This window comes from Scyliorhinus torazame, chromosome 15, assembly GCF_047496885.1.
Source record: "Scyliorhinus torazame isolate Kashiwa2021f chromosome 15, sScyTor2.1, whole genome shotgun sequence".
In the NCBI taxonomy this organism is placed as follows: Eukaryota; Metazoa; Chordata; class Chondrichthyes; order Carcharhiniformes; family Scyliorhinidae; genus Scyliorhinus; species Scyliorhinus torazame.
In genome coordinates, this window is record NC_092721.1 from 32,847,539 (window position 1) to 32,991,717 (window position 144,179).

Genomic DNA, 144,179 nt, shown 5'->3' on the forward strand with positions numbered 1-144,179 from the left:
ACAGTTGTTGAATCGGTCCAGGTGCGGCGCCAGTTTTGCTGTCGTGGAAGCACACAAATCCTTCCCCGGTGTCAACACTTAGTCGCAGGAACAGAGAAGCCCGCTGCCCAATTTCTCACTGGTGTAACTGAGGAGCCTGAGGGCTGGATTCTTCCGCCCTGCCCGCCGCAAGAACGCTACGGGTGAGACGCGGATAATGGAGAAGTCCATTGACCTCGGGCGGGATTCTCTGGTTGCCGAGTGGATGCGGCTGGAGAATCCCGCCCAGAGAATCCAATAAAGGTCAAAACTCTGCCCTAGTGTTGCTCTGGTTCAGAAATTAACAAATGTTAATTCTCAACCCCACCCTCACTCTCTCTCTCAAGTACACAGACTAACGCATTGGAGGGAAAGTTGGATGTCAGCCGGTTGAAATAGGCTTGCCTACGTAATTTTAATTTTCCTGGTTTTGAACCCCCACCCGCACTCCCTGCAAATTGTAAACAACCCCACGCACTCCACCATCATGCAATTCACCTTACGGGCAGCACGGTAGCACAGTGGTTAGCACTGTGGCTTCACAGCGCCAGGGGACCAGGTTTGATTCCCCGCTGGGTCACTGTCTGTGCGGAGTCTGCACGTTCTCCCCGTGTCTGCGTGGGTTTCCTCCGGGTGCTCCGGTTTCCTCCCACAGCCCAAAGACGTGCAGGTTAGGTGGATTGACCATGCTAAATTGCTCTGAGTGACCAAAAAGGTTAGGAGGGGTTATTGGGTTACGGGGATAGGGTGGAAGTGAGGGCTTAAGTGGGTCGGTGCAGACTCGATGGGCTGAATGGCCTCCTTCAGCACTGTATGCTCTATGTACGAAAGGCTTTAGAAATTAAGTTGGCTTTCATACTTTGTAAAAAGAAGCATCAAATCATCACAGAAACCGCACGAGTGAGAGGTTTTCTTCAGTAAACTGTTTAGCAAGAGAATAGCTGGTGTTAAGACTTGTTGATTTATAGGAACATTAGTTGCTGTAAATTTAAATGCAAATCATATCAGGATAAATAGTGTTGGTCTGATTTTCTGCTCAATTCTCCTTCTGGGGTACTGTCATGGTGGCACCATTACAGACAGGTATTTCCAACTAATGTTCACAAATGAGCCTGCCAACCAAGGTTTGGGGTGGAAAAATGTACCTGGATTTTACATTCTCCTGCAGTGGGCTTTTGGGTGGGGGGTGGTATATGAGTGTTAAACGCCCCCGGATAGACTTCCCCCTAGGTTCCCGCCCATCTTGACCACTCCACAATTGTATGCTGAGGTGGGAAAAGTCTTGGATAGGCTGCCTGCCCCTGCCTCAGTTGAGGCCCTTAAGTGGCCAATTAGCGACTCCCTATTGCCCGTTTCCCACCCAGCTTCAATTTGTAGACTGGCGGGAGGAGTTCACGGGTATGGAGGACGCTTGAAAATAATTGGGTTTAGGCTTCAAGTGGGAAGCGCAGGGTGGTCGCCTCCATCAGGACACTTCTTTTCAAGAAGGGAGGCAGAGAACAGGAAGTTACAGGCCAGTTCACTTGGTATCTGTCATGGGGAAGGTATTAGAATCAATTGTTCAAGAGGTTACATCTAGGCAGTTAGACAAGCTCAAGGTAGTTTGGAAGAGACCACTAGTTTTATGAAAGGCACATCATATTTAACTAATTTAATAGATTGCTTTGAAGGAGTAACATACTTAGATTTCCAGAAAGTATTTGATAAGGTGCCACGTCAAAGGATATTGCTAAAAATAAAAGCACATGGTGTAGGGTGAAATAGCATGTGCATAAATGACTCTTTGTCTGATTGGCCAAATGTAACGGGTGGAGCCCCAGAGTGCTCTGACTGGGGCCTCACATTTTTTTAAATTTACATCAATAACTTGGATGAGGGGAGCGAAGGCCTGATAAATAAATTTTCAGCTGACACAAAGATAGGTAAGAAAATATGTTGTGAAGAAGATCTATGGAGTTTGCAGATGGATATGGATAGGTTGAGTGAGTGAGAAAGAATTTGGCAGATTAAGTTTCAAGTGAGAAAGTGTGAAGTTGTTCACTTTGGCAGGAAAAATAAAAGAGCAGAGCATTACGTAAATGGAGAATGACTGCAGAAGGAATTAGGTGTCCTTGTGCATTAGTTGAGGCACGGTTCCATTGAGGCAAGCTACAGTTGTGTGCTTGGACAGACACTCAGTGAGGATGTTCTTAATAACTTAATCTGTTTCTCCCTCAGGAGTGCCATCCTCAGGACGTGCCACTGACCGTGAGGAATCCCCACCCTTGACACCCAAGGAAGAACTGCCAAGACATCTGCTCTCTGCCCCAAGAACTAGTACAGATACAGGAACATTTGTGGGCAATCGTCCAATGGCTCAGTTTGGAGTGCACTGTGGTGAGGGCATATCACACTCACTGGAGGAGCTGGCAGAGGCAGGGAATGACCAGGGTACGGATAGTCAGAGGACTTCTGGGGGGCAGGATCATCTGAGTCTGAGGCAGATGAGGAGTCTCTGAAGTTATCAGTCAGGCAGCAGATGCTGAATGTCCAGCTGAATGTGCAGGGAGATCTGACAAAGAGCTCTGAGGGTCTACATGCCATTGATGAGTGAATGCAGAGCTTGGGTTCTGCGTTGACCCTAAGCACCAAGCTCACAACCTCCTCCATTGAGGCAGTGGCAACTCTCATGGAGAGGTAGAGGAGCTTGTCCCGGAAGCCCACACCCTTTCAGTGACCTCAGGAGGTCATTGCCAGCATGTGTGAGAGATGGATAAGGCACCCAGCCTCTCTACTCTGTGCCCGTCCATTATTAGTAAGCTGGGAGGGACAGACGTGCCTCACGCTGGCCGGCGGGCTGCGTACCGTCACTGTGTTCTCCTCTCACGGCACTCCAGATGCTCCTCTGCCCCTCTGCCAGTGACTGTGGCATCTTCTGAGGCAGCAGCGACTGAGGAGTGCCAACTCGTATCGCTGGTCGCACCCTCCCAGACTGAGCCTGCTCAGGCTCTATCAACCAGAGGACGACCACCAAGGCCATCAGGGCCAACAGGATAGTCGTGGTAGAATCAGCAATCTGCCTACAATGACACTGCCAGCGAGGGTGGAGATGGGGGAGGTTATGGGAGGAGCGGGCTTACCAAAACGTAGCACTCGGCAGCGTAACTTTAAGGCACCATAAGCATAGGTTGGATTTTCCCGGGTGACCTTGGTACATTTCATCAAAGATTATTTTTCCAATGGAACTGTGCCAACCAGTTGATCTTCATTTCCTTGTTTGAAAGTCTGCTCAAGATATAAATAAGTATTGTTTTGCAATGGCCTTCATATTTTTCATAGGTACAGGCCTCATCAGTACCTTACCTTGGATGGCAGAGGCAGCAAACTTTTTAATGAGGTTGGGAAGCGACATTGGGGTCATGGCATTGTATTCTCAGAAATGTGCGTGAAGGAGGCAGTGCCCTTGGAATGAGATGGAAGCCAAGCCTTGGCAGCCGAACTGAAGGAGCACGGAATTAATACCTCCCTGGTGTCCCTTGCCTCCCTAAAGGTTCCTCAAGGCTGCCTCCTCGTTCTCACCTTCTTGCCTGCCCATGCTCCTCATCAGATTCATGTATGGCGTCTTCTTCAGAGGTGTGTGGAGCTACCTTGGTATCCTCATCCTCGAGTAGGTCCCCCCTTCCCAGTACCAGTTTGTGAAGGGAATAGCATACCAGGACAATAAGCAGCACACACTCTTGATGTTATTTCGGGGACCTCAGGGAACAACCCAGGCAGTGGAACCTCATCTTCAGCAACCCAATTGTCCTCTCAACCACCACCCGTGTGGAGGTATGACACCGATTCGACCTCTCTTCCACCGTGGTTCTAGGATGTCGGGTGGCATCATCAGCTACCTTTTCAACAGCTACGCTTTGTCACCTAGCAACCAATCATCCAGCCCAGCTTACGTCACGTACAGGCTGGGCACCTTGAAGTGTTGCACGATGAATACATAATAATAACAATCACTTATTGTCACAAGTAGGCTTCAATGAAGTTACTGTGAAAAGCCCCTCGTCGCCACATTCCGGCGCCTCTTCGGGGAGGCCGGTACGGGAATTGAACCCGCGCTGCTGGCATTGTTCTGCATTGCAAGCCAGCTATTTAGCCCACTGTGCTAAACCAGCCTCTACATCATGGGAGGTGCCTGGGAAACTTGCCCAGGTCCGCTGAAGTTGGGTTGCATACTATCTGGATGTTCACATGATTTTAATCCTTCATATTCACCCGGCTGACCCATTGATGCTTCGATGACCACATGAATGCAGACTCTGGAACCCTGGAAGAGGGGGAACCCAGCAATAATTGCAAAACCTCTGGCTGGCTTGGTCCATCCAGTAATGGATAAATGTGTGGATCTATCTGAAAAGAGATTGATGCAACCATGGACAGCTGATTGGGAAAATCCATTCAGATCCACATTAACCCCGGGAAAGATACAGAAACATAAAAATTGAAGGAAACAATGGCCTTCGGAGTCACCGGCATTGGGTATCCACCCACACGGTTGGAAGCAATTTCCAGCACAATCATGTGGCATAATGTTGTTATGGTTTCCCTTGAGAAGCAGAGCCTCTTGTGGCACTGGACCACAGACATGTTGAGGTAGCTGGAGCACTGCCTGTACGCTCAGGCAGAAAGACAGCGGTGCCTTATATGGGCCGGCCCTCCTCACCCTCCCTGCTGGCCCTGCACCCCCTGTTCCTGCGAGTCTTCCCCTGAAGATAGCTTACTGCGATGCTGCCTGCGGAAAACTGGTCTCCTCTCTCTTCTGCCCCTCTTTGCTCCTCAGAGGTAGTCATCGCAGCAGAGTACACAATCCCCATCTGCTGTGACACACATGGCAGTGCCCTGTGCACTGAAGGCTGCAATGGGCAGAAATGTTCCGACAGAATAAAAGAGTCAGCAGAACAAGGTTGGCATGCAAATACCTCACAAGAAAGCGAAGTAAAGGATCTGAAATCTCAACAGTTACACAATAGCACACTCTGACCTGAACTCCGAACAACTCAGGCAGTCAGTGCCCCTCCCTCTTTTATCCCACTCTTGGATGAGAAAAGTGATAAAACCCGATGGCCTGTCTAGCTTGCCCATGTGTTGACCTGAAAATTGTGCGTGATCTCAATCTTTGGCGGGTCTGGGCTGTCATGATATACATCAGCATATCATGGTGCAATCACACACACACTGACACACTGATGGACATATAGTAGGACCAACCAGCATACACAACATCGCAGCCAATCACCAGTGAGAGCACACGCACTATAAAGACAGGGGACACAAGAGTTCCTGCTCATTCTAGCAGCAGCCAGCTCAGAGCACAGAGCTCACATCCTGCCTCTCAGACATTCACCATGTGCTGAGTGCCTCACCTAGATAGTGATAGGACAGGGTCCACAGATAAGCTGGTAATGCACGTACCCAAGTTTACAGTATGTTATTACAGTTGAGTTGCTAATAAAATAGAGTTACACCATCTCCAGCCGTGTTGACCTGTTTGTAGACCAGAACACCCAACACGACATGGTTCCAGGAGTGGAAGCATACTAGCCCCTGTGAGACCTACCTGCAACTTATCAGCAATCCGCCATCCTGCAGCATGGATAACAACCTGTTCCAGCAGCGCCTGCAGGGTAAGGACGAGCCTTTCCAGTCTTATTTAACACACCTCCGCATCCTCGCGCAGTCCTGCGACTATGGGCCCACCTCTGACTCCATGATACTTGACCAGATAGTGTTCGGGGTCATGTCGGACACCTGCGCCAGCAGCTCCTTAAAATCAAGCAACTCACCCTAGCGACGGCCATCGAGACCTGCGTCCTGCATGAGAACGCCACCAGCCGGTACTCACACATCCAGGCAGCTGAAATGGCGCGGCAGGAGCCCCACGAGGCGGAGCGGGTCCAGACGATCGAGTACTTCCCGGCCCAGGGCCCGGAGGAGGGCGGCCATTTCGCGCGTTTCCGAGGCCTCTCGCGCTTGTACACGCCAAAAGAGGGGACGTAGACGCGGAGGAACGTGATGCGCAGGCGCGCACTACGCAAGACCGCACCCCGCATGCGTGGTGGTGCAATGAACGCACTGACATCATGACGTGCGGCAACTGTGACTCCGCCCATTTAAAGCGGCAATGTCCGGCCAAAGCGCGACAATGCCTACGCTGTGGCAGGCTAGGCCACTATGCTGCCTGCTGTCGAGCACCTCCGCCTGCCAACTCGCAACAGTTTAACCAGCCTCGCATAAACGTTCGGGCAATTCTACCCACGTTCACCGAGTCCGATCCTGACATCATACAGACCAGTGACACTGAGGACAGGGAGCCTTTCCGCATTGCTGTCATCAACAAGAACAAGCTGTCCCCGAGTCGAACGCACCAGCCGCTGTCGGTGCACAGCATTGATCCGGACGACGAGTGGTGTGCCACCCTGACGGTCAACCGATCCCAGATCACATTCCGCCTGGACACTGGTGCTTCCGCAAATCTCCTCGCATGGTCAGCATTTCAAACCCTGAGGGTCAAACCAGCAATTCTTCCATCCATCTGAAAACTGGTCGACTATAATGGCAACGTCATCCCCACCACGGGGTCATGCCAACTCGAAGTGACGCACAACTCGAGTAAAGCCATCCTACCCTTCGAGATCGTGGGCTCTTCAAAGGACTCTCTGCTAGGCGCACAGGTGTGCAAACTCCTCCACCTCGTTCAGCGAGTACACTCTCTCTCTCCAGAAGGCACGTCTGACTTCCAAGATGCGGAATTCAGGGCGCAACTAAACTCAATCCTCTCTCACAAACAGGATGTTTTCGAAGACATGGGTACACTGCCCCACAAATACAAAATCCTGCTCAAACAGGATGCCACCCCGATAATTCATGCAACTCGCTGAGTCCCAGCACCCCTCGAGGACAGCCTCAAGCAGCAGCTGCAGGACCTGCAGGACCAAGGAGTGCTTTCTTGGGTGACGGAGCCAACTCCATGGTGTGCGTCAAGAAGCCTTCCGGCGAGCTCCGGATCTGTATTGACCAGAAAGACTTAAATCGCAATATAATGAAGGAACATTACCCTATCCCCAAACATGAGGAGATCACGTGCGAGATGGCTCGGGCAAAAATATTCACCAAGCTTGATGCCTCAAAGGGCTTCTGGCAAATTGAATTGGATTAGTCCAGCAGGAAGCTGTGTACCTTCAACACTCCATTTGGCAGATACTGCTACAATAGGATGTCATTTGGAATCATATCGGTCTCTGAAGTTTTCCATCGCATCATGGAACAGATGATGGAGGGCATCGAAGGCGTGCGCGTCTATGTGGACGATATCATTATTTGGTCTACCACACCGCAGGAGCAGATTAGTCGCCTCCAACGTGTCTTTCAACGGATACGGGACCAGGGCCTGCGCCTTAACAGAGCCAAAAGTTATTTTGGCCAAACCCAGCTCAAGTTCTTGGGGGACCATATCTCCCGGTTGGGTGTGCGGCCAGATGCCGACAAGGTGGCAGCCATCACAGCTGCAGAAGCCGTCAGACAAGAAGGCGGTGCTACGCTTTCTAGGAATGGTCAACTTCCTTGGAAAATTCATCCCTAACCTCGCTTCCCACACCACAGCTCTACGGCACCTTGTCAGGAAGACAACTGAATTCCAGTGGCTTCCCAGCCACCAGCGTGAATGGGAGGAGCTCAAGGTCAAGCTCACCACCGCCCCGGTACTGCCGTTCTTCGATCCTGCAAGGGAGACGAAGATCTCGACTGACGCCAGCCAATCCGGCATTTGGACGGTCCTCCTGCAACGAGATGATGCCTCATCATGGGCCCCTGTCCCCTATGCGTCATGTGCCGTGACCCCCACAGAGCAGCGCTATGCGCAAATTGAGAAGGAGTGTCTAGGCCTGTTGACTGGCGTTGACAGGTTCCACGACTATGTGTATGGCCTTCCCCAGTTCACTGTGGAGACCGACCATCGCCCGCTGGTTGGCATCATCCAAAAGGACTTTAATGAAATGACCCCTCGCCTCCAGCGCATTCTTCTCAAACACCGGAGGTACGACTTCCAACTTGTATACACCTCGGGTAAGGACCTGATCATATCAGACGCTCTGTCCAAGGCAGTCGACACTCCGTCCAACCCAGAGGGGTTCATCGGCCAAGTCGACGCACATGTAGCCTTCACTTCTGCCAATCAGCCGCCCACTGACGAACGCCTTGCCCACATTCGCCGTGAGACTGCGGCTGACCCTCTTCTGCAACGTGTGATGCACCACATGATGGACAGGTGGCTCAAGGGACAATGCCCACAGTTTTACAACATTCGGGACGACTTGGCAGTCGTGGATGGTGTCCTCCTGAAGCTGGACCGCATTGTGATCCCACACAGCATGCACCGGCTTGTCTTAGAACAGCTGCATGAAGGCCATCTCGGCGTTGAGAAGTGCCGACGGAGGGCCCAAGAGGCTGCGCATTGGCCGGGAATAAATGAGGACATCACAAACACTGTGCTCAATTGCCCCACCTGTCAGCAGTTCCAGCAGGCTCAACCATGTGAGACTCTTCAGCCCCATGAGTTGGTCACGTCCCCCTGGTCGAAGGTGGGCGTGGACCTGTTCCATGCGCTCGGCAGGGACTACATCATCATCATCGACTACTTTTCCAGCTATTCTGAGGTCATACGTCTGCAGGACACTACGTTATTGGCTGTTATCCGGGCCCGTAAGGAGACCTTTGCTCGCCATGGCATTCTGCTCACCGTGCTGTCAGACAATGGCTCCTACTTCGCGAGTCAGGAATGGTCTTCCTTCGCTAGTGCATGCAACTTTGTACACGTGACGCCCAGTCCCCTGCACCTTCAGTCAAATGGCAAAGCAGAGAAGGGCGTCCACATTGTAAAAAGGCTACTCTGCAAGGCTGCTGATGCAGGATCTGACTTCTGCCTCGCCTTGCTGGCCTATCGCTCGGCCCTACTGTCCACGGGCCAACTGCTTATGGGTTGCACCCTCAGGACCACTGTGCCGTCCATTCACGTCTCAAACCTCGACCATGCTCCGGTACTTCGGCGGATGCAACAAGAGCGTGAGCAACACAAGGCGGCTCATGATGCTCGGGCGACTGATCTTCCTGCCCTGGTTCCTGGAGATCATGTCCGCATACATCTTCTGGAGGGTGGCTGGTCGGCAATCATTGATGTTCTAAGACAGATGGTGCCCCGCTCGTTTCTGGTTCATTTGCCTGATGGCTCCATTCGCCGCCTCAATCGGCGTGCCCTGCGTCTGGTTCCACACTCGCTACGAAATTCTGCACCGGTGCCACGCCCTCCTGTTGTCCCTGACATGGATTTTGTTGAGCTTCCGGATACCTTGCGTCCTCCTCACTCGACCGTGGCCCGGCCCATCCCTCAGCCGGTGGATCCTGAACCACCCTTGAGGCGGTCAGCACGGTAGCCTTGTGGATAGCACAATTGCTTCACAGCTCCAGGGTCCCAGGTTCAATTCCAGCTTGGGTCACTGTCTGTGCGGAGTCTGCACATCCTCCCCGTGTGTGCTTGGGTTTCCTCCGGGTGCTCCGGTTTCCTCCCACAGTCCAAAGATGTGCAGGTTAGGTGGATTGGCCATGATAAATTGCCCTTAGTGTCCAAAATTGCCCTTAGTGTTGGGTGGGGTTACTGGGTTATGGGGATAGGGTGGCGGTGTTGACCTTGGGTAGGGTGCTCTTTCCAAGAGCCGGTGCAGACTCGATGGGCCGAATGGCCTCCTTCTGCACTGTAAATTCTATGAACCCGAATTCGTCGCCCACCCCAAAGACTTGATTTATAAACCTTGCACTATTGGACTCACTGACTTGTTCTGCCATACTGTTTAAGAGTTTTTCATCGTTTGTTAATAGCATTTCTTTCGTTCTTGGTGGAACATAGTTTTCCTCTGCACCTGGCACTTTCCCATGTATATAGTATAGCCACAAGTACATATTGATGTAAATAATGCACACACATGATCAGACACACTCACAACACTTTATTTATTCTCATGTAGGCACATATTCTTTGCGAAAAGGGGGGATGTCATGATATACATCAGCATATCATGGTGCAATCACACACACACACTGACACACTGATGGACATACAGTAGGACCAACCAGCATACACAACATCACAGCCAACCACCAGTGAGAGCACACGCACTAAAAGACAGGGGACACCAGAGTACCAGGCTCATTCTAGCAGCAGCCAGCTCAGAGCACAGAGCTCACAGCCTGCCTCTCAGACATTCACCATGTGCTGAGTGCCTCACCTAGATAGTGATAGGACAGGGTCCACAGATAAGCTGGTAATGCATGTACCCAAGTTGACAGTATGTTATTACAGTTGAGCTGTTAGTAAAATAGAGTTGCACCATCTCCAGCCGTGTTGACCTGTTTGTGGACTAGAACACCCAACACAACAGGGGCAACTTTCCCTGGCACCTCCCATGATGTATTCATAATGCAACACTCCCAGGTGCCCAGCCTATATGAGCAATGTAAAATTCCAGTCAGTTGGACTTTTAGTCCCCTTAACTGGCTGGCTAATTGTCGGTAGGTGTGTAAGTTGACACCCACTCATGCCCACCGATGGAAATATTGCACGACTGTGCAATGATGTTGGGGTGCGCGTTTGATATCTTTTTGAGGTCGGGTGTGTGTGCCTGCCCAAACAACGTAAAATTCTGCCGATACATTACACATTAAATCACAGAAACAATGAAGATTGAGATCACGCACATACAGGTCGTCCACTCAGCATATATGACACTAATTTTAGTCACAAGATCCTTCCAAGCATTGAACTTTCTCTGGTAGAATTGCAGCTCCTTTTCTTCAAGGCTTTAGCCTGACTCGTAATTGAAAGCAGCACCCAAATTTAGGTTCTGCAGATCTTCACCAAAATGCCACATCTAGCTTAAAAACATGTTGCTGGAAACTGGCTTCACAAAACTGGCCACATCCCTCGATCAAAACAATCATCACTGTGAATTTCTGCTAATTGCTCTAATATGTGGGACATTAATGAAGCACTTAAAATTAAGCTGGGATTCCTAGGCACAAGGATATTAGGCATCTTTTAAAAACTTTTAAGTGAAAAAGATAAGTACTTAAAAACTAGCTATTGTATACCAATAACACGAACAAATGGTCTTGTGAAATTTTATGAAGGCATTTTCAGTTAATTAAAATTGAGGTAAGTACAGTTGATGGACTCGGCGCTCGTTAAACATATTTATTTTTGCAATGAACCATTTCCAGCTGTTTAATCAAACTGCACAAGATTACCAATTTTGAACATATCAAAGTAGAATTGCATTGTAAAATATTGCCCAATTGTGTTCGATAATGGCAGATTTTACATTCAGTGACATTCAAATTCATTTCAGGGGCAACTTGGGAAGATAAAACTAAAATGAAACTACAGCGTGCTGATTGCACCCACATGGAAATTCCCGGTCTTGAAGTGATGTTCTGGTTGCACTCCTTATTAACTAGCTAATTTATAATTGGGAAACTGACATTTTGTGAGCTGGAATTGGGTTTATCTCGTGTCTTCTGAAAGTCATCTCTCCAACCATAGGGGGCAGCATTGCATTTGAATAAGATCCAATTTGCTTCAAAGCCACAAATCTGGCCATCCACCTTGGAACCTGGTGATTCAGAATTCATTTATTCAGAATTTACTGTCATTTTCACATAATGCTCACACTGTAAAGGTATTACATTTAAAGCTAAGCAGATCCCAGCCCTGGTGTTACTTTGAAAGGCTCACAGCCCACTAAACAGAAGACACAAGTTGAGAGATAAATGATGACAAATTGACACGTGTCAGTTTTTGTTGAATATTTTAATTTCGTTTGATTCTTAATTATCCAAGCTTAATTGTGCAATTACCCAACTCCACAATGACTCAATAAAATATTTTAGTTCGGATAAGACTTAACCATAAGACATGACAGGACTTTCCAACAGCAAATAAATGTAGGAAGTTTATTTTAAAAGGAACAAATATACTTAACAATACAGGGCAGACTATTACGGCTTTGATCAGTTGGCCAGGACGGTGAAGTTGCAAGATTCCTCAAGTTCCTTCATTGTCATCAATTCTTTCAGGATTCTGCCTCAGGAATATCCAGTATGTGACAAGCGAGCAAAGATGTTGTTTGAAACTCTATTTTTAACCCCTGAATTGCCATTACCTCATCTTGAATCCGGTCCATTGTAGTTGATACAACAATTCCACTGTTGAATTATTTTCTTGGATTTTAGCTCCCAGAAAATGTGTCCACAAGAATGAATAATAAGGGCAGCACGGTGGCGCAGTGGTTAGCATTGCTGTCTCACGGCGCCAAGGTCCCAGGTTTGATCCCGGCTCTGGGTCGCTGTCCGTGTGGAATTTGCACATTCTCCCCGTGTTTGCATGGGTTTCACCCCCGCAACCCAAAGATGTGCAGGGTAGGTGGATTGGCCATGCTAAATTGCCACTTAATTGGAAAAACAATGAATTGGTACTCTAAATTTATACAAAAAAAGAATGAATTACAGATCTGTTCACAGTATCATTCTGACTTTGTAAATTTGTGAGGAGGAGTGGACCAATATATCCCGGAGGGAATGGTCCCTGCGAAATGCTGACAGGGGGAGTGAGGGGAAGATGTGTTTGGTGGTGGAATCATGCCTGTGTTGGCGGAACTGGCGGAGGATGATTCTTTCAAAGTGGGGGCTGGTGGGGTGAAAAGTGTCAAGGGGGACCCTATTCTGGTTCTGGGAAGGAGGAGAGGGGGTGAGGGCTGAGGCGCGGGAGATGGGTCGGACACGGTTGAGAGCCCTCTCGGCCACCCTGGATGGGAAACCATGATTAAGGAAGAATGAAGACATGGCAGCAGTATCATTTTGGAAAATGACATCGTCAGAACAGATGCGACGGAGATGAAGGAACTGGGAGAATGGAATGGAGCCCTTAGAGGGTGTGGGGTGCGAAAAACTGTAGTCGAGATAGCTGTGGGTGTCAGTGGGGACAGTGTATCTCCAGAAATTGAAATAGAAATGTCAAGGAAGGGAATGGAAGTGTCAGAGATGGAACATGTGAAGGTGATAGAGGGGTGGAAATTGGAAGAGAAATTAATACATTGCTCCAGGTCCAGACAGGAACATAAGCAGCTCTGAAACAGTCATCGCTTAACCGATAAAAGAGCTGTGGGATGGTGTTGGAGTAGGTCTGGAAAAAAGAATGTTCCACATACGCCATTAAGAGACAAGCAAAACTGGGAGCCATGCGGGTACCCAAAGCCATACCTTTGGCTTGGTGGAAATGAGACATGTTAAAGGCAAAATTGTTAAGTAAGTGGACAAGGTCAGCCAGACGGAAGAGAGTGGTGGTGGATGGGGATTGTTCAGGCCCCTGTACGAGGAAGATATGGAGAGCCTTCAGGCTATCCTAATGGAGGTATAGAGAGATTGGACATTCATGGTTAAAAGGAAGCGGTTAGGGCCAGGGAACTGGAAGTTGTTATGATGTAGGGCATTGGAGGAATCACAAATTCATGAATTAGGAATCCTATGAATAAGGCAACTGACTTACTATGGTAATGTATCCCAGAGAGACAAGTTAATTTGTTCAAAAAATAACATTTTGGGAGAAAAAAATTAAAAGAGACACTTATGGTAAATAGATGGTGCAGCATTTTAGAATTTACAAATTCTGGGTGTCTTCTCATATTTTCATGGCATTATTGGTCACACATAAACAGAGCTCATATCACTTGAGTTTCAGGAGTTTGCTTGCAGACGGAAGACCTATGCATGTAATAATAGAATCCCACGAGACTGTGGAATTAGCACAAGCCTGTACATGTGTACTTATAAACGTGTACACATCTTAAACTTCTGAGAGGCAGACTGATTCTGGGATGAGGTAGCTACAATTCTGAAGGCTGCTGTACTTTACAGTCAGCAAGAGAATACCCGAAATAGGTATAGAAAATCTTGAACACTTTAGTTTCATATCAGATCCTCACCATAAAGGCAATCATACTCTTTCCCTCTTCCTTTGTTCAGCCTCATCATTGAACCAGATCGGAATTTCTCCCGACCTGTTGTCCACTTTAGGCTCTTTTATGTATTTCTCAACAGTATGAACCAGATGACCTATTTGATGTCTTCTCCTCTGTTCATCTGTCTGGTGGTTGTACAGGAAGTGCATCCTCTAACCCTGTTTCTATCTAGGGATTGGCCAAGAGTATTCGTAATTAAAATTGGTCACAACCCCGGAGGCCTCGAGAAATGAATTCCTGCCATATTCAAGATTTTCAGGAACGGCTCAAAACTACCATTCTGTTTCAAATTGGAGCGATATGTTGACAGCAACATATGTACCAGGCTTATATGTGTCTCCCTTGCACAGCTTCATAAGGCAGAAGCCTTCTAAACGATTGTGAGCTCCAATTAGCGAAAATGTGAAACTTCAATATAATTCATCCTCTCGCCAAACATGACAAAATAGTCAAAAATCCTGAAATGCAGGTGACATTTTTGAATATACTCCACTTGAACATATGTGGGTTAATTAACAATAATCTGAAAAATTGTTTATTTTTATTATGTGGATTAAAATTCAAGGGATGATTAAACAACATCATGCTTCTTGTCGGCCTCCTCACCAATTGAGTGTAAAAGTGTGGGTAGCATCTGTTCAGCTTTCGAGTCTGTACTGCCGGCTAATACAGCTCCTCATTAGGTGCACATAGTTAGAAAGTGGTGCCTGCTCTATATTTCAAAATGTACTCTTTCGAAATGTCAACACTGACTAACTTGCCAGGAGTGTTAGGGGGAATCACTGCCGTGAGTGATATTAATATGTGAATTCCTAAATTTGCTTCAGTCGATAATTTAGCTTGTCCAATTAATTTTTAGAGGTGAACATGAAAAGATGATTTTAAAAACTATTGTGAATCTAAAATCGGATTTTGTGTCAAAGTTGTAGTGATTTTATGCAAGATACCAGGACAGGTTTTCATCTGACAGGTTTGATTCCTGCTGCCTGCAATCTTCCAGCACATTCTGTAGACAACCGCTATTAGACTGTAGAAATTAATATAACATTTAAATTAACCATCAAGTGATCATCTCACCAGGAGTGAACTGTGCACTCAATATCAGTGGTGCTCTATTTTTGCACGAAGTTTCAAGCCGAACAGTTAAACCTCTCATGGCATCGACCTGTATTTTTTAAATAGGTATCATACTGAATGCTCCTCTCTGAACTTTTTGTTCACTGGTGAAAGAAGTAAACAGAAGACTGGACAGCAGGCATTTTTTTTTGCTACACACAGCAGTGTGTACAAACCAAAGCAGTCAATCTGTAAATTGCCAAAGACAACTATTTTATCAAGCTCTCCTGTCTGAGGATGACATTGACTGAGTTATGGCATTTACTGTCATCTGATCTGCAGTTGACATCATTGACAGAGATGGCACTGCCAGTGGCCATGAGTTATGACTACTGTTCAGAACTGTTATGCGTCCGACTCCCTCCCAGATATCTCAAGGGATGTATGCTACATCAATCAATATACTGCATACAGATACAATTAAGCAATTCATTGATGTGTTATTCGCCAGGATAAACACTATAATCACAACCCCCCCACCGGGGGAATCTGCAGGAGAATCTAAAGGCATCGCAATTTTATTCCTCTGCAGGTTTGCCAAATGTGTATTACCAGCCTAGCTTTGAAGTAAAATGCCATTGTGTGCTCATGAACTGCAAGAGGCTTCACGCCCTCAATATCCACTTGTCAATGATGACAGAATTTTCAACCCAGCACTAAGCAGATACAAATATACAATTAGCCATTCATTTCAAAGCAATCCTCTGTGCTTGGGCCTTTTGAGAAAACAAAAAGTAGAAAAGATGTTTGTCAGCAGATGAGGGGGGAAAAAAAGAAGCCATTTATTAGAATATTTTCACAACCCCAAAAGGCAAGTTAAGTAATTTTGAATTGTGATCGCTGGTATTATATAAAAAATAAGCAAAAGCCAACATGCACATAGCAAAAATCTCACAGGATGAATTAAGTAAATGCACAGTTAGCGTTCTAAGTGAATTAATTGGCTGTTCAGCCTCTTTGAATTAAAGTGGGTCCTGTATCTACTTATTCTATGTCATGTTGTGATCCAGAAGTTGCGTCTGCCACATCTTGTGCTGTGGGGATATATGTTCCAAACTATTTTCCGGGCATGTCTTCCATAACTTCATTGAGGGGGTGAATGGGCAGGACACGACAATGCACTGACATGCAGTAGATTCATACACTCTCTACAGCAGGCTCTGGTTCACCATCTCCGATGCCTTGTAACCATTTGGGCAACAGGGATGCTTCAAAGTCTTATGTGTTAGCTGGGGATACTTGCCACAGGGCGCAGTGATGCTGAATGCTGTGAGGTGCTTTTTTCCTGGTTCAAGATGATTCTGAAAGAAACAGGAGTTTCTTACATTAGACTTGGTTTCTAAACACTCCTTGAACTAAGAATCCATAGAACCCCCACGGTGCACAAGGAGGCCATTCAGCCCATCGGGTCTGCACCGGTTCACCTAGGCCCACTCTCCCACCCTATCCCTGTAATCCTATAACTCCACCTAACCTGTAAATCTTTGGGCACTTAGGGGCAACTTTTAGCATGGTCTTTCCACCTAACCTGTACATCTTTAGACTATGGGAGAAAGCTGGAACGCTCGGTGGAAAACCCACGCAGACACAGGGAGAAAGTGCAAACTCCACACAGACAGTCGCCCAAGGCCGGAATTGAATCCAGGTCCCTAGTGGTGTGAGGTCACAATGCTACCCAATGTGACACCTTGCTGACACTTTAATGTATGGTGTACCATGGTATCATGCTTGAGGTTATGTTATATGTGGTATTATCAGGTATTGCAGCACCCAAGAGGCTGAAGTTCTATTGGTCAAACCTAGGGGTTTACCATTGGTTGTATAGTATGTAGCTCCGCCCAGATAGGCGGGATATAAGAGTCGGTGCCATCCCAGCAGCCCTCATTCTGTACCTGAGCTGCTGGGGAACAGTTCTAGTCTATTAAAGCCTTCAGTTATGCTTTAACCTCGTCTTTGCAGTAATTGATTGTGCATCAATATAGGAGTTAATTAGGGAGTAGGTAAGAGAGAGTAATAGGAAAGGAATGATGCTAACAGTTTGAAGTCTCCCTCTTGACCTTCCCCATTATTGTATTTGTTATGGGAGAAGACTTGCATTTACAGCCAATGAAGTACTTTAGAAGGGTAGCCACTATTGCAATGCAGGAAACACAGCAACCAAATTGTGAACAATGAGCTCCCACAGACAGAGGTATGAGACTGACCAGATAATCTGTACATTTTGATCATGTTGATTGGGGAATAAATGTTGGCCAGTGCACCTGGGATAGCCTCCCTTCTTTCCTCTGAAATAGTGGTATAGAATCATTGACTTCCTTCTGTAAGGATCTTGGGCCTCACCCAAAAAACAGCAACCTCAGAAGTGCCGTGCTCCTTACTGCACTGTCAGCCTTAAGCGTTTGGTCAAGCCATGGAGTGGGATTGGACCCCGAGACACAAAGGCGATCAACTGAGGTGTCTTAACACATACTCCTACAATATGTTCTCATTATCTATCTGGAGAATGTCCTCCTCAACTGGATGAATGGGCTGTACCAACCATGCTGGCTTTCTCCCCCTGGTTGTGGAATAATTTTTATTATATTTCAAACTAACTCAATGCCGTGTGGGTAAAGTAAGCAACAATCATTAATCAGTTGGACAATTGGACATGGAGTGTACTGCACAATATTTACCCGAGTTTCGACTGACAAGGTAATGACTTTTGTACCTTTAGCACTGGCAATGCAAAACATCCCGCGGAAGGGGTGCGTAGCTGGAATTCCTAAATGTGCCGAATTCCTGATGTACGCTCCTGATGTGGAAAACATAGGCTGGAAATGCCGAAGAAAAGAACAATTGCCTCCCTGACATGCTGTTTGGTGGCTCCTTTTATAGTACCACCAACATCAGCAGCCCCTTCCCACCACCTCCCCAATTCAATGGACCAGAATGCTGACAAAACGAGAATGAATATTACATACTTAAGAGTAGTGTTTGATTCCAATATACAGACAGGGCATAATCAAAATAGGAGTTTGCTGCTTTGATTAGAGAGAGGGGGAAGCATTCTGAACAATTCTGGGGGAGATGCGGTGGTGGAGTGATAATACCATTGGACTGGTAATCCCAAGATCCAGGGGATGTGGGTTTATATCCCACTGTGAGATCTGATGGAATTTGAGTTCAGTTAGTAGACCTGGAATGTGGTGTTGGGTGTTCTGAGGTACAGATGAACCAACACGGTTGTATTTGGTACAACGCTGTTTTATTTCAACTTATTTACAGATCTGTCCTGGTACTCAGCACGTGGTGACTCTCTGAGTGTGTTGTTAATCAGGTCCTGTCCTTGTCCTGGTCTCCAGATCTACTGGCCACCAGGTGTCGTGTTTCTTCTCTTGTACTGTCTCTGTTCTTGTCTGTGATTGGCTGTCGTGTTATGTGTGCTGATTTGTCTGTTGGTCTGTCTATCATGATGTGTGTGTTTGAATATCATGACATCCCCCCTTTTTTACAAGATTGTGTGCCTACGTGGTTATAAATATGAATGTGTCCTGAGTGCAGCTAAAAGTGTGTGTGCGTGATATTTACAGCAGGTACATGTGGCGTAACTATATACATGAGGCGATGTCGGGTGTGTCATGCTAACGAGGTTGTACCATAACAAAACAAGAAGAAAAAACGTTTGAAGTGTGGTCCGGTCAAACGAGATCTGGAATGATAAAACAGTAACATGTTACAATACAATAGTTTCTAAACTTTAACGTGTGAACAGTCTCATAGGCCCAATCTAGTAGGTGGGCGACGAATTCGGGTTGACCGCCTCAAGGGTGGGTCGAGAACCACCGGCTGAGGTGCGAGCCTGGCCACGGGTGGCGACAGAAGTGGCATGGTATATGGCAGCTCCACGAAGGCACTATCAGGAACCATTGGAGGATGCAGCGTCTGTGTGTGGTTCCGTTGCGAGCGTGGAAGTAGGCGAAAGGCTCGCCGATTGCGCCTACGCACCGATCCATCCGTTATGCGTACCAGGAACGAGGTAGAGTCTTTTTCTTTTTATGTTTGTGGTGGTGCCGTCGGATGGCATCTTGTAGCTGATGGGTCGTTGACATTGAAGTGGTACCATCAACGATATCATTCAAGGTGATGAATGTGCCAGATGTTGAAGTCGGATGAGACTGTGCATGCTGGTTCTGGCCACGTGCTGTGCTGGAAGGGTGATTCTGCTGAGAAGCGTTGAAGCACGTCGCTTTGGAGACAGAATTGCTGCTCGCATCAATGTCTGGTGATGGTGTGAAACTAGAACCTTGCATCTGATAGGAAAACGCTATCTGGCCAGGCTGTGGTGCAGCAAATCCTGGGCAGTAACTAAGGCATCCAGTCTGTAGTGCAGATTGCGCTGGCGGTAGTCCTCCTTCGGTCTTGATTCCATTTGTGTGCAATCCGCAGTGCTGGCCCGTTTGAGAATATGCTGCATAGACTGCTGGCTGCTGCAGGCTTGAATACTGGGTCTGTCCAGCATGAGCTGTCATTGGCCGCACTGTCGGTGTGGCACAAATGTGTGGACATATCTGTGGTGAAAATTGGTGTATTCCTCTTGGACTGTCGCTGCTGCTTGTTATTGCTGACCCAGTGTGATTGTCACGTGATCCATCACCTGTCGTTGTGGCATCTGCTGTCACCCTGAGCGTGCCATCACTGAGGTTGCGACACTGCCTGTCTGGAGTAAAGTCTGGCTTACGTGAATCAGAGTCGGCGTTTGGTTGCTCCCCATCTGGAGTCTGGTCTGTTTTTTGTTGATGCTCCCCGTCCGGAGTCTTAGCAGGTTCACTGGAGTCAGCTGAGATTTCTTGAAGCTGCACTTCTGGAGTCGGAACATGCAGGAATGCATTGACTAGTGGAGAGGTTCGAGCAATTGAGGGTGGAAGTAGTGTGGTGTCACCGTAGTTACCAGTGGTCTCACCATGATCATCGAGTGCCTCTGTACGCACTAGCTGAGGTCTGTCACTTTGCACCTTTTGCATGGGAAGTGGGATGCTGTCGTCACTCGTTTCACATACCGTGCATAGATCCTCAGTGGCTGCTTTCTGTTCACTAGGGTTGGATAAATTGTCAGAGTTTTCATCTGGTGGTGCAAACCATGTCGGTGGACTGTCATTGTCTTGCCATTGTCCTTCATTTGGGCTTTTCTTCTTTGGAATTTTTAATCTTCCCCCAGACATTGCAGAACCTTGTTCATTTCCCTCAATTTCTCCCATATGTAGGGCATCAAATGTTGGATCCAATGTTTCTTTCGTCATTGTACCAGTTTCCAAAGAACAGTCCGTTTCAATTTTCTTCTCAGTTACTTCATATGTATCTTTTTCTAATGTACATGCCTTCATAGTCTCTGGGTCTGATTTTGCTGGGACTGGCATAGTCACAGTCTCTCTTTTACTGTTCTCAATTGCCCACATTCTACTCCCCAGACATAAATGCTTACTCTCTGGAGTTAATGTGGTACAATGGATAATCGGGTCGACCTTATCTGCATGTTCACCATCACTGGAAAGCACATTTGGTTCACTTGAAACTGCTGCGGGTTTTGAGTGCTTTGTCTGGCTACTCGATGTCAGTGTCCTCAGGATTCTTGCTCCAATGTTCTGCTCATTTATCAGTGGAGTGTGCATAGGTTCAATGCGTTTAATATTCCCCTCAGGGTTTGAAGAGTCATTACTGACTAACTGCTGGTCTCTGAAGTTGGGATTTTGCGGTTTTGTGTTGAAGGGAGACAGTTGTCCCTGCTGTAGATATGATTCAGGTTGTGTTATTTCCATTAAATGAGGATCAATGTCTTGTCCATTTTTTCGATCCGTGCTAAAACAATGGCAATTCTCAGTCTGCTCCTTGCAAGTTAGACATACAAGTAATTTCTTTAGCAAATCCTCAGCATCCTTCTGTGACTGTGCAGCATTATTAATATCTCTTCGGCTATAATGATCCTGAAGGTCAGCGCATAATCCTTTTTTCTTCGGGCTTGGAAGAGGCGATTCCTTTGGCTTGTCTTCATTTGGGCTTGAACAGTCATCAGCACTGTGCCCTTCATTGTAGCATGATAGACCGTCATGGTCGTCCTGCTGTGCAGTGGAGCATGGTAGACTGTTATAGCCTTCTTGCTGTTTACGTGAGCATGGCAGACTTGCATCATCTGCCGCTAGTTGGTCAGAGGAGGTTGCTAGACCCTATTGGTCTTGTTCCTGCAAGGACTGCGCATCGGAGTCATGCGTTTCTGCCATTGTGGAGTCTGTCCACAAGCTTGCTGTGGAGTCTTGTGATACTGGAGTCACTTCTTGTGCATGCAAGGACTGGGGTGTGGAGTCTTGCATGTCTTCTTTCATAGAGTCGGGAATGCTGAGCGGGACGTGGACCATGCTCTGTGTGGCAGCAGGCCGCTCTCTGTGGGCTTGTACCGCTCTCTGTCTCTTAATTTCAGGCTGCAGCATCATCCTGCACTGAGTTGGGACGTCATATCTGCTGGGTTGAAGATCCTCAGATCCAAAAAGTGAATCCGCATCTGTGTTGGATTCAATGTGGGGGTCGCCAATGTTCAACACGAAAGGTTCGTCTGAGTCGTAGTCGTCTAGGGCCATGGAGCTGTCATTGGGCTTGCGAGGTCCAGAAAAAATGTAAAGATCGGTATCGAAGTATTCGAGGTCGGAATCATCGGTTTGTGCATAGGTAACTGCTTGTTGCAGGGTTCTTTGGAGGTTAAATTCATTTCCTGGTTCAATTTGAGGCACTGTGCTGTCATTCCAGGTGAAGGAAGGTTGTTTTACAGCTTTAAAAGATTTTTGTTTTTTTGATTTGGGACGTTTCCCCATTAAATTGGTGCGGTCTGGGGCCTCTGACGTCATGATGCGCGTGACGTAGCACATAGGAAGCGATTGAGCATGCGCAGATCGCTGTTCCTTTACCGATGGCCATTTTCTTGATTGCGCATGCGCGGCGTCAGACGAAACTTCCGGTTCTGCGCACTTCTCGCGCAACTGCGCTAGTGTAATACCTTTAGCAAGATGGCCACCGACCTCGACCCAAATCTCTCTCAGGTGCGGGATTTCGGCCTCTGGGAATTCGGCCTCTGGGATCCCGGCCTCGAGGTGAGTACTACCACTTTTCATACCTTTCCTTGCTGATTGGAGTGTGTTTTCCTCACAGTATTTGGCGAATTTGTCCAGGACTGCCTGGAAATCGTACCTGTTTTGCCCCTTGGAGAACTTGAATTTTTAAAAGATTTCTTCTGCTCCTGCACCGGCGATGGGGAGGAGAAACTCTATTTTTTCATCATCGGCCAGGTCTTTGAGTTCGGCTGCCACCAGGAAGAATTCAAACATTTGCTGGATTTGCTGCCAGTTTTCGCGGAGATCGCCGTGGCACTGGAGCGTCTGCGGAACCGGGAGTTCGTACATCTTGTCTGGGTATTGCTGGTTGTCTCTGTACGCTGAGGTATGGCGGCGGGTATCGATCCACTCACTGGGTACCATGTGGTGTTGGGTGTTCTGAGGTACAGATGAACCAACACGGTTGTATTTGGTACAACGCTGTTTTATTTCAACTTCTTATTTACAGATCTGTCCTGGTACTCAGCACGTGGTGACTCCCTGTGTGTGATGTTAATCAGGTCCTGTCCTTGTCCTGGTCTCCAGATCTACTGGCCACCAGGTGTCGTGTTTCTTCTCTTATACTGTCTCTGTCCTTGTCTGTGATTGGCTGCCGTGTTATGTGTGCTGATTTGTCTGTTGGTCTGTCTATCATGATGTGTGTGTTTGAATATCATGACATGGAATATAAAGCTAGTCTCAGTAATGGTGGTATATTCGACTCCCGTAAAAAAAAATATCCAGTTCACTAATGCCATTCCTACCTGGTCTGGCCTACATGTGACTCCAGACCCACAACAATTAGCGTTGATTCTTAACTGCTCTCTGAAATGACCTAGCATGCCAGTTCAAGGGGCAATTCGGGATCAGCAACAAATGCTGGTCTTGCCAGTGATGCACACATTCTATCAAATAATAAAAAGAAACTTTAAGCTGGTCAATTCTTCCATCTCGTAGCAAACTCTGTAGTATAGCCGAGTAGCCAGCACCAGAACTATACTGTCACAATATGGGAGATGCAGCATTTTAGTAGGCAAATACTCACCATTATCTTATTTCAGAATCTGAGCTGCAGGTTGCAACAACATTCCACCCCTTCTTCAAGGAAGTTGAAAGGGACCAGACTTTACAGAAATCTTTGGTATTGCATGAAACAGAAATGTTGCATTTAAAGTAGTATTTTAAATTACACTGCAACTCAGTTTATTCAGCTTGGAACTGAATTTACTTAACTATAAACTGTAACTCGTCACAAATAAGCGATTGAGCACTTGAGACGGTCTAAAACATGAGACACTTGCATTGCTGTTTATGGCAAATACAAAGTAGTTCTATCTGTATTAAGATGTGTTCATTTTTTGACACTGTCGCTCAAGCTGTCAGCTCCTTCACATCACTGTTTCTTTAAGGGAACAAAATAAAATCACCATTGATATTGGGACAGAGTGTAACCACCATCGGGATGGGCTGACTGTAGCTCTGAATTACTTTTTTATGCTCTGTGAACTTTAGGAAACTGTCAGCTAATGCTGCACATTTGTCAATGCCTATAAAGCTTGGGAGATGGAAGATTTTGGGAAGTATTTCTATGCCTGTTAACTGTGGTACTGTATATTATGCAAAAGCAGCATCTTTCAATTACATTGGGTTCACAGTCGACTGACTGCGTGTAAAGATTCTTTTTCACCATCATGGACATAGTTTCATTTTGTTACCAATGTGTTAGTAAAGATGATGGAAGCTATGATAATGTGCTCACTAAATGGACATAACCAGCGTGACTTCAGAAAACAGAAATCTTGGGCGAGATTCTCCGACCCTCCGCCGGGTCGGAGAATCGCCGGGGGCTGGCGTGAATCCCGCCCCCGCCGGTTGCCGAAGTCTCCGGCACCGGAGATTCGGCGGGGGCAGGAATCGCGCCGCGCCGGTTGGCGAGCCCCCCCGCGCGATTCTCCGGCCCGGATGGGCCTAAGTCCTGCCGCTAAAATGCCTGTCCCGCCGGCGTAAATGAAACCACCTACCTTACCGGTGGCACAAGGCGGCACGGGCGGGCTCCGGGGTCCTGGGGGGGGCACGGGGTGATCGGACCCCGTGGGGGTGCCCCCACGGTGGCCTGGCCCGCGATCGGGGCCCACCGATCCGCCGGCGGGCCTGTGCCGTGGGGGCACTCTTTCCCTTCCGTCTCTGCCACGGTCTCCACCATGGCAGAGGCAGAAGAGACTCCCTCCACTGCACATGCGCGGGAAGCTGTCAGCGGCCGCTGACGCTCCCGCGCATGCGCCGCCCGGAGATGTCATTTCTGCGCCAGCTGGTGGGGCACCAAAGGCCTTTTCCGCCAGCTGGCGGGGGGGAAATTCATCCGGCGCCGACCTAGCCCCTCAATGTTGGGGCTTGGCCCCCCAAGATGCGGAGCATTCCGCACCTTTGGGGCGGCGCGATGCCCGTCTGATTTGCGCCGTTCTGGGCGCCAGTTGGTGGACATCGCGCCGTTTCCGGAGAATTGCGCCCCATGTTTATAAACCTAATTTATTTTTTAAGGAGTGATTAGAATGTGTGATTAATAGAGGAATTTCAGATATATTGTATTCTATGTATTTGGTGCATAAAGGGATAAAAGACTGGGTTAATGTGTGACTGCTGCAGTCAGTCATGTTTTTAAAAATCCTGGTTTGAAAGGCAACTAAACCTTTTGGAGACAAAAGTGCAATTAAAGCATGGGAAAAGTTTTGGCTAATGGATTTTTGCCTATATAAAGAAATTCCCTGGTGAGCAGATAATTAGAGACAGGGAGCGTAATTCAGCAGACTTAAAACTAAGTCCCCTTTCGGGCAGGTTTTGCCGCCAAGCATCAACCCGCTATTCAATGGCACTTTGCCGTTTTGATTTGGCCTTGGGGAGTTTTTCTCTGCCGAGGCCGCACTTCGGGAGATTTCTTCGTCAGCAGGAGTGGCTGTTCACAGAGCGGGGTGCCATTTTGATTGGCAACACCGATCTTTCTCCCCACTCCTTTCAGGCCCACTTGCTTTCTGTCAGCTCTCAGCCCTCAACCTTCTTGAGGCCCCTAGGAAACCCCTCACCCCCCTCCAGTTTGCAAGCTCCCTGGTCCCAACCGCTGGCAGTGCCAAACTGTCACCTTGAAGTTTGACACCCTGGCAGTGCCCCTGGAAATGTGGCTGTGCCATCTGCACATCCTGGATGTGCACGGGTGGCAGCAACAGGGGGCCAGGCTGGCAGTGCTAATGTGACTAGGTGCCAGGGGGAGTGCCAGGGTACCACCAAGCCCTGTCTCTGACCACCTGAGGGTCTCTAAATCCCTGCGATACTCCCCAAAATGGCATTATGCCTGGTCCACACTTGTGTGGACAAGTACTAAATAGTGCCTGGTGGGGTCGTACAGACACGACAGTTGAGTACAGGAAGCTGGGTGAACCCAGTGTCTGGGTATTTAAATGAGCCAACAGATTGCGCTGGGCGGAGCGAGTTGGGTGACTCACGATTGACCTAGCACTCGGTTCAGAGACCAATTTGAGGTTCTTGCGCGATTCTCCCATTGCGCCGGGATCCGTGCCAGGCACAAGGCTGAATCACCCTGTTGTGTTTCTTTTCAGTATGGTGATGTGGTTAATGCGAGGGGCCTGAGGCTGAGGCAGTCAGGTGTTGTTTATTTCAGTTTAGTTTATAGATTGGGATGTGAACAGAAAATAAGCTGTGCTCTCAATACTGTTAGTTAAAGATCTGTCTGTGAATCGATCAGCAGATTCTGGAAAGGCTGGCAGATTAACCAGTAGTCTGACTCAGGCAAGAATCTGCAGCTGGTTCATGAAGGATCTCTCTTTCTCAAAGTGGTTTATCCAAGGCATCTCTTTCCAGTAATTATTCTTGAGTCTGCTAATTGTATTTAAAAGTGGATTTTGGTTTGGATAGGTGTTATTTGAGTGGAGATAAAGATAGCAATTAATGGTTATTGTGTAATTGCATTGATAAGCATTGTTCAACTGGTAATTGAAAGTTATTTGTCTTTATGATGTTAAAGTTATTGATACTGTGTTGGTAATAAAGTTTGTTTTAATATACCATATCCCGATTTGTGTGTGAAATTACTCCTGGAGCAAAGTATCCATTCCTCACAGTCTTACAAATTTTAAAAAATTAGGGTTTCTGTCAGTATCCTAGCAACTGTTAGGGTCTGGGCTGGGATTGTAATAAATGCTTGATATAAATCGAACCTGGGACCCTGGAGCTGTGATGCAACTTGTGCTAACCACTATGCTACTGTGCTGCCGGTATCAATGGGTGAAACAGTGTCCAGTGATAAATGGGTGGATAGCAGTTGAAAATCGTTTCCAGTGGCTCTTGATCATTTTGAGATGTCTATTCTCATTCAGTGCCAGAGAAAGCCTGTCTTATAGTGGCCAGGATACTTTTGAGATATCATCTAATGATCTGTTTAAACTGGCATTCACACATCATGGGGGTTTCAGCAAGTTTACTGTTTCAGACTCCTTTGGGAAAATAACTTCTAACAGTCACAAACAAGACTTTACATTTTTCAAGTTTCCAGGCCACTTCCCTTGCCTAGTCCTCACTGGTGGGACCCACAATCACCCATGTAAAAGCCAGTGTGGTTAACCTCTGTCATCTCTTTCATGATACGCTGAGTCCCAAATGAACCCAACGAATGGGAACTCTGGCAATGGAGACATTTCAACTCTATTTCCATTCCCTTTCAGGACCACTTGTTTGATTTCAGCCCCAAATGCAGGTCTGAAGGATAAAAATTACTGTTTAACAACTTGGGGAAAACCACACTTTCTGTTTGTGTTTAGTTTCCTGTTACTCTTCAGCATCATTTCTTAACCTCTTTTGCAATCGCTTTTTCCTGCTCTTCATTCACAAACACTTGCTTGTCTCTTGTTTTGTACCAAGCTGCTTAATGATATCACCCTGTCAACTCTCTGTGGGGCACATGGTAGATGACACCCAATGTGATTCAAACATTAGAATCAATACACGAACAAAACAAATATTTGATGAAATATTATGTTTTATTCATTCATGGGATATAAACGTCACTCGCAAGAGCAGCATTTATTGTCCATCCACAATTGTCCCTGAGAAGGTGGCGGTATGAATTGCCATTCGAACCGCTGTAGCCCATGTGGTGTATGGGCACACACCATGCTGTTTGGGAGGGAGTAGCAGGACTTTGACCCAGCAACCATGAAAGAACAGCAAAATGGTGTCCGTCTTGGAGGGCAAATTGCAGGTGATGATGTCCCAGTTCATCTGTTGCACTTGTCCATCCAGGTGGAAGAGGTCACAGGTTTGGAAGGTTCTATCGAAGGTATATCGGTGATTTGCTGCAGTGCTCCTTGTGGATGGATTTGGATTTGTTTTATTTTCTCGTGTACTGAGGTTCAGTGAAAAGGATTGTTCTGCGTACAGTCCAGACAGATTATTCCATACATGATTAAAAAAATGAAGGGAATAAATGTTTAAGGTGGCAGACGGGGTGCCAATCAAGTGGGTCACTTTGGTGTGGTTGCAGTCAAATGTCTTGAGTGCTGTTCAAACTCTACTCACTAGGGCAAGTGGAGAATATTCCATCACACTCCTGACTTGTGACTTGTAAATGGAAGACAAACTTTGGGAGTCAGGAGGTGTGTTATTCACCACAGAATTCCCAGCTTCTGATCTGCTCTTGTAGGCACAATGTTTACATGGCCGGTCCGTGTTTTTGTGAATGATAACCCTCGGATATTAATGATGGAGGATTGGGTGAGTCAATACCATTGAATGTCAAGCGAGATACCACACTCGGTCAAATGCTGCCTTGGCATGCAGGGCAAACACTCTCACTTCATGTGTCATGGCTGGATGAGGAGGGATGAACTGGCTCCCATTTATTCAGACCCCTTCGGTGGTAGCAGCAAAAGATTTCCCTGGAGATGCCTTTTTCAACCAAACTTTTGAATCAAGAACCAATCAAACCAACATTCCTTGCATCGAATAAACATGTTTCTGAGTTACTAATCCGATGAAAAATAATAAAAGATGTGACAACACACCGAGAGCAGGATTTTCCACGCAACCCGCCATGTATTGCACAGAAACAGCCCACCATTTGCCAGTTGCAGGATATTCTGGTCCCATCATTGCCAATGGGATTTCATTTTGAATGCACCCTCATCACTGGGAAACCCATGGCAGGGGTGCACCTGGGGCCAAAAGATCCAGCTAGCAAATTCTGTCCAGAGATCTCATAATTAAGAAAAGTTAGAGTCCAGCTAAAAGTTGAATCAATGCATAGAACATAGAACATACAGTGCAGAAGGAGGCCTTTTGGCCCATCGAGTCTGCACCGACCCACTTAAGCCCTCACTTCCATCCTATCCCCGTTAACCAATAACCCCTCCTAACCGTTTTGGTCACTAAGGGCAATTATCATGGCCAATCCACCTAATCTGCATGTCGGACTGTGGGAGGAAACCAGAGCACCCGGAGGAAACCCACGCAGATGCAGGGAGAATGTGCAGACTCCGCACAGGCAGTGACCCAGCGGGGAACCGAACCTGGGACATGATTAAATCATTTTGCCCTTGAGCCATGGATTGTTGAATGTTGCAGCCGTTTGAAATTAGTTGGTTCACTTCAAAATTCTGGAGTCAAATGAAAGTCCAGGCAACTGTGCCATGTTGGAAACAATTTTATTCCTTTTAATCCTGTTATCTGTCTCCCACAAATTGATGGGTTTATTCCGAAGTTCATTCCCATGGACAGCCGCAATCACTTGGGTTGGATTTTCCTATTGTCAAGATGGGGCTTTTCTTAACTTGAGAGAGAAACAGAGAGATTTCTGACACTCTTCAGCAGTTTTTCCAGGTGACTTTGATTACTTTTTTATGCATCAAGCTTGGCAAAAAACAGTTCTTAAAACCTCCTGTCTGTATATTTCCAAAAATAAATTCAATTAACAGGTCTCACAGCCATTGTTGTAGAACACATCATCACATTTTGATCTTTCATCTCACAAACGTTTGACACATTTCAAGATCGAACAAACCAACAGGCTTTAGGGTTATTCTGTCCTCAACAGGGGGTTCTGAGAGTCAGTTGGATCTTTCTGGCTGGTTAACAGTTTCCATTGTCTTTATTCAGCACTTTGCATTTTTAATCTCTTCCTTAGTTGGAGTCCTTGATTTTGGTGTCTGTAGATTTCCTTCAAATGTTCCTGCAAAAACGTTTCTCTTCACATTTCCTTTATGAAGTGAGGGGAACATTTTCATAGAATCAGGGAATCCCTACAATGTAGAAGGAGACCATTTGTCCCATCGAGGCTGGACTGACCCTCCAAAAGTGCACCCTACCTAGGCCCACTCCCCTGCCCTCTCCATATAACCCCACGTAACCTTATGGAAACTAGGGTGCAATTTATCATGGCCATTCCACCTTACCTGCACATCTTTGGACTGTGGGAGGAAGCCAGAGCTCCCGGAGAAAACCTACCCAGTCACAGAGAGAATGCACAAACTCCATACAGTCACCCAAGGGCAGAATTGAACCCGGGTCCCCGGCGCTGTGAGGCAGCAATGCTAACCAATGTGCCACCATGTCTTTGCTTTTCTTACCCTGACCTTGGAAGGTGGCCTAAAATTTTAAAGCACTTTGCTGTCTATCTTTTAAAAAAAATACCATATTTTCAGTCAGTTGAAATTAAAAAAAAACATTCTTGAAAATAAAGAGGCATTTGTGACATGTGCAGACCAAGGCTGCAATAAGGTTTTGAACAAAATGGCTCTGATAGGACCCAAACTGCACAGCAGTGAGCAGATTATTGCTGAAAGTGCCACTTGATAGCATTGTTGACAACACTTTCAATCACTTTGCTAATGATGGTGAGTAGACCCGATGGAGCAGCATTTGATCAGATTAAATTTGTCCTTCTTTATACGTACACAATATAGCTTGGTAATTTTCCACATTGACAGGTAGATGTCTGTGTTTCAGCTCTACTGAAACAGCTTGGTTGAGGATGCAGCTGGTTCTGGAACATAAATCTTCAGGACGACAGCTGGAATGTTTTGAGCGCAATATCCAGGGCCTTCAGTTGTATCTTGATATCATGATTGTTGAATATGTTTTGTTTTGTATTGTTGTCAGAAGATGGAAGAGTTAGATTGTTCTCTTGAATAGTTACATTGGTACAGTCATATATACTTTGTGTAATCTCAACTCAGGAAGACTCATCTGTTCCTTTGACTACATCTTCAGAATTATTTTCTTTTCGGCTTCTAAACATCTGCTGTTTCACACTCTGTATCAAAATCACATGTGCTACATTCCAAAAAGCAGTTGGTGAAGGATAGAACTGCAGCCAATCTTCACAGACGTTTATAAGCATTTACTTGCAGGTCCACATTGTAGCCTAATCTTACCACCACAGTTTTAGTCTGTGTCTATTTTCAGGGGCACAAGTAAACCCCCTGTTAATGCCCATTCTCTGCATACAATTAGATGCAATTAATATAGAATTGCCAACTTTGTGTTGCTTCCTTTATTCCCTCCCTTAAAACATCTTTACTCTTCTACCATGTAATGAACCTCCATCCATCTCTCCTTTCTAATTTCCTGCTTAGTCTTCTTCTCGAATAGGGACAGGTTGTGAAAGGATCCATGGAAATAAACACAATAACATGTGTTGCAAGGAAATTAGCCTTTAGCATTGCATTATTAGTTTCAAGTTAATGAAAAATAACAATTTTTATTAGTGTCACAAGTAGGCTTGCATTAACGCTGCAATGAAGTTACTGTGAAAATCCACTGGTCGCCACACTCCGGCCCCTGTTCGGGAACACAGAGGGAGAATTCAGACTGCCCAATTCACCTAACAAGCACGTCTTTCGGGACTTATGGGAGGAAACCAGAGCACCCGAAGGAAACCCACGCAGACACGGGGAGAACGTGCAGACTCCGCACAGACAGTGACCCAAGCTGGGAATCAAACCTGCGACCCTGGCGCTGTGAAGCAACAGTGCTAACCACTGTGCTTTGTAGTGGGAATATGTGGAATTGTGCATGTTCCCATGGCTTTCTTCACTCAGATCTTGTGTTCTGTACAAGCCATTGCATTATTAGAAGACAAAGGTACAAGTCATTCATTGGGAACATGGTCTATTCATGGTTGCAATGTTGGTTGGAGGTCTGCTGCTGAGTGGATTATGTAAATGATGTAACCAGTTGCTCAGGGACAATATTCAATGGCACAGCGATTGAGATCTGCAAGGATTTCACTGATGCACACACACGAAGCCTTAGCAATCTGGAGTCAGGTCCTCTCTCTCGGAATGTGACACAACTCTCAGATGATCTCTCTGATAATCTGGAGCCTCCAGAGGCATCAATTTTCCCTACGAGCCAGGTATGGGCCTATAATCCTTTTCAGCAGAGTAGGTCTTAGCTGGTGCACACTTGCTCTGCTACTGCTTTAATGCACGTTCAGCCAAAAGAGCTCTCTGCTTATCTTCCTTCTCCATCTATGAGTGAATTTGTAGAGGAATCACAAAAGGAAAAGTTGTATTTCAACATAGACGCTTGGCCCAGATTATTGCCCAGTTGAGCTGACCTGGGGCAGGGGGACCTTTAAAAATGGCCAGTAGGAAATTATCCTTGTTTTCCCACCTCCACTCCCAGCCATTTTTGTCAATGTGGGGTAAGAGTGTGGATAATGAGCATCACTCGCCCCTCTTACCAGCTCCATTATGGGGTGAGGCAATCCATCTACCCACTGCTATCTACCACATCCACACCAGCTCAGCCCCATAATTAATTGATGTGGAGATGCCGGTCATGTGTGCGGAACTTGGCTATAAGTTTCTGCTCGGCGATTCTGCGTTGTCGCGGGTCGCACATGAGTGCGGCCTCAACCGGGACCTGGGATTCATGTCGCATTACATTCATCCCCCACCATCTGGCCTGCGAAATCCTACCAACTGTCCTGGCTTGGTACAATTCACACCTCTTTAACCTGGGGGTACCCCATCTCTGGATCTGTAAAGATTTAATCACCTGCTAATGCTCGCATTCCAAGCATTGTTTGGCATCTTTGAATTTGTCTATATACGTGTTTCTGAAACAGACCTCTTCATTCACCTGAGGAAGGAGCAGCGCTCCGAAAGCTAGTGACATCGAAACAAACCTGTTGGACTTTAACCTGGTGTTGTAAGACTTCGTACCATAATTAATTGTGGAGTCAGGCCCCTTTCATAAACAAAATTGTTTCACAGCCCCTCAGCCAAAACATGAACCATGGGAGAATCCCACACCCAATGTGGAACCAAAGCAAAAAATAGTCACCTGCTCCTTGAAATCCTTCATTGACATGTTTTGAAATAAAATTAAAATAATATATACTTTTCTTTCAGTTTTAATAGGTCAGGGTAGTTGTATTTTTATAGGAGTGATTGATAATATGGCTCTGTCCCACAGGTTTAAGTTGACCATTATATTTACCAGCATTGGATGAGTGTTGAGATGCATTAAAGTCCTTTTTTCATTGGGAAAAGGTTATCGCGCAAACAATACTGAAGAAAATACTTCATGGGAATTCCCAAGTATAATAATTTGAAGTGATTCAAATCCCCTAGACTTTAAAATAAAATATTAGAAATTTTCAATTGGAGAAAAAATAACACAGACACCTGCAGTTGGGGTCCTCAGCAGGCCATCTGGTTTAGTTCAGAAAAAATAGTCATCTGTTTTTGTAATTTCAATAGGCTTCAATTTTTGTGAGCTCCAATGGTTCGTTATTACAGCTGAATACATTGTGAATACTTGTTTGCATTTAAAAACTCCAGAACCACTTATCCCAGCAGGCAACTGTGTAGATAGTTTGATAGGCGGTTTTAAAAGGTTATGAAGGATAATTGCACCCTCAAAATTCCAATTGTCTCGCCGTTGGCCCTCCATTCACTACCATATTTCTGCAGCCACCAGCCTGTTTAACCACACCCTCACCTCAATCAATGCTCTCAACTTGATTAAAACCGTTACTCTTTCTTACCCTGGCCATTCCCCTGGTGTAGCCCCTGTAGCCACCTGAGGTGGCCACTTCCTGACTTAAAATGGAGAACCTCAAAGGCTGAAGGGAAATTCAGCCAACACAGGCAAAGACGAGCAAATACAGACATCATGTATATTGGAACCTGCAAAACAACCAGACAGCACTAAAACCAGCAGCCATCTGCATAGTAATGTAGCAGCCATCTGCATAGTAATGTGCAATTCCCAGGCACAATCATAGTATCATAGAATTTACAGTGCAGAAGGAGGCCATTCGGCCCATCGAGTCTGCACCGGCTCTTGGAGAAGAGCACCCTACCCAAGGTCAACACCTCCACACCCTATCCCCATAACCCAGCAACCCCACCCAACACTAAGGGCAATTCTGGACATTAAGGGCAATTTATCATGGCCAATCCACCTAACCTGCACATCTTTGGACTGTGGGAGGAAACCGGAGCACCCGGAGGAAACCCACGCACACACGGGGAGGACGTGCAGACTCCGCACAGACAGTGACCCAAGCCGGAATCGAACCTGGGACCCTGGAGCTGTGAAGCAATTGTGCTATCCACTATGCTACCGTGCTGCCCCTAATGGCAACAGTTAAGGTAAATAAAGCCAAGCCATACTCCTCGGCGCCAGCAGGAGCCAAGACAAAGGAAGGCCAATGAAAATTTAGGGACCGCCTAGCGATCAGGGAGCCGCTCCTGCATTGGAGAAATCGATCCAAGTGATCGGAAAGTAGTCCAATCACTTGGAACCAGGTACGGGGTGCGCCCCAAAGAGCGGAAAGCCCCTGGGGACTATAAAGTAAAGCCCCCAAGTTCAAATCGTCCTTCTTTGGCAGGGTCACTCAGCAACTTGAACCAACACTTGACAGTGACCTGTCTTCTTGCCTCCAAGCAAGTAAGTCTCAAGTCAACACTTGCTCCGAGATAGGCGCTCCTAGCTACCAGTCCATACCAGCTTTGAATCCCGCAGACTCAGGACCTGAACGAAAGGCCATTTGTTCCCCTGACCTGGTGGGCCAGTCTGAAGCTAAGTATAGGCCTGTTAGTTATAGAAATAGCCGAGAAAGTAGAGTTTGTGCATAAGTAGCGATTTACTGTGAATAATAAATGTGTTTTGATTTGAATCTTACTAATTGGTGTGTTGAGTTATTGATCATTACTTGAACTTGAACCTCATGGCGGTATCATAAAGATACCTGGCGATTCTAGAGCAAAGGTTATAAAACAGAGCCAATTGAACCAACCAAAAGTAAGCAACACCCCTCATCTCCATTCACTAAAGCTCAAGGGGCACAGACGTGAACAGGCAATTGCTTTAGTCATTAGCTCCCCGATCAGTCTTGGCCCAATACATTTGGTCAGGACCTTCTCTCACCTATGAAGACCACTAACCATTCGCGAATCATCCTGGAATGCAAAGGGTTTTTTTCTTTCTCTCAGCTTCCTAAACCCCTGTCTTTGGGCTAGCAGCTCTGAAGCTCTGACCATGGCCACTGTTGAGGAAGGCAGGTCATGCCAACACGTAGCTGTCAGCATCAAACACAGGGACAGCCATGGTCACCCATCCACTTACTGGTTGATGAAATGGTACTTAGTAGGACTTTTGCATGTGCAAATTGGCATCCTGCCACACCTGTCCAATCCCATTCCCACTGCCAGTAAAATTCCCTGATGGTGGGACACAGTCAGGTTGCTGATCCACCACATTCCTCATGATTTTACTTGCTTTGATCGTGCAGGCTGGTATCATTCTGTTCAATGTCTGCACGTGTGGCTGGGTATCATACTTAGTTTTATAATCCCACTCTGAAGCGCCTTGGGATGTTTACCCTGCTGAAAGCGCAATGTAAAGTTATTGTTATAGTTGTTGTTGCTGTCCAGGTCATTACACTTCTTCCCATACAACAAATTGCCTTGGGGTCGAGGCATCAGCATTCACATTCTCAGCCAACTCCCTTCACAGAGTCTGGACTAGATCCTTGGTGGTTTACTGACCACCCAAACGCCAAAACAATCCACCCCTTCTGCATTTCATCCTAGTCAGCAGTATGCACAAGTCCAATTGCCTGCCGTTACACTTCTCTCCGTTTAGCTGCCAAATCCTCAGCTCCCACCAGCAGCCCCTACTCTGCAACTTACTGACTACGGGCAGCACGGCAGCACGGTAGCACAGTGGTTAGCACTGCTGATTCACAGCACCAGGGTCCCTGGTTCGATTCACAGCTTGTGTCGCCGTCTGTACGTTCTCACCGTGTCTGAGCTGGTTTCCTCCAGGTGCTCCGGTTTCCTCCCACAATTCTCGAAAGGTGTTGGCTGAGAATGTGAATGCTGATGCCTCGATCCCAAGACATTTTGTTGTATAGGAAGAAGTGCAATGACCTGGACAGCAACAACAACTGTTAGGTAATTTGGACATTCTGAATTCTACCTCCATGTACCCGAACAGGCGCTGGAATATGGCGACGAGGGGCTTTTCACAGTAACTTCATTGCAGTGTTAATGTAAGCCTACGTGTGGCAATAAAGAGTATTATTATTATTATTACCTGCAGCTTGCATCCAATTTGCCAGCCATTTACGGCCCACTTATGTCCTGATTTTGCAGGAGTTTTCTCATCTCACCAACATACCTGAATTTAGGTCAGGTCGATGGCATGTCTCTTTTTATGTTGATTACCTGACCCTGCACTTTGTGATGGAGTCAGGACTGATTGCCATGGCAGGCTGCATTTCACTCCACTTCAAAAGTGCAAAATCATAATTTGGAAACCTCAGAGTTCATATTTCAGCTACTGCTGAGAAATTCCAGCTGCAGTACATTGCATTTTGTAGCTTGCAGTTCAAGAAAACTAACCTTCCTGCCTGAGGCATGGTGGCACAGCGACCCGGGTTCAATTCTAGCCTTGGCTGACTGTCTGTGCGGAGTTTCCACTTTCTCCGCATGTCTACATGGGTTTTGGTTGCTCTGGTTTCCTCCCACAGTCCAAAGATTTGCAGGTTAGGTAGCTAAGCCATGCAAAATTGCCTCTTGGCATCCAGGGATGTGCAGACGGAGTGGGCCTGGGTAGAATGTTTTTTTGGAAGGGCTGAATGGCCACCTTCTGCACTGTAGCGATTCAATGAATACTTCTGCTCTAGCCATAAAATATCTCTTGCATTGTCAATTGTCGCAATTTAATAGCACGACAATATCCCTCTGGCATGACAATATTTTATTGTTGCTTTTACTTACACGGAATCCTCCAGTTTGCAAGTGAAAGTGACGCATTCTCACAGAGTCGCCTCATGAGGCTGAGTGAGAGTTGGTGGAAGAAGTGTTAATAATGGGATGGAAGGAGTCTGGAGGAGAGCCTTATTTTTAACTAATTCTGATGTGTAAACCTTCTGCCAGTAATATTTAACCGGACAGGTGACAGCTGATCTATGAAAGGTACCCTGAGCAAAACTGCAGAGTTTTAGAAAACTGACCCAATAGTTCTGGGCAGGTTGGGAAAAATATATGGCATGTGTTATCCCACAGCCCGAAAAGTTGATAGGTAACTGCCGCTGTGTGAAAGAGAACACTTCATAAATATTTACTTCTCCTTCCTGAATAGTAACAGCGAGCGAACAGTAAATTTATTGGGATTTATAAACTGGAGGCACATGTACCTCTGTCCAATTTTAAGAGAGGATTATAATCATGAAGGACAGGTGCACTGCATGATTGCTGGTCATTGAATTTCCAGGATCTTGTTACAAATCCTTCATCTTTGCCACTCATTTTAAGCAGTGGCTGAGCAGGGAGGGGGAGCAAAACATAGTTGTGAAGTATTACATGCTTATTAAAGAACCAGCCTAACTTTCCTCCTACGAATGTGAAGGGAAGTAACATCAACACGTTCCATTATCAGTACACAATGGAATCTTTCCTTTCCTGCTCTGTTCAGGCGATTTTTTTTGTCTAGCTTGTAAAGTTGCAAATCCACCATCTTCAGGCAACTAATCCCCAGGTGAAAACGTTGATAAAAAGACTGAATTTCGATTCTGTTCAATGGGCAAATCAGCACAAGAACTTTAGCTTTGTTCGATGCATCTGTTCTTCCAGGCAAGTCTGTTTGGCCCAAACACTTCAGGGGAAGTCCAGAAAACAGCAGGGAAACATATTTGTACCAGATGCCTGAGGTGCACCTCAGGTTGGACCTTTGGCCCCATTATCTTCAAACCGATGAACTGGTTGTTAAATCTTTCACTTGATATTTGGAGCGTCAGACGGCTCCACAGTCTCAGGAGGATTCAGGACATCCAGCAGAAAACAGCAGTAAAGTGACTTTAAAGGGTTAATATTGATAAGTTTGATCATGTTTTCTGCAGATTTTGCAACTTTATTTTGTTACAAAGTTAGGAACCAAGAGTGACAGAAAATAACAGGGAAATAAAAATGGAACTACAATCGATGACCCAGAAAAATCAACTGAATTGGAGGAGTTGCAAAATAGAGCTAGAATCCAAGCTATCAGTTTCTTTTAACTTGTCAGCTCGACCAGATCAAATCACAGGATTTCCATTCAGCCAGTCACAATTTATCATCATGATCTAAAATTCGGCAGCGGGATTCTCCGTCGGCGGGATCGTCCAGTTCGTCGGCAGTGCACCCATGCCCGCAGGTTTTCCAGGGGTGGCCACAATGGGAAACCCCATTGGCCGGCTGCGGGAATGGAGAATCCTGCTGCCGGTGGGGGAGGGCCACGCAGGAAAACAGGGCTGGTGGGACAGAGAATCCCGCCTGGGGTGTTCACAATTTATCCAAATAATTTGGACTTTGGAATCAAAAGCACAATTTCTAAATTTGCAGCTGACATTAAACTGGAGGTGGCAGTCAATGATGAGAAAAACATCAACAAATCACAAGAAGATATTAAGAAACTGGTCGAATGGGATGTAATTGGCAAATGAATTTCAACACAGATTAATGTGAGGCATTACATTTTGGCAAGAATCACAGGAAAGTTGTATGTTACTCAGGGAATAAGAACCGGAGTGGAGTAGGATCTGTGAGTACAACTATGAAAGTCACTGAACCCATCAGTAGCAAGACTGGTTAAAAAGGCCAAAAAAACCCAGAGCAAGCACATAGGTTTATTTCTAGGGGGGGTGGAATTGTAAAGTAAAACAGTTATGATGAATTTCTATTGAGCCTGGGCTAGATCACACTTGTAGTACTGCATTCAATTCTGGTTTCTATATTATAAAAGAAGTTACAAAGGAATGGGAGAGTGTGCCAAAAGCAATTTGCAATGTCATATCAGAAATGTGGCTGGACATCAGTTAGCAGAGTGTGAACAGGCTAGGCTTCTTATCATTTTAAAGAGAAGTCTGGGGGGGTGACCGAATAGAGATCTTGAAAATTATGAGAGGTTTTGATAGAGTTATCACAGAAAGAATGACCCAAATCTTCCAGTCTCTGGATCGTTGGAGATTGGATATTTGATCCAAAATGAATATGGAATCCCGCAGAAGTCTTAATGCACTGGTCTCTGTGGGAATTACCTTGAAAGGTTCAACTTCCAATTGGAAATTCCCCACGTCTCTGGGACCCTCCGCAAATTTCTTTGATACCGCGTTAGAAACATAGAATCATAGAGTTTACAGTGTAGAACGAGGCCATTCGGCCCATCGAGTCTACACCGACCCTCGGAAAGAGCACCCTGCTTAAGCCCATGCCTCCAACCTGTCCCCATAACTCAGTACCTCCACCTAACCTTGTGGACTCTAAGGGGCAATTTATCATGGCCAATCCATCTAACCTGCACATCTTTGGACTGTGGGAGGAAACCAGAGCACCCGGAGGAAACCCACACAGGCACGGGGAGGAAGTGTAAACTCCATTCAGACAGTCACCCAAGGCTGGAATTGAACCTGGGATCCTGGAACTGTGAGGCAGCAGTTCTAACCACTGTGCCACTGTGTCGTTAGAGTTGGAGACTTCAGGCAGTTCCAAAGTATTTCGCTAAAATGTTACCCAGGAAATGTTAGACAGAACAAAAAAATTCTATAACCTGAGAAAATACACATTGACTACCCAATCACTCACATTATCTATCCCCCCATAATCCCCCTTCGACCCCATGATTACTCACCTGACCCCATAACTACCCCCATGCCCTGACCATCACCTACGACCCCACCCACCTACCACCTCACCCACTTGCCCCGTACATGCTTAGCACCCTACCCACCTACCATCCTATCCAATTACGACCTGATCCACCTACCACCTCACCCACCTGACATACCTACCACCTCACTCACTACTACCTGACCCGCCTACCACCTCACCCATGATAGCCATGTACCAACTACCACTCACCTTCCACCCTATGCACCCGTCTCTCCAACCTACCCACACTACCAATCTACCCATTCACTCATTCATCCATTCTCCCATTCATTAGCACTAACACTGGATTCTTAAACTTACAGTATGACAGCTGGTGCCATAAGAAGGGGTGTGTCCTGTCTTCCCCTGACCCTGCTGTGATCCAGCAGAGATCTCCTGTGGACACTGTGCTCTACACTTCTGGCAGATCAGAGCTCAGAAAAAACTGCAAGAAATTTGGGGCAGCATTGAGGCAGTTTCAGCGGAACGACAATCTGACAATAATTGCCACTCTTCGGAAAATTCGGGTGAATGTTATGATTTATGCTGAAAAGCAAAACTACAGGGCTTCAACAGAATACAGTAACCAAGAAATGAAGTCGGAAATCCAGAAGAAATGTCTTTACTCAGAGAGAGATGATAATGTGGAACTTGTCATTACAAGAAGTGGTTAAATTGAGAGTAGGATCCAGTTAAGGAGGGGTTAGACAAACATATGAGGGAGACAGGAATAGAAAGTTATGCTCATGTAGATAGGCAAGACAAATCAAGAAGTTGCTCAAGTGGAGCATAAATGCCAGCATGCAATAGTTGAACTGAATGGCCTATCTCTGTGCTGTATATCCTGTGCATTACAACTAACATGGGATCGATGGGAGTACTCCTGAAATTCACTGTCAGGACAACTTCATTTGTTTTTGTATAATGTTACCTCAGCATTTGGAAATGGAAATTTGACCTGATTTGTTGTTGGCTTTTAAGATGTCACTTATAGCTGCAGGCCACAAGGATTAAGACCATAAGACCATAAGACATAGGAGCGGAAGTAAGGCCATTCGGCCCATCGAGTCCACTCCACCATTCAATCATGGCTGATTTCAACTCCATTTACCCGCTCTCTCCATAGCCCTTAATTCCTCGAGAAATCAAGAATTTATCAACTTCTGTCTTAAAGACACTCAACGTCCCAGCCTCCACCACCCTCTGTGGCAATGAATTCCACAGACCCACCACTCCCTGGCTGAAGAAATTTCTCCTCATCTCTGTTCTAAAGTGACTCACTTTTATTCTAAGGCTGTGCCCCCGGGTCCTAGTCTCCCCTGCTAATGAAACAACTTCCCTACGTCCACCCTATCTAAGCCATTCATTATCTTGTAGGTTTCTATTAGATCTCCCCTCAACCTCGTAAACTTCAATGAATATAATCCCAGGATCCTCAGACGTTCATCGTATGTTAGGCCTACCATTCCTGGGATCATCCATGTGAATCTCCGCTGGACCCGCTCCAGTGCCAGTCTGTCATTCCTGAGGTGTGGGGCCCAAAATTGCTCACAGTATTCTAAATGGGGCCTAACTAATGCTTTATGACACTTCAGATGTACATCCCTGCTTTTATATTCCAAGCCTCTTGAGATAAATGACAACATTGCATTTGCTTTCTTAATTACGGACTCAACCTGCAAGTTTACCTTTAGAGAATCCTGGACTAGGACTCCCAAGTCCCTTTGCACTTCAGCATTATGAATTTTGTCACCGTTTAGAAAATAGTCCATGCCTCTATTCTTTTTTCCAAAGTGCAAGACCTCGCACTTGCCCACGTTGAATTTCATCAGCCATTTCTTGGACCACTCTCCTAAACTGTCTAAATCTTTCTGCAGCCTCCCCACTTCCTCCATACTACCTGCCCCTCCACCTATCTTTGTATCATCGGCAAACTTAGCCAGAATGCCCCCAGTCCCGTCATCTAGATCGTTAATATATAAAGAGAACAGCTGTGGCCCCAACACTGAACCCTGCGGGACACCACTCGTCACCGGTTGCCATTCCGAAAAAGAACCTTTTATCCCAACTCTCTGCCTTCTGCCTGACAGCCAATCATCAATCCATGAGAGTACCTTGCCTCTATTTTACTCAGCAGTCTCCCGTGAGGCACCTTATCAAAGGCCTTTTGGAAGTCAAGATAGATAACATCCATTGGCTCTCCTTGGTCTAACCTATTTGTTATCTCTTCAATGAACTCTAACAGGTTTGTCAGGCACGACCTTCCCTTACTAAATCCATGCTGACTTGTCCTAATCCGACCCTGCACTTCCAAGAATTTAGAAATCTCATCCTTAACAATGGATTCTAGAATCTTGCCAACAACCGAGGTTAGGCTAATTGGCCTATAATTTTCCATCATTTTCCTTGTTCCCTTCTTGAACAGGGGGGTTATAACAACGATTTTCCAATCCTCTGGGACTTTCCCTGACTCCAGTGACTTTTGAAAGATCATAACTAACGCTTCCACTATTTCTTCAGCTATCTCCTTTAGAACTCTAGGATGTAGCCCATTTGGGCCCGGAGATTTATCAATTTTTGACTTTCTCCCCTGCAGTTTGAGATGTGTTAAGTGTAGGTATTAATCACCATTTATTCATAATCTGCATTCTGCTGATATGACCACCATATTACATTCTTCCATCTGTTGCTTTCTTTAATTATACCATACCATCGCAAAAGCTTTCGAGGTTTCTGGACGAAATACATAATGGGACCCAAATGAGTTTAGAGAGTAAGAAAATTGGGATCTCAGCACCGGACCTGTTAATATAATGCTTCAAGTTTTCATGGCAACTACCAAGAATGTAACTTTCATTTATTTTCTGTCAGGTGCCAAGATATATACAACTGAACATTTAGACCAATAAAGTTGTTGTCATGGCCGGGACATTCATGACTGTGTTCTTAAACTCATCACCTCTGAAGAAGAGACATACGGACTCAGAACGTTAACTCTGTTTCTCTCTCCACAGATGCTACCAGAATTGCTGAGTTTTATTCTAAATTTAACAACCGGGACTGCCCTTCCGGTTTATTTTTGTGAACACAATAGGCTGGATTCTCCGCCGGCATGTTGCTCCGTTTTACCGGCAGCCCAGGGGTTTCCGACGGCGTGGGGCTGCCCCACAATGGGAAAAGCCCATTGACCAGCCAGCGTAACGGAGCATCCAGCCGGCGGGGTGAACCAGAAATGTTGCGTGCGGGACGGAGAATCCAGCCCAATGATTTTTCTGCAATTCTGTGCCATTTTTGAATCTGCTGCGGAATAAAGATTTGAAAAGAAAATTCTGACCAGATGTATTGTCGGAATAAGATTTTAATAATACTTGGTGCAATTTGGATAATCATTATGTTATGGCGGACCAGTTATATAAATTAAACAACTGCATTGCGGCCCTCAAAAAATAATTTTGTTGGAGAAAATATTTTGAATCCGTATTGTTGCAATGTTTTGTGGCTCCAAGAATTGAGCCCAATTGTTTTAGTTATGTGACATTTGAGCATTTCCAAACTGAGCATCTAATTTGTCCAGCAGACGAACATCTCCCATTTTTCAGAGGAGCAGCAAGCTGTGTCTCCACTCTGATGGATGGTGGAGATATTGCTGAAACAAAATTGAGAGAGGAAGGACATGTTATTTGGCAACAGTGGGTACTGTGTCCCATGGTGAGTTGGGAAAAGAGACTTCTCCAGAGTTTGCCAATCATGGCACTGCAGATTAATAATAATAATCATCGTTATTAGTGTCACAAGTAGGCTTACATTAACACTGCAATGAAGTTACTGTGAAAATCCCCCAATCGCCACATTGTGGCCCCTGTTCGGGTATACGGGGAATTCAGAATATCTAATTCACCGAACAAGCACGTGTTTTGGGACTTGTGTGAGGAAGCGGAGAACCCGGAGAAAACCACGCAGATACGGGGAGAATGTGCAGACTCCACCCAGACAGTGACCCAAAACGGGAATCGAACCCAGGTCCCTGGCGCTGTGAAGCAACAGTGCTAACCATTGTGCTACCATGCCACCAAGCATTGTCTGCATTTTGTAAAAGGCATTGTAGGTGTTTCCTTAGGTTAGATGCAGTTTTTAAAAAATGCTCATAATGTAGCATGGGCCCTTTAAGGGGGCGAGCTCCACTGATCCAGTGACCAGCCCGGGGCCAATCATGCGGGAACACATGAACCCCAGCCAATGGGGAGCTTGCAAGGGGCCTTGAGAGTAGACCACGGGCAGTGCGGATCAGGGAGCTGAAGAGCAAAGACCTGTGATTGTGTTCTGTGCCTGTTATCTATCTGCCTTTGCATTGCATCGAAAACCCCTTTGTTTACTACTGGAAGCATCCAGTGTATGTCTTGATGTATCACAACTCAGTTACTTCAACATGTGAGTTGGGTTGAGAAGGCCCATTCATACCTCTAAATATTTGAAAATGACTTGCATAGCAGCCCTCCGCATCCCCAATTGCTTGGAAACAGCTTGGGGTTTCCCATGAGGGGACATAGCTCAATAGTTGCACTTTCATCTGTGAGTGAGAAGGTTTAAGTCCCAATCCATAGATGTAAGGATCAACTCTCAGCTGGCAGTCCATTGTAGTACTGATCGACCTCAGCGGTGCTGTCTTTTGGCGAAGACATTAACCTGACTCCCAGTTTCTCTCACAACCTGGCATAAAGGGCACAATTTTTCAAAGAACAGAAGTTCTGCCCAGTGACTTCTTAATCAGGATGACTTTAAAATGTGGTCATAATCACATTAATACTTGTATGACCTTGATGTGAACACATTGGTTGTCATATACCCTACATTACGGCAGTGATTACACATCAGAATTACTTGATTGGCGATGAAATACTTTGAGATACCCCGAGGTTGTGAAAAGTGCTCAATAAATGCAAGTTATTTTTAAGAAGTAACCAAGACTATCTGCTCTCGAATGAATGCCCACTTTTATTTCTTTACCTCTTCTTACAGAAATGAAATGCAATAACAAGAGGAGTGAAACTGAATTCTTTCATCTTTTTGAAAAAGTAGCTTAAGAAACTATTTGGATAAGCCCTTTGGACAAAATAGGTTTGGGGAAGTCGGAGTCTGCGAGTCAGTTTTGCCTATCGTTTTTCACAAATCTCTCCTTCAGGAACTGTCTCATTCATCACTTTCATGCACCCTGCCGTGGTGTTTAAAGTGACATTTATAAATGCCTTTATCATTGCAACCATATCCCTTGCCTCCACACCTCTTTCTTTCCCCAGTTCTGTCAGATGACCTGAAATTATGCTTTGGGGAACTTGGTGTGCAAAGCACCCCTGAAGATCTACCATCACTGATCTTTGCACTGCATGGCTCTTGCTGAGCAATATCCATCCAGCACGATATTTGAAGTCATTCTGTGAGGAGATGACTGGATTATATACAAGAGTACACCTGAACAGAAGCAGATAATAGTGACAAAGGAGGACAAACAATTATGACCGTTGGGCTGCACCAGTGCTGCAAAATGCACACCACACCATCCAACATGACTGGTGAGGTATACGCATTCATTGTTCACCAGAAATAATTCACTGGCCATATTCTTAAAGGCAGAAAAGTGCTGTCCATTACCAACAGGTATTGCCAACTGTTACGACACCCTGGACTAGTGCGTGGTCAATTCCAGCCCCACGGAGTAATGACACAAGTGAATTAACCAATAATTCTTATAAAAATACCCGCAGTCTGTGGCCCTTGACTGCCCAGTAATCACAGTCACCAGGTTTGTAAATGTAAACACAATTACGGTTTATTTCTAACAAGAAGTTGAATGTAATATGCAGCAAGTACAACTGGTTAACTATGAAGTATTACCTAATTCCCACATTAACCTGTTCCCACCCTCTACACACACACAAGAGGTAGACAAACACTGAGGGGTGGAAAGGGGTAAAATTCATAAGTAAAAGGAAGAAAGAGTTTTTGTTTCAGATGATGGTTCTTAGCACACTTGACTTCACAGCAAACTTGAAAATTAAAAATTGATTTAAGGCCTGTAATGATCTTACCTGTAGATTCATTCATTCAGGTTCTCTGTAGTTTCGAAATTCATTACTCTCAGCCTTTTCTGGAGAGGCCCACTTACTTCTGTTCAGATGTTCCTTTCGGTTTGTGGTTTATATTCAGGCTTCTGTAGTTTCAGGAAAACAGCACTCGAAGGGTGTCTGGCGAGATACAGCACTCACAGCAGGCTTTCTGCAATTTGCCTGCACAGCCTGTCAATGTTCACCTAAAAATAGATTCTTCCAGGCTCTCTGCCAGTTCAGAAACACAGCCTTACTGGAGGAAAATGGAGAAGAGAGAGTAGCAGGATGTTTGCTCGGGCTGCCAAGATCAAAACCGAAGTCTTAAAACTCTGTAAAGAATACTCGTCGAATTAAGACCAATCCCCACCTGTTACTGGGCTTGGCACAGCCTTTTGGACCAATTCATCGACCACCAGCCAAATCAATCAAATCGAGCCCCAATCCATCTCACTCCTTGGTGCCGGCCTGTCTCCAACTCCAGCACAGCCTTCTGGGTGCTCCTGCTTGAATTAAAGATACAGACTGATTGCCTTAAAGTGACATGCCCAATAATCATCCATGGATCAAAAATGTAACGGCAAAGCTAAAGGAAAGGGGAAATAAGAGAATAACGGGGAATTAACAGGAAGGACCCTTACACAATGTGAACAGGAGGCCGATGGTAGAATTGGCTGCCCTCGGGGTAGCTGAAATGAGGTTGACATGCAGTGCATCCAGTATTCCTCAAGCGAACTATTGGAGGCTGGCACCATAAGGAAGGTTTTAAAAATATATTCTTCTCTTATATGCAGTGCAATGCTGATGACCAAGCCCGCTAGGTTCTCACTGTTGCCTTTTTTAACTAATCCCTCTTCCCTCCCTCTACCTTTCACTTACCCGTCCTCTCCCATTTGTGCCTCATCCCACATGGTCATTTCCACATCTCCAAAAATCTGTCCTGGTCCACCCACATCGGCGCTACCACCAAGAAAGCACTACAACACCTATGCTTCCTCAGGAAACTAAGGAAATTCAGCATGTCCACATTAACTCTTACCAACTTTTACAGATGCACCGTAGAAAGCATCCTATCTGGCTACATACAGCCTGGTATGGTAACTGCTCGGCCCAAGACCGCAAGAAACTTCAGAGAGTCGTGAACACAGCCCAGTCCACCACACAAATCTACCTCCCAGCCATTGACTCTACATATACCACCCGCTGCCTGGGGAAAGCGGGCAGCATAATCAAAGACCCCTCCCACCCGGTTTACTCACTCTTCCAACTTCTTTCATCGGGCTGGGGATACAAAAGTCTGAGAACAGACTGAAAAACAGCTTTTTCCCCGCTGTTACCAGACTCCTAAACGACCCTCTTATGGACTGACCTCATTAACACTACACCCTTGCATGCTTCACCCGATGCCGGTGCTTATGTAGTTACATTGTGTATCTTGTGTTGCCCTATTATGTATTTTCTTTTATTTCCTTTTCTTTTCATGTACTTAATAATCTGTGTAGCTGCTCGCAGAAAAATACTTTTCACTGTACCTCGGTACACGTGACAATAAATAAATCCAAATCCAAATCCCCACTCCAATGGCGCTCTCTGAGGTCCACTGCTGTCAATTCAGCTGCCTGACATTGAAATCTTCCTTACTGGCAACCAATTCATTCACTTTGTAAGATTTCCTGGGTTTGGGGGCCACAGACACCTAAATAGGTAGTCGACTGGTTATAAGTAATTTTAAGGTGGTTCATTAAGAAACAATGGTTCAGACTTAATATATTATCTAATTAGACAGAAAAAGTACACCAGCTTGTGATAACAGCATTTTGCTCTCTCGTTAAAGTGTTAAGAAACGTGTCCCTTGAACCCTTGACCTTCCTCCTCCTCCTCCGTTTAGCTCAGTTGGCTGGACAGCTGGTCATGAAGCAGGTTCAATTATTGTACCAGCTGAGGTTATTCATGAAGGCCCTGCCTTCTCATCCTTGCCCCTCACCTGAAGTATGGAGATCCTCAGGTTAAATCACCACCAGTCAGCTCTCCCCCTCAAAGGGAATAGCAGCCTATGGTCATTTAGGACGATGGCGACTTTACTTTTACACAAAACTGGCTGGACAAAATGTATTTTGCTTATCTAAGCTTTTCTTACAGCTGAAATTCTCCATTCCTGGCAATATTGTAAATTTCCTCTGTGCCCACTGCAGTGTTATCGCATCCTTCCTGTAAATATTGTACTTTATTCTTTGGAGCTCAGATTAAGATAATCAACACCAGCAGCAGCAGGGGCAACAGAGACAATGACAGCTTGCTTCTCAAAGCAAGCTTCTCGGAGACATGCAGCTCATTAAGAGAGAGAGAGATTGAGCAGAGAGGTGCAACCCACACCTCGAACACTGGATGTACAGGTAGAGAGTAAGCTTCTATGACATGTCAGACCACCAGTTTGCAGCCTGCTGGAACAGAACCTGTAGCCCAAATGGGCCTGGCAGCCACGACCTACCAGCGGTTGCAGAGTCACAAATATCGACAGCTTCTTTACCACTGGATTCTCTCGGGTTTTAGCAGAGGTGTTTGTAAGATCACACACCCAGCGGCACACAAATTCTTGATACAATACATCGTCATCTAATTGCTTCTTTGCCAACCAGGCTCACAAGTGCAGAGCCTCTCCATATGTGTTACCCCCACAACCAAAATCGTAGGGGTATTGAAAAAAGTGCGCTGTTTAATGTTCTTAATGTTGAGCATTTTATTAGATACGAAAAAGAAAATCGATGATGAGGATAAAAGGCTTTATGATTGAATAGGGTGAGTAAAGTGAGAGGTCATGTTATGGAACCTTCAGGAATACTTCCAACTGGATCTGGCACCACGTCTAATCCCATCATGAATTTAATAAATCTGATAATCTTCAACCCAACAGCAGGAAGAATGAAAGCTGCTGAGTAGTTGCGAAAAACCAACCTGTTACGAGTAATATCCTTGAGGGAAAGACGTGACTCTAGTTCAGCAATATCCTCTGGAGTGGCCCGGCAAGTCTTTCAGCAGTTACAATCAAGCAATCAATCACTTGTCCAACTAGGGAAGGATAACTAAAGCAGCCTTGCAAGCATCATGCTCGGAGAGCTATTAACGTCAGCCGCGAGTTGTTTATCAGGTAGCTGCTTATGTAATAAATGAGATATAAAGGTACAACATTCAAATAAAGGTACTCTCAGTGAATTCTCTCTAATAAGGAGAGGCTGGGTTCTGCAGAATCACAACAGGCCAAAGCAAACTTCTGGCACCATTGGCCTCTGTAGATAATTGCAAGCTGTTCTTCTCAGCAAGCCAATTATTATGAAAGGCAAGTGAATCGAAACAAGAAAGACAAGGCACCCTTTCTGCTAATTGCTTGTTCTAATGCCTAGTTGGCAATTTAGGATCCTTCCCATTAATTAACAGAAAAAAATAAGGTTGGAGCCACTTTTTCTAACCTCTCCCACCTGTACATCAGGTAGCACCTGATCAGAACAGGACACCGATATTTCTGAATTCAGTTCATTATCCTCGGCTTGGTATTCTCACAGTGTGGGCCTATCTCTATCTCATAAGGGCTCTGCGCCTGTGATGCGCTAAGCGTCAAGAACCACAAAGACATGTGAGACTTTAACTAAGGCTTTAATATACTACATGGGAGGCTTACCCGACACAGACGACCCCAGACAGAATGGGGCCTGTCCCAGAAGAGGTTCTTATACTGACTCCCGGGGGAGTGGCTAAGGCGGAGCTCTCCGTGGCCAGGTCGGGTTACCTACCAGTGACCGAACTTCTGCAGAGTTACAGTACAATACACAGTATTACTGGGCCACGTTACGCACAACTATTATATACTATGTACAATGGTAGGGAGGTACAGTGGTGTATCACCACAGCCTGCAAGTGTGGGAGGAAAGTTTATTGCTGCTGTAGGACAGCAGTGAATATACCATCGGCTTCGGGGCTGTCAGACTGCCCTCCAGTATAGCAGCTAGAAGACCTCCACCTCTTAAATCTGGCCTGATGGAAGGCAAACAAAATACTTATCAGCTAGCTGCACATTTATAAACAGAAGCGATTCAAATCAGAAGATTTAAAGAGGGATTTGCATCTGTTTGATAAAGTAAACGTGGACCAAACGTTCCCCCTTGTGGGGCAATCTAGAACGAGAGGTCACAGATATAGATTTAGAGACGGTAGTTTTAGAACTGAGATGAGGAAGAACTACTTCTTGCAGAGTGTGCTGAATCCGAGTCATTAAATGGTTTCAAGAAGGAGATAGATACATTTCTGATGAAAAATGGGTTGAAGGGATAAGGGGAACAAGTAGGGAGGTGGATTTGAGACCAGGAACAGATCAGCCATGATCTGATTAAAAACCGGAGCTGGCTCGAAGGGCTGATTTGCATACTTATGTTCTTAATTCCTATGTTCCTGTGTCATCATCGTGCCTGCTATGTCCAGGGGCTCCCTTGTATAAGATGCTAGCCGTACCTCAGTGTCTCACAAACCCAGCTGTTGAATTCCAGTCGTGATTTTCTCGAAGGTCTGCCTCCCATTGTTGAAAATGCACCACTCCCCCCAACCCCATCTCTAATGGGTGGCCGTTCACCTGGACAGTAATCCTGATGGGGCAACTCTTTGTGCAGCAATGCAATTGCATACTCTCAATATCAGGCTGTCCTAAATGGAGGGTCCTGTCTCTGGGCTGGCGTCTCTGTCAGGTGGGGTGTTGAGTTTGCTGACTGGCCTGAGGTTTCCTATCCCTGCAGTTTCGCCACCCACGTGTGCCTCATCACATTTGATCATCCTCCATCGATTCCGGGGAAGTGTCGCCCCTGCTTGCAGTGGCCCTTGGCCATCGGGCCTGATCCCGAAGGTGTTCAGGCCAGGGTGGGGCTCCAGGTGTCCCACTCCCAGGGGGTGCTGTTCTTCTGAATGCGAGGCGTCCTACACTGTTTACTTCCAGCCCTGAAATCCCTTGGAGTTCCTGGACTCCCTTCTCTTCTCTCTCCCATGAAAGGGAGATCGCAACGGCCATTTTGAGGCCATGCAATGGTTCGGCCAGCAATTTCTGCTGGGTCGCCATATTATTTACTCCGCATACGAGGCTGTTCCCTCGCATTTCGGGTCGTGATGGCCCATGGAAAAAGTCTGCCAGTTTGTGCAACCACGCCAAAAACCTCGGTAACAGACTCTCTCAGCCGTATTAAATTGGTACCTCTGTACGATGAACAACAGCTTGGGTTGTAGATGTTTCTCACGAACGGCATTCGTTCTTCAAACATCTTGGAGTCTGGGGCCACAGTGTATGTTAGGCTCTTTATGATGCTGAATGTCAGGGCAGTCAGAAGAAATACCATTGGTGATCATCCCCAACGATGGCGTTCACCTTTAAAAATTAATGTATGCACTTTGCGTACTGGGGTCCAGTCCTCTGCGGCCACACCGAATGTAGCGAGTGCCAAAGAGTGGCATTTTCAAAACAGTGCAAACCTTATTACTTCATGAAGAGAAGAGGGTTCCAAATGGCAAGCAGCACTGACTGTAGTTCCGTGTTATCCTCATCGCCAATTTAGTCATCAAGGAGCAGTCCGGAAAGGAGAGTCAAACCATGGTTTACTTCCAAAAGGAAAGTATTTACACGCGGCAGTCGAAGCCTCAGCTGGGACTTCTCTGCAGCTTGCCTCCTATATGGGCTGCCCTTTTTACCAACGAATTAACAAGCCCACTGCTGAGCCTCCACCCCTCAGCAAAGGAGCTCATACTCCACGAGGCTCAAAGGGAGATTAATTGGGCCATCTCCATGGGCATTCTGGGGGTTATAACACTGTCATTTTTTTAGGTTGGTATGTATGGCAGATAAATAAGTCTTAATATTTGTTTTCCATTGGTTTGACCCAGGATGCAATGAATAGCAAATGTTTCTCAATAATTTACATGACACAGCAGCTGGTAAAGATAAAAATCATCGAATGGTTATTATAGTGTTTAATTGTTCTGTATTTGATTCTGAGTCTGTTTACTATTGGTGCTCACTAAGCTTAATTAGTTAAGCCGGGTGTGGACTCAAAAGTAAACTCACTGGACAGTTGCTGGAAATTAGATCTGCAGGCATGGAACAGACATGTTGGGTGCAATTCAGGTATAGTTAAAGTCCGCTGACCGCCACTTCTCGGTGGCTGCAGCGCTAAGAAACATCCCACTAACCAACATCACTTTGCCTTTTATTTAGGCCTCAGGAGATTCTCCCCACTGAGGCCTCACTTAGAGTGGTTTCCAGCTGGTGGGTTGAAGGTCACTGGCAGCAAAGGCTCCTTGCAGATCGGGGCAATATTTTGTCCGGCAGCGCTGAGCCCCCATCTCCTGACTTCAGGCTCCCCACCTTTTTGACACCCCTCAACCTTCCCAACTTGGGGAGGACCCAAGAAACCTCCCCGCACCACCACCCCCAGGTGCCAAGTCCCCCCCCAGGCCCGACCCCTAGTAATGTCAACGTGACAACTGGGCACCCTGGACGTGCTGCATGGGCACCCTGGAGGTGCCAGGTAGCACTGCTGGGGCACCTGGCTGGCAGTGCCAGAGTGTCTAGAGTGGAGGGAGTTCCAGAGTGCCACCCTCCCCTGTCCCTGACCACCTGGGGGATTCCAATGTCCTGGGAGATCACCCTCAAGGTGCCACTGCGCCTGGTCCATGTTTGTGTGGACCTGTATTAAACAGCACCCTGGGCATCACGGGTATTGGGTGAATCCAATATCCGTGTATTCAAAAGATCCGTCAAGCTAATTCAAATATTCAGATCTGAATCTCACCCAGCGAGGATGTGATCCAGATCGCACCAGGTGGAGCGAGTCGGGTGTGGTAGTCACCACTGATGTATATATTGTATATATAGGATGTTGATACAGGTGCTTTACGGTAAGCCCCCTGTATTACTGGTACGGGGGTAGGTCCCTGCCTGCTGGCTCCGCCCAGTAGGCAGAGTATAAATATGTGTGCTCCCAGTACAGCAGCCATTTTGTCAGCTGCTGTAGGAGGCCACACATCTCAGTGTAATAAAGCCTCGATTACATCCTACTCTCGTCTTTGTGTAATTGATTGTGCATCAATTTATTACACTGAGTTTTTCAGAAGATGGACCTCCGCATCAAGCCGGATCGCCTGCAGCTGCATCCGCAAGCAGACAACGCCAAAAGGACTTTGAACATTGGCTAGCCTGTTTTAAAGCGTGCATCGGGTCTGCACCAGACGAAATTCCAGAAGCACAGAAGCTCCAGATCCTTTACACGCGGCTGAGCTCCAACGTCTTTCCACTTGTCCAGGACGCACCGACCGAAGCAGAGGCCATGGCGCTACTGAAGGGAAACTACACTCAGTGGACTAACAAACTCTATGCCAGGCACCTCCCCTCCACACAGCGCCAACTTACTGGTGAGTCGGTGGAAGATTTCTGGCGTGCCCCGCTCCCTCTAGTTAGAGACGGTGACTGTCAGGCTGTTTCGGCCACGGAACACTCAAATTTGCTAATGAGAGATGCATTTGTTATGGGCAAAGGGTCTGACTACATCCGCCAGCACCTCTTAGAGGGGGCCACGTTCGACCTCGCGGCGACCAAAAACTAGCGCTTTCACTTACAGTCGCATCACGCAACATTCAGGCCTATGCCCCCGACCGCGCGGCCCACCCCCCTGTGCATCGTGGTCTCCGCAGACGGCCGCACCATCATGGAGCCCATCAGCGGCCGCCCTCAGCCAATCCCACGCCTGTGCCACGCGGCAGCCAACCAATCCCGGAGGGCCCAAATGCTACTTCTGTGGGCAGTCAAAACACCCCCGACAGCGCTGCCTGGTGCGGAGCGCCCTCTGCAAGGCCTGTGGCAAGAAGGGACATTTTGCTGCAGCGTGCCAGGCCTGCTCAATCGCCGCTATTGTCCCGGTACCCCCCATGTGCAGCCAATGGGCGCCGCCATCTTCCCCTCCTAGGACCACGTGCGGCCAGTGGATGCCGCCACCTTGCTCGACTCGCAACACGTGCGGCCCGTGGGCGTCGCCATCTTGTTCCTCCCAGGACCAACGGGCGCTGCCATCTTGCTTCCCCCACGACACGTGCGGCCCGTGGGCGCCGCCATCTTACCCGACTCAAGACCCATGCCCGTCGGGCACCTCATCTGGCCGCTCATCGCCTGCAACCGCCAACGACCAGTCGCGTCTTGCCTCGGTCACGATTGACCAGTCTCAACCACACAACCTCGCGACTGCTTCAACTAAAGTGAAGGTCAACGGGCACGAGATCTTCTGCATGCTGGACTCCCGGAGCACTGAGAACTTCATTCACCCCGATATGGTAAAGCGCTGCTCCCTCGAGGTATACCCCGCTAACCAGAGAATCTCCCTGGCCTCCGGGTCCCACTCCGTGGCGATCCGGGTGTACTGCATCGCCACTCTCACTGTCCAGGGCGTGGAGATCAGCGGCTTCCGCCTCTACGTCCTCCCCAACCTCTGCGCTGCCTTGCTACTCGGCCTGGACTTCCATTGCAACCTCCAGAGCCTAACCATGAAATTTGGTGGGCCCCTACCACCCCTTACTGTGTGCGGCCTCGCGACCCTTAAGGTTGACCCACCTTCCCTTTTTGCAAACCTAACCCCGGATTGCAAACCCATCGCCACCATGAGCAGACGGTACAGCGCCCAGGACAGGACCTTCATCAGGTCTGAAGTTCAGCGGCTGCTTCGGGAAGGCATCATCGAGGCCAGCAACAGCCCCTGGGGAGCCCAAGTGGTAGTGGTCAAAACTGGGGAGAAAAACAGGATGGTCGTTGACTACAGTCAGACCATCAATCAGTACACGCAGCTCGACGCGTGTCCTCTCCCACGCATATCTGATATGGTCAATCAGATTGCACAGTACCAGGTCTTCTCTGCTAGACCTGAAATCTGCCTACCACCAGCTCCCCATCCGCAAGGCGGACCGCCAATACACTGCCTTCGAGGCAGACGGCCGCCTTTACCACTTTCTTAGGGTTCCCTTCGGCGTCACCAATGGGGTCTCGGTCTTCCAACGGGAGATGGACCAAATGGTTGACCGGGAGGGGCTGCGGGCCACTTTCCCGTACCTGGACAATGTCAACAACTGCGGCCACGATCAGCAGGGCCATGACGCCAACCTTGCCAAATTTCTCCACACCGCCACTCTCCTCAACCTGACGTATAAAAAGGAGAAGTGCGTGTTCAGCACGAATTGCTTAGCCATCCTCAGCTATGTGGTCCAGAAGGGAGTCACATGCGCCCCCTCATGGAACTCCCCTCCCCCACTGCCCCAAGGCCCTCAAACATAGCCTGGGGTTCTTTTCGTATTGTTGCTCGTTTTAGCTTTAGTTTACTTATTCTTATTCTGTCACCTTTGCTCTTGAGTCGCCAGGTATCTTTCTGATACCGCCACGTGGTTCAAGTCCGAGTAATGATTAATACTCCAACACACCGCTTAGTAAGAGTTAAATCAACGCTCATTTATTATATACAGTAATTAATACTTATACATTAAATCTACTTCTAAACTACTTCCTACAACTATCTTTACTTTGGAAATGGCCCACCAGGTCAGGGAAACGAATGGTCTTTCGAATGGGTTCTCAGCCTGCGGGATTCAAAAGCTGGTACAGGTCGATAGTCAGGAGTGTCTATCTGGTAGCGATCGCTGGAGTCAGACTTACGTTCAGCATTCAGCTAAATGAATATTTTTCGTCGGTATTCACACAGGAAAAAGACAATGTTTTGGTGGAGAATACTGAGATTCAGGCTACTAGACTAAAAGGGCTTGAGGTTCATAAGGAGGAGGTGTTAACAACTCTGGAAAGGGTGAAAATAGATAAGTCCCCTGGGCCAGATGGGATTTATCCTAGGATTCTTTGGGAAGCTAGGGAGGAGATTGCTGAGCCTTTGGCTTTGATCTTTAAGTCATCTTTGTCAACAGGAATAGTGCCAGAAGACTGGAGGATAGCAAATGTTGTCCCCTTGTTCAAGAAGGGGAGTAGAGACAACCCCGGTATCTATAGACCAGTGAGCCTTACTGCTGTTGTGGGCAAAATCTTGGAAAGGTTTATAAGAGATAGGGTGTATAATCATCTGGAAAGGAATAATTTGATTAGACATAGTCAACACGGTTTTGTGAAGGGTAGGTCGTGCCTCACAAACCTTATTGTGTTCTTTGAGAAGGTGACCAAACAAGTGGATGAGGGAAAAGCAGTTGATGTGGTGTATATGGATTTCAGTCAAGCGTTTGATAAGGTTCCCCATGGTAGGCTAGTGCAGAAAATACGGAAGCATGGGATTCAGGGAGATTTAGCAGTTTGGATCAGAAATTGGCTAGCTGGAAGAAGACAAAGGGTAGTGGTTGATGGGAAGTGTTCAGACTGGAGTCCAGTTACTAGTGGTGTACCACAAGGATCTGTTTTGGGGCCACTGCTGTTTGTCATTTTTATAAATGACCTGGAGGAGGGCATAGAAGGATCGGTGAGTACATTTGCAGATGACCTAAAGTCGGTGGAGTTGTGGACAGTGCGGAAGGATGTTAAAAGTTACTGAGGGACATAAATAAGCTGTAGCACTGGGCTGAGAGGTGGCAAATGGAGTTTAATGCAGAAAAGTGTGAGGTGATTCATTTTGGAAGGAATAACAGGAAGACAGAGTACTGGGCTAATGATAAGATTCTTGGCAGTGTGGATGAGCAGAGAGATCTCGGTGTCCATGTACATAGATCCCTGAAAGTTGCCACTCAGGTTGAGAGGGTTGTTAAGAAGGCGTACGGTGTGTTAGCTTTTATTGGTAGAGGGATTGAGTTTCGGAGCCATGAGGTCATGTTGCAGCTGTATAAAACTCTGGTGCGGCCGCATTTAGAGTATTGAGTGCAATTCTGGTCGCCGCATTATAGGAAGGATGTGGAAGCATTGGAAAGGGTGCAGAGGAGATTTACCATAATGTTGCCTGGTATGGAGGGAAGATCTTATGAGGAAAGGCTGAGGGACTTGAGGCTGTTTTCGTTAGAGAGAAGAAGGTTAAGAGGTGATTTAATTGAGGCATATAAGATGATCAGAGGATTGGATAGGGTGGACAGTGAGAGCCTTTTTCCTCGGATGGTGATGTCTAGCATGAGGGGACATAGCTTTAAATTGAGGGGAGATGGATATAAGACAGATGTCAGAGGTAGGTTCTTTACTCAGAGAGTAGTAAGGGTGTGGAATGCCCTGCCTGCAACAGTCGTGGACTCGCCAACACTAAGGGCATTCAAATGGTCATTGGATAGACATATGGACGATAAGGGAATAGTGTAAATAGGCTTTAGAGTGGTTTCACAGGTCGGCGCAACATCGAGGGCTGAAGGGCCTGTACTGCGCTGTAATGTTCTATGTTCTACGTTATCTTGCAGAAGGGTCTCAAAGGGTGCGGACAGGAGAAGAAGGGTCGAGTTGAACTTGGCCCCTATTCTTATAGTCCCCAGGGGCTTCCCGCCTCTCGGGGCGGACCCTGTACCTGGTTCCAAGTGATTGGACTTGGTCCCAATCACTTGGTTCGATATTCTCCAATGCTGGAGCGATTCCTTGATCGAGGGGTGGTTGTTTACCTCACTTTGTGTCAGCTCCTGCTGGCGCCGAACGGTCTGGGTCGGCTTTGTGTTGCTAATTTGTAGCAATTGTTCCCGGGGATGGCTGCTTAATATGCAGATGGCTGGGGTATTGTGATGTTGATGGCTGCAGGTATCGATTCTGTCTGGCTTCCCCAGAGGCGAATACACTGTTTTACCTGCAGCCTTCTGTTTGAGTCCTGTTGGCTGATTTTCCCATCAGCCTCTTCCGTTCGCCATTTTAAATCGGGGTTTGGCCATTCTAATCGGGAGTTAGCCATTTTAAGTGGCTACAGTATTATACCCAGTGGGTCCCAAACTATGCGCGCAAGGCCCGCCCGCACATTCAATCCACTGTTTTTCCTCTGACAGCCGAGGCTCACCAGGCCTTTAACCGTATCAAGGCCGACATCGCCAAGGCCGCGATGCACGCAGTCGACGAGACTCTCCCCTTCCAAGTCGAGAGCGATGCATCAGACGTCGCTCTGGCTTCCACCCTCAACCAGGCAGGCAGGCCTCTTGGCATTCTTTCCCGCACCCTCCATGCCTCCAAAATTTGGCATTCCTCCGTCGAAAAAGAGGCCCGAGCCATCGTTGAAGCTGTGCGGCATTGGAGGCATTACATGGCTTGCAGGAGATTCACTCTCCTCACTGACCAACGGTTGTTTGCCATCATGTTTAATAACACACAGCGGGGGTAAGATCAAAAACGATAAAATCTTGAGATGGAGGATCGAGCTCTCCACCTACAATTACGAGGTTTTGTATCGCCCCGGTAAGCTCAACGAGTCCCCCGATGCTCTATCCCGAGGTACATGTGACAGCACACAAGTGGGCCAACTCTGGACCCTGCACGAGAACCTCTGTCACCCAGGGGTCACACGATTTTACCATTTCATCAAGGCCCGCAACCTGGCGTACTCCATCGAGGAAGTCAGGGCGATCACCAGAGACTGCCAGGTCTGCGCGGAGTGTAAACCGCACTTCTACCGGCCAGACTGTGCGTGCCTGGTGAAGGCTTCCCGCCCCTTTGAACGCCTCAGCGTGGACTTCAAAGGGCCCCTCCCCTCCACCGACCGAAACACGTACTTTCCCAGTGTGGTCGATGAATATTCCCGATTCCCCTTTGCCATCCCATGCCCCGACATGTCATCTGCCACCATCATCAAAGCCCTCAACAGCATCTTCGCTCTGTTCAGCTTCCCCGCCTATGTCCACAGCGACCGGGGATCCTCATTTATGAGCGATGAGCTGCGCCAGTATCTGCTCAACAGAGGCATTGCCTCGAGCAGGACGGCCAGCTACAACCCCAGTGGAAATGGGCAGGTGGAAAGGGAGAATGGGAGGGTCTGGAGAGCCGTCCAGCTGGCCCTACGGTCCAGAAACCTCCCTGCCTCCCGCTGGCAGCACGTCCTCTCCGACGCATTTCACTCCATCCGGTCGCTCCTGTGCACCGCGACTAATGAAACCCCCCATGAACGTCTCTTTGCCTTCCCTAGGAAGTCCACGTCCGGGGTTTCGCTCCCAACACGGCTGGCAGCTCCAGGACCCGTTCTCCTCCGTAGACACGTTCGACTCCACAAGGTGGACCCGTTGGTTGAGAGGGTACAGGTACTTCACGCTAACCTGCAGCACGCCTACATAGCGTACCCCGACGGCCCCCAAGACACAGTCTCCCTCAGGGACCTGGCACCAGCTGGTTCCACACACACACACCCCTCCGACCTGGCGCCACCCCCCCCCCCCCCCCCCCCCCCCCCCAGCGCACCGCACCGCAGCCCCCACGCCGGGACAATCCGTCCTTCCCTTGCTCACACCCGGGGAGGACGAGGATTTCGACACGCTCCCGGAGTCACCGAAGACCAAGCCGCCGCCGGAGTCGCCACCAGCACTGCGGCGCTCTCAACGACAGATCAAGGCTCCGGACCGCCTGAATTTGTAATATTATCTGTACTTTTAAAACACAACTTTCTGTATATAGTTCTCCACCACCCCCGCCGGACTCACTTTTTAACAGGGGATAATGTGGTAGTCACCACTGATGCATATATTGTATATATAGGATGTTGACATAGGTGCTTTATGGTAAGGCCCCTGTACTACAGGTACGGGGGTAGATCCCTGCCTGCTGGCTCCACCCAGTAGGCGGAGAATAAATATGTGTGCTCCCCATACAGCAGCCATTTCATCAGCTGCTGTAGGAGGCCACACATCTCAGTGTAATAAAGCCTCGACTACACCCTACTCTCGTCTTTGTGTAATTGATCATGCATCATCGGGTTACCCAAACCCGGCGTGGATCCCGATATCGGGCTTGCACGCCATTGATCCATTGCGCCTGGATCTGCACTGGGCACAATGGGGTTGCTGAATTCCGTCCTGTAAAGCACTTTGAATAAATTTGTGCTATGCACATATAAACTGGTGTGTTTTCTCTGCAGTGCTCTGAGGTATAAAAGTACAACAGTTACAGCACAGATGTAGGCCATTCAGCCTCCTTGTTTGTGGGATAGCTCTCTGCAGGAGCAAATCAGTCAGTCCCACTCCCCACCCACTTCCCTGCAATTCACCATTTATTTTTCTCTTCCGCTGCTTATCCAATTACATTTGTAGAAAGCCATGACTGAATCTGTTTCCACCACACTCTCAAACACTGCATTCTCGATCCTAATCACTCATCATGTAAACAAAGTTTTCCCGCATGTTGTCATAGATTTCATCATAGAATTTACAGTGCAGAAGGAGCCCATTCGGCCCATCAAGTCTGCACCGGCTCTTGGAAAGAGCACCCTACCCAAGGTCAACACCTCCACCCTATCCCCATAACCCAGTAACCCCACCCAACACTGAGGGCAATTTGGGACACTAAGGGAAATTTATCATGGTCAATCCACCTAACCTGCACATCTTTGGACTGTGGGAGGAAACGGAGCACCCGGAGGAAACCCACGTACACACGAGGGGAGAATGTGCAGACTCCACACAGACAGTGACCCAGCGGGGAATCGAACCTGGAACCCTGGAGCTGTGAAGCAATTGTGCTATCCACAAGGCTACCGTCACAATACCAATATCAGTACGGAAGTTGCTTTGTGCAAGTATTGATGAGACTATCCCGAGTTGGCTGACTAAATAAGGATATTCACTGACCCAAATACCGCAAATAAAATTTGGATCAACTTAATTTAACTATTCTATTGTAAATGAACTTTTGTTTACCTTGAATAAATGAAGTTTCAATATTCCTGTGGCTTGACATGTTTTCAAACAAATAAATCAAAACCAATGAAAAGAGAGATGGAAAATTAATTTTAAGTGACAGAGTAAACCTGAGATATATTGTTAAGGTACCAATAAGCAACAGTAGAAATACATCACCAGTTCCAATTTGCCGCAAACCTTTTTTAAAAAATTTAGAGTACCCAATTCATTTTTTCGAATTAAGGGGCAATTTAGTGTGGCCTATCCTGCACATCTTTGGGTTGTGGGGGCGAAACTCATGCAAACACGGGGAGAAATGTGCAAACTCCACATGGACAGTGACCCAGAGCCGGGATCGAACCTGGGACCTCAGCGCCGTGAAGCAGCAGTGCTAACCACTGTTCCACCGTGCTGCCCTAGAATTTGCTGCAAACCTAACTGGTGTTCAGTGAGCTCAATGAAAGTTATACTTCTAGTATTTATTCTCTGCCACAGTAATAAATCATCTCAGCTCAAAGTTGGTTCAGTTATATTTTCTTCTCTTTTGAACTGTAGCAGACAGGATTAGGGTGTTAGCACAGTCGGGTGTTGAGCTCAAATGGAGAAGAAGCCAAATTAAGGAAAAACTATGCTAAGATACACCACGCAAATTAAATTGGCCTCAAACCATGTCACATTACAATCAGTTATGTGAACAACAAATACAAGGAATGGAAAATGCTGAACGTGATGCTGAATCAACTCATGATAATATTTCAATCCTGACCACTTAAGGATTACAGATGATGTGAAAGCAAAAGTGGAGTAATAAATACAGAGACATATGGAGACATAACCGCAAAACCATCGGTTCAATCATTCTGTTATGGATATCTTAAACAGCAACAATGTCACAAAGAAGAAATGAATTGCCAGAACGTCTGTCATTAAAAAGGTGAATATAAATTTTTAAAAACCATATAACTAGAGATGGTTAAAGAAATGCATTATGACATGGAGCATATGAACTTTTAAACTTGCAGAAAATTTGGATCCATTAGCGTTGAAATAATTTTAGTTCAGACGAAGAAGCCATGGATCAAGATGTGGATGGAGAAGATTTGTTTATGTTCTGTAAAATAGCCTGAAAAGCGTCTGATATATATCTTCAAAAGAAGGCAGTGAAAGAGCTGGCCAGATAGTTATTACTGAATTCGAAGAGCTGTCTCAGTTTGATGCTGTAAACAATTATTATATTCAGACTTTTTTTTTAAAGCAACACTTAAAGAGTGCTGGTCAGAGCATGAATGTTGACTGAGTATATCACCGGGCCATAAATTGGGCCTTTCCAATTGCTTCAATCTAATTTGGACTGATTGATAGAGCAACCCAAATCAAACCTTTAAAAAATCCAAAATAAAGCTCATTTCCAGCCTGAGGAATTAAAACTTGCCAACACTGTTACAATCAGAAAGAGGATCAAAGTAATTTCATTCAAGTACTTTATCCTGGGCTTTATTATTAGAGGCATAGAGTACAGGAGCAAGGAGATTATGCTGAACCCATACAAGACACTAGTTAGGTCTCGCTCGACTGTTCTGGGCATCACACTATAGGAAGGATGTGAACACATTGGAGCGAGTGCAGAAGAGGTTTGAAAGAATGGTTCCAGGGATGAGAAACTTCAGTTGTAAGGATAAATTGGAGAAGTTGGGATTGGCCTTCTTGCAGAGAAGAAGGCAAGTATCACAGAATCACAGAATAATACATCAGAGAAGATGCCATTCGGCCCATCGAGTCTGCACTGAAGCATGACAAACACCTGACCTGCCTACCTAATCCCATTTGCCAGCACTTGGCCCAGTGTAAAGGATTTGATGGAGGTGTTCAAAATCATGAGAGGGTTGGACACAGTAGCTAGTGAGAAAATGCTCCCACTCGTCAAAGGGTTGAGAATGAGAGGACACAGATTTAAAGTGATTTGCAAAAGAAGCAAATGTGATGTGCGAAAAACACGTTTTCACACTGCGAGAGGTTCGAGCCTGGAATGCCCTGCCTGGAAGAGTGGTGGGGGCAGGTTCAACTGAGGCACTCAAGGGGCATTAAATGATTATTTGAATAGGAACAATGTGCCGGGTTACAGAGAAAAGGCAGGAGGATGGCAGGGAATATATCACTTGCCACCTTGTGCACAAATGTCACAGAAAGACATAACACCAGAAGGACCATTTTGCAAGAGTTCCACAGGACCCAACTTCTTTGCCCCGATGCTGTGGAATTCTAGTGTGCCAAGTCCTGGCTGAAGTAGGGCCCATTATTATTTCAGGTTTGAAGAATTCCTTTTGGCACTTTCATTCCCGTCGCTGGCTGGCACAGCCACTAAGTGTTCCCTCCTTCCTTGCTGAAGGAGGCACAACAACAGCATCGAAAACGTCACTGGGTTACATGCAAAATGCAAATACTGATGTTTTATGGGACCAGAAGCACTTGCATGAATAGACAGAAGTTCTGCCCAGTGTCAATCTGTCTCCCAGAGTTACAAGAGAAATATTAAAGGCATATTTGATGTAGTTCAGTCTGCTTGTCCATTTTTCCAATCGATAGAATTACCTTTTGAAGCTGCCCGTCACTCCATCCAACAGGATAGAGTCAAATACTTGAATGAAAGTTCAATAATAGCAAAGTATGAATCAGGTATAGAATATAAAAGGACATAATGTTAGATTTGCATAAAACACTGGTGAGGCCACAACTGGAATATTGTGTGCAGTTCTGGTCACCACATTACAGGAAGGGCGTTATTACTCTGGTGAGAGTGCAGAGGAGGTTTACAAGAATGTTGCCAGGGCTAAAAAAAGTATGGCTAAGAGGAGAGATTGGATTAGTTGGGGTTGTTTTCCTTGGAACAAAGAAGACTGAGGGGTGACTTAATTGAAGTGTGCAAAATTATGAGGGGAAGAGATAGGGTAGACAGGTTTAAATTGTTTCCCTTGCGGGAGATTTCTAGAGCCAGGGGTTATATATTCAAGATAAGTGGCAGAAGGTACAGAGGGGACATGAAGAAGAACTATGTTATGCAGAGGGCAGTGGGTGTCTGGAATTTGGTGCCTTAGTTGGTGGTGGAGGCAGAGACCCTAAACTCTTTTAAAAGGTACCTGGATCTGGACCTTAAGTGCTCCAAGCTACAGGGCTATGAACCGGGTGCAGGAAGGTGGGATCAGAAAGGGCACCGAGATGTCCTCGGGCTGGCATGGGCAAAATGGCCCGAATGACCTCATTCTGTGCTGTAACTTTTCTATGATTCTCATCTTCTTTGATGTTTGGTTGCTGTTGACTTGTATTAGTCAATAATGTACAGCATTAAAATTTGATAAATAGTCTCCGGCTACTGTAAGTTAAAATAATCCTTTAGAAATTAAAGTTAATTTCAGTAACTGAATGTAAATATGGTCAGGGTATTTTAAAATCATTGCACATTTATAAACTGTGACTGGAGCGTATTTCATCCTCAACTCATCACTGCTTATTTAAATATATGCTAATAGCTAATAAGCATGTTGTTGTTCATACTGGAAATGTTAGAACAGATTCACACATCACTGTGGCACATGAGGAAGATTTCTCCTGGAGACCAAACAAGTTGGTGTTGAATGACCAAGCTATGAAATGGTAATAATGAACATTGATTACTGCGGAGATCTTCTTTGGGCTGGGCAATTCCATCCACAACATTTTAAAATGCATCAAGATGAATCGACAAACATTTATTTCATGAACATCGAGAGAGAGCCTCATTTCAGTTATTGTTTCTGGTCAACATTTTTCATGTCAAGTTTTCATTAAATCTTGGAGTCTACACAAATATGAAAATTTGAAACAACACTCGAGTAGTAGGGATATAACATTCTTATGCACAAGTCATTAGTTAGATCTGCATGGAGATTTCTATGACTATTATTACGCAAAAGGAATTATTATCAATTGAAAAGGAATCGTGAAACATCTCATGCATATGTTTATTATGACAGTCTTCCATTCACATGTTTTGTAGCAAAAGGCACCCATCTGTAACCTAACAGATGCCTAAACCAATTATCAAATATTAAAAACTTTAATGGTACAGCATGTGGTCGACAGAATGAATGCCTCAAATCTTGTGCACTTTTAGGATTGCTAGAAATGGTGCATGCAAGAAACAGCTGAAGTATAAAAAGATGTAAATATTATCCACTGAACTGGATGCAAGACAAAAAGGAACATAAGTCATATATAATTGCTGAAACAGAATGCCTGCAGAAAGTAGAACTGCAGAGAGACTACCAACATATACCCAACGCTGCAGCTCCTGGTAAAAATGACTGCACGAAGTTCCAACTGAACCTAATGGCTGTAAGATGCAAAATAGGTCCAATCCTTTTTTGTTCCCCCTTGTTATCTATTTATTTTAATTCTAAAATCATAAATAGGTTCACGATGATAGATATTGTGAGCAGATAGTTCTGGCTGGTTCAGTAGATGAATCTGGCGGATGTATGTGCCGCAAATTCTTGAATTGTAAAAATAGGACTGGAAATAGCCAGTTTCAAGTTAGAGAAAGAACTTTGCCCTTAATTCAATCCTCGCCCAATAAAATTGAGTGAAATGGAGATGAATCTGTGACGTTTTCTTGCTCGGTCTTCTGAAAGGGAAAGGACGTGCTCTTTTCATTTTTCATTTTGCGGCCAGAATTCTCTGGCCGTTCGCTGGCGGTGGGATTCTCTGCTCCTACTGGCAGCGCACCCCTCCCACTCCATGGGTTTCCCGGCAGCGTGGAGTGGCTTTAATGGGAATTCCCATTCACAGCGGCAGGAGCGGAGAATCCCGCCGCCAGCGAACGACGAGCTCACTCCCTGGTGCCGAGAAACACACAGTTGGGAGGCCGGAGAATCCCTCCCTGTGTTTCAGGGGATCCTGGCTGCATTTTCCCCGATGCATTAGTTTTGTTCGTGTGTCCTTCACTATTGCATCTGTCTTCTGACCAGTAGCTAATTTATTACTTTAGCTTCCATTGGCTTAAACCTTATCATTTACAAAGAGGTAAGAATGAATATCCCTTTGCCTATTTGATTCACTCCGCATAATATGAAGAAATAACCAGAGGCACTGGATCTTGCAAAGACTCGGGGTCCTGACTACATCCCAGCTGTAGTATTGAATATGTGTGCTTAGGAACTACCGGTTCCCCGAGCAAAAGCTGTTCCAGTGTAGCATCTATCCAACAATGTGGAAAATTTTCCAGGTATGTCTTGTCCTCAAAAAGCAGGACAAATCCGATCCAGCCAATTACTGCCTGTCGGTTCACTGTTGATCATTGGCAAATGACCGAAAGTGTCATTGACAAGTAACACCTGCTCACTGATGCTCAGTTTGAGCTTAGCCCAGGTTAGTTGACTCCTGACCTCATTACAGCCTTGATCCAAAAATGGACAAGAGACCTGAATTCAAAGAGGTAGGGTGTGATTCACTGCCCTTGGCATCAAGGCAGAATTTGACTGAGTGTGGCTTCAAAGAGCCCTGGCAAAATTGAAATGACAAGGAATTGGATGAAGTGAGGCATGTGTGGTGGGGGGGTGAGGGTTATGGCTGCTGGGCAAATCGCCATTAGTTGGAATCAGACCCGGTCCCAAGGAAAATGGTTGTGGTTGTTGACAGTCAATCAGTCCAGTCCCAGCACATTCCTGCAGGAGTTCCTCAAGATGGTGTCCAAGCCCAACCATATTCAAATGCTTCATCGATAGTTTCTACCCAACAAAAGGTTAAAAGAAGGGATGTTTGTTGATGATTGCATATTGTTCAGGGCCATTCGCAACTCCTCAGATATTAAAGTAGTTTGTGTCCATATGTGACATAAGCTGGATAATATTGATGTTCGTGCTGAAAAGTGGCAAGGAACATTCACACCACAAAAGTGCCAGGCAATGGCCATCTCCAACAAGATTGAATCCAACCTTCCCTTCTTGATATTCAAATTGTTACCATTGTCATGTGAGAGTGCCTTTAGGAAATGGGTGTTTATCAAATAGCTACAGTGATGTCAGTGTGTGGGTGGAGCTGGGCTCTGCTCTGCTTTTACTTTTGTTTTGAGCTGTGAGCTGGTTTTGGCTCTGTGTTTAGGTTCGCTTTGAGTTGGAGAGCTGCAGTCAAAGCAAGTAGATGTATACTGGTCTCTCTCTACAAGCAAAAGAATGTCTTCAGCTCATGTGATGATTTCAAGGTAAAACCTGTTTCTGTAGAGAATTCAAACCTACTGCCTTTGTTAAAAAGTGTTTTGGCTTATGGATGTTGTTAGGAAAGTTACTAAGGGTTACCGATAGAATATTGTATTTGGGAAAGTATCAATGTTTGTAGTTGATAAGATGTTTACTGTGTGTTTATAAAGTGTTAACTGAATTTGTAGAATAAACATTGTTTTGTTTTTAAAATACTTTTAGTTCTCTGTTGCATCACACCTGTAAAGTGAGCCCTTATGCTCCCCATAACCAAAATCTGTTAAAAGTTGTGGGACAGGTGAACCCCATGATATACTTTGGAGTTTTCTAAACCCTGGGCCATAACACCTTCACCAAATCCAGTGGGACCTGGGTGTCCTTGTGCACCAGTCGCTGAAGGTAAGCATGCAGGTGCAGCAGGTGTAAAGAAGGTTAATGGTATGTTGGCCTTCATTGCGAGAGATTTCGAGTACAGAAGCAGGGATGTGTTGTTGCAATTATACATGGCCTTGGTGAGTCCACACCTAGAATATTATGTGCAGTTTTGGTCTCCTTTACTGAGGAATAATGTTCTTGCTCTCGACGGAGTGCAGCAAAGGTTTACTCGACTGATTCCAGGAATAGCGGGACTGTCATATAAGGAGAGATTTACTAGGTTAGGATTGTTCTGACTGGAGTTCAGAAGAATGAGGGGGGATCTCATAGAGACTTATAAAATTCTAACAGAACTAGACAGGGTAGATGCAGGGAAGATGTTGCCAATGGAGGTTGTCCAGAACTCAGCCTGAGGATTCAGGGTAAACCTTTTTGGACAGAAATGAGGAGTAATTTCTTCACCCAAAGAGCGGTGAGCCTGTGAACTTCATTACCACAGGAAGTAGTTGATGCTAAAACATTAAATATATTCAGGGGACGTCTAGATATAGCTCTTGGGGCGAATGGGATCAAAGGTTATGGGGAGAAAGCAAGATTAGGCTATTGAGTTGGATGATCAGCCATGATCGTGATAAATGGCGGAGCAGGCTCGAAGGGCCAAAAGGCCTCCTCCTGCTCTTCTATGTATCTATGTATCTCTGTACAAGGCTGCAGAAGGGCTGTTTAGCACAGGGCTAAATTGCTGGCTTTGAAAGCAGACGAAGGCAGGCCAGCAGCATGGTTCAATTTGGTTCGTCGATTTCGGCGGGAGAAGAGCTGGTGAGTCAATTTCAGCGGGGGCAGTGTGGAAGTGATTGCTGGGAGGTAAGTCTGTCCTTTAAAAACACTTGTCTTTGCAGGGGCAGGCCAGTCGATTTCGGCGGGAGAAGAGCTGCTGAGTCAATTTCAGCGGGGGCAGTGCGGAAGTGATTGCTGGGAGGTAAGTCTGTCCTTTAAAAACACTTGTCTTTGCAGGGGCAGGCCAGTTGATTTCGGCGGGAGAAGAGCTGGTGAGTCAATTTCAGCGGGGGCAGTGCGGAAGTGATTGCTGGGAGGGGCAGGCCAGTCGATTTCAGCGGGAGAAGAGCTGGTGAGTCAATTTCAGCGGGGGCAGTGCGGAAGTGATTGCTGGGAGGTAAGTCTGTCCTTTAAAAACACTTACCTGGTCCTGTTTTCGGTCCCTGTTTTCTGTTTTTTTTAACATTTTTATATTTTAGTATTTAAGGCGGGAACAGGAAGTTCGACCCGCGGACTTCTGGGAAGACCCTCACCAATAAATTCTGGTGGAGAGGAATCCCGAGACACTACACGTGTAGTGTCTCCCACCCGCCCTCCTCCTCTAACCTAATAATAAAACCCATTGGTTTGAGGTAAGTACCATATTTTATTATTAACACTAAGAAGGTAAGTAAGTGATTTTTACTCATTTTTACTTTTGGACCTTTTTAAAAATGTGTGTGTGTCGGGGGGAAACTGAAGTGACATCACAGAAAAGCTGTGGCCTGAGTGGCTGGTTGGGATTCTACACTAAATTTAAAAAAATTGAGCATTGGTAACTAATTAAACATAATTACTTAATTATAATTTAGAGGGATATCTAAGCCAGAGATCGGAGAGTACTATATATAGCTTTCGCATTTCTATTCGAAATCTAGTGCTAGGAAACAGATAGTTAACAGTAACTTTGAATTTTTTTTTTAAAATATTCAAAAAAAATAAAAAAATTTAATTTTAATTTTAATTAATTGACGCAATGTCAGTTAGAGGGGTGCTGTGCTCTGACTGTGAGATGTGGCAGGTCCGGGATGGCTTCATCTGAAGAAAGTGCACCCAACTGGAGCTCCTCACAGACCGCATGGTTCGGTTGGAGCAGCAATTGGATGCACTTAGGAGCATGCAGGTGGCGGAAAGCGTCATAGATCGCAGTTATGTAAATGTGGTCACACCCAAGGTGCAGGCAGAGAAATGGGTGACCACCAGAAAGGGCAGGCAGTCAGTGCAGGAATCCCCTGTGGTTGTCCCCCTCTCGAACAGATATACCCCTTTGGATACTGTCGGGGGGGATAGCCTATCAGGGGAAAACTGCAGTAGCCAGAGCAGTGGCACCACGGCTGGCTCTGATGTTCAGAAGGGAGGGTCAAAGCGCAGAAGAGTAATAGCAATAGGGGACTCTATAGTCAGGGGCACAGATAGGCGCTTCTGTGGACGTGAAAGAGACTCCAGGATGGTATATTGCCTCCCTGGTGCCAGGGTCCAGGATGTCTCCGAACGGGTAGAGGGCATCCTGAAGGGGGAGGGCAAACAGGCAGAGGTCGTTGTACATATTGGTACTAACGACATAGGCAGGAAGGGGCATGAGGTCCTGCAGCAGGAGTTCAGGGAGCTAGGCAGAAAGTTAAAAGACAGGACCTCTAGGGTTGTAATCTCGGGATTACTCCCTGTGCCACGTGCCAGTGAGGCTAGAAATAGGAAGATAGAGCAGCTAAACACGTGGCTAAACAGCTGGTGTAGGAGGGAGGGTTTCCATTATCTGGACCACTGGGAGCTCTTCCGGGGCAAGTGTGACCTGTATAAGAAGGACGGGTTGCATCTAAACCGGAGAGGCATAAATATCCTGGCCGCGAGGTGTGCTAGTGTCACACGGGAGGGTTTAAACTAGTATGGCAGGGGGGTGGGCACGGGAGCAATAGGTCAGAAGATGAGAGCATTGAGGGAGAACTAGGGAATAGGGACAGTGTGGCTCTGAGGCAGAGCAGACAGGGAGAAGTTGCTGAACACAGCGGGTCTGGTGGCCTGAAGTGCATATGTTTTAATGCAAGAAGTATTACGGGTAAGGCAGATGAACTTAGTGCTTGGATTAGTACTTGGGACTATGATGTTGTTGCCATTACAGAGACCTGGTTGAGGGAAGGGCAGGATTGGCAGCTAAACGTTCCAGGATTTAGATGTTTCAGGCGAGATAGAGGGGGATGTAAAAGGGAAGGCGGAGTTGCGCTACTGGTTCGGGAGACTATCACAGCTGTACTGCGAGAGGACACCTCAGAGGGCAGTGAGGCTAGATGGGTAGAGATCAGGAATAAGAAGGGTGCAGTCACAATGTTGGGGGTTTACTACAGGCCTCCCAACAGCCAGCGGGAGATAGAGGAGCAGATAGGTAGACAGATTTTGGAAAAGAGTAAAAACAACAGGGTTGTAGTGATGGGAGACTTCAACTTCCCCAATATTGACTGGGACTCACTTAGTGCCAGTGGCTTAGACGGGGCGGAGTTTGTAAGGAGCATCCAGGAGGGCTTCTTAAAACAATATGTAGACAGTCCAACTAGGGAAGGGGCGGTACTGGACCTGGTATTGGGGAATGAGCCCGGCCAGGTGGTAGATGTTTCAGTAGGGGAGCATTTCGGTAACAGTGACCACAATTCGGTAAGTTTTAAAGTACTGGTGGACAGGGATAAGAGTGGTCCTAGGATGAATGTGCTAAATTGGGGGAAGGCTAATTATAACAATATTAGGCGGGAACTGAAGAACATAGATTGGGGGCGGATGTTTGAGGGCAAATCAACATCTGACATGTGGGAGGCTTTCAAGTGGCAGTTGAAAGGAATTCAGGACCGGCATGTTCCTGTGAGGAAGAAGGATAAATACGGCAATTTTCGGGAACCTTGGATGACGAGAGATATTGTAGGCCTCGTCAAAAAAAAAAAGGAGGCATTTGTCAGGGCTAAAAGGCTGGGAACAGACGAAGCCTGCGTGGAATATAAGGAAAGTAGGAAGGAACTTAAGCAAGGAGTCAGGAGGGCTAGAAGGGGTCACGAAAAGCCATCGGCAAACAGGGTTAAGGAAAATCCCAAGGCTTTTTACACGTACATAAAAAGCAAGAGGGTAGCCAGGGAAAGGGTTGGCCCACTGAAGGATAGGCAAGGGAATCTATGTGTGGAGCCAGAGGAAATGGGCAAGGTACTAAATGAATACTTTGCATCAGTATTCACCAAAGAGAAGAAAATGGTAGATGTTGAGTCTGGAGAAGGGTGTGTAGATAGCCTGGGTCACATTGAGATCCAAATAGACGAGGTGTTGGGCGTCTTAAAAAATATAAAGGTAGATAAGTCCCCAGGGCCTGATGGGATCTACCCCAGAATACTAAAGGAGGCTGGAGAGGAATTTCCGAGGCCTTGACAGAAATCTTTGGATCCTCGCTGTCTTCAGGGGATGTCCCGGAGGACTGGAGAATAGCCAATGTTGTTCCTCTGTTTAAGAAGGGTAGCAAGGATAATCCCGGGAACTACAGGCTGGTGAGCCTTACTTCAGTGGTAGGGAAATTACTGGAGAGAATTCTACGAGACAGGATCTACTCCCATTTGGAAGCAAATGGACGTATTAGTGAGAGGCAGCACGGTTTTGTGAAGGGGAGGTCGTGTCTCACTAACTTGATAGAGTTTTTCGAGGAGGTCACTAAGATGATTGATGCAGGTAGGGCAGTGGATGTTGTCTATATGGACTTCAGTATGGCCTTTGACAAGGTCCCTCATGGTAGACTAGTACAAAAGGTGAAGTCACACGGGATCAGGGGTGAGCTGGCAAGGTGGATACAGAACTGGCTAGGCCATAGAAGGCAGAGAGTAGCAATGGAAGGATGCTTTTCTCATTGGAGGGCTGTGACCAGTGGTGTTCCACAGGGATCAGTGCTGGGACCTTTGCTCTTTGTAGTATATATAAATGATTTGGAGGAAAATGTAACTGGTCTGATTAGTAAGTTTGCAGACGACACAAAGGTTGGTGGAATTGCGGATAGCGATGAGGACTGTCGGAGGATACAGCAGGATTTAGATTGTTTGGAGACTTGGGCGGAGAGATGGCAGATGGAGTTTAATCCGGACAAATGTGAGGTAATGCATTTTGGAAGGTCTAATGCAGGTAGGGAATATACAGTGAATGGTAGAACCCTCAAGAGTATTGAAAGTCAAAGAGATCTAGGAGTACAGGTCCACAGGTCATTGAAAGGGGCAACACAGGTGGAGAAGGTAGTCAAGAAGGCATATGGCATGCTTGCCTTCATTGGCCGGGGCATTGAGTATAAGAATTGGCAAGTCATGTTGCAGCTGTATAGAACCTTAGTTAGGCCACACTTGGAGTATAGTGTTCAATTCTGGTCGCCACACTACCAGAAGGATGTGGAGGCTTTCGAGAGGGTGCAGAAGAGATTTACCAGAATGTTGCCTGGTATGGAGGGCATTAGCTATGAGGAGCGGTTGAATAAACTCGTTTTGTTCTCACTGGAACGAAGGAGGTTGAGGGGAGACCTGATAGTGGTCTACAAAATTATGAGGGGCATAGACAGAGTGGATAGTCAGAGGCTTTTCCCCAGGGTAGAGGGGTCAATTACTAGGGGGCATAGGTTTAAGGTGAGAGAGGCAAGGTTTAGAGTAGATGTACGAGGCAAGTTTTTTACGCAGAGGGTAGTGGGTGCCTGGAACTCGCTACCGGAGGAGGTGGTGGAAGCAGGGACGATAGTGACATTTAAGGGGCATCTTGACAAATACATGAATAGGATGGGAATAGAGGGATACGAAACCAGGAAGTGTAGAAGATTGTAGTTTAGTCGGGCAGCATGGTCGGCACGGGCTTGGAGGGCCGAAGGGCCTGTTCCTGTGCTGTACATTTCTTTGTTCTTTGTTCTTTGTAATTCCTGTACCAGCCTCCCCGAACAGGGGCTGGAATGTGGCAACTAGGGGCTTTTTACAGTAACTTCATTTGAAGCCGACTTGTGACAATAAGCGATTTTCATTTTGTTTCATTTTCAAGAGACGTGAGCAAATGGATGTATACAATTACATTGCAGTGTTAATGTAAGCCTACTTGTGACAATAACGATTATTTATTTATTCATTTTTATTTACATTTCTCATGCCTGGTAGCTGGACATTTTTGTTTTGTAGCGAGGCAGAAGAGAGCTAGACAACTGTGTGGAGGCTGCCACGTTCAACACTGAACAATTAGATACCGGCGACCCCTTGAGCCATGACGCCCACAGTTTGGCTGTGCACTTCAGCACAATTTTGTCAGAATCTTTGTACTTTATAAAAATTCTGAATGTGAAGGACCTACACCAGAGCAGTAACCGATGTAGAGTCAGGTCTGTAGCCTGGCTACCTTGCTTTTAGACACACAAGCTTTGAGTGACAGCCTGGCAGTGCTGCATTGCACATTGCCAGGGAAATTGCATAATTTTACTCAGTTCCCAACATGGTCTTTCTGTACACACACTGTCAAACATGCGGATGTTATCTGCGAGGGTATTCCAATTTGGAACACCGATTTGTGTGCGTGTGTGGATTTGTTTTTGGAATGATGTGAGGAGACAAGTGAAACCTCAGCGAGAATAAGCAGTCCAGTCATCGTGTAACAATTACTAAAGGCTATTTACCAAAGTAAAGGAAAGACAAATACGTATATGAATGACTAAACACACACTCAGTTTATGTAGAACATGCCCTTTGTTCCAAAATGTATCAATGCTCCCTGAATTCCTTATAACTTGCCCATCTCCCCAAACAACATCCAAATTGAACAACTCGATTGGGTAAAACCAACTTGTAGTTACCACACAATACAGGGAATATAATCAAGTCTGGGAAACGTCTTTTCCTGGTCCAGCAAATATTTTTAAACTGCCTTTATGAAGGTTTGTGCCTTAAGACTTAGAGGCTGTTGGAATGTAAAATTTGTCCTCCGTGCTGCTCAGTGGAATCTGGCTTGTCTGCTTCTGAGGCTGCTTTGTGTCACTTGGCCTCCCTACTTCTGAGTCTCCTGGCAATTATACCTTTGTTGCACTTTGATCCTGTGTATTTGGCGTCTGCCCCATCAGATTCCTTGACTCTCGATATTAGCATGTTCATACCTCATTGATCTCCCAGTCGTCTGGTAAACTGTTTCTATTAATAATCTATTCACATCTGATTCTATCTAAATGCCTTCTAATCTCATTAGTGGGAGAAACGCATCTCATCAGGCCTTTTGAATATTGGCTACTGCTCTCGCTAGGCAGATTTCCAGCTAATACTGGGCAGATCACATCCGATCAAGTCTTGTTAAATTTGTTTTACTGCTGCTATTGGGCAAATCCAAGGCGCACACAGTACCGTGTTATCTTGGAAATAACATGGGAATGGTAGGGCAGGAGTTGTTGAGGAACTGCTGCACTCTTAAAGGGAAGCAGCATTTATCTTTTGAAGCTTGGCAACAGGAGTGAATGAATGGAGAACAGCCCTTAACCGAATCGTTCAGTGAAGAAATCAATGAGATTCTACTAAAGGACAAAGGAAATCTTTTGACAGAGAAAATTGTTCATTGAAGAATGTGGGACCAGTACAGTGTTTTTACATGAGGCACTCATAACCTACATTTTAGTTATCTCCCCATCCCCTTCCCCACCCGCAACCCCTGGACCACCTATAAACTTCCCATCCTCAGCTCACGAAGCGGAGGCAATGCTGAACTTGCTGGAGACATTAATGGTGTCACTTTTATGATATCAGAACAATGTGGGCGGAATTAACCGGATGGTCACGCCGACGGGAGATTCTGGTCCCGCTGGTGGCGCACCCCCGCCTCGGGTTTCCCAGCAACTAAGGGTGCAATCGACAGCAAATCCCGTTAGCAACAGCGGGAATGGAAGATCCCACTGGTGGGCTGCCTCCACCACCGAGAAATACCTGGCGGGTTGCTCACTAAATCCCACCCTGTGTATCCTGAATTCCTGACCCAGCACTGACCCTGCATCAGCTATTTTCTGTGCTCATTACAAAAGGGGAACGAGCGGATGTTTCATGGGGACTGTGTCAGCTAGAATTCTGAGGCCCAGGAACCTTTGTTACTGAGGAAAGTCATTGCTTTGTTTCTTGTCTAAAACGCAAAAGGGTTGTGAATGAAAAACTTTGATTGTACAAGGGAAATTGAATCATGGGAATTCGCCTTGGTATCCCTCTGTATTTGTACCATCTGGATGGCGAGGATAAATAGGAAACTCCTTTGGATGCAAGAACAATAAGGTAGCACCTAAAAAGGACACCAGCAACTGGGAGGTACTTCGCTGAGAAGGTTTACAGAGCCCAGCAGATATTATTGGATGTTTTTAAGCAGCCTTGCTCCCAGAGCCAGTTTAATAAGGAGGTCGTCAGATTTGTGTCACCTGTCATGAGAGGACCTTAAACTAGGGTGGGGGGGGCACAGTAGTGCAGTGGGTAACACTGTTGCTTCAGAGCACCAGGGTCCCAGGTTCGATTCCCGACTTGGGTCACTGTCTGTGCAGAGTCCGCACATTCTCCTTGCGTCTGCGTGGGTTTCCTCCAGTTTCCTCCCACAAGTCCCAAAAGACGTGCTGTTAGGTAAATTGGACTTTCTGAATTCTCCCTCTATGTACCCAAACAGGCGCCGGAATGTGGTGACTGGGGGCTTTTCACAGCAACTTAATTGCAGTGTTAATGTAAGTCTACTTCTGACAATAAAGATTATTATTATTAACTAAAGACCAGAGCTTCTGCCTCACTTACTGTGCAAGTGAATATCAATACAATACTCAATTTCTACAGTGCTGGATGCTTGCTTTCTCGGCACCTTGCTTGCATAAGCCAATCAGCAGCACTTTGATGCAACCATCAGATCATGGATGCCTTGCCTGACAAGGCAAACACTTCAATTATGTTATTCACAAATGCTCGGGAGCAGCAGGTATTGTGTCCTTGGCTTTTATTGATGTATTTGCTAATCCAGTGTTCAGGGTGTGATTGATTCGATCCAGAGACCTTACATGAATCAAAATGCCACTATTCTGTTCATGTCCAGCAAGTGTGTCACCACTGACACAAAACTAAATAGTCTCCTGACTGTTCAAATGATGCCTTGACTATCAGCCATTCTAACTTTCCAACTTTATATAAGAATGGCAAATATTAAAGTATTGGCTCTTTGGATTCCTTGAAACCAACACACATCATAGTCGATAGCTCTCATGTAATCTGTCTCTGATGGAGCAAAGTAAAGATATAATACAAGGACTTGCTTACACTGGAGAGATCAGCTAATGCGTTGCATGGCCAGAAATCTAATTTGCTGAAGGTATGCAAGTACATAATGCAAAATGCACTCTAATGACGGTGTCGTCCACCTGGAGATGTAAGACCTGGTACACACGGAGGAGGAGCAGAAGAATTTGGTAGGTGAGGAAGATAAGGCTGCAGACAGACTATTACTCCTGGTCCACTCTTGTTCCTGTTTCTTGTGTGTTCACAGGATGACCAAGTTGCCACAGGCCAAAACATCCAGAGAAATCTGCTCCTGGAAAGATAGAAGTGTAAGATCATCCACTTTGGGCCGAAGAAAGGTAGTTCAGTGTATTATCTAAACGGTCAGGATTCAGGAACTGAAGACAAATGGAAAAGATTTGGGATTTGTATACAGAAATCGCTACAAATATAATGGATAGGCTTAAAAATAACCACATGGTTAATTGAATGTTGCCCTTTACATCAAGGTGGCGGGAATCCAAAGGAACAGAAACTATGGGTGAGATTTCCCTGCCCTACCTGGCACCTTGATCATCCTGCATCGATAAAAGTCAATGGGCCTTTCGTCAGCTCATTGCAACACCCGCCATGAGGCCTGAAAATCTCAGCCTATGTTACAGCTGCAAAAACCTCTGGTTAGACCTTAGCTGGAATACTGTATACAGTTCTGTACACTGCATTTTAGCAAGGATATGTTGGCCTTGGTTGGGATGCTGTGCAGATTCACCAGAATGATATCGGGGCTGAGAGACTAAATTATGACTAAAAGCTCAGTAGATAATCTAATCAAGGTGTTTAAAATGAATAAAGGATTTGATAGGGTCGATCAAGATAAACTATTTTCTCTGACCGGGGAATCCAGAACAAAAGGGTAGCTCGGTCAAAAAGGAGTGCTCTAGGGAAGCACTTCTTTACATGCAGGCTGTTGGAAATCTGCAACACTCTGTCAAATAAACATTTATAACTGCGATTTTGTTTGGTAGGGGCATTAAATGGTACCGAACCAAGTGGATAAATTGTGTTAAGAGGTCAGCTATGATTTAATTGAATCAATTGGGCGGCACGGTGGCACTGTGGTTAGCACTGCTGCCCCGCAGGGTCAGGAACCTAGGTTTAATTCCGCCATGGTTGACTGTGTGGAGTTTTCACTTTCTCCCCGTGTTTGCAAGGGTTTCCTCCGGGTGCTCCGTTTTCCTCACACAGTCCAAAGATGTGCAGATTAGATGGATTGGCCGTGATAAATTTCCCCTTTCGGGGCCAAAAGGTTAGGTGGGGTTATTGAGTTACTGTGGGTGTATGGGTGGGGTCGTGGGCCTAGGTAAGGTGCTCTTTCAGGGTAGGTGCAGAATCGATGGGCTGAATAGCCTCCTTCTGCACTGTCGTGATTCTATGAAAACTTAAAGGACTGAATGACCTTCCAGAAGGAAAGACACAATTTAGATCTTATTTCCCCAATTTGCTGGTATTCCATTTTAAAGTATATACCTCTCAACAAAGAACCAACCCCATCTCCACTCCGCACCTTCCCCCTGGTGAACCCCCCCCCCCCACTTCAGTCCCGTTAACTAGCCCGCCCAGCTGGCATGCTGGCCCCTGCCCAAGGCCTCTAACCTCCCCATCCCTCTCCTGTCCACCCCTCCCCCTCTCCTCCCAACCACCAACAAACAAAGAAGGACAAAATGCACACTTACCAACACCTCTCCCCCATCGACACCCACCCCGAACAACCCACCCCAAACATTCTACCACAAGCTCAAAGCTCCTCTCCAAAGTTCAGTGTCCTCCCACTCCTCCCAGTCCATCATCTCTCACAAAGTCCACCGCCTCCTGCGGCGAATCAAAATAAAACTCCTGTTACCCGCAAGCGCTCAGGATACAACACCCCAAATTTCACTCCCTTCTTGAAGAGGGCAGCCTTTAACCGGGTTGAAACTGGCTCTCCTCTTCTCCAACTCCACCCCCAGGTCTTGGTGGACCCTCAACTCACTCCGTTCCCAGATGCACTTCCTGGTCTGCTTTGCCCACTGCAAAATCTTTTCCTTGTATAAGAAACTGTGTAATCTCACCACCATTGCTTTCGGCGGCTCCCCCACCTGCGACCTCCTCCTCAGCGTCCTGTGTGCCAGATCCACCTTGATGGGCTGACCAAAGGCCCCCTCCCCCATCAACTTCTCCAGCGTCCTTGCCACATACTTTGCAGCCTCTGCTCCCCCGATGCCCTCGGGCATCCTGACTATCCTCAAGTCCTGTCGCATTAAGCGATTCTCCAGGTCCTCCAACTTCTCTCTCAGCCTCTTCGGTCTATCCACCACATCCCCAACTCCACCGCCAGCGAGGTCACCCGCTGCTCGTTAACCCCCACTGCCTCCTCCATCTTCCGTATCACCAGGCCCTGAGCCTCCAGCCTCTGCCCACTTTCTCAATCACTGCTCTGAGCGACTCCACCGCCGTAGCCAGGTCTTTCGAGGCCTTCTTGCTCTGATGCTGGAATTTATTGTTTAAAATCTCCACCAGATGCTCCATTGACTACTGGGTGGGCAGCGCTGCCCCCTTGCCCTCTGCCATCTTTACCTGTGGCGCACCACAAAAACTGTCCTGCTTCAATTGCTTGCTCGTTCTCTCAGCACCCCTCACCCTCTGATCCATACACCAATTTCACCAGAGGAGCATGACCTTCCCTGGGCACTCACACACCTTTTGCCCTCCTCATACGCGTGGGTAGGACCAACAAAATCCACCTTGAGTGGGAGCCACTAAAGTACAACCACTTGGCTTCCACTGGAAGTCCCTTATTTCTCTGTTTTACTGTGTTATTTTACTTCTGGTCTCCTCCTCTTCATAGATTCCTATGTCTAACCCCCGCATTCCATCCTTCCTTTGCAACAAAAATTTCCCTGAATGAATACTCCGAATTCATTCACAGTCCCTCTTGCCATCTTTCAAATTACGACAAACATTTAACACCTGGTAAGATCAAACGATCTTTACACAAAGCAACCAGCACATTTGCTTCACATTTAATTGTGACTGTGAGCCTAAACATTTCCATCATGGTTCTCCTTTCCATGAGTGGCTACCTTTTGTGCAGAGTTAGCTTGTCTGATGATTGCCCTAAGTGGTTTGCCTGCTGCAGGAACAAGGCAGGAGGTTGGCAGCTGCCCCACTGCCAAGCACCAATTCCTAAGATGGTTCTTCAAGGCCAGAGCTGGCTATTGAACCTTGAAAATGGGGAGCTGGGCAAAAGGTTAGATTATAAATCAGTGGCATGCAATGTACCACCAGGTTGAATAGTAGGGTTAAATAGTAGGGGCAGCACGGTAGCACAAGTGGATAGCACTGTGGCTTCACAGCGCCAGGGTCCCAGGTTCGATTCCCCGCTGGGTCACTGTCTGTGTGGAGTCTGCACGTTCTCCCCGTGTCTGCGTGGGTTTCCTCCGGGTGCTCCGGTTTCCTCCCACAGTCCAAAGACGTGCAGGTTAGGTGGATTGGCCATGCTAAAAATTGCCCGTAGTGTCCACAAGGGTTGGGAGGGGTTATTGGGTTGCGGGGATAGGGTGGAAGTGAGGGATTAATGTGGGTCGGTGCAGACTCGATGGGCCGAATGGCCTCCTTCTGCACTGTATGTTCTATGTAATCTATGTAAATGGAGTTAAAATGGATCTCAGGTAGAATAATTGTGGCCTGCTCCACTTTATACGAGTGGTTTGGTCTAAACTGAGATGAGCTTTGCTCTTGCAACTTAGCAGATCAATATGGCTCACATCAGCTTCCCAAATGAGCCCATTTCTGCGATTTAGGATGGGTCTATATTTTGCAGTGATCGGGAGTACTGCTGCACTGCACTTGCACCGATAGAATGAACCCCAGGAATTTCAGGGCTTATACAGTGTTGCAGGAATTATTTCCAACTTCGATTCACTGGCTTTTGGATTTTATTTTTCACATGCTGTCAAATTCCTGCCAAGCTGTAATATAATAACGCGCTTTCAAAAATAAATGAGGCATGAAGAAGCCTTATTCACTTTTACAACTCACAGTTGAACAAAGCTCAATATAACCAATTTGAGCACATGCCCTTTGGGCAAGTATTCAATATTTCTTTACATGCTCACTTGACTGTCTTACTTTCCCTAATTAATGAGTCAATGACTTAATGTATCATTTTAAATGAGACAAATTTGTGACCGAGAATCTTGTTCTTGCCAGCTCACGTCTGTATTTTTGTTCCGTTTTGAAGTGTTCCGAAGGATAGCTGTGATAATCTTGAACTTATTTTTAAATGCAGTCCGTGTGGCAGGGGAGCACTTGTGCATCAGTATCGGGATTGCACTAAAGTAATAATAAAAAATATGGTGAGAGATATTTGAGCTGATAAATATTCTGCAGGATGATTGGTGCGATATTTCATCTGATTTTGTATGTTTAGAGCATCTCAATATGTAGATCCATGGAGGCATTTATACATTGGTAGCAAACATGGCTGACTCTGTGAAAAAGACAATGGGATGATTCCAGGGTTTCTTTTTTCAAGTCAACTCCAACATGGAACACAATCGATTCCAATAAGAAAAGGTGCTGGATTTATTGGATTTGCAATTGACACTCAGGAAGCTGACAAGCTGCAACTGCAAATACACACTTCACTCCCCACAAACACCATCCCAGCCAAAACATGGTATCAAGACACGCGGCACCAAGGTTCACGGACGCCGAGCTCGAGACCATCCTGGACTACCACGGTGGAGGAGAGGAGGGCCACCCTGTATCCCGGCCCGGGGAGCGGGCTGTCAGTTGCCTCCTTCCGCCATGCCTGGGCGCAGGTGGCAGAAGCCGTCAGCGCCATCAGCAACACCATCCGGACTGGCCTGCAATGCAGGAAAAAACTGCACAACCTCCTCAAGGCAGCTAGGGTGAGTATCCAGCACCGTGTCCCTGACACCAACCCCGTCCGCACATCCATGGCCACACAGCAGGCCCCCTCCACTCCTGATGTACCGTCTGGGGATCCACTTAGACGTAGCGTTTGGGCCCGTAAGGCCAGAAGGTTAGACACCAGTTAAGTTGGCAAGGGTGCCGGGCACAATTTAGTTATGGGGCTTGGGCATGTACATTTACGCACATTAAACACCTGTTACCATTGTTACAACCTGCCTCGGTGCTCTGTCAGATAGATGTGAGGGTGGGCTGGTCAGGCTGGCCAGAGATGGCCCAGGGATCCAATGGAGTGTGATGGAGTGACCAGCTCACATTTGGATTTGTTTATTGTCACGTGTACCAAGGTACAGTGAAAAGAATAGATCTGCGTGCAGCTCAGACAGATCATCCTGTACATGAAAAGAATAAGTGTGTCATTTAGGAGTCTGGTGACAGTGGGGAAGAAGCTGTTTTTGAATCTGTTGGTGCATCTGGGCAGTACGGTAGCATTGTGGATAGCACAATTGCTTCACAGCTCCAGGGTCCCAGGTTCGATTCCGGCTTGGTTCACTGTCTGTGCGGTCTGCACATCCTCCCCGTGTGTGCGTGGGTTTCCTCCGGGTGCTCCAGTTTCCTCCCACAGTCCAAAGATGTGCAGGTTAGGTGGATTGGCCATGATAAATTGCCCTTAAGTGTCCAAAATTGCCCTTAGTGTTGGGTGGGGGTACTGGGTTATGGGGATAGGGTGGAGGTGTTGACCGTGGGTAGTGTGCTCTTTCCAAGTGCCGGTGCAGACTCGATGGGCCGAATGGCCTCCTTCTGCACTGTAAATTCTATGATAATCTATGTTCTCAGACTTTAGCATTTCCTGACCAATGGAAGAAGTTGGAAAAGTGAGTAAGCTGGGGGGGTCTTTGATTATGTTGCCCGCTTTCCCCAGGCAGGGGGAGGTGCAGACAGAGTCATTGGATGGGAGACAGGTTTGTGTGATGGGCTGGGCTGTGTTCACGACTCTGTAGTTTCTTACGGTCTTGGGCCAAGCAGTTGCCATACCAGGCTGTGATGCAGCCAGATAGATGCGTTCTATGGTGCACCTGTAAACGTTGGTAAGAGTCAATGTGAACATGCCCAATTTCCTTAGTTTCTTGAGGATGTTTAGGTGTTGTTGTGCCTTCTTGGTTGTCGTGTCAACATGGGTGGACCAGGACAGATTAGTGATGATGTGCACACCTAGGAATTTGAACCATCTCCACTTCAGCCCCATTGATGCAGACAGGGGTGTGTACAATACTTTGCTTCCTGAAGTTAATGACCAGCTCTTTAGTTTTGCTGACATTGAGGGAGTGATTGTTGTTGTTACACCACTCCACTCGGTTCTCTATTACCCTCCTGGTATTCTGATTCATTGTTGATCCGACTCATTACATGTCGTCAGCAAACTTGTAGATGGAGTTGGAGCCACAGTTTGCCGTGCAGTCATGTGTGTACAGGGAGCACTGTGGGGGCTAAGTGTGCTTCCTTGCAGGGCCCCGGTATTGAGGACTATTGTGGAGGAGGTGTTGTTGTTTATCCTTACTGGCTGTGGTCTATGGGTCAGAAAGTCGAGGATCCAGTTGCAGAGTGAAGAGCCAAGTCCTAGGCTTTGGAGCTTTGATATGAGCTTGAGGGATTACCCAGGTGGACAGTGGAAAGTGCTACCGTGGGCAGGAATCAGGCATTCTCAAATGATGCAGAGCACTAGAGCTCATTGCAGAGCAGGTTGTCATCATCCTCCATCCCATGGACCAGACCCACATCCTGTCAAACCAGTGCCCGCATCCCTGTAGTGCAGCAGCAGGTATGTATCGTGGAGGGGGTTGCAGGCACTGGGGGTGGGTGGGGTGTGGCTGGTGGGGGGAGAGGGGTGTTATGGTGGGATGTGGTGCCTGTGCCCCTGGCCTGCACCCCCCCAAAGATGGTGAACCTGGAGGCGATCAGAGCGTCCCGTGCACGTTGGCCATGACACACGCGTCATGCGGCTTTCCTTACCTGCCTGGGCCCCATGTCCTACCCATCATCACTCTCCCACGCATCCTACTCATTAGACGAGGACTGGCGTTCATCCTGCTCCTCTGGCACATTACCCCTCTGCTGCGCGATGTGGTGTAGCATGCAGCAGGCAGCCACAAGATCGGGCGGCCCTCTCAGCGCCATTCTGGAGGTCCCCCCCCAGAGCGGTTCAGGCACCTGAACTGTGTTTTCAGGATGCGGAAGCACTGCACTGTCGCGGGTCTCTGCATCGGTCTTTGGCCTTTGGATACGCGTCATCATCCATTGACTCTATCAACACCTCCCGCTGCCTTGGGAAAGCGAGCAGCATAATCAAAGACTCCTCCCACCCGGCCTCTTCCGACTTCTTCCATCAGGCAGGTGATGCAAAAGTCTGAGAACACGCATGAACAGATTCAAAAACAGCTTCTTCCCTGCTGTTACCAGACTCCTAAAGGACCCTCTTATGGACTGACTGATTAATACCAGACTCCTGTATGTTTCACCCAATGCCAGGTGTGGTTCAATGCATTGTCTCAAGGAACGAACTTCGGCTAAGCCACTCCTTCATCATTTAGGTGCACAACCCTGAAACAGTCTGACTGAGAGCAAAATATTCTGCCCCATGTCCCTGAGGATAGCGTCATAGAATTTACAGTGCAGAAGGAGAACATTTGTTCCATCAAGTCCACGCCGGCCCTTGGAAAGAGCACCCCACTTAAGCCCACACCTCCAACCCATCCCCGTAACCTCACCTAACCTTTTTGGACACTAAGGGGCAATTTAGCATGGCCAATCCACCTAACCTGCATATCTTTGGACTGTAGGAGGAAATCGGAGCACCCGGAGGAAACCCACGCAGACACGGGGAGAACGTGCAGATTCCGCACAGACGGTGACCCAAGCCTGAATCGAACATGGGACCCTGGAGCTGTGAAGCAACTGTGCTAACCACTGTGCTACCATGCTGCCCAAACTTCCCTGTAAAATTCAATCAGAACATATGGACCAATTATGATCATTTACGGGGATCAGTGAGGAATATTCCAAATGTTTTTTTTATTTTCGTTCTTGGCCATGTTTCTTTTCTTTGTTATTATTTTCTTGCCTCTCCCCAAGAGATTAAATGGTTGTCTGGTGGGGAGGAGGGGTCGCAACAGGCAGGTGGGCAAGCAGTCCAGTCAGGATGCTGAAGGCTTCATGAGTGTGGGGCATACTGGATGGACCTTTCATTACCCATCTGTGGTGACTTGTGGTGATTGTCCCTTCAAGGGCAACACAGCAGAGTAAGGTTCACCAGGCTTGGGGGACCATTTGGGGGACACAGAGTGAATAATCACGCCAGAAGGTGGATCCCTTTCTTAGGCTGGAGACATGTGGGGAGCAAGCTGTAGCGTTGAGGCTGCTGTACAATTCTTAAATAATAAACGCCTTTTGTTTGGCGTTCGTCCATCATTGTTAAGCCTTAGCTTAATAAACAGAGCAGACACACAACCTGGTTAACACAGAGATACATAGATACATAGACGATAGGAGCAGGAGGAGGCCTTTTGGCCCTTCGAGCTTGCTCCGCCATTCATCACGATCATGGCTGATTAACCCCAACTCAATAGCCTAATCCTGCTTTCTCCCCGTAGCCTTTAATCCCATTCTCTCCAAGTGCTATATCCAGCCGCCTTTTGAATATATGCAAAGTTTTAGCATCAACTACTTCCTGTGGTAATGAATTCCACAGGTTCACCACTCTTTGTGTGAAGAAGTGTCTCCTTATCTCTGTCCGAATTGGTTTACCCTGAATCCTCAGGCTGTGACTCCTGGTCCTGGACACACCCATCATTGGTAACATCTTCCCTGCATCTACTCTGTCTAGTCCTGTTAGAATTTTATAAGTCTCTATGAGATCCCCCCTCATTCTTCTGAACTCCAGCGAGAAAATTCTCAACCTAGTCAATCTCTCCTCATATGGCAGTCCCGCCATCCCTGGAATCAGTCTGGTAAACCTTCGCTGCACTCCCTCGAGAGCAAGAACATCCTTCCTCAGAGAAGGAGACCAAAACTGCACACAATACTCCAAGTGTGGCCTCACCAAGGCACTGTACAATTGCAGCAACACATCCCTCCTTCGTTACTCGAAACCTCTTGCAATGAAGGCCAACATACCATTCGCATTCTTTACCGCCTGCTGCACCTGCATGCTTACCTTAAGATGGCTTTATTAACCCAAGCTTGATTTTGTGTACACGAGAGATGGACGTGGATAATGCCAAGATCGATCTGCTGAACACTGATAAAAACACATCAATTATATGGTTTCCAAAAATCAATAGCCCACCCCAGTTGGACTCGGTCCAATCCCTGAAGCTGTCATGTTAAAACTAGCTAATAAAATTGTGACCATCCCATGATTTAACCTCATCCTGTCACCTGTTGTATACTAAGGTTCTACATTCATTTTAAGTTGTTTTCCCCATCCTAAGATCGGCGTCAGATCCTGTCCACCCATTGTCCAGCTAGGGACAGGATGTCAGAACTGGCATCCTCTTTACTTCATGGATTGTTTCAGAGGATATTGGGGGCCACTGATAAAACTTGTTTACTCAGTCCACTATGTAATCTACTGACCACACATCTCGTGTGACTCAAAAATATGGGCAAATTAGCAAGCCTAAATCCCATCATGCATTGTGGCCACTGCTTGTAGCCAGAGCCTACATGATTATCACTGCTTTGTCCTAAAATACAGGTTTAATGGTTAATAATGATTACCCAGGGCACTTTCTATAATTAATCTCAATCCTTAATAAACTAACTTATGCAAAACTACTCTAGTAGCATCCTAGCTATTCAGTTTTAAGACGTCTCGTCGCTGGACCCCCCTTCAGGTGCCTGTCAGACTCATTTGTCTTTGGACACCTGCAGCCACTAGATAGATATTAGGTTGACATTGATCTTCACAATCCACATCACAAGATCATGTTTGGAGATATCTCTTGAAGAAGTGTGTGCAACACCATGAAATGGGAAGGAATGCTGCTGAAGAAAAAGACTGCAGTGTCATGACAGCAATATGTCAGATGTCCAGTTGCAGGCGACGCCCTAATTGCAGACTTCAATGTGTAGTGTTAAGCGCTATTCTCCAGTAAAAGCATTGTTGCCAGCTGTATGGAGGAAGGCCATTACCTGAGTCAGTACAGTCACCTATCCTCTCAGATCTCCATGTAAATGAGAAGGGAGCATGTTGCTATCAAGAGATGACTGTGTCCGTGTCCCCCACACAGTGCCGCAGTGGTTAGCACTGCTGTCTCACAGCGCCGGGGTCCCGGTTCGATTCCGACCTCGGGTCATGGTCTGTGTGGAGTTTGCACTTTCTCCCCGTGTCTGCGTGGATTTCCTCCAGGTGCTCTGGATTCCTCCTACTGTCCAAAGATACGCAGCGTAGGTCAATTGGCCATGCTAAATTGCCCCTTAGTGTCCAAAGCTGGTTAGGTTATGGGTTTGTGGGGATAGGGCGGGGCGTGGGCCTAGGTTAAGTGCTCTTTCTGAGGGTAGGAGCACACTCGATGGGCCAAAAGTCTTCCTTTAACACTGTAGGGATTCAGTGGTTCACACCTTCCTTGTGAACGCCATAGGGCTGGATTGTCAATGTGATTGGCCTATCGGAGAATCCCACCCATAATGTTCAAAGCCAAGTTGGAATTGTCTGCACCCTCTGAGGGATACCACTTGCCGCACTGTGCACAACTGCACATATTATTACATCCAGCCCAAGCCACATGTCACACTTTCTTGAAGATGCAGAGGCTTCCAAAAGGATTTACTTCTCTTATATTGGGAGCTTTCGCAATGGCATCTGAAGCCACGCAAGAGGATGGTTAGCGAACATTAAAGGCCGTTGTAATTTCCAAAAAACTTCAACATTTTCAGGGTTTATTTTCAGCATTTGTCGCTCGTAAAAAAAAAACCCCAACATGCTGGGCAAGAGTTGGAGAAATTTAGTGGAATCAAATTACTTTCAACAACTCCGGTAAACGAGTATTGAGCTTAAAATAATGCAGGTCGTTGACTGCTGCACATTAAAGACATCACTCCGACAACCTGGATTGCGACCAATGATATTAATTGTCTGGAATCTCTTTCACTTCATAACAAAATGGGGTTAATATGAAGAGCCCTGACACCAAATAGATTCCTTGTGTAACCCCTAGCAGCTGGTCTGACATTTCTTCCATTAGGCGAGCTGCCTACGGCGATACTGGCAGATTGGCCTGGTAATTCAAATGAGGCCTAAGGATTAGTTTATTTAAGACTCTGGGTCTTCAGGCACAGAAAACATCCAATTGTGTCTCTTTCAGCTCTTCTTACACTGCGGAAGGTAATGAGGCGCGATGAAAGCCTCAGACGAGGGCTCTTAGATTCACTCAAACTTTCGTTATGATAACAGGCTCCGGGAACTGGGCCATTTTACTTAAAAAAAGGCATGGATTTCAAAGAGACTTGACTGAAATATTTAAAATGATTAAGGGACTGGATTCTGTACTTGTGGACAGATTCTTTGAATAACATCAATTAGGAAGAGCATGGGGATACATAAAGTTGAGAAGTAGGTTAACCCTCAGGAGGCTTTTACTTTGTCCGAGGATCTTGAGCTTTGCAGTGGGTTGTCAACACATGCTCATGAAATGCAGATTCACTGCAAACAGTAAAAGGCAGCTGGCGGAGTGCCTGGAATAAACAGTTGTGTACTGTGATGTTGGGTACTTTTACCTTGCTGCCATTGTTAACTCCAGGAGTTATCTTAGTACATATTCCGTGGTTGAAAAATGATGGGCGGGATTCTCCTTCCAGCGACATCGGATTCGGCAAACACAATTGGGCGGATTATCTCGTGAGACGAAAAGCGTGGCTGGCGCCAGGCGCCCGACGGACTGCCATGCTGCGGTGCCCCGACAGCAACGCCAATGCATTCTATTCTGCACGTACAGTAAACACCGTAGGCATATCATTAACGGGCTCGACCCGGTATTCTCCGGGACCTCCGCCGTGTTCCGCCTCCACCAGGAAAAATTACCAATCGTGGGTTTCACTTGTGGTTTTAAAAATCGGGAAACATGCTCCGTGGCGGCTGTGGAATGGAGGGGAGGTGGGACATGTTCCCAGAGCCTGCCTCAGAGGACAGGAGGCAGCCAGTGAGGGTGGAGAGAAGGCCATACAACAGGCCGAGGAGGAGGTGGGAAGGAGGCGCCGCATCAGGTCTCGTGTGTACCAGCAGCGACTGCCCGTTGAGGGCCTGCTGGACCGAGCATGCCGTGGAAGACTCCGGCTGAGCAAGGAGAACCTTGCAGCATATCTGCCAGATCATGACGCACCTGGAACAGCAGGAGTATGGAGGAGGACACCCCCTCCCGGTGGCCGTCAAGGTGATGGTCGCCCGGACCTCTTCGCCTGGGGCTCATACAGGCACCGAGTGGAGACCTGTCTGGTATTTTGCAGACCTCGGTGCACAGGTGCACCCGCGCCCTAACCTGTGTGCCTGCTCAGCACAATATATCAGGTTAAATGTGGACCGAGCCACCAGGATGGGCAGCCAGTACGGTTGGCCGCCATTGCCGGGATGCCCCGGATCCAGGGGTTGATCAATGAGACGCATTTCCTCCTACGAGCATGAATGACTGGTCTTCCCAAACTGAGAGAGGTTGCACTTGCTGATCATATTGCTGGTATGTGACCATGAGCTGCACATCATGCACGTCTGCGCCTGATACCCAAGCAGCGTGCACAACACCTTCATCTTGGCACACTCAACTGTGCACCCATCTGTGAGGGGTTGGGTCCTGAGTGACAGGGTTTATTCGCTGTGGCCATGGCTGATGATGCCTAATCAGAGGACACAGACCAATGCGGAGACCCCCGACAATGACGCCAATGCAGCAACCGGGGCGTGACCGAGCGGATCATCGGCGTCCTGAAGATGCAGTTCAGGTGCGGGTTGGGGTGGTGGGTTGTGTGGTTGAGGTGGGGCAGTGAGGGGGTGTTGAGGGTGTGGTGCAGGGGTGGTGAGGGGGTGGTGAAGTGGTATTGTGGGGGTGGTGAAGGGGTGATGTAGGGGTGGTGAGGGGGTGGTGAAGCGGTGTTGTGGGGGTGGTGAAGGGGTGGTGTAGGGGTGGTGAGGGGGTGGTGTGGGGGTGGTGAGCAGGTTGTGTGGGGGTCATGTGAAGAGGTTGTGTGGGGATGATGGGGAGGAGTAGGGGTGGTGAGGGGGTGGTCTGGGGGTGATGTGGTGAACGGTTACTATGTGGGTGATGAGGGGGTGGTGTGGGAGTGGTGTAAATGTGGTGAGGGTGTGGTGAGGAGGTTGTGTGGGGGTGGTGTGGGGGAGGCGGGGCGTGGGTCTTGCCACGCATGCCATGGGAAGCCGCAATGCAGCGGGGTGTCACTTTGTTGTCGGATGCCGACCTCTGCCTCAGCGACTGCCCTCTCTATGGGCCCACCAACTAAGTCCAGTGCCCATCGCTCCACAGCGATGAGGGGCCACAGGTCTGGAGGTCCCCCGCTGGTCTTCTCTCTCTCCCTGCGGCTGTGAACTGCCTTCTCCTGGGGGGACGGGGGGGGGGGACAGAAAGCGCACACTGTTAGGTAGTCAGACGTGGACAGCACAGGGGATCAGCAGCTGCTGGCCTTCATGACCAGGGCACCCGGCTGTGGCGAGCGGTATGGGTGCTGGTTTGTGGTGCAGGGTGGGGAGCGCGCACACTGCCGACGGGCGGGCTTCAGTCGCCCTCCGGGTGGGTGTGGTTACGAGTGTGTGGGACGGGGGTTAGGGGCACTATGCTGCCTTCTCACCCTGACCTCCCTGAGGAGTTTGTTCTGCTTTTTTCAGCACTGCTTGCCGGTCTTCGCCGTGGGGCCCACGGCGCTCACAGCCTCTGCCACCTGCGCCCAGGTCCAGTGAGCGGCGGCAGCCTCCTTACCACCTCGGGGAACAGGGTGACCCACCTCTCTCCCACGGCATCCAGCAGGTTATCCAACTCGGCGTCCGTAAAACTAGGGTGCCACTGTCCATGCTGCCATCTTGAGGCTGGGATGAGTACGTGTGGAGGGAGTGCTAATATGCAGCTGCAGCTTGTCAGCCTCTCGAATGGCAATCCCGACCCCAGCGAATTTCTTGATTGGAATCGATCATGTTCCGCGTGGCACTGGTGCTCGCCCATTAACAGATCCAGAATTGCTGCCGGTTCAGCGTCGATTAAGTTGTTGTATAAGTCCACCAAATCAGTCCCTGCGTCAACGCTTAGTTCTGAAACGGAGAATCACACCTGATAATTTTCTATCACTGAAATGGCCTAGTTTTGTTTTTAATCTGTTTCTTGTTTACCTACCTCGGAATTTACATAATTGCTCATGGGGAGCGGGGCCATACTGTTTTCATGCCAACATAACTACGTGAGGCAGATTGGATGGGAGAGATGGGTCGGGACACTCCGTTGCCCAACGCTGAAATCGGGACCAGCGATAGGGCAGAGAATGACTCCCGATGTCGATGTTGCGACCAGGTCGCGATGCTCCGCCCCCTCCAAATCGGTGTCATCGAGCCACGTGCTGCGTGCAGTCACAACCCGGTTTGAATATAATTATCGGGCCCACCTGTGGTGCTCCACCTCCAATGGGCCAGGTTCCCGACGGCATGTGCCATGTGTGGTCTTAGCGGTCTTGAGGCTGGCATGACGGCTGCGGAGAGAGAGAGAGGGCATGCGGACAGTTTCTTGCACTGCCGCCCTGTGCCGAGAGCCATGCTGCTGGCTGGGGAGGTGGCTGCTGACAGGGCTGGGGGGAGCAGTGGGGGTTGGCCAGTAGGTGGGCTGTGGGGTCGTGGTGGACGGGTATGCAGTCCAGCAGAACCGGCACCATCTTTTCTGGCGTGATTGGTGCGTGTGTAGGGGGTATAGGTGTATGCGCGGCTGCAGCTTGTCAGCCCTGTGCACGGACCCGGTGATTCTCCCACCGTTTACCATGGCGCTGGTGCTAACCCCTCACCGGTAGCGGAATTGGTGCGGGTGTGGCGCCAATTTTTCCATCGTGAAGCACCATGGATCCTCCGTTGGCGTCAGCACTTCGGCAGGAACGGAGAATTCAGCCCGTGGTCTTTGTGTGTTTTGTATGAAGCAGACTCCCAGATTTATCAGCACCTGGAGATGTATATAATGATAAAAGCAAATAATCATGGATGCTGGAATCTGAAACAAAAATCAGAAAATGCTGGCCAATCTCAGCAGGTCTGACAGCATCTGTGGAGAGAGAAGGGAGCTATCATTTCGAGTCTTTAAGAGTCATCCAGACTTGATTGTCTGACGTTGACCTGGAGATGTATTGTTGCCTTCAAATTCCCAATTTCAGAAGCAAACTTCAACGTGGATATTTGTTATGTTCGAAGCATGTGTGTGCAGGTGTCAAGCCTGACTCTGGTGTGATTCATTCTGTGATTATATAGTACCCTGGAACTCAGGGCAGAATCTTCATATCTGTATAATAATATAAAGGCACCAATCGTTCATAAGGATATTTGTAAACAAGTCCTTTCATTTTTTTCGATGAATCACGTGGAAACATTTATACAAATGTATGAATGTATAAAAGCAGCAGTGTTATTCACACATGACTGTCCTGTTTCTGTGAAGACATCAACAGCAAAGCTGTGTGTGTTGTGTTCTGCTCACAGACCAAAGTGGAACTGACACTGGATCACATTCGAAACTTCCCTTTGAATGAGAGTATGCTGTTCTCCTTTAACACCATCTTACAACAGTAACCTGAAGGGCAATAGGAAAGGATGATGTATTCAGCCTGCAACCTCAGGAATCCAACTACCTTCTTTAATTGGATGGGGATCCCCAAGGCAGCACCTTACTTGCACAACTCTGGGAATGTTGCAAGGCAGCGCAACTCCCGTGACGTTGGGAACTAGACCTGCTTTCATCATCAATGGATGAATATTTTGAGAGGCGGTAATTCTCTGCCCTTAGTGTCTAAGCTAACAAGGTGCTGTAGGATTCCCAACAAAAGATGCCTTTGAGAGAGAGGAGAAAACTTGCAAGAAAAAGAATATCAAACTTTGTTATTGTTATTCAGGACTTCTCAGCATTGCACAGCAGTCCCTTGTGCTAGAATGTGTCCGTTATTGTTTAATAATTCACTTCAAATCATGCAATAAGTAGCAAAGCACATTCAGTCAAATAGGATTAAGTTTATTGCATATTCTACTTCAACCTGTGTCAGTCACAACCATGGCAATTGTTCTGATTGAATAAACAAAACAGCTCAAGTTAATTCAATGTTTGTTCGAAGTTAGAGCAATTTAAATAAGGATTCTTTATGTATTATTTACAATTCTTTCCCAATCTGTTTTTGGCTTAGAACAATGCCTCGGCATTGAAGAATGTCTGCAGTTCTCCAAGTATTTTAAATGATTCAAGCAAGACTGTGGTAATTTAATAGTTGGAAGTCTGCAGAAAATACTCACTGAACTTTGTTGCTTGTTCATCTTTTTTTTTTGTACATTAATTTGGCCAAGGATATCACTTATGCTGGTTCATGAATTTTCATAGATTTGTAAATGAACATTCAAGAATTTGCATGTGTTTGAACCATCTCATTATACTAGTAATAGTTATGAATAACCATGAAAATGAAAGGAGTCTTTTAACATTCAAAGTTTTTCCAACATATACACGGATCACTTGAATTTGATGGTCGTTAAGAGACTTTTTGTCAACTAATTAAAATTATGAAAACCATGGGTGATATTTTGGATGTGCAAATAGGAGTTTTTCGTGGGGTTGAAACTCATCTACATGTTGAGGGTGTTATTTTAAGCTTCACCAGAACCCTACCCATTGGAGAATTTTCCCAATTTTCATTGCTACATTTGGATTAAACTCAGGTGGGCATATAGAAAGGAGATGGCATCAGAAATAAGGAAGGCATGGGGGCTGGATTGCCCAGCCCTTCCAGCCAACTGGATCATACTGTCGCGCCAATGATGACCCCCTCGCGGCGGCATTGATGAGCCACACAAAATGCCATAGAGATCGGCAAGACCGGAAGATCCCACTGGCGGGCACTGATGAACTGACTCTACTGCCAGAAAGCATGCTGCGAAAGGGACGAAAAATCTCAATAGGCACCTTGCAGGTGTACCTTGCAGGTGCTCACCTGAAAAATACTATGGTTCATCCTCAAGTGATATGGGCAAGCCTGTCAGAGGGCGATGGTGGAAGGCGAAAGCCAGGTGTCATTGGCAGACATTAGGGTGGCACAGTGGTTAGCACTGCTGCCTCACAGCACCAGGGACACAGGTTCAATTCCCGCCTTGGGTCACTGTCTGTGTGAAGTTTGCACTTTCTCCCATGTATGTGTGGGGTTTCCTCCGGGTGCTCCGGTTTCCTCCCACAGTCCAAAGATGTGCGCGTTAGGTGGATTGGTCATGATAAATTGCCCTTTAGTGTAGGTTAGATGAGGGGATTATTTGGATTGGGTGGGGAAGTGGGCTTGGGTGGAGTGCTCTTTCAGAGTGTCGGTGCAGACATGGTGGGCCAAATGGCCTCCTTCTGCACCGTAGGGAATTCTATAATTCCATGCTAATAAAACTGGTCTCATGATTACAAATATCATAATGAATAGGCAAAATAAAGATGCAGAACAAGAGGATGTCAAGTCATGCTCTTTCAGACGAGAGTTAGCATTGCGGAAATGGTTGGAAAATTCAGTTTCAGAAATGTGGTGACTCGATTAGGCAAGATAGGGATGCAGCTATGGTGGACAGACAATGAAGTGGAGTGTTGTGGCCCAATGTGTAAAAAGCCATAGAGTTCAAGAAGATTGAAAGAGGCTAATGCCTCCTTGTCACAGTAACATTGAATGCTGTTGCCAACTTTGACCAAGGTATTCTCAATATTACAGGTGGAATGGTGACTAAAATAAAGGCATTGGGAATTGAATGCACCGGTGATAGGTGGTAAAGGTACAGAACTTTGGTGAGATAGTTGTAGAGGGCAGAAGAATCAGTAGTATATATTTCAAGCTATGGGGTAATTATAGCCGTAATAAACGCCCCTGGTGGGCATTTGATCAAAAAGAGATTAATGAATGCTTAAGATCTTCAGGAGTGAGTCAAAGAACCAGTATCTGAGAAAATGGGTGTTAAAGTAACATGATGACGGGGGGGATTTAAGGAGCTATAAAGTGGTGTGATGGCATGATGAAGGGTAAATTGGTGGTCATAATCTTAGACTGGATTGATGATCTCGGCAGGTGGGGGTTGAATGTGGTAGAGTTCGATTCGGTGTCATACCTTTTGAACTTCAGGGCATGTTACTATTTGCTTGTCATTTTGCTCTCCATGTGACTGGAGAGTACAAGTCTAAAAGGAATGAGTGTGCAAGGCCAATAGATAAAAATATGTCGAAGAAATTCAGTTAAGGCAGAGAGAGTGAGCTTAAAGGGAAAGTGTGCGACAGATCAAAGTCTGGAGTCAAAGTGCAAGGTGGTTTTGATGCACTGAAAATGTTAATCAAAAGTGACGCCCCTGTGGAAGGAACAGATTGGTGTGCAATAAGTAAATGTTAGCTTGTTTCATTGTTGATTTGTTTTTCTACATTTTAAAAATAATTCACTTCATAGTGGTGGTCACCATGTTTTAGATTGTTCGATATCTATTGTAGGTTTTATTGTTAACTTTTTCTTCCATAAGTATTTCAGTCCTTTCGAGATCAGTTGCTTAGAGATGCATCTCTCAGAACTTTAGAGGTCAATGTCTCATTGTCTAAGATTTTAGAATTCAGTGCTTTTGTCATTAGAAACATAGTGATTTAGAGGCTAGTAGATTGATAACTGTGGCAGGTCTTCGGGATCACAATTCATGTGCATTCTGTTCTACATAAGAATTCCAGGGCACTTTAAACATCCTGAACAATCAAATAAAGGCAAAATACTGTGGATGCCGGAAACCTGAAATAAAAACAGAAAAGGCTGGCTATACTCAATGGATCTGGCAGCATCTGTGGAGAGAAATAGAGCTAATGTTTCGAGTCCATATGGCCCTCCTACAGAACTGAAGAGGGGTAGATTTGTATAAATTATCGAGTAGGAGAGGTGGAAGATGTATCCTCCCATTAGCTCGCGGCGGGACAGATCTTCTGGTCCCATTGATGTCGATGGGGTTTACCGTTTTAGGAAAACCCAGTGTGGTAGTCACCACTGATGTGTACATTAGGTGATTTGTGGTAAGGCCCTGTACTACAGGTACGGGGGGTAGTTCCCTGCCTGCTGGCTCCGCCCAGGAGGCGGAGTATAAATATGTGTGCTCCCCATACAGCAGCCATTTCGCCAGCTGCTGGAGAAGGCCACACATCTTAGTGTAATAACACCTCAGTTGCATTCAACTCCCGTCTTTGTGTAATTGATCGTGAATCACCCAGCTGCCGGTGAACACCGGTGGTGGGGTTTGCCATCGGTAGGACTGGAAGATCCCGCTGACAGTAATGAAAATTCCGGCTGAAAAACGAAGCAGAAGAGAGGGTTTCAGTTTTCCTGGGCATTGTCTGAAGGAAGGTTCACCGGTTTATTTTGGGCAGGTTTTGCCTAATCAGAGCGGGGACAAATATGTGGGGATAACTCATTTTACAAGGAGAAGGGAACCAGAACATAGTAGAATAAAAATGCAGCAATGAGGTCAGGACACAGAGGTGTCGAAATAGTAGTCTAATTGTAATTATCTTAAAAATTGCAGGGACCTCATTGAGAAAAATAGTAAAGTATGACAAAGAAGTTGTTAAACTGCACCTTTATCAATGTCTGCAGCATAAGCTACAAGGTTGGAGAGCTAAGAGTGTATGCTGTCTCATGGGACCATGATGTGATTATATTAATGGAGACACGGTTCAAATAAGGCCAAGAATGGGTTCCTAATTGTTACAAGCTGAATGAGTGCAATGCTTCCAGTGCAATATCTTGATTAGAACCGAATGTAACATGGCTGCCCTCAGCCTGTGCCTCATGGCAGAGGTCATATGGTTATAGAAAGCCAAGTCGGATATTTAGTACACGATGCCATTTCAATCCCAAATACTAATATTCCTGATCAACAATCATAGAGAACTAAAAAGAGAAGGGGTAGGTTAAAAGTATTGATTAAAGATAATATTATAGTTCTTAATAGAAAAGATGATTCTAGGACTGATATGATTTGGCTTAAATTAAATAATAAAGTGGGAGCTAATACATTGCTGGGGGATCTTCAAACAGTGAGAAGGAAATAGATGAGCAAATGTGTTCACAAGTTACCGAGGCATTTAACAGGCACAAAGTGATTAAGTGATATTAATCACCCTAAAATAGCCTTGTGGGAACAAGATAATACTCCACCACCGATGAACATTGGCAACCTTGTGTACCATCTATAAGATGCACTGCAGTAACTCACCAAGGTTCTTTAGTCAGCACCTTCCAAACCCACAACCATTACCATCTAGAAGGACAGCAGCATCAGATACCTGGGAACCCCAATACCTGGAGGTTACCCTCCAAGTCACTCACCACTCTGACTTGGAAATATATCGCCGTTCCTTCGCTGCCGCTGTGGCAACATCCTGGAATTCACTCCCTAACAGCACAGTGAGTGTACCTACACATGAAGGACTGCAGCAGTTCAAGAAGGCAACTCACCACCACCTTCTGAAGGACAACTTGGGATGGGCAATAAATGCTGGACTAACCAGTGATGCCCACATCCCGTAAATGTATTTTTAAAAAACTCTACAATAAGGAACCAGAAGAATTTCTGATATGTGTACAGGAGAACTCCCATGACCAATGTCATCAGTCCATCAGTGAAATAAATAGTGGTGAATCTGATCTAGAAAATGAAGTAGCAGAATTGAAATGTGTTACAGTATGAATTCATCTTGCTCCCAGTGTCAAAAAAAATCATTCACTTTAAAGTAATTAAGGAAACGACACTAAGATCATTGACAATAAAAATGCTCAACTGTGGAAAAACCGATTTCAATGACTTAAAAAGTGACAGATCAAATATAGGTTTGACAAGTTGATTGAATGGTCAAGCAGCAGAGGAGCAATGGAACGCATTCAGAGGAAAGTTTGTTCAGGTTCAAACTCAGTATATTTCTTTGAAGGGATTAAACGCAAATATGGCCTGGATGCCAAAGAAAATAAGACACAGAAAAAGACGTATAACAAATGTTAGGAGCATAATTCTGTTAATAACCAGGCAGTAAATGAAGGAATTGAAAAAATTACGGAAGTCAAAGAGAAAGCACGAGGACGATTAACAGATAACATTAAATTAAACCCTAAAATATTTTGTAAATATATAGGGCTAGATTATATGGCTCCCTGACACAGGCTTGGTAGGGGTGGGGTCCTAATATTGGGTGTCAATACCATCACCTATTTGTCTGTCCCTGCCCTCACCACAGTTTACCCAGCAGCCGAGGACGTATTGGGAGGCCAGCCCACCTGTGTGCCAATTGATGCCCTCTGCTCAGCTCTGCTCAGAGAATATGCAAAACTAAGACTGGATCACATGACACATGTCCTTCCAGTGATGTTATGCTGAAATCCCTCAAAGGCATATTAAAATATTGCTCTTTCATTTTAACAATAATCCCCTCCCCCGCAAATAAATATAACAATTTAAAATACACATTCATGTTTCGTTGCCAACACACAGATGCATAGAACTGATGAATCTGTGAGTTTGAAAAGCATAACATTTATCTGTGAGTACATCCAGTTCTTGAGATGGTGACTTTGTCTGGGGGTTTCTTTAATTGTTCACAGTGATCTGTGGAATTCTCATTCTTGGATGTTATCTCTGGTTGCATTTGATTTCTTGTTCTCAGTGTGGACTGTACGACCATCGAGGAGATGGAATGGATCTCATTTGCCCTCCGTTACACCTCACCATCATGCCTTTGTTTGCAATGGCTTCAGATGACCTTGGATCTGAATAAGTCCTTGTCACCTCAGTTGGTTGCCACAAACCCTCTGTGGGATCCTGGCTGTGAACTATTTTCCCAAATGTTTCCCAACTGTAAAGCTGGCGGTTCTGTACCTGAATTTTTATCGTACCTGTGGGGAATCTATTGTAGTTTTAAAAGTTGTTCTCTAGTTTTTGAGAGAGTTGAATGGGTAAGAGTAGGTAAATTGGTATTCACTGGTCTGCCAAACATGAGCACTGCCAGTGATGGAATAGTTGCACTTAGAAGTGTCACTCGGAGATGTAACAATGCAATGTGAAGATCTTGCTTGATCTGTCCACTTTGGCGAATTTTGGATTTGACCATGGGAATAATTCATTCAATTGGCCTGCTAGATCTAGGGTAATGAGCTGAAAAGATAGTGTGCTGGATATTCCAATTAGAACACATACCCTGAAATGGCTTATCGATAAATTGCAGTCCGTTGTCCAAAACGATCTCTCTTGGCGCACCAAATAAACTGAAAATAGCTCTCAGAATGTGTGTGACAGTTGCGCTTGACATATTGTACAATTGTTGAATAATAGGGTAATTGGTAAAGTAGTCAACGGTGATGGTGAAGTCAGTGCCATCGCCAGGAACGAGATCACATGTGATTTTGGATCAGGGAGAAGTAGGAAGTTCATGTGGAATCAGTGGTTCTTTGTGCTGCCTTGCCATGTACTCTTGACATTCTCGTACTTCTCGATGATGACTTCAATGTCATTGTACATACCCGTCCAATGGACATGTCTCCCCGTGAGTCTTTTTATCCGGCCTATGCCCATGTGTGAGTGATTAAGTTGCTGAAAAATATCAGGGGCGTCATTCTCCGATCCCCGCCGGGTCGGAGAATGGCCGTTGGCCGCCGTGAATCCCGCCCCCGCCGAAGTCTCCGGTACTGGAGATTGGGCGGGGGCGGAAATCGGGCCGCGCCGGTTGGCGGGACCCCCCCCGCTCAATTCTCCGGCCCGGATGGGCCGAAGTCCCATCCAGAAATTGCCTGTCCCGTCGGCGTAAATCAAAGCTGGTATTTACCGGAGGGACCAGGTGGCGTGGGCAGGCTCCGGGGTCCTGAGGGGGGGGCGCGGGGCCATCTGACCCCGGGGGTGCCCCCACGGTGGCCTAGCCCGTGATCGGGGCCCACCGATCCGCGGGTGGGCCTGTGCCGTGGGGGCACTCTTTCCCTTCCGCCTCCGCCACGGCCTCCACCATGGCGGAGGTGGAAGAGACTCTCCCCACTGCGCATGCGCGGGAAACTGTCGGCGGCCGCTGACGCTCCCGCGCATGCGCCGCATTTCCGCGCCAGCTGGCGGGGCACCAAACGCCATTTCCGCCAGCTGGCGGGGCAACAAACGCCATTTCCGCCAGCTGGCGGGGCGGAAATCCCTCCGGCGCCGGCCTAGCCCCTCAATGTTGGGGCTCAGCCCCCAAAGATGCGGAGCATTCCGCACCTTTGGGCCGGCGCGATGCCCGTCTGATTGGCACCGTTTCTGGCGCCAGTCGGCGGACATCGCGCCGTTGGGGGAGAATTTCGCCCCAGGTACTTGATTTAATGTTTGATCTACTGTTTTGAGCCATTCCACATGATCAGTTAGTATTGTAACACCAGCTCTGGTGTCAGTGTTGAAGTCTTTAACTGCTATAGTCACTGATCAAAACTCTTGTTCATGACCATTTACTTCTCCAAGGAACTCTGTAATTTCATGGCTTTCATTATTTCCAATTCTTTGAATTGGCTGCATTCGGCTTATGTTCTCTTGCCTTCATAATTTACTGGGATTGTTAGATTCACAGAACTGCTCGAAGAGTCCTGCCTTTGCACAGAGCTCCCTGCTTGTCAGACTTGCCTTCTGGAATCCTTCTTTGTGCTTCGGCGCAAACACCACACGATGGCTGCTGTAAAGTTCCCATTGCTTTCGCCTGTTTCGGCAGGCGGTGAAGTGAGCGCAACTGTCTTTCTTGTGCCTACCCAAATAATAGAGCCAACTAATGCATTGGTGTCGGAACAGAAAAACCCAATTGTGTACTCCAACAATGCAGCCATGAATAAGTTCCTCCTTCAATGTACAATACCTAGAAGAACTGGCTAGCCAATGCAACTCAATAAGGGACAATTCAATGGCTTGCCCTTGTCTTCGGGATCTCTTATTGAATCGCGCTGTCTCGATTGCAAGGTTCCTTTTTGGACTGAGGTATGAGTATTGCTGCAAAAAGATCCACTTTGCCAAAGCTTCTCATCCACATCAGGACAATTTGCAAGAATACCAAATCTAAAGTGAACAACAATTAATTTTGCATGAGAAGAGAGTGCTGATTTGTTGGTAAGTGGACTTTGAATGGGAGACGCATTCTCATGCAAAATGCTTCAATTGACTGATGATTGGCAGTTAACTGCTGAGCTTTGCTTACAATCAAACCAGACAGATTCACTCGAGTCAAGGCATTGCTCTGGGGAATGAACCAGAGAAAGGCTGTCGCCTATTTTATTTAATTGAAAAAGGCATAATGTGTGTACATGTCCTTTCTACTTACACTGTCAGTTATCGGTTAACTGGTACATCCTGCATGGCAATGCGTCTACCATTCAGTGTCCACTTGCACTCTTGGCTCAAGAAGCATAAACTGCGACAAGGAAATTACTGTGGATGCTGGAATCTGGAACAAAATAGAAAATGTTGGAAAATGTCAACAGATCTGACAGCATCTGTGGAGAGAGATAAGAGCTAGTGCTGTGAGCCTGGATGACTCTTCATCAGAGAGAACTGGAATTAGGATGTGATTTATACTGTTGTGATGGAGTGAGGGTGGAGCAGGAGAGCTTGATAGAGGGCCAGCGAGACCATAAGACCATAAGAAATAGGAGCAGAATTAGGCCATTTGCCCATTGGGTCTGCTCCACCATTAAGTCATGGCTGAAATGTTTCTCATCCCCATTCTCCTGCCTTCTCTGTGTAACCCCTAATCCCCTATTAATCAAGAACCTATCTAGCTCTGTCCAAAGAAACTCAGTTACTTGCCCTCCGCAGCCTTCTGTGGCAATGAGTTCCACAGATTCATCATTCTCTGGCTGAAGAAATCCCTCCTCATCTCAATTTTAAATGATCGTCCCTTCAGTCTGAGGCTATGCCCTTGGGTTCCACTTTTTCCCACTAGTAGAAACATCTTCTCCGTGTTCACTCTATCCAGGCATCTGAGTATTCTGTAAGTTTCAATAAGATCCCCCTCATCCTTGTAAATGCATTGAGTACAGACCCAGAGTCCTCAACCGCTCCTCATATGATAAGCCCTTCATTCCAGGGATCATTCTTGTGAACCTCCTCTGGCTCCTCTCCAAAGTCAGCACAACCTTCCTTAGATACAGGGCACAAAACTGCTCTCAATATTCCAAATGCTGTCGGACCAGAGTTTTATACAACTTCAACAGTAGATCTCTTCTTGTATTTTGGTCCTCTTGAAATTAATGCGAACATTGCATTTGTCTTCCTAACTGCCGACTGAACCTGCATGTTAACCTTAAGAGAATCCTGTCTAGGACTCCTAAGTCCCTTTGCACTTCAGATTTCTGCATTTGGAAAATAGTCTATGCTTCCATTCTTCCTACCAAAGTGCACACTTCTTCACATTGTATTCCATTGCTGACTCTCCTAGCCTGTCCAAGTCCTTCTGCAGCCTCTCTGCTTTCTCAACACAACCTGTCCCTCTACATATCTTTGTATCATCTGCAAACTTAGCAACACTGCCCTCAGTTCCTTCTTCCAGATCATTAATGCAAAATGGGAATACACCACTAGTCACCAGCTGCCATCCTGAAAATGACCTCTTTATCCCAACTCTCTGCCTTTTTGTTTTTCATTTGTTCATGGGTCGTGAGCATCGCAGGCTGCGCCAACATTTATTGCACATCCCTAATTGCCCTTGAAGGACAGTTAAGAGTCAACTACATTGCTGTGGGTCTGGAGTCGCATATAGACCAGACCAGGTGAGGATGGCAGATTTCCTTCCCTCTGGGTTTTTCTGACAATTGACAATGGTGTCATGGTCATCATTTGACTTTTTAATTCCAGATAGTTCACTGAGTTTATATTCCATCACCTGCCATGATGAGATTTGAACCCAGGTCCCCAGATTATTATTCTGGGTCTCTGGATTACTAGCCCAGCGAAAATATCACTATGCCATCGCCTCCACTACCAGTCAACCAATCCTCTATTGATGCCAATACCTTGCCTCGAACACCATGGACTCTTATCTTATTTAGCAGACACATGTATAGCACCTTGTCAAAGGTGGAAATCTAAATAGATCACGTCCACAGGCTCTCCTTTATCTAACTTCCTCATTACCTCCTCAAAGAATTCTAACAGATTTGTCAGGCATGAACTCCCGTGCTGACTCAGACACTGGGGGAGATTGATAGTGATGTTGTGGACAAAAAGACAAAGAGAATGTAAATGTTGGTGCTCATTGCTAAGATAGTGGCACATTACGAAATCAGAATGTATAAATAGCAGACAAAGGCAAGCAGTGTGTCAAAGCACAACCTGGGACAGGGAACAGATGGCTATCGAGGGTCGGGGTGGGGAGGAGGGGAGAAGGTGGTTATGGAAAAGCAAGAAGGAAAGCGACATGAAAGAGGGGATTGAAAAATGAATCAAAGGATGAAATGGAAATAAATGTGTAGAAATAACAAGGAGGTGAAGTTGGCAGAGAGAGCTCACAGTCTGAAGTTGTTGATCTCAATCTTAAGTCCGGAAGGCTGCATGTGCCGAATCAGAAGATGAGGTGCTGTTCCTCCAGTTTGTGTTGGGCTTCACTGGAACATTGTATCAGGCCAAGGACAGACATGTGGACTTGAGGGCAGGATGGTGTGTTAAAATGGCAGCGACAGGAAGATCTGTGTCCTGTATGTGGGCAGACCAAGTTGTTCTGTTAAGCGGTCACCCGGTCTGTGTTTAGTCTTTCCAATGTAGTGTTGACTGCATTTTGAGCAGCGAATTCAGTAGATCACCTGAAAGGAGATGCAATGAAGCACTATTTCACCTGAAAAGTGTGTTTTGGCCCTTGGATGGTGAGCAGGGAGGAGGTAAAGAGGCAGGCGTTGCACCTTCTACGATTGTTGTTTCCTTTACATTTGATATTTTTCCGAATTGTCCTCAGGAATGCAAGATGCAAATCTTTGACAACATATGCCTTTTGTTTTAGAAATATGTTCTGCACTGCCAAACAACTACCGAAATAAGTGTCAAACGCTTCGAGCACAGTTTAGACGTCTGTGTAGGTCTTTCCTATTCCATGTCTCAAAAACACATTATCACCAACAGACAGTACAATGTAGAGTAATTAGCTCCCTTGCTGCTTCTGTTTTTTGGTGTCCAAACCCAATGCTGTTAAATATCTTAGGAAATGTTTGTTCCACAACTCCCAATGATGGCCTCTCTATGATCCCACAAGATTTTCAAATGGCAATAGAGGGGCATTGAGCGCTCGACAGCTGTGAAATTACTACTTATTCCACAGTGCCTCTGATCAAGGTTATTGCCACGAGCATGTCCCCTTTCAATTTCTTGCTGCGGGTCTTCTGCCAATGGCACCAAGTTGTTGTTAGATTGGTATCACCACCACTGCCAACATGCAGTGGTTTATTTTATGGCCTAATCTATACTGGGAAGGTTTCCCTCTACTCATAATTGATTCAAGTTTTACACAGGTGCGTTCCTTTATTAACACTATTACACATGGTAAACCACACGGGTAAGTACGTATCTCATGAGCACACTATTCCATCTGTTCTACGGCATATCGAGCACAAGATTCCTGATGTCACTATTTCATCGCTGAGGGGGGGAGGGGGGATTCAGCGATGATATCTCTTAAAACTGAATTGTTAACATGAATAGTTTTACAAAAGTTGTTTTATTAAGGATGTGAGATTGTGAGATGAACTAAAGGACTGAGTAATCATTATTTACCATTTAACATGTATTTTTAGGACATAGCAGTAATAAGTACTCAAATGGGATTTAGGAGAGCTCACTTTACCAAAAGGACATTACTTCTGACATCAGGGGCGGGATTCTCCCCTACCCGGCGGGGCGCGGGGTTCCGGTGGGATGGAGTGGCGTGAACCACTCCGGCGTCGGGCCGCCCCAAAGGTGCGGATTTCTCCGCACCTTTAGGGGCCAAGCCCTCACCTTGAGGGGCTAGCCCCGCGCTGGAGTAGTTGGCGCGCCGCCAGCGGGCGGGAAAGGCCTTTGGCGCCATGCCAGCCGGGGCCAAAAGGACTTCGCCGGTCGGCGGAAGTCCACGCATGCGTGGGAGCGTCAGCGGCTGCTGCCGTCATCCCCGTGCATGCGCAGAAGGGGGGAGTCACTTCCGCATCGGCCATCGTGGAGGCTGCGGCCGAGGAGGAAGGAAAAGAGTGCCCCCACGGCACAGGCCCGCCCGCGGATCGGTGGGTACCCCCCAGGGCCAGATCGCCCCGCCCCCCCGGACCTTGGAGCCTGCCTGTGCCGCCAGTCCCTCCGATCAGGTAGGTGGTTTGATTCATTTCGGCGGGACTGGCATGACAGCAGCGGGACTTCGGCCCATCGCGGGCTGGAGAATCGCCAGGGCGGTGCCCGGCGACCGGCACGGCGCAATTCCCACCCCCGCCGAATTTTCGGTGCCGGAGAATTCAGCGGCCGGCGGGGGCGGGATTCACGCCGCTACCCGCCGATTCTCCGACCTGCCCCATGTCTTTGTGAAACAATTCAGGGTGCTGGTTCTGTTGTACTGCTTCTCACAAACAGTCAGCAAGCTGCTGGGATTGTATGCAGCTGTCAGGATGAGGATCAATCATGCGCTGCTTGCGACTCTATTGGGTGAAGTTTAAACACTGCTTGCAATTCTATTGGATAAGTTTAAAAGAAGCAGCTTCAGAGATTGGATCGCATTCAACTGGGGTGGGCTATTGATTTTTGAACATTGTATAATTACTGTGCTCGGCTTTGTTCGGTCGAAGTCTTGGCTGATATCCAGTCTGTTCTCTGTGTACACGTAACAAGCTTGATTAAATAGCCATCTTGTCCAGGTTGTGGTGTTTTTGTTTCTCTCTGTACTGAGCTGAGCCACAGGGAATAACCCCTCGTGTAAGCTGACTCAATACACAGGTCTTGAAACCGCTCCTACGATCGCTCTTTCATTACCAGAACTATAAACTTAATAAATTGCACATACTACCTACCCCTGAGTGCTCCCTCGCCAACCTCCCAACCTTTGCCCCACATTCACTTGCCATTTTGATTGGCCGTAACTTTCAGCGACAGGTCTTCATGTCAGATGAGGTGAGTATAGAGTCTTGCCCAGAGCAGATTCATGGCTGGGTGTCTGTTAACTCTACTCAAGGATTCTCAATCATACAGAGGCAGATTTGCCCTCAGTTTTTAACAAGGTCTGGCCGTCATCTCGGCAATGTCATTGTACCCATGGATATAAATAGCAAAAATGATACACTTATTTCAAATTCTAAATCACTTTCAGATGCATAAATAATTCATGTTCCTCCATTGATGTAACAAAGCTCTCTTGCTGAATTAAAAATATGAGAAATTGATGACAAATATTTTCCACCATCTCAAGATTTTGTACAAATGCACATATAACACTTGCATTAAAATAGGTATGGCGTTGTATCATTTTATATCTTCACAAATTACCTTATTCTTTGTGGCAACCATGCTTACCTGGGCCTAACTATCAATACCTCTTCTCATTCAAACTGTGACACCATCCAGTATCTCAATTAATGTCAGAAATGTGTCTCTGTATGGACACGCAATGTAACGTATTATTTAATAAGCAGTATCGAATGGTTTACTATTCATTTTTGTGTTTAATATGAGGCACTTGCAAAACAGAGCGTACTGAACCAGAAAAAGATTTTAAAGTGTATCCATTCTTCCAGAAGGCTGACAAGGGCAGAAGGTAATGCAGTGAAATAATCGGCAACGTGCATAACAGTCAAAATCAGAGCTCAGAGTTAATGCAACCAAATTTCCCGTTCTCATTTTGGAACGTGCATCTTGGGTTTCTTTCCATTCATTTCTGATCTGTCGGTACTTACTTCCTTGCCCCTTGGCAGCAAGTGCTGATGGGGTGACACAGGTTTCCAGTCTTCCTGAAGACTTTCAGAGCTTTTGTCCTTGTATTGCGACACACAGTTGAATTGTTGCCGTCATTTTAAGTTTTACTTATAAGCATTGCTCTACTCCCACCTGTGCATCCCTGTAAATAATTATGCAGATAGTCTGACTCTTGAGATGTCATTGCCATTAATATTCTGGTATGAAAAATTTAAGTAAGGCTTAAACCAATGGAGAAAAGCAACTTCTAATTATTTAACGTGATCCCACCTTTATCATTGCACATCTACAAGTGTGAATTATTCATTACATTAAATACACCAGGGCTAAGAACTCATTGTTGTGTTTTAATTTGTATTAATCATGTTGGACCGTATGTACATTGCACAAGATGATATCATTCACACAGTCACTGTGCAGTAACAAATAGTTAGGTTTCTTCAACATGTTGTTAATTTTAAACTACCCAGGCTGTAATAGAAGGCAAGATTATTTCTTCACCCAGCTGAAACCAGCTGTCATCAAAGTAAGAGAGCTAATCATACAAAATTATACATCTTCATTGTTTTGCATTCCTTACATCTTTCAACCAATTTGTTTCTCAATTGTTTTGAGTATTTTTTGTCTGCATACTAGAAGCGAAAATGATCGGACCACATGGTTGGATTTTAAACTCACAAGGCAATGGGAATGGACTGTAAGGTAATGCATGAGAAACCTGGGCCAGGAAATTATGCCATCCGTCGCCCGCACCACCCTGCTCTGCCTAAATAAATGGCAATTTGCATGACCCGCCGCATCTGTCAGTGGGAGATGTCCGGCGGCAGGGCGGTAAAGCCTTGGCCCCTGGATTCAGCGCAGTGTGTCAGCCAGTGATTTCATTGGTTTCAGGCTCCATCCAAGCCTCCTCAATCGATTGCATCATATCCTATAAGCATAGCCTTCTATTCCTTTCTCCCTCATGTAACTTCCCCTCAAATGTATGTATGTTATTTGCCTTAAATAGTCCATGTGATCATGACTTCCACACTCTACGCACTCTCTGGATAAAGGAGTCTGCATGCGACGGGACCGACCCCGGTATTGAACGACACTGTTATTTTCCCGAGCCTCAGCAGGGAACACCCCGCTGAGGCCTCATTTCCTGCACCGAGGAGCTCCGTTCGCCAGTGCAGGGTGGAAGATGAGATTGGGATGCCATTTTTAAATGCCGCCTGATCTTTCGATGCCCCCAACGCGGGGTCCTGATGCCCCCCCCCCCAATGTCCCGACTCACCTGTTGGGGGATCCTCAGGTCACCCCCCCACACCCCACCTCAAACGGGCAGGGCACCCCTGGCCCTGATCCTCGGCAGGTGTAAAATGCCACCTGGGCATCTTGGCACGGCCAGCCTGTCACTCTGGCAGTGTCAGGGTGACAGTGCCATAGTGCCAGCCTACCCAAATTTGGAATCACCCGGGGGTCTCCAATCGCCTGGGAGACGTTCAAGTGCCCTTCCACCTGGTCTCCGTTTGTTGGGACCAGTGTTAAATGGCACGTGGCTGAGGCCTCCTCGGTGAGAGCGGTAGATTCTGGGGACCTGTTAGATCTGGCGTAGGCATAGTTTAGTGAGCAGTTAAGCACACTTACCTGTGCAAGTCTTGCGACGTCTTACGAGATCTTGCGAGAGCTCTCAAGTCATAACGACTTTCAGGAAACACTGAAGAGGCCTCTTGCCGGAACGCCTGGCCATGTTTCATCCCGATTATGGTGGGACGAGGCCTGTAAATCACCCCCCACTCCAGACACTCAACATATAAGGCAAACCACGTTTTCCATGGCCAACCTCGATATTTCACCCTCAAACGCATGTTTTCCTGATCGGTACCTCAGACTATATGAAGGGATCAAGCAGGCAATGTGGGTCGTATTGTCAAGATGCACTGAAGTTTAAGACAACCCCATTCTGGAACTTCCGGTGATGGGGATGTGCTAAGCAGATGCACAATCGTGTCTCTCCTCCTGGAAACCTGAAATCAAGAACTTTTAGTCCAAAAATAGACCACTAGACCCAGGGAAAAAAGCCCCCCCTCTCCCTTCCATCCTCTTCCAACACCACTACAATGAACAAGGTATGCTGAAAAGATGGTAGAATCTGTAAAAGTCTGGAGAGGAAAATTGAGGCGGGGACAAACACGCGGGACGGTGAAGAACCAACTGCACCCAAATGGGATGGGTCACCAGGACAAATGCTGGTTACGCCCCCACCCGATAAATTAATGGAGGAACTGTGATGTTCTCTGTTGAGTCCCTCAAGGTGGCTAAAAGTAGTAGTGCTGACAAAGAACATCTAGCTATGTATTTCAAACAAAGCTGGTATGTTTACTCTACTTTAAAATGATTCGCACACCTAAGTAATAGCTAAGAAAATAACAGTATTAAACCTTTGGTGTAGAAATCTATAATATCTATAAATCTATAATATCTCTCTCTCATACAATGAACCCTATCTCAGCCTGCCACAAACACCTTCTCCCTGAATCCCAGGAGTCACATTATATTTATATGACTACCCTGTGGTGCCACCTTGTGTTGAGATACATTAACATCATCTTGTTAACCCTTCACACTCCCTACATTATACATATCACTACAGGGACCGACTAACACAGGAGCTCCAAGTGCTCAAAGACAGAGGTGGCACAGTTGGTGGCGACGCAAGGGACACTAAGGGGGAAGGTCGAAGACCAAGTGGCCAGGGAGCAGCTGCAGGCCATCATTGCAAAGCTGCCCCGCTACCAAGACCGGGAAATGATCCTGAATTGGGCAAGGCACACACGGTCCTGTAAGTGGGAGAGACACTCAATCTGCGTGCACAAGGACATTGGGGAAGACCTGTGTGTACTAGGCCATTGGCCAAGTGGCAGACGGAAATTAACACAGCCAATGCGGCCCTTTACAAGAATAATGTGTGGGTCGGTATACCGTACTGCCCCAAACTCTTTTTTTGTATAAATTTAGAGTAACCAATTCTTTTTTCCAGCTAAGGGACAGTGTAGCGTGGCCAATCCACCTACCCCGCACATCTTTGGGTTGTGGGGGCGAAACCCACGCACACATGAGGAGAATGTGCAAACTCCACACAAACAGTGACCCAGGGCCGGGATCGAACCTGGGACCTCGGTGCCATGAGGCAGCTGTGCTAGCCACTGCACCACCATGCTGCCCCAATACTGCCCCAAATTCTGGGTGATTTTCCAAGGTGGGGAGTATTACTTCACCACAGCTGGCAGATGCAGACATATTTGTGCACAAGCACGGGCTGGGAAGGCAATGACACCAGCAGTGAAGCAGAACTCTAACCTCACCAGTCAAATAAAGAAAAGGAGAGGCTATTTGCATGGGACTGATCTGCGTCGTCTTCGAGCGGATGGTGAGCCTCAGGAAGGAGGGGGTGAGAGCAGTATCACACAGAAAAGGGTGAGGAGGGGAAAAGGGGGGGAAGAGAAACACAATGGTTGGGGGAAGGTGTGGATCGACCCCGTGGTGGGTGCCACCACACTAGTGGGTGAGCTAACACAGGGACGTATGAGCGAGGGGAGGGCCATGGCACAACTCCCAATGGGGAGAGCGTGCTTGGCAGCAGGGGGGGGGGGGAACTCTAGATGGGGGAAAAATAGGAAGGGTACACAGAAGGGGGAAATATGGGGGGGAGGCGAAGCCCAAAGGGGAAGGGGCGGGCAAGGGAGGGGCAGACAGGCCAAGGGGAAAATCGAAGGATAGGGTGGGGAGGGGGGTAGAAGTCTGGCTATGACAAATCGTAAATGGCGACAACAGAAACAAGGGCACCTCAAACATCCATCTTGGCGGATCCCCATGCAAAGGGAGACCCTGAAGCGCAAAGTCACAACCACATGGCGGAAACGGTGACCTCGGCCATTTTGGATCGCTCCCAAACAAAGGGAAATCCCGGAGTGTGGGGGCGCATCCACAAGGTATGTATGATTGACCAAGCAGGAAGTGGGGGGACTGAAATCCCCATCAGAATGGTCACCTGCAACCTTAGAGGACTAAACAGCCCAAATACTCAAGGAGACCTGTGGTGGAACTGTACGTACGTGGTACCAAATGAGGCAACACTTTGGCCTAACAGAAATGCCCACAATGGCCCCCATGTGCAACAACCACACGCTCACTCCCACAATAATGGATGCCACCTTCAAAAGGTGGAGACAGGACGAGGGGACACAATCTGTTCGGGACATGTATAAGGACGATTGAGGAACGACTCTGCAGGAACTCATGGAGAAGTCCCAGTTACCAAGAGGAAACAATCTGAGATACATTCAGGTCAAAAACCTCCACCTCGGGAAACAACAATGTACCCCCAGATACCAGGACAATTGTCAGTAGCAGAATTACTGGGGGCAGCACGGTGGAGCAGTGGTTAGCATCGCTGCCTCACGGCGCTGAGGTCCCAGGTTCGATCCCGGCTCTGGGTTGCTGTCCGTGTGAAGTTTGCACATTCTCCCGTGTTTGCGTGGGTTTCGCCCCCACAACTCAAAGATGTGCGGGGTAGGTGGATTGGCCCTGCTAAATTGCCCCTTAATTGGAAAAAATGAATTGGGCACTCTAAATTTAAAAAAAAAGAAGAACTACTGGACGTGGGTGACAAAGGGAAGGGCAGCTGCGCGGATCTGTACAGGTGACTGCAGGGTGAGATACGCTCCCTCCATGAGGAGACAAGGGAAAAATGGGAGGAGAAATTAGGCCTTGAGTTAGGGGAAGAACTCTGGATTGAAGCACTGCACAGGGCGAACTCCACCTCCACATGATCAGGGCTCAGCCTAACGCATGGATGGATGGTGCACAGAGCGCACCTAACCAGAACTCGAATGAGTGGATTATTTCAGGAGGTGGAGGACAAACAGTGTCACGGAGGCCCGGCCAACCGCACTCACATGTCCTGGGCTTGCCCCAGATATGTTGAGTCCTGGGTAACCTTCTTTGAGCTAATTTCCAGGATTGTGGGAGTGAGGGTGGAACCATGCCCAAAAGTCGATCAGCCAGAACTCTTTATGTGGAGGGAGATCGATGCCCTATCCTTTGCCCCACTGATTGCCGGTCGGAGAATACTGCTCAGCTGGTGATCGGCTGCATTGCAAAATGCTGCCAACTAGCTGTCCGACCAGGCTGGAGGAAATAAAATTTGCTACCCGGGGATCGAAACAGTGCTTCCCCAGGATGGGGAAGCCATTCACCAACTTGTTCCAAGATCTGGTCGTAGCCAGCAACCAGTAGGGTAAGCAGAGGATGAAGGGAGGTGACACAAATGGGCTTCGAGATAAAGAGGAAAAGGAAAGAGGGGGGGGGGGGGGGGGGACGCACGGGGGCAATGGGGCGGGGGGCAGCGAAGGTACGCAAAGAGAACGAGAGGGACAAGGGATTAAGTGGTAAGGGACTGGTCCAAGGGCAAGCTGAAGCCCAAACCAAACTGTAAATAGACACTTGGAATTATGTGTTCTGGCCATACTGGGGCTGTAACATGTGTATGCCGACTAAAGTGGGGGGCGGAAGTGGGAGGGGATGCATCACGGCCACAGCGGGAGAGAAAATAATTGCCAAAAAGAAATATATGTGCTGAGTCCTGTTTGTCTTTCTTATTTTCCTTTTGTTTTTTTCTGGTAATATGTAACGTAGGAGCTGTGAAATATGAGATGGGAAAACCCAATAAAACACTTAAAAAAAGACAACCCCATTCTTTGCTTCAGTGCGGTGGTTTGCTTAGCCTCAGCACATCGGTCAACCTCCCTCCCCACCTCCGTTTTTGAAGGGATTATTCGAGCCTTCAAATATTGATTTATACTCCAACATTTACAATAATTATATTTACTATTGACTATCTTATATATGTGGAAATAAATGAAAATACTGTGGATGTTAGGTATCTGGGCCAGATTTCTTCAGCCCTTGGGATCCTTTTTTTTCCACTGGCAGCGTACCCTTGCCGGTGGGCTTCCTGGCAGGGTGGGGTGGCTTCAGTGGTGAATCCTATTGATAAGAGCGGGAAGAGAGAACCCCACCGCCGGTGACAGGCACACTGCTGGGAAATAGGCGGCTGGAGGACTGGAGAACCCAGTCCTTGAAAGTAAAACAGAAAAAGCTGGAAAAATTCAGCATGTCTGGCAGCGGCTGTGGAGAGGGAACCATAGTCAATGTTCCGGGTTCGTATGACTCTTCGTTCGAGCTTATCAGTATGTCATCTAATTCTGAACTACCCCACAACTGGAAGCATCTATTCTGCATCTACCCAATCCTTCATAACCCCGCAGTCTTCTCTTTTCTAGAGAATAGAGCCCCAGTCTGATCAAGTCCTTCCTTACAATTAGAAACTCATTTCTGCTATCACCTTTTTCTTGAATGGTCCTCGATCCTTTTTGTTAGATGGAGACCAGAATTGTGTGCAGTGCCCTAAGTGGAGCTTCTGTAGAAGTTCTGTGTGCCAAAGAAGCAAATCCGCGTATTTCCCAACCGGAAACCCTGGATGAACAGGGATATCCACTGCTTGCTGAAGTCTAGGTCTGAGGCGTTCAAGTCAGGCAACCCTGACCTCTACAAGAAAGCCAGATATGATCTAAAGAAATCCATCAAAGATGCCAAAAGACAGTATCGGACCAAGCTCGAGGCCCAGGCTCGCCGCACGGACCCGCGCGTCTGTGGCAAGGTCTGCAAGACATAATGGGGTAAAAGATGAAGGCATGTAAAATCGTCAGCTCCAACGCACTCCTCCCTGATGAGCTCAACGCATTCTATGCCCGCTTTGAGCAAGAGGTCAGCGAGAGCGAGCCCTCCACCCCTGAAGCCGCGGATGAATTGGATCTGATATCACCACTGCGGACGTCAGAGCAGCCTTCTCGAAGGTCAACCCACGGAAAGCCACTGGCCCGGATGGGGTACCCGGGCGAGCACTCAGGTCTTGCACGGATCAGCAGGCGGGGGTATTCGCAGACATCTTCAACCTCTCTTTACAACAATATGAGGTCCCTACCTGCTTCAAGAAGACGACCATCATCCCTGTACCAAAAAAAGTCAAGCAGCGTGCCTTAATGACTACCGTCTAGTGGCTCTGACACCCATCATCATGAAGTGCTTCGAAAGGTTAGTCATGGCACGAATCAACTCCAGCCTCCCAGGTTGCCTTGATCCACAACAGTTCGCCTACCGCTGCAACAGGTCCACAGCAGACGCCATCTCCATGGCCCTGCACTCTACCCAGGAACACCTAGATAACAAAGACACCTGTGTCAGGCTCCTATTTATCGACTACAGCTCTGCCTTCAACACCATCATTCCTATGAAACTCATCTCCAAACTCCATGGCCTTGGCCTCGGCTCCTCCCTCTGTGACTGGATCCTGACCTTTCTAACCCATAGGCCACAATCAGTAAAGATAGGCAACAACACCTCCTCCACGATCATCCTCAACACTGGTGCCCCACAAGGCTTGTCCCCAGCTCCCTACTATACTCCTTATACACCTATGACTGTGTGGCCAAATTCTCCTCCAACTTGATTTTCAAATTTGCTGATGACACCACTGTAGTCGGTCAGATTTCAAACAATGAGGAGACAGAGTATAGGAATGAGATAGAGAATCTGGTGAACTGGTGCAATGACAATAATCTCTCCCTCAATGTCAACAAAACAAAAGAGATTGTCATCGACTTCAGGAAGTATAGTGGAGAACATGCTCCTGCCTACATCAATGGGAACGAAGTAGTAAGGGTCGGGAGCTTCAGGTTTTTAGGTGTACAGATCACCAACAGCCTGGCCTGGTCCCCCCATGCCGACACTATAGTTAAGAAAGCCTAACAATGACTCTACTTTCTCAGAAGACTAAGGAAATTTGGCATGTGAGCTATGACCCTCACCAACTTCTGCAGATGCACCAAAGAAAGCATTCTTTCTGGTTGTATCACAGCTTGGAATGGAGCCTGCTCTGCCCAAGACCGCAGGAAACTACAAAAGGTCGTGAATGTAGCCCAGTCCATCACGCAAACCGGCCTCCCATCCATTGACTTTATCTATAATTCCCACTGCCTCAGAAAGGCAGCCAGCATAATTAAGGACCCCACGCACCCCGGACACACTCTCTTCCATCTTCTTCCGTCAGGGAAAAGATACCAAAGTTTGAGGTCACGTACCAACCGACTCAAGAACAGCTTCTTCCCTACTGCCATCAGACTTTTGAATGGACCTACCTCGTATTAAGTTGATCTTTTCTCTACACCTTGCTATAACTGTAACATTATATTCTGCAGTCTCTCCTTCCTTCCCTATGTAGGTATTCATTGTTTGTACAGAATGCAAGGAACAATACTTTTCACTTTTTACTAATACATGTGACAATAATAAGTCAAAATAAAATTTTTTTTAAAAATCAAGTTCACCATAACTGCATGTGTCAGCGCAACATGGTGGCACAGTGGTTCGCATTGCTGCCTACGGCACTGAGGACCCGGGTTCGAATCCCGGCCCTGGGTCACTGTCCGTGTGGAGTTTGCATATTCTCCCCATGTCTGCGTGGGTTTCACCCCCACAACCCAATGATGTGCAGAGTAGGTGGATTGGCCCCTTAATTGGAAAAAATGAATTGGGTGCTCTAAATTTTAAAAGAAAAAAAAAATAACTGCATGTATCTTCAGCACCCCAAGGGGACGATTGAAGAATGAACCAGTGAGAGCTTGGGAATCCAGTGGTAGCGAGAAATATATCAATCGTTAATCCCCTTCAAAAAAATAGATCGAATCAAGTGATGAAAGCAACATTCTGGATTTAAAATCAATTAATTATTTGTAGCCTACCACTTTATATCAAGTAAGAGTTTAATGCAGACTATTATTGATTTTATTTCCAAATGTTTCCTCATGGGGTTCTTCAATGTATTTTTTATACATAGAGTGGGGAAAAAAGAAGAAAAAAAGAGAAAGCTTACATTTATATGGCACTTATCATGAGCACCAGACATCTCAAAACACTTTATAGCCAATGTTGTGTGTTTTGAAGTGTAGTCACTGTTGTAATGTCAGATATGTGGCAACAAATTGCGCTCAACAAACTACCAAAAATAGCATATGAATAATGATCAGCTGATTTGTTTTTTATAATGTTGAATGCGGGATGAATATTTCCCAAGCCACTGGAGATATCTCCTCTGCCTTTCTTTGCAATAGTGCCTTTGGAGCTTTTACATCTACCGAAGATGGGGCCTTAATGAAGTTCACTGTCTCATCTGAAAGACAGGGAGTGTGGCGCCCCCTCAGTACTGCACTGGAATGTCAGCCTTGATATTTGTGCTCAAATCCTGGATTGCGGTTTGAAACCTGGGGTAGAATTCTCTGATAATGAGGCTCTATCCCGACGCCCGCAAGAAAATGGGCACGAATCACGCTGAACTTTCCTGGAGTGATTCTTCATTTTCCAGGGGGCTAGCAGGGCTCCAGAGTGCTCCTCGCAGCTCCGGCTGCCAATACGGGGCCCTGCACCTCTGGCCGCGGGGCCACGCACAACATGGCGGACGCACACCACGGCCCCCCCCACTGAGATTGCGCGCGCCTGCCAATCGGTAGCCCCCGATCGCGAGCCTGGCCGCCCTGGAGTCGTCGTCCCCCGGTGACGGATCCCCCCGGCCCCAACAAGGCGGCTGCGGACTGAGTGCGCAGCTGCCACTCCGAGCTCCCGCTGGGTGGAACCATGAGTGAACCACGCCGGCGGGAACTCGGCCTGTTGTCGGCGGAGAATCGCCGCGGAGGCCTCTTTCAATGGCCCCCGACCGGCGCCGCATCTACCGCGTGCACGCGATTGGCAGCGATTCTCCAGTCCGCAGAGAATTGCGGGAGCGGCGTTGGACCTGATCACGGGACTGGCGCCCATTCTCCGCCCTGTGCCGAGTGCGATTGTGGGGCGGAGGCTCAGAGAACTACGGCCCAGAACTTTGCGATTCAGAGACCTTCTGTAAGAGTTTTGGTGCTGTCTGCTCGTTGTCTTGGCATTTGTATCGAATTTACAACACGGAAAGAGGCCGTTTGTTCCAAACAGTTTATCATGCAGTCATAATTCACACATGCCTTTCATCCAATTTTAACCACATACACTGTGACCTATTGAGTTTTGCTTTCCTTTGTTAAAATGTCACTGGTATAAATGTTTTGGATAATCAATGCTTCAGCTTCTTAAATATATATTTTTTAAAGTAATCAAATGAATGAGAAGATGTTTAGAAGTTTAGCACTGCTGCCTCACAGCACCAGGGACCCGGGTTCAATCCTGGCCTTGGGTGACTACCTGTGTGGAGTTTGCACTTTCTCTCCGTGTCTGTGTGGGTTTTCACTGGGTGCTCCGATTTCCTCCCACAATCCAAAAATGTGCAGGTTAGGTGGATTGGCCATGGTAAATCACCCTTTAGTGGCACGGTAGCACAGTGGTTAGCACTGTTGCTTCACAGCACCAGGGTCCCAGGTTCGATTCCTGGCTTGGGTCGCTGTCTATGCGGAGTGTGCCCGTTCTCCCTGCGTCCGCGTGGGTTTCCTCTGGGTGCTCTGGTTTCCTCCCACAAGTCCCGTAAGATGTGTTGTTAGGTAATTTGGACATTCTGAATTCTCCCTCCGTGTGCCCGAACAGGTGCTGGAATGTGGCAACTAGGGGTTTTTCACAGTAACTTCATTGCAGTGTTAATGTAAGCCTACTTATGACAACAAAGATAATTAAAGATGTGTAGGTTATGTGGGATTACGGGGATAGGGCAGGGGACCTAGATAGGGTTCTCTTTCTGAAGGTCAGTGCAAGCTCGATGGGCTGAATGTCCTCCTTCAGCGCTGTTGGAATTCTATTCTATACTAAACAACTGGCACAGTTGTAACATAGAGACTGGGATTCTGCTCTCTGGGGAAGAATTCAAGCTGAGCTGTACTTTGCTCCCTCCGAACCTGCTCTCTTGCTGAGCCATTTGTCTGGATTGGGAGCTGTGCTATTACTATAAATGTAAGAAATGCAAGGGTTAATTAAATGTCTAGATCAGCCACTATAGGGAGTTAGAGTTACAAGTATATAAGACATTGATGCTAAGCCTTGTGGGGAGAGAAGTGAAGAAGCTACCTGAAGCATAGACTGAAGGAAAGATAGTGTGAGTAAGAGCAGATCATAGTTTTTATAGTGTCGAGATTAGTTGTAGGTGAGTGTAGATTATATGTTAATTATCAACTGTATTATTTAGGAGTACGTGTCGAATCCAAATTAGTATTGTTAATAAATTTATAGTTTTGTTCAAGTTAAAGCTATTTTGTGGTCTTTGTGAACACTACGCCAACCATCTTGAATTGAGCAAAGCAAAGAACACCACAGGAGTTATTAGCTGCGTTTGGTGGATTCTCAGCAGGATTCTTCCCACTTAACAGGGAGTTCAACAATACCAAATGGACAATCCCACGGTGCTGAAAATGGATGGGTTTTGAGAGTGGAACAGAGGGAAAGGGAAGAAGCCGAAAGCCATCTCCAACTTGAGAGCGGCTTGGGAGCAATGCAGTCACTGCCCCATTCTACTCTCGGAAAGCTGTTGAAGGTTCAGCCATTGCTCCCACTGCCTTTTACATGTGGCGAATCAGAGAGAATTCAATGATCTCCGGGGGATTGGATAGAGGGAAATACTGCTTGTGTCGGGATGTGAAAGTAGGCCTCACTCTTCGAATTCTCCTCAATTCTGCTCCATAAACCTGACAAGATCAGGCAGGATTATGAACACAAACCTTGGTCAAAATGTCTTGGCTGACACAGATGGATAGAAAACTGCAAGTCTTACAAATGTGAAATAAAACCAAGTATATTGCAAATAAACTGTGGAGCAGTCAGCACCTGCAAAGAGAAGTAACTTGTTTCTTTTCGAACCCCTTGTTCACGACTAATGACTTTGTTCATGGTAGCCAGAATTTTGTGATTTGGTATTTGAATGAATTGATAGGACTAACATTTCTAGGTAAAGGCTTATGTCAGGGAGCATGTGGGAGGAGATCATCCAGGAGGTGGTTTCCAGGAGCCCTGCCCCAACAAACGGATTCAACATCAACTATACACTGACATTCACTCAACCCACAATATTGTGTCCTTCACAAGCAGTACTTACACCTAAAATTAATCTTGCAGCTCTCCAACAATGAGGCACCGCACATGCACCCAAGCACATGCGCGTGCACGCACACACACACACACGCACACACACACTGCACATGGCAAGACAATTGTGTACAATTACCACTCTTTCTCTTCCAAAACAAAATGATGCATAAAAGACAGAAGAGAATTAGTCTTCATGAGATTACTCCCTAAAAGTATGGAGGTTGGGGGGGGGGGGGGGGAATAGTTCCCTGGCTAAATCATCATGGCAATATCTCAAACAATCAGAGCTGACTTGCCAACCAATCAGCAAGCCTTTTCCCAAGCAGGATAAATCGTTGTTCCCTTTGTAATCTGTCATTCTTGCACCAGTCCTGATGAGTGCACGGCAAAAAGCTTTGACAGCATGTTTCTTTTTTTCAGAAATAATCATGCATTCAAGAAACACTCAACCAGCAATATTGTCCTGATCTCCCAATGTAACTTTAGTAGGAGTCAGCAAAAAACCTTGGAGAAATGGTATTAACTACTGTGGTTATGGTGGGAAATATGGAAACCATTGCAGTAATTCTGCTCCATCGAGGCAACTATATTTATTGCAGATTTTAATCTCTTTTATTGATGTAGTTCCAAAAGATTTTTCCTTTGAGTATTGCACAAGTGTGATTCTCACCATGTTCCATCAGTAAACAAGTTCTATTCCGAGCCTAAAGCTGCCAAAAAAAAAATCTAAATGAGTTTATAAAGTTAATCGGCCGGATTCTCTATTCCTGAGACGAAGAAAAACAGCGTCTGATTCACCTGATTTGGATCTGGCACTCGAGAGGCTGACAAGCTGTAGCCGCAGATAAGCACCCCGCTCCCCATACACACTCATCTCAACCAACAAGGTGGCAGCTGGGAGGGCGGCACTCCTTTTCATGGACGCGGACCTGGAGACCGCGCTGGACACCGTGGAGGACAGGCAAGCGACCCTGTACCTGGGGTGGGAACTTTTGCCGTTCGCCGTGCCTGTATGCAAGTGGCAGAGGTCATGAACGCCGTAGGCAACATCGCTAGGACCGGCCAGCAGTGCCGCAAAAAACTGCACAACCTCCTCAGGGCAGCCAGGGTGAACAAGCAGCACTGTACCCATAGTACCAAACCCGGTCCCACACACCTACAACCCCACCATCCACCCACCTGAAGGGCGGCTGAACCCACATCCTGCACCACATGCCAGCACCCACACCGATCGCCATGGCCTGGTGCCCTGGCCATGAAGGCCACCAGCTATCCACCGTTGGGCTGTATGCGTCGGGCTGTACAACACTGTGCGTTTTCAGTTACCCCCAAGGAGAGCAATGCGCACAATCACCATGAGAGGGCGCTGGACATGGTCGGTGGGCCTGGAGAGGGAGTAGTCGCCAAGGCGGAGGTCGGCATCGGGCGAGGAAGTGAAAACCTGCTGAGTTGCGGTTCTCCATGGCATGAGCGTCACCCCCCCACACACTCACCACCCCCTCTCCATCACCACCGCCCCCACACCCACTCTCCACCTCCATGCCCCATTCCCACACACTCACCCCACCCCCCCCAGCCCCCCTCCCTGGCCGCGATGCAATCATGCGTCTTGTCTTGAGTTTTGCATGAGCTCCTGGTGATGGCGTGGGCCCTTCTGGTGTCACCCGCCCCGAAACCCAACCACAACCCCAAGTAGAGAGCAGCTACACCCCGGAGCTCAAGTCCAGGGAAGACACCAACTTTCCATCACAGCTGTCTCCAACACACTCCACCATCCCAGTGACACTCACCTCAGTTGCGCACTTTAGTGAAGAGGCTCCGGGGACACTATCTGGTGTGCGCACACGAGCTATGGTGTAACAGGTGAAGGCAAGAACCCCCGAGGGGGCGGATGGCCGGAGGGCAGGCCGACCCCAGAAACTAACTGCCGTCCAGTCAGTTTTCAGAATTCTGCAACGGACTGTCCCATCGATAGTGGAGGTGCAGTCGTAGAGACAGGGATTGCATGAGGGGTTGACGGCAATCTGTGCAGGCAGTGGCTGAGGCCCAGTACAGGGCTGCTCTGTCACAGGCTGCCATGTACCAGAGCCACTTGGACATGGTAGCGGCGCGCCAGAGCCATGCCCAGTCACAGAAGGCCATGGCTGAGGGCATCAACAGCATTGCCCAGTCACTGGCTGATGAGGCACAGACACTGAAGGTGGTGGCGTAGTCAGAGTGTGATGTGGGACAATCCTGGAGAAGGTGGTCCACTTCCTGTGCTCCATAGTCGCAAACATGGGAGACACTAGTCAAAACGAGAGCGGGTCTCCAGGACTGGCAGCGCCAGCAGGTGGGGGAGCCTCAGGAGTTAGCTCCACTCGCATTCCCTTCTCATGGAGTAGTCATATGGCCATCAGGCACCCAGAGGGAGGAGGGGGTGATGGGGCCCATGACAGTGACTTCTGCAGGGAAGGTGCCAGAACATTGCATTGCCTCGGAGTCCCCCCTCCTGTCCCTGGTGCATCACGTGCAAAGCACAAATAATACGGTGGTACCAGGCCACCTGGGGCATCCAAGCAGCAGTCGGGACCATCCAGGACATGGGGCTTGGGCAGGCAGGGGAGGCCTCACAACATTCACGCCTGGACCAACACGCATGGGCGCTCTAATCCTTTCCAGGTTCACCGACTAGGGTGCCTGGCCAGCAGCACCGACATTGCAGCTGACCAGCCCCTCCCATGAAGACCCCCCCAAAGGGGACCCAGGTCACAGGGTGGGAATCACAGCAGGCTGCCACAGCGTCTGATGAGGTGCCTAGAAATCCACCTCGACATAGCATTCGGGCCCATAAGGTCAGAAATGTAGACACCAGTTAGGTTGGCACAGCTGCAGGACATAAGATAGTGATGGGGGCTAGGGCATTAACCTGTATATAATATATTAATAATCATTATTGTCACAAGTAGGCTTACATTAACACTTGAATGAAGTTACTGTGAAAAGCCCCAGTCGACAAATTCCGGCGCCTGTTCAGAGGGAGAATTGAGGATGTCCAAATTACCTAACGGCATGTCTTTCGGGACTTGTGGGAGGAAACCGGAGCACCCGGAGGAAACCCACGCACACACGTGGAGGATGTGCAGACTCCGCACAGACAGTGACCCAAGCCGGAATCACCCTGGAGCTGTGAAGCAATTGTGCTATCCACAATCTGAACTGCATCTTCAGGATGTCGAAGCACCGCTCGATCACGCCCTTGGTCACTGCATGGATGTCGTTGTAGCAGTTCTCCGTGTCGTTCTGTGGCCTCCGGATAGGCTTCATCAGGTGACACTGCAGCGGATAACCCTTGGCACCCAGGAGCCTACCCCCCAGCCGGGGAGGGGCGCCTCGAAGAGGTCAGGAACCATGGAACCGTCGCATGTGCAAGGATGAAGGTGCACCACACTGCCCGGTTATCGGGGGCAGACATGCATGATACACATCTCATGGTTACACACTGATGCATGATCAATTACACAAAGACGAGAGTTGAATGCAACTGAGGGTTTATTACACAAAGATGTGTGGCCTCCTACAGCAGCTGGCGAAATGGCTGCTGTATGGGGAGCACACATATTTATACTCCGCCCACTGGGCAGAGCCAGCAGGCAGGGAACTACCCCCGTACCTGTAGTACAGGGCCTTACCACAAATCACCTAATATATACATCAGTGGTGACTACCACACACACCAGCTGCGCATTCAATCAGTGGAACCCCCTTTCGCTTTGTGAAGACCAGCCTAGGGTGACATGCATCCTTTAAATCACTCCCTGGACCCAAGGCATCCTGGTGGGCTCGGCCGACATTGAATTTGATATATTGATATATTGATTGGGCGTATAAGGCTCTGTGACGGCACAGGTGCACCTGTGCACCGAACTCTGTGAGATCCAGGACAGGTCCCTACTCGGCGCCTGGAAGGACCCAGTGGCGTAAACGTTCAGGGCGACCGTTGAGGCCCCCCTACCCAGCCAGCCCGTCCAGTGTCAGAACCGTCAGTGCGTGTCCTACCTCCTCTCTCTCCCTCATCAGCCACAGCGCCTGTTTTCTGATTTTTAAAAGCACAAATGAACCTTGCCATCGGGAATTTCCCCAGTGGAGGAGGAGGAGCATGGCACCCCCGGGAATACCAGGTCAGGCCAGCTAATGTTATGCGAACGGTGTTTACTGTACATGCGGAGTGAAACACATATACGCCGCTGTCGAATGAATCGCAATTTGGCGTGAGCCCGGCGCCCGCCACCGATTCACGGGGGGGGGGGGGGGGGGGAATGGGAGGGGGGGGAATGGGAGGGGATTCTCCGCTCCCAATGGGATTTCGCATTGAAGTCCCCCCTACCTCTCCGGGAAACCCACGGGCGCGGATGTACTGCCGGTGGAACCAGAGAATTCCGGTCTATGTTTCCACTTGATCTTAATTAGTGTTTGTACTTCAGGAGCGATGACTATGGCAGCATTCAAAGCTTTGAGCAAGCAGATTGCAGACTCCTCACAGACAGTGACCCAGCGGGGTATCGAACCTGGGACCCTGGCGCTGTGAAGCCACAGTGCTATCCACTTGTGCTACCATGCTTCCCCCCCTGACACCAGTCAGAGTCGCGTGGGTAAAGTTCACGGTCATTCGTCAACCCTTGCAGCTGTGAGATGGAGCGAAACTGCCACAAAAACCATTTGCCAGCAGCCACTTAAAATACTGGGCACAGCAATGGCACTTTTACTGGGTAAGTTGCGTCTGACAGCATAATGCAATTTGGCAGTGGTCCATCAACATTTGGAAAGGCCTTGCCGGCCCACAAGATTTATTTTATTGTCCATTAATTTCCTACTCGTAAAAGTAACATTTGCAGGCACATGTGTGAGAACTATTCTTCAGTACACCTAATAAACTGTCAATGACCAGTTGAAGACATCAAAGTAATGGCAAAATAAGCACAGCATGGATTCCTGGGCAAACATGCACAACTTGGCAATCATTAAATTCTATTCGATTTATGTTTTCCTCTCCATGTTTTATCTCACAAGTGAATGGAAACACTTGTGGAGAAAGTCAAATTAAATATGTGGCTGCTTAAGAAACAGTTTGAAAGTCATGATACAATGAAGTAAATAATGTACCCTTGACCAGATTAAATAAAATGTTTATCAAGAGACTGAAATGTTTGATTTTCTCTCACTTTGTTTCTGTCCCATTTTGTGAAGTCATCTGCTTTGAAATGAAAGAAATGCTGATTTTCCGGAAATTCCATATAAGCCCGATTCCCTTCTTTTTGTTTGCCGCAGTTTTCTACAAAAACAAACTACAAATGGAACCTTCATAGAAATCATAGAATTTACAGTGCAGAAGGAGGCCATTCGGCCCATCGAGTCTGCTCCGGCCCTTGGAAGAAGCACCCTACTTAAGCCCGTGGCTCCACCGTATCCCTGTAATCCAGTAACTCCACCTCACCTTTTTTGGACACAAAGGGCAATTTAGCATGGCGAATCTACCGAACCTGCATAACTTTGGACTGTGGGAGGAAACCGGAGCACCCGGAGGAAACCCACGCAGACACGGGGAGAAAGTGCAGACTCCGCACAGACAGTGACCCAAGCCGGGAATCAAACCTAGGTCCCTGGTGCTGTGAGGCAACACTGCTAACCACTGTGCTACTGTGCCACCCATTAGAAGAAAATGCCAAGCTTCCTAGCAAAGCTCGACGAAACACTATAACAAGCGCCTTCCTGGGAATATTGGACAGATCGAACAACAGCTATGACCAGTTTCTATTCAAGGCTCAGTGGGGTTAGATTTTGAGTTGGTGTGTAAATTGGAAAGGATGGCAAACAGACTACTGACTCATCATCATCCGGTTCACACTATCACTGTAAAGTGGAACTCTGCCCCTCTATTGAGGGACATTTTTGAGAAAACCTTGTTTCTCTTGCAACATTATTAATCAATTCAAGTTAAAATATCATTTACGTGGCTTGGTGGAAACTCAACGTTCTGTTATCTTAACTTTTCTCTGTAGTATTTTGACTTTTTTATTGTGTGACTATTTGTTACGGGTTATAATTTTTATGTCATGTCATACCTGTCTTATGTCTTGAATAACTTGAATAAATACTAATATTTTTAAAGGTAGCCTCACAGGGTCAAATTCCTGTTTTCGAATGACGTTCTTTAAATTTACCCGCATCTGAATCCCATATTGATTGAATTCATCGAATGTCGAAGGTGAGGCTGTTAAAATGCGAGCATTTGGTTGCATCTCACTCTGGCACTTATTCATCATTTTTCCCTCTTGCCACTTTTCCCACATAGATTCTCTGCCTAATTAGCTTCTTTCTCAATCTCTTTTCCTCTCCCCCCTTCACTGATTACTAACTTGACTCTCTTCGAATTACTTTCCTTCCAGGTGTCTCACCATAACTCCCCTGGCTTCAGAAATTCCCTCCTGTTATTTTTTCCCCCTCAATGGACCCTTAATCCCCATCTGTTGATGGTTTCTCCATCTCCACCTTCTTCCCCTTGTTGCCAGTGGGTGTCCATCGCACAGCTTCCCTTCCCACCCTCTTTCTGATGCACAGTGATCCTGCAGCTGCCCAGCCTCCTGGTTTGTCTCCTTCTCACGATTCCCCTCCCAACTGCCTGCTTTCCCCGACTGTCCCCTTCAGCTGCTCTCCTCAGATGCCAACTTTGTCAAATAACCATCTGCTATTATGCAACTTCCATTTATGCAGATTAAACAGGTTTTCTTTTTTGAATGGGCTGCCATTTTTCCCCCGGTGTAAATTACTAGCTAGAAAATGATTTGTGCGTTTGATTCAATTAATGTAATTGTTGATTCTGGATGGATATGCCTTATCTTGTGAAGCGGTGCAGTATAAATAATGTTCGTCCTTGCCACAGCTGCAACCTGTAGTACGCCGCAAACCCAAATGGAATCACAACGAAAAATAAAATATTTACTCTGCAAAAGTTGGAAAATATAATCTGCAGTATCACGAATGATCCAAGATGCATAAACCCTTAAAAATGGCTTCACTAAGTTATTTAAATGGTCAACGTTTATTTTTCAGTTGAACCACAGCAGTGCTGCGGGCATGTGCCTTACACAAACCAGTGTCATGTGTCTTTTATACATTACACAGATTTGCGGCTCACTCACCAAATTGCTGTATTAAATTGCTTTATAATGCAACATCTTACACTTAATAGTGAAACTGAAACAATAGTCGAGAGTATAAATCTCACTCTGGTGGACCAAAGAATAAATAATATTGACTTCCCTCTCACAAAATAAAGCAGGCAATTTGCTATGGTTCTTTGCTTTCTCCTTTTAACTTAAAATGGTGCAGCTGACATTTCAACTTGCCGTCTGTGCAGTTCTGGAATATTGCATGAAATATTTGAAGGCTTTCTCGCTTTTCAATTGTCAGCAACTCTAGGGAACTCCAAGACCCCTAGAGTTGCTATATCTTGATTGAAATTTCAGCTTGCCTGCTACAGTCCTGAACAAACAACATTAGAATACCATGTCAGCAGTACTTCTGCGGCTTCAACACTACTCCAAAGTAAATGAGGAAAAGTATTTTTATTAAATAAGAAAGTTCAAATCATATTTCACCTGAGCTCTCTGGCTTCATTTCTTTCCTATCTGCTGCTTTCTTTATTTTTTTTATATTTTTAAGTATTATTTCACTCGTTTGACCAGAATATTGTCTATTCCATCAGTCTGCTCCATTTCATTGAATGTTGTCCACTGGATCATTAAATTCCAATCCAAACCCTTCTGTTTAATTGCTTGAAGCTCATGATAGTAAGGAGTGATGGCCCAATATTAATGTGAGTGTGTCTTCTGAGAGGGGAGTTGGGGTGGAATTTAATGGGGAACATCTCAAAATCGCCACGCCAGATTCTCTGATTATCAAGGCAATTAATTTTGATTTCAAGCATTCGCCTCTCAGATACTGAGATCATGGCCGGAATTCTCCGGCCATTTGCTGGCTGCGGGATTCTCTGGGCCCACTGGCAGCACACGACCTTCCATAGGTTTCCCAGTGGCATGAAGTGACTGCCAAGGGAAATCCCATTGACAGCAGCGGGGCCAGAGAATCCCGCTGACAGCGAATGGTGCGCTACCTCCTGCTACCAGGAAACATGTGGCTGGGAGACTGGAGAATCCCACCCCACATAACTGCTCCACCTCCTTCCCATTTGTCTTCCTTGGGATCATGCATAGAGCTGGTTGTGCATGAGGGCGGTTCTTCCAGGACCAGTTGATGGCTTCCATGGAACCTCAAGCAAGACTCTCAATGTATACGTACAATTAGTTGTTTGTCAGACTGCTTTGTGCCTGTGACACTGGCGTGGTAAGAGAGAAAGGTGAGCATTCAATGTCTTTCTGACTTTGCTGCATTGGTGCAACTAATTGAAACTTGCATTGGACCATCAGCTACCTCACCCTCCCTGTCTTCCACTTCCTGCACCTGTGGGGAGACAGCCAGAGGGACAAGCCCAAGTGCCCGCTCATTCTGACTGGGTATCCTCCCAGGGTGAAGTTCACCTCATTTCCAGCCTGAGCAAATAAACCACCCAGAACCCAGTCTTGTGTCCTTACGGATTGCCTACAAGAAGATGTTGATCTATGTCTCCAGCAGAGCACTTAAAAGATCAGGACGCAAACGGTTGAGAGTGATGGTGAATTTGGCAGCCATTGTAAACGAGTAGCCATCAGGTTCTGCAGGGGGACAGATTGTTTTCTCGGAGGCAGCAGGTTGGAGCTGACTTCCTGAGGCGTTCGCATATTTGCCAGTTTGAATCTGCCAGCTGTAAGCAAACACACAGGCTCAATCTCCACCCCCCCCCCCCCCCCCCCCCCCCCCACACCCACCCACACACACACACACAGCCCTTGTAATTTAACCATCTTTCTCAGCTTTGTCTTTGATTCGGGGGTAAAAATGAGAGGTTTACTCCTCATGATTTCCTGGCAGTTAAAAGTGAGTGCAACAGAAATAATGTGAATTCTGAGGTTGTTTTTTACCTTTGGAATATTATCACAGATTTTAACATTGTCCTTAATAAATTACATCCCAACAGTCTCACATGACAATGAACAATGAGTTCATAGTCTTGGAATCATATAGAAACATAGAAAAGAGGAGCAGGAGGAGGCTCTACTATTCATTATTTTTTTTAAATTATAAATTTAGAGTGCCCAATTATTTTTTTTCCAATTCAGGGGCAATTTAGCGTGGCCAATCCACCTACCCTGCACATCTTTGGGTTGTGGGGGTGAAACCCACGCAGACACGGGGAGAATGTGCAGATGGCGACCCCTGGTTCTGGACACACCCAACATTGGGAACCTCCTTCGGGAACATCCCTCCAACACCTCATAGTGACGCCCTCTCCTTCCCCCAGCTTTGCAGGCGCTTACCTGCATTTTCAGGTTATCACAAAGAAAACTGCGTTGGAAACAGATGAGGAGCTGTGAGTAAATCAGACACAGCCCAAAGCAATAATGGAAATAGAATGAGAATGGACATTCCAATTGAATGAGTTGACCACCATAACTGAAATGCAGCCAGCATCAATGTCAGAAAAAATAATACTCATACAGAAACTGACGGAGATGGTCTGAGGTTTGAAGTTGAGCTCAATTTGACTGGGGCATCGAGATTTTACATGGCTGGGGTAACCTGAGCAGATCTTGAGGGAGGCTGCTGGAGTTCATAACGATGTTTTACGGCAAAGTCGGTAAATGCTGGATTCAGAATCTTCAGCTGGAGGCAATCTTGACTCGTCCATAACTTGGCCTCCATTTTAACTTGGATTGGGAATGAAGCATTTACAGGGTGGGAGGGGTGCCGGGTGGGAGGGGTGCCCAGCTCAGTTGCTGAGGTCTGCAGGGATTTTAAACCCGGGTCTTATTTGCTCGTGCAAAATTGGCCTTCCACCTGAATTTTGCTGGTATTATTGCCTGGTTGAACACTGGAACAGGGGATTAAGGCAGCAGAAAACCATTGGCAGGGACTTGGAAGAAATTCAGATCAGAAACTCTGCCCCCATTTTGGGTTTGCGCTTTGTTTTTGCTGTACATTTTTCTTGATTTTTTTCGAGTTACTTTGAATTTGGACGACAGCTATCCTATTTTTAACGACTCCTCTAGACACACCTTTTGTTTCTTTACTTTTTCCATTCCCATTTCCTTTGGCCTTGCCACTACGAAACATTTTGTCATTTAATTACTCCTGTCTTCGATCCTGCACTACCATTGATCTGATTAATCCCCAGTGTTTGCAAATCATTATTAAACAATGATTGTACGGTGTGATTACCATTGTTGGACTTGCATTACCATCATCACAGGTTTAACCACCATCACATTCGATCATTGAATGGAGGAGAAGACCTGATGGACCAAATGGCCTACTTCTGCTTCGATGTCTTATAGAATTCCTACAGTGCAGGAGGAGGCCATTCAGCCGATCGAGTCTGTACCGACTCTCAGAAAGAGCACACTACTTAGGGCCACTCCCCCACCTCACCCCATAACCCTATAACCCCACCCAGCCTGCACATCTTTGAACACGAAGGTGCAATTTAGCATGGCCAATCTGTTATGGGCCAGGGTTTAGAGAACCCCAAAGTGTATCATGGAGTTCACCTGACCCACAACTTTTACTAGATTGTGGCATGGGGAGCACACGGCCTACTCTACAGGTGTGGTACAGCAGAAATGGAAAAGTATTTTTTAAAGCAAAACAATGTTTATTCTATGAACTCAAGTTAACCTTTTTAAAAACATACAGTGAATGCCTCCACAACCATTAATTCAAATAGAACCCCCAAAGACTACAACACTAAGTAAACCTTTAAGCTGTCCTTTTTAACATTCATACGACTTATAAACAAAACCTTTATCAGAAGCACAATCAGGTTAAAGTCACTACTGTTATTAGTTTTAAATCACCAGGATCGATTTACAGTCTTTAGATTACAGAGAGAGATTCATACACCTTCTGGCTGTGACTGCAGCTATCCAGCTCGGAAAACAAAACTAAAACACACACTGTAGCCTCCTCAAAAACTAAAGTAAAAAGGTAACAGACAGCCCAGCTCCACCCACACCCTGAAATCACTGGAGTAGTAAAAACCCATTTCTTAAAGGTACTCTCACATGACACCTCCCCCCAAGAAAAAAAAATAAACCATCAACTTCAAGATGGTTTCATTTTTCACCTTTTCACTATCCTTTCAGAAATGTACATAGTAAATATACTTTTTTGTTTCAACAAACAACACGTGCAAACAGGTATATTAGTATAGTCCATTTTTTTTTCATTCTTTTCCCTCCAACTGAAATCCATTTCAATTGACAGTCTCTTTGAAAAAGAAGGTCTCTTCACGATCCATCCATTTCTCTACGCCTCGGCATTTCTCTTTAAAGTCAGATACTTTTGTTCAATCTGATCACAGAGTCCCTTGTAATTCACCAACACATGAGCATTGGTTATCACAGCTTTCAGGCAGTCAAATGCCTGTTGAAACTCCGCCGTCCACTGAAATTTTCAACATTTCTTCAGCAAGTCCATCAGTGGAGCAATCACGCTACAAAACCTTTGCACAAATGTTTGATCAAATCCACTCATGCCAAGAAATCAAACTATTTCCCTTCGTCTTGAGGGTATCGGAAACTCCTCAAGGAAAGTGACTTGGGTTTTTCCAAATTCACTTTTGGCTAGGTTTATCACCAAACCCGCCTCCTGAAGTCGACCGAATAACTCCATCAGATGTTTTAAATGTTCTTTCCATGTCTGGCTGAAAATTACCAGATTGTCGATGTATACCTCACGATTGGGTAATCCTGAATCGACTTTGTTAGTTAACCGTTGAAATGTGACTGGGGCATTTTTCATGCCAAATGGCATAACTTTGAATTGGGATATACCATCTGGAGTCACAAAAGCTGAAATCTCCTTAACCCTTTCGGATAAAGGTATCTGCCAGTAACCTTTAAGTAAATCCAGTTTGGAAATAAAAGCTGATTGCCCCACTTTCTCAATGCAATGCTCCAAACATGGGATAGGATAAGAGTCTGTTCTTGTAACTGCATTAACCTTTCTATAGTCCACACACAAACGTTGGTACATGTCTGATTTAGGTACCATCACTATGGGTGAGCTCCATTGGCTGCAACCCACTTCAATTATGCCATTTTTAAGCATACTCTCAATCTCTTTGTTAACCTGTGCCAATTTATAAAGGTTAAGTCTGTATGGATGTTGTTTGATTGGAACAACATTTCCCACACCTACATCATGTACAGCCAATTTAGTACTTCCCAATTTATCTCCACAAACTTGCCCATGTGATATCAATAAATCTTTCAGGTCAGACCGTTTTTCCTGTGGAAGGTAACTCAACAATTTATCGCAATTTTTAAGAACATCCTCATTTTCCAATTTAATTTGAGGTATGTCAAATTCACAGTCATCTGGATTTGGTTCATCACTTTGAATTAGAATCATTGAAACCTCCTCCTTTTTCTCTCCTTGCCTTTCAAAATACCTTTTCAGCATATTCACATGACACACTCGGCGAGTTTTCCTTCTATCTTGCGTTCTTAGCACATCGTTCACCTCACTTAATATCCTTTCAATCTGATAAGGTCCACAAAACCATGCTTTTGAAGGTTCACCTACCACTGGTAACAACACTAAAATTTTATCTTCACACGCAAAACTACGAACTTTGGATATCTTGTCCCCTACCCGTTTCATCACATTTTGTGCAAATTTTAAATGTTGTCTAGCCAATTCACCTGCTCTATTCAATCATTCCCTAAAATTTGACACGTAATCCAATAATGTAAGTTCTGATTTCTCACTCACCAATTTTTCCTTAATCAATTTAAGTGGTCCTCTTACCTCATGAAAAGAAATTAGTTCAAAAGGACTAATTTTGGGTGATTCATTAGGTGCATCCCTAATTGCAAACAGTACAAATGGAATTCCTTTATCCAAACCCTTTGGATAATCTTGACAATAATCACTCAACATTGTCTTTAATGTCTGATGCCACATTTCTAACACTCCCTGTGATTCTGGATGGTACACAGTTGATTTAAATATATTATTCCTAAGCAATCCATAACTTCTTTGAATAACTTTGAGGTAAAATTTGATCATGATCCGATTGTATTTCTGTGCGTAGTCGATATCTAGTAAAGAATTTAAGTAACTCCTCCATAATCTTTCCAGCTGTAATATCACGTACTGGAATGGCCTTTGGAAACCTAGTAGACACATCCATTATCGACAATAGATATTGATTCCTACTTTTTGTTTTAGGAAGCAGTCCTACGCAATCAATTAGGACCCATGTAAAAGGTTCCTCAAATGCTGGAGTGGGTATTAAGGGCGCTGGTTTTATCACTGCTTGAGGGTTCCCTATCACTTGACATGCATGACATGATTGACAAAATTTAACTACATCTTTATGTAGCCCAGGCCAATAAAAATGTTTTTGTATTTTAGCTTGAGTTTTCCTTATTCCCAAATGACCTCCCACTGGTACCTCATGTGCAACTCGCAACACTTCCTTTCTGTACCCTACCAGCAATACTACTTGATGAACTTCGGCCCACTTTTCATCCGCCTGCATATGTAAAGGTCTCCATTTTCTCATCAAGACATCACTTTGACGGCAATAACACTCTGGTATACACTCAGATTCCTCTTCCATGAATGCTTTCTGATACATCCGTTTTATTTCTACATCTTTCTGTTGTAACTCCGCCAATTTTCCTGAACTAAAAATATCCACCTCATCCTCCTCCTGTTCTTGTTCATTTTCAACCATCTGGTCAAAAATCGTTTCTGATAATTGCACTTCAACGTCATCTTCACTCTTTGATTTCTCCTCTCGTCTTCACCTGTGACTTTGCGACCTTGTTCCTACACAATCTGGAAAAATCCCAGGATATTCGTCCTCCAACACTTCAGTTGTCTGATTTTCCACTGGTTTATCAATCACAGTAGGCATCACTCCCACCTGCAATCCAGCTATGTCATTACCCAAGATAAACTGTATTCCTGGACAAGATTGTTTCTCGATTACTCCTCCTACCACTTCACCACTCTTCACTGGATTTTCCAACCTTACCTTATATAATGGAACACTACCCCTCTCACCCGGAATTCCACATATTACCACCTTTTCTGGCAACATTCTTCCCAAACTACATAACTCCTCATCTCTTACCATTAAAGATTGACTAGCTCCCGCATCTCTTAAAATTGTGACTTCTTTACCTGCTCCTCCTGATACACATGAGTAAACTTTACCCACACAAGTAAATTCTTTAAAGACATCTGGCACCTTCTTATCAATCACCTCTTGATCAGGCTATACAATCTTTTGCACCTCCTTCGCTTCACTTGGGCTTTCCTTTACCACTTTAACAAACCCCACTGTCTTATCCTGTTTTACCACATCAGCCTTCCCAGTGCTTTTCTTCAACCACCAACATTGTGACTTTACATGGCCTATTTTATTGCAGTGAAAACATTTGAAACTTTTCATTTCTTTTCCACCCTCCTGGATTTCTTTTTTAATCTGAGGTACACTCTCTTTATTATCTCCCATCAGATCACCTTTACCTTTACCACTTGAGTATTTTTCATGTCCCCAGTTTCTATCCCTCACAGACTGAAACTGATGTCGGAAACCAAGCTTTGATTTCTGAACTAATTCATAATCATCTGCCATTTCTGCTGCTAATCTCACAGTTTTAACCGTCTGCTCTTCCACACGAGTTCTCATTACATAAGGAATTGAATTTTTAAACTCCTCCAAAAGCAAAATTTCTCTGAGAGCTTCATACTTTTAGTCTACTTTCAAAGCCGTTATCCACCTATCAAAATTACTGTTTGATCCTTTCAGACTCCATGTATGTTTGACCAAATTCTTTCCTTAAATTTCTAAACCTTTGTCTGTAGGCTTCAGGCACTAATTAATATGCACCTAAGATGGATTTTTTCACCTCCTCATACGTCCCAGATATCTCCTCCGGTAGTGATGCAAACACTTCACTAGCCCGACCTACCAGCTTTGTTTGAATCAGTAATAGCCACATGTCCTGTGGCCATTTCATTTGTTTAGCTACCTTCTCAAATGAAATGAAAAAGGCTTCCACTTCCTTCTCGTCAAACCTTGGCAATGCTTGCACATATTTAAATAGATTCCCACCAAGCGTTCGACTATGACGCTTTCTCACTCTCCTCATCACTATCAACCAACCGTATGTTTCCCTTTACGTCTGCCAATTTTAACTGACTGTAATTTTTCATGGCCATTTTCTGAAGTTCAAACTCTCTCTCTTTATCTTTTTCCCTGATCTTTATCTCCATTCCTCTTTCTTTTTGTTCTGCTAGGGCTATTCTTTCTGTTTTCCTTTCTTCTCTCTCTTTTTCCTCTCTCTCTTTCTCTTTCTCTTTCTTTTTCTTCTCTCTCTCTTTCTCTTTCTTTTTCATCTCTCTTTTGTATTCAAGCTGCTTTAATTCTTCCTCATGTTCCATTTGTTTAATTTGCAACTGAATTTTTGCTATTGTGGAGAAGCTCGATCCTCCACCGCAGGATCTTATCATTTTTGATCTTACCCCTCTGTGTGTTGTTAAACATGAAGGCAACCGATCGTTGGTCTGTGAGGAGAGTGAATCTCCTGCCGTCCAGGTAATGCATCCAGTGCCGCACAGCTTCAACGATAGCTTGGGCCTCCTTTTCGACGGAGGAATGCCGAATGTTGGAGGCATGGAGGGTGCGGGAAAAGAATGCCACGGGCCTGCCTGCCTGGTTGAAGGTGGCGGCCAGAGCGGCGTCTGATGCATCGCTCTCGACTTGGACGGGGAGCGTCTCGTCGACCGCGTGCATCACGGCCTTGGTGATGTCGGCCTTGATATGGTTGAAGGCCTGGTGAGCCTCGGCCATCAGTGGGAAACCGGTGGAGTGGATGAGTGGGCAGGCCTTGTTTGCATAGTTAGGGGCCCACTGGGCATAGTACGAAAAGAATTCCAGGCAGCGTTTGAGGGCCTTGGGACAGTGGGGAAGGGGGAGATCCATGAGGGGACGCATGCGATCGGGGTCGGGCCCTAGAACTCTGTCTGAACCACATAGCTGAGGATGGCTAATCGGTTTGTGCTGAATTCTCCTTGTAGGTTAGGTTGAGGAGTTTGGCGATGTGGAGAAATTTGGAAAGATTAGCGTCGTGGTCCAGCTGGTCGCGGCCGCAGATGGTAATGTTATCCAGGTACGGGAAAGTAGCCCACAGTCCGTACCGGTCAACCATTCGGTCCATCTCCCGTTGGAAGACCGAGACCCCGTTAGTGACGCCGAATGGAACCCTGAGGAAATGGTAAAGGGGGCCGTCCGCTTCAAACGCGGTGTACGGGCGGTCTGCCTTGCGAATGGGGAGCTGGTGGTAGGCAGATTTCAGGTCCACTGTCGAGAAGGCCCGGTACTGTGCAATCTGATTGGCCATATCAGATCTGTGTGGGAGGGGGTACACGTCGAGCTGCGTGTACCGATTGATGGTCTGACTGCAGTCAACGACCATCCTGTTTTTCTCCCCCGTTTTCACAACTACCACTTGGGCTCTCCAGCGGCTGTTGCTGGCCTTGATGATACCTTCCCGCAGCAGCCGCTGGACCTCAGACCTGATGAAGGTCCTGTCCTGGGCGCTGTACCGTCTGTTCCTGGTGGTGACGGGTTTGCAATCCGGGGTGAGGTTTGCAAACAGAGAAGGCAGGTCGACCATAAGGGTCGTGAGGCCGCATCCAGTAAGTGGTGGTAGGGGCCTGCCAAATTTCAGGGTTAGGCTCTGGAGGTTGCACTGGAAGTCCAGGCCGAGTAGCAAGGCAGTGCAGAGGTTGGGGAGGACGTAGAGCCGGAATCCACTGAACTCTATTCCCTGGATAATTAGGGTGGCGATGCAGTACCCCCGGATCACCATTGAGTGGGATCCGGAGGCCAGGGAGATTCTTTGGTTCATAGGGTGTACCGGGAGGGAGCAGCGCCTCACCGTATTGGGGTGGATGAAGCTCTCAGTGCTCCTGGAGTCCAGAAGGCAGGATGTCTCATGCCCGTCGATCTCACCTTTGTCGATGCGGTCGCGAGGTTGTGCGGTCGGGGCTGGTCAATCGTGACGGAGGCGAGACGCAGCTGGTCAGCGGCGGTTGCATATGATGAGTGGCCTAATGAGGTGCCCGACAGGCAGGGGTCCTGAGGCGGGGAAGATGGCAGCGCCCACGGGCCACACGTGTCCTGAGGCAGGCAAGGTGGCAGCTCCCTCGGGCCGCACGTGACCTGGGGCAGGCAAGATGGCTCCGCCCATTGGTTGTGAGACAAGCAAGATGGCTGCGCCCACGTGCCACACATGTTTTGAGGGCAACAAGATGGCAGTGTCCACGGGCCGCACGTGGTCTGAGGCGAGGAAGCTGGCGGCGCCCACTGGCTGCACGCGGGAGGGTGCAGGGACAATAGCGGCGATTGAGCGGGCCTGGCACACTGCAGCGAAATGTCCTTTTTTGCCGCAGGCCTTGCAGAGTGCGCTCCGTGCCAGGCAGCGCTGCCGGGGGTGTTTTGTCTGTCCGCAGAAGTAGCACTTGAGTCCCCCGGGGTTGGTTAGCTGCCGCACGGCGGATGCGCGGGTTGGCTGGGGGCGGTCACTGATGGGGTCCACGATGGGGTGGCCGTTGGCGGGGTCCACGATGCCCAGGAGGGGTGGGCCGTGCGGTCGGGGACATACGCCTGTATGTTGCGTGAGGCAACTGTGAGTGAGAGCACTAGATTCTTGGTCACCGCGAGGTCAAGCGTAGCCCCTTCTAAGAGATGCTGGCAGATGTAGGCCGACCCTATGCCCGTAATGAACTCGTCTCTCATTAGCAGGTTAGAATGTTCAGCGGCTGAAACGGCCTGGCCCAATCACAGTCTCTCACCAGGGCAGGCAGGGCACGCCAGATATCTTCCACAGACTCACGTGGAAGTTGGTGCCGCATGGACAGCAGGTGCCTGGCGTAGATCTTGTTGGTCTGGTTAGCGTAGTTCTCCTTCAGTAGCGCCATGGCCTCTGCATAGGTAGGTGCGTCCTGGATGAGGGGAAAGACATCGGAGCTCAACCGCGTGTACAGAATCTGGAGCTTCTGTGCTTCTGTGATTGGGTCTGTCGCAGATCCGATGTATGCTTCAAATCAAGCTGGCCAATGTGCGAAGTCATTTTTGGCATTGTCTGCTTGAGGATGCAGCTGCAGGTGATCCGGCTTGATGCAGAGATCCATCTTTGTAAAATTTCTGTGTAATAAATTGATGCACTATCAATTATGATGAGACAAGAGTAGAGAGTAATCGAGGCTTTATTACACAGAGATATGTGGCCTCCAACAGCTGCTGCCGAAATGGCTGCAGTTCGGAGAGCACACACATTCATACTCCATCTACTGGGCGGAGCCAGCAGGCAAGGATCTACCCCCGTACCTGTAGTACAGGGGCCTTACCGTAATACCCTTGTATGCAGTGCAGTATATACAATATAATACAACAGTGGTGACTGCCACACTGCACACAGTCACCCAAGGCCGGAATTGAACCCGGGTCCCTGGCTCTGTGAGGCAGCAGCGCTAACTAGTGTGCCACTGCGACGACCATGGTCTTATGGTCTATTTGGAGTGCAAGGTGGTCCATATGTCCTTTCAAGAGGTGCTCATTTTCCTGCAACTTATCTTTGTTGTCCGTTTAACAGGCCATTAGGTGTGGCAGGTCATGGACAGGATTCTCCGTTGCGAGTTTCCCCAGCTACCGCTGCTAGCGAGGACAGAGATTTTGGAGCCCTGTTTCTCTACTCCAGCCGTTTTGTCAATGGGATTTCCCATTGAAGACATCCCACACTGCCAAGAAACCCGGCACCGGAGAATCCCACCCAATATCCTTGAGCGTGGTAACTATGAGAATTAATTGTACCTTTATTTCACAATCTTGAATCTACTGCACTTGTGCATCAGTTAGCAAGGTACAGTGATAAACGATTCTTAATCTTTTAAGATATTTTTTAAAAAAATATAGCTTATTCACATTTTTCGGTCAAACAAAAACAGTACAAAATTTTCGCCTTTTACAACTTTAAAACAATATAAATAATAATGATGACCGTTTTTTTTAAAGAATAAATAATATATTAACTAGGCGGCAACTGCCAGCAACAAAAATAAAAACTAGTCAATATCCAAAATAATAAAGTCACAAAAAACAATATAAATAACTCATATACAAACACCTGTACAAAACCCCTGAGGGCCCAGTTGGGCCCTTCCCTCCCCCCCCCTCTCCCCCTCCCCCCTGGGTTGCTGCTGCTACCTTTCCCATTTCCCTTATCGTTCTGCGAGATAGTCGAGGAACGGTTGCCACCGCCTGGTGAACTCTTGAGCCGAACCTCTTAGTGCGTATTTTATCCGCTCCTATTTTATAAACCCCGCCATGTCGTTTATCCAGGCCTCCACGCCTGGGGGTTTAGCTTCTTTCCACAGAAGTAATATCCTTCGCCGGGCTACTAGGGACGCAAAGGCTAAAACATCAGCCTCTCTCGCCTCCTGCACTCCCGGCTCGTCCGCAACCCCAAATATCGCAACCCCCAGCCTGGCTCGACCCGGACCCCCACCACCCTTGAAAGCACATTCGCCACCCCCACCCAGAACCCATGCAGTGCCGGGCATGACCAAAACATGTGGGTGTGGTTCGCTGGGCTTCCCGCGCATCTCCCGCACCTATCCTCCACTCCAAAAAATCTACTTAACCTTGCTCCAGTCATGTGCGCCCTATGTAGAACCTTGAATTGTATCAGGCTGAGCCTGGCGCATGAGGACGAAGAGTTTACCCTACTTAAGGCATCGGCCCACTGCCCCTCCTCAATCTCTTCCCCTAGCTCCTCTTCGCATTTCCCTTCAGCTCCTCCACCATCGTCTCCCCCTCGTCTCTCATTTCTCTCTATATATCTGACACCCTACCATCCCCCACCCATGCCCCCGAAATCACTCTGTCCTGAATCTCTTGCGCCGGGAGCCGTGGAAATTCCCTCACCTGTTGCCTCGCAAAAGCCCTCAGTTGCATATATCGAAATGCGTTCCCCGGTGGCAACCCATATTTTTCTGCCAGTGCTCCCAGACTCGCAAACGTCCCGCCTAGGAACAAATCCTTCAATTTCACAATCCCTGCTCTCTGCCAAGCTTTAAATCCCCCATCTATCTTCCCCGGGACGAACCTGTGGTTGTTCCTTATCGGGGACCTCACCGAGGCACCCGTCACTCCCTTATGCCGTCTCCACTGCCCCCAAATTTTCAGCGTTGCCACCACCACTGGACTTGTGGTGTATTTCTTCGGGGAGAACGGTAAAGGCGCCGTCGCTAATGCTTTTAGGCTGGTTCCCCTACAGGACGCCATCTCTAGTCTTTTCCACGCCGCTCCCTCCCCTTCCCCCATCCACTTGCATACCATTGATATGTTGGCGGCACAATAATAGTCACTTAAACTCGGCAGTGCCAGTCCCCCCCTATCCCTACTACGCTGCAGGAACCCCCTCTTCACTCTTGGGGTCTTCCCAGCCCATACAAAACTCATAATGCTTTTATCCACTTTCTTGAAAATGGCCTTTGTAATCATCACAGGGAGGCACTGGAACACAAAAAGAAACCGCGGAAGGACCACCATTTTAACCGCCTGCACCCTACCCGCCAGTGACAGGGGCACCATGTCTCATCTCCTAAAGTCCTCTTCCATCTGTTCCACCAATCTTACTAAATTTAGCTTATGCAAGGTTCCCCAGTTCCTGGCCATCTGGATCCCTAGGTACCGAAAATCCCTTGTTACTCTCCTCAACGGCAAATCATCTATTCCCCTGCCCTGTTCCCCAGGGTGCATCACAAACAGCTCACTCTTCCCCATATTCAGTTTATATCCTGAAAATTCCCCAAACTCCCTGAGTGTCTGCATTATCTCGGGCATCCCCTCCACTGGGTCCGCGACATACAACAACAAATCATCCGCGTATAGTGATACCCGGTGCTCTTCTCCTCCCCTAAGTACTCCCCTCCACTTCCTAGAGCCCCTCAGCGCTATGGCCAGTGGCTCAATTGCCAACGCAAACAGTAACGGGGACAGAGGACATCCCTGTCTTGTCCCTCTGTATAGACGGAAGTGGTCAGATCTCTGCCTATTTGTAGTCACATTTGCCACCGGGGCCCTGTATAGAAGCTGAAGCCATCCAATAAACCCCTCTCCAAATCCAAATCTCCTCAACACTTCCCACAGGTAATCCCACTCCACTCTATCAAATGCTTTCTCTGCATCCATCGCCACCACTATCTCCGCCTCCCCCTCCGGTGGGGGCATCATCATCACACCCAGCAGCCTCCGTATGTTAGTGTTCAATTGCCTCCCCTTAACAAACCCCGTTTGATCCTCGTGAACCACCCCTGGGACACAATCCTCCATCCTCGTCGCCATCACCTTGGCCAAAAGCTTGGCATCTACATTCAGGAGGGAAATAGGCCTGTAAGACCCACACTGCAGCGGGTCTTTGTCCCTTTTCACGAGCAGCGATATCGTCGCCTCCGACATCGTCGGGGGCAACGTCCCCCTTTCCCTGGCCTCATTAAAGGTTCTCGTCAGAAGCGGGGCCAGCAGGTCCACATATTTCCTATAAAATTCCACCGGGAACCCATCCGGTCCCGGGGCTTTCCCTGCCTGCATGTTCCCAATCCCTTTTACCACCTCCTCCACCTCAATCTGTGCTCCCAGTCCTGTCCTCTCCTGCTCCTCGACCTTCGGAATTTCCAACTGGTCTAGGAAGTGCCTCATTCCCTCCTTCCCTTCCGGGGGCTGAGCCTTATACAGCCTCTCGTAAAATGCCTTAAACACCCCGTTCACCCTCTCCGCTCTCCGTTCCATCTCACCCTCCTCGTCCCTAACCCCTCCAATCTCCCTCGCCGACCCCCTCTTCCTCAGTTGGGCCAGTAACCGGCTCGCCTTCTCTCCGTACTCATACTGCACTCCCTGTGCCTTCCTCCATTGTGCCTCCGCCTTGCCCGTGGTCAACAAATCAAATTCTGTGTGCAACCTTCGTCTTTCCCTGTATAGTCCTTCATCCGGAGCCACCGCATACTGCCTATCCACCCTCAAAATTTCTCTCAACAATCTCTCCCTCTCTTTGCTCTCTTGTTTCCCCTTATGGGCCCTTATGGAAATCAGTTCCCCTCTGACCACCGCCTTCAGTGCTTCCCAGACCACTCCCACCTGAACCTCTCCGTCGTCATTAATCTCCAGATACCTTTCGATACATCTCCTTACCCTTACACACACACCCTCGTCCGCCAACAATCCCATATCTAATCTCCACAGTGGGTGCTGTTCCTTTTCCTCTCCTACTTCCAGATCTACCCCATGTGGGGCATGGTCCGAAATGGCTATAGCCGAGTACTCCGTTCCGGCCACCTTCGGGATCAGCGCCCTTCCCAGGACAAAGAAGTCTATCCGAGAATACACCTTGTGGACATGGGAGAAGAAGGAGAACTCTTTACTCCTAGGCCTAGTAAATCTCCAGGGATCTACTCCTCCCATCTGCTCCATGAAGTCCTTAAGCACCTTGGCCGCTGCCGGCCTCCTCCCGGTCCTAGACCTGGACCGGTCCAGCCCTGGATCCAGCACCGTGTTGAAGTCTCCCCCCATTACCAACTTTCCCGCCTCCAGGTCCGGGATACGCCCCAGCATACGCTTCATGAAGTTGGCATCATCCCAGTTCGGGGCATATACGTTCACCAGAACCACCGCCTCACCTTGCAATCTGCCACTCACCATCACATATCTACCCCCACTGTCCGCCACTATGGTCCTCGCCTCAAACAATACCCGTTTCCCCACTAATATTGCCACCCCTCTATTTTTCGCATCCAAGCCCGAGTGAAATATCTGTCCCACCCATCCTTTTCGTAATCTGACCTGATCCGCCAGTTTCAGATGCGTCTCCTGCAGCATGACCACATCTGCCTTTAATTTCTTTAGGTGCGCAAGTACCCTTGCCCTCTTAATCGGCCCATTCAGCCCTCTCACGTTCCACGTGATCAACCGGGTTGGGGGGCTCTTTAACCCCCCCCCCTCGTCGACTAGCCATCCCCTTTTTTAGACCAGCTCCTCACCCGGTTCCCACGCACCCACTTGTCCCCCCAACGGTGTCCTCCCGTCCCGACCATCCCATCCCGTAGCAGCTCCCCTGTCCCCTTAACAGCAGCAACCCAGTTACCCCCCCCACCCCACACTAGATCCCCCTCTAGCGTGATTGCTCCCCCCATGTTGCTTCCAGAAGTCAGCAAAATCTGGCTGACCTCGGCTTCCCCCGTTTATCCTCAGCCTCCCATTGTGTAAGGCCCCCTCCTTCCTGTGCCCCCTTTTCCCGCCACAATTACCATAGCGCGGGAGCAAAGCCCGCGCTTCCCACTTGGCCCCACCCCTAATGGCGCAGCTCCCTCTCTCCTTCCCCCTCTCCTTCCCCCCCGGCACCCACAGTTCTCCATACCCCCCCCCCCCCCCCCATCGAGGGGAAAGAGAACATTTTCTCCCTCCCGCCCCCTTCCGATTCCCAGTCCCATGCAATCACACCACTGCTTTATTACAAAAGTTCTTTCTCTCTCCAGTCTAGTCCAGCTTCTCCTCTTCAATGAATGTCCACGCCTCTTCTGCCGAAGTAGTGGTGTTTCCCTTGATGTGTAACCCACAGTCTCGCCGGCTGCAGCATACCAAATTTAACTTTCTTTCTACGGAGCACCGCCTTGGCCCGATTGAAACTCGCCCTCCTTCTCGCCACCTCCGCATTCCAATCCTGGTACACGCGGATCACCGCGTTCTCCCACCTGCAGCTCCGTGTCTTTTTCGCCCATCTCAGGACCATCTCCCTGTCTTTATAGCGGTGAAACCTCACCACTATAGCTCGAGGCATTTCTCCCGCCTTCGGTCTTCTCGCAAGGACTCGATATGCTCCCTCCACTTCCAAGGGGCCGGTCGGGGCCTCCGGTCCCATTAAGGAATGAAGCATCATGCTCACATATGCCCCGATGTCCGCTCCCTCTGCACCTTCGGGAAGACTCAAAACTCTTAGGTTCTTCCTCCTCGAGCTATTTTCCAGGGCTTCCAGCCTCTCCATACACCTCTTATGCAGTGCCTCGTGTGTCTCTGTCTTCACCACCAGGCCCTGTATTTCGTCCTCATTTTCGGCAGCCTTTGCCTTCACGCCACAAAGCTCCAATTCTTGGGTCTTCTGCGCCTCCTTTAGCCCCTCAATCGCCTGCAGCATCGGGGCCAGCACCTCCTTCTTTAGCTCCTCAGCACATCTGCGAAGGAACTCTTGCTGTTCCGGGCCCCATACCAAACGGCCTCCCTCCGCCGCCATCTTGCTTCGTGCTTCCCTTCCTTGCCGCTGCTCCAGAAGATCCTCTGCAATCCGGCCACTATTATCTCCTTTCTCCATGTACATCCGGGGGGATTCCCTCCTGTTTCACCACACAATGGGTTTAGCTGTCAAAAATTGCCGTTGATGCTCCCAATAAGATCCCAAAAGTCCGTTCGAACGGGAGGTGCCGAAACGTGCGACCTAGCTGGTCATCGCCGCACCCGGAAGTCCCCTTTTAAGATATTTTTGAGAGCAATTCTTCTCAAAGCCAAAGGGCACTAATGAAACGGTTCTGGTACAATTTCTGACTAATGAATGCAGTCATAGCTATCTTTGATGTGCAAATTGTGCTTTTCTTGAATAACTCATTTACATAGATATATATAAGAAGTAAGAGCCTGGAGGCAGCATTCAGTGACTGGCCCTCATTATTAACAGTCAGCTCTGATTGCTTCACGCAAAGCACATTTCTATCAGTTTAATGACAGATCATCGGGAGCATGAATATATAATTTTTATTGAAATCACACAAAGTATTACTTTTATCTTGTTACTATAAATATAATTAACAGTTTTAATGGCTAACAAAAGCATAATCCAGAAATAAGATACTAAAAAAATCAATGGCACGTGACTTCTGTGTATTGGCAAGAAGCCATGGCCCACCGATACTACTTGACAAAAGTTCCAATTCATCTAGGCTCGTTGATCCCAGCGAACATTCCAACTCTGGCCACAGCCTGAGGCCTGTGACAGGGCAGAATGCGCAGGCCCGAGCGCGGTGCAGGAGGAGTGTGGCCACAGCCCATCGTTCATGCAGATGTAGCCGCAGAATCAAAGTATCCAGCCCGAGATGTTGGAACTTCACGGACAATAAATTGGATACAGGGTGTGTTTAGATCTTAATCGATAAAGTAACTGCTAAAACCTAAAATCCCAGCTGTAAAAGTTAAGAAAGGAAATAGTGGTTGATCTGTCTGCTGAGTCTTTGATGTTTGCATGTTAAGTAATGGGTTAAGAGACATTCCAATTAGTTGTCTCATTTATGCTAAGTATCCAATAATTGACACTGATATGCAAAAGGGCTTCAGGTGGCCTTTGTGTCAGGTGATGTGATGTTAGAGTTTTGTGCAAAGTCTGTTGAAGTAAATTAAAGGTGTTTGTGGAAAAGCAGCAGAACCTTTGACTCTTTATACAACAGCAGCTAAACATCTAACAAATGGTAGCAGAGGATGGTTTCTGTGCAAATATGAAGGGTTGAA